The 144,179-nt window shown below is 41.6% G+C and overlaps 1 protein-coding gene across 1 annotated transcript; it reads right to left on the bottom strand.

Moving 5' to 3' along the window:
- Nucleotides 1–29,247: 29,247 nt before the first annotated feature.
- suclg2 (succinate-CoA ligase GDP-forming subunit beta) lies at nucleotides 29,248–123,061 on the bottom strand. Its single transcript, XM_041033444.1, has 11 exons — nucleotides 122,912–123,061; nucleotides 102,798–102,939; nucleotides 84,285–84,384; nucleotides 83,114–83,204; nucleotides 81,318–81,470; nucleotides 80,146–80,235; nucleotides 78,625–78,721; nucleotides 69,516–69,677; nucleotides 68,162–68,304; nucleotides 38,579–38,699; nucleotides 29,248–30,332 (listed from the first exon to the last, which is right to left on the bottom strand). Exons 1-11 carry the CDS (start codon nucleotides 123,059–123,061, stop codon nucleotides 30,220–30,222), a joined length of 1,362 nt encoding a protein of 453 aa, XP_040889378.1. The 3' UTR covers nucleotides 29,248–30,219.
- Between the last annotated feature and the right edge of the window lie 21,118 nt (nucleotides 123,062–144,179).

The raw sequence follows: 144,179 nt of genomic DNA, 5'->3' as shown, positions 1-144,179 counted from the left end.
ACAAAAGGCTTTTCACAACTATGATTTTCACGTTTCGGCTCCCTGGCTTGGAGTGTTGTGTGTCCCTCTAGAGGGATTTTTTTTTTTTTTTTTTTTTAAACCTCCTCTGTCCCATTTGACACTGGATTGTATTTCCAGTGTGCTATTGGCCCAAACCACAGGGGCTTTGATGGAGGTTTCTCAAAAATCATCCCATCAAAAAGCTGTCAGTGTAGTTTGAGATCAGTCGGCTGTCAGCAGGTGGGGGCAGATATTGACCTTGTGGTGGGTAAGCTACACCACACACAGCTATTCTCAGCCCATCACGGGCAGATGTGGTGATTATCAGGCCTTGTTAACAATTGATTTGGTTGTAATCCTTTGTCAGAAGGCTGAACACGGCTGTGACTGAAACACGATTATGAATCAACCAGCTGTTGTGTTTTCACTATGCAGAAATTCCTTTGATCCAAGACAATTTTCTTATAAGAGCAAGTTATTAAAGCGACCTTTGATCCTGACCCTTAAACCCAACGCCACCTGCATGGCTAGAAACCGTGATAGTTGAGTGAAAATGCCTGCCTGTGTATGTTTTTGTCATCTGGGAGAACAGACTCTTTAAAAACTGAAAATCTGACATCTTTTTTTGCAAATCTGTGCTGTATGAATAAATACACTCCTGTGCTGGGCACCTCTGAAGAGATCAAGTGTCCCTAATGTCCTGAAACCATAATTGGCCTGCATCATCCCCAGCATAATCCTTCTCTGAAGCCATATTTAAAAATCACACATAAAATATTATATTTGTGTGTGTGTGTGAAAGAGAAATGGAATGCATGCGTTTCCCGTGGTGAATGTGTGTGTGTGTGCCCGGCGGTGGAGCGATGTGTCTTTGTCCTTCCTCCTCTCCCCCTGCAGATGAGATGACTGATTCTGGGGTATGGGGGCTCTTCCCTCACTCCGTGTCAGTTCCAGGCCAGCAGGCCCCCGGGGACCCACCACAACGTTCCCTACCCAGCAGCCCCCAGAGCCCCCCAGGCCTACGACACACATAACACATTGGCTCTGTCACCACCACAGCTTATTTTAGAGTGGCCTCCTTGGCTGCTGGGAGAACTTTAACTTTATGTAAATCATATTAATAAATTTGCGGGACTTAGGTGGAGGGTGGTGGTGGGAGGGGGGGAAGTTGCTCTGAGGATTTCAGAACACATGCCAGCACCAGAAGGTGAGCAGGACAGTGACAGTAAGTCGACAGATGAAGGAAGAGGAGGAGGAGGAGGAGGAGGAGAGGAGATGGCAGTACGGTCCAGTAACTATTGTGCTACGATGCTAGAGATAGAGAGCAAAAGGAGGTCAGGATAGAAATGATTTACAGTAACCTGCAGGTGGGGGTTGTTGTGGCCGGTGATTTTACAGGTGAAACAATGAAACTGAAGCCAAGTGATGGATAACAGGACGGATACAATACATCTGGTGTAGTATCTGAAACAAAAAGCAGTTGGGCTGGAAAATCTTCAGACTAATTTAAATGAAAAAATCGGTCACGTTCATGTCATTTAAAATCTAAATAAAAGCTCACACACAATGAAAGTTTTGCATTAGAATCTCTAATTCTGTGGTTCTTGCAACTGAGCCAGGCCAATTTAGGAATTACGTCCTCGTTCCTGTATGCCACTGCATGTGTTTGCATGTCCCTATTTATCCTTTGATAGGCTTGCATTCAGTTGGCTATGGGAAACCGAGATGACAGCAGTGTTTCTATTTGTTCAATTGAACCCCTGCTGCTGGTGTCTAATGGGTCTTTCCACTGAGCTCATCTTCTCTATTTCATCTAACACCTGCCTCCCTGTCACAGAGATGGAGAGGGCATCAGAGAAAGAGGACTCATCTCGCAGTTGAGGGTCAGATTATTGCAGTAATTCCTGATTTTTTTTTCTTCCCCTGGATAATGAGACTATGTAAAGGCTTCAAAAACAAAGGACCAAAAAATGCAAATGAATTTAACACTAGGTTGCGTTGCTTTCTATACAAATGCTGATTACTGGTTCAGTGGAAGGGAGAGAAAAACACCACACATGATGGAGACTAAACAGCAGAGAGACAGATAAGACTCCAGAGATTTGCGCTGATGTGATGATGTAAGGTGAAATCCTGCATGTCGAGCCCGGCACGGCACAGAGAGCCATTGATCGGCGGGGAGGAGATACTAATGCAATCGATGCAACACGCTGATGGGAGCGTTTGCAGGAAGTGAAGCCCATCATCTTCCTTTCTCACCTCACCTGATGTCAACATCAGAACATCAGGGAAGCTAAGAGACAAGGAAGGAAAATGTGAATGGATGATGGGGGGGGGGCTATTTATTACATTAATTTAAACAATAAGGCTGGAATATGCTGTATTTTGGAGAGGAACAAGTCTATGAAAAAAATGATAATTTAAACATTAATACATAACTTTTTTCAAACCGAAGATATCAAACTTTAAAGACACCTCATTAATACTGTGCATAGTTTCAGATTCAAAAAGGCTGAAATAATTTCCTAAAACAGCAGGATACAGTGGTTTTTAGCAAATGTTACTCAAATGGGATTAATTTATGAATACGTTGGGTACTACTTTCATCTGTGGATTAATACACATTCATACTAGTGCGAACAGCCAACTCTGTGGCCTGACAGAACTTTGATACTGGATAGATGAAGCTCAATGAAAAACTTTTTCTAAATTTCCACAGTCAACATTTCTGCACATGGTGACTGTGAAATGGTTAATATTAGGGAAATTTATTTGGTTACAGCAAATAAACTATGGTATGGACCATATGGTATTATGGTTAAATTTAGCCAACTGAAACACGATTATGGAAAGATTATGTAAAAAACAGTGATGAAAATGAGAGGCATTACACCTCCATCCATCACCCTGAACTCCACACTCTTAACTTGCCAATTCATTCATTATATAAAGAGCACACTACCACCTGCACTGTTAAAAAGACATAGAGCTGGACATGAGCGAACATTGGAGTAAGTCCTTCACTGCTTGTTTATTATGTTAATGTCAGATGGAATAATTTGCTTTTTGAACATATCTGACCTGCTTGGGGGGTTTGTGTAACTGCAGTCTGATGAGAGGAGGAGAAATGAGATATGGAGGTGGTATGAAGGGTCTTGTGTGATCAGGGGTAATCCCACTGTGATGGTGTGCGTGAGACTGACTCAAAATAAACTACAGCGTCCAAGTTCATGATAAGGAAGGATCATTAATATGATTTTAGTAGTTTTTGGACAGTTACGGTGTCCTCGGTGCTCACGGCACAGAGGAATATTCTATAGTTTTATGTATTAAAAAAAAAAAAAATTCCAGTTAATTTTCAGGGATGACACTCACTCATTGCATCGCTCCACTGATGGATGCACACACACACACACACACACTCACTCCTCCAGTGTGTGGCTCTTAATTACAGCCAGCCTTCGGCAGGACAGGAGTGACGGCAGGCACAGTGAGCAGGCAGCAGGGTCTGTGTGCACCCAGAGGGTCAGTCACTGCCACGCCGCTCCCTCAGTTTACTGACAACCAGAGAGGAATACTGATCACATCGTACATGCTGGAGGCTGACCAGGGGGGGAGAGAGAGAGAGAGAGAGAGAGAGAGAGAGAGAGAGAGAGAGAGAGAGAGAGAGAAAGAAAATGGAGTGACAAATGAAATTAAATAGCCTCTGTCAGCTTCATAATGCTGTTTAGGTCAGTAGTATTCAAATGAGAACTGTGTTTGGATTTGATTGTTAATGTGAGTCTATGTCTGTGTGTGTGTGTTTGTGTGGCTATAAAACCTGAATGGATAATCCCATCTGTTCACACACTGTAAATCTGATTTTGTTTATCTCTTTCAGTGGAGAAAAGAGCCATGAACGTGCTTTTTATTGCATCTTGGCTTTCGTATCTGAGTGTGTTTGCTCGTGTGTGTGTGTGTGTAATTTCGATACACTTGGTGGTGTGGTTTACCTTATTTTTTATCAAACCACGGAGAGAAGTGCCTTCGTTCCCTGGTAGTAGCAGCATCTTCACAGCCCATGTGTTGATTACAAGGCCCAGCACACATACATATGTTCCCTGTCTATCTGGCTCAACAAGATACAGGCTGGTTACATGCTTTACTAATCGTTCCAACAGCACATGTTCTCCAGGGACACAAGCCAAACTCCATATTTTCAGCACACACTTGTCAACATAATGATATCAACAGTCTTAGAAATATGATATTACGTGAGAGGAGAACAAACACTGCAGTCTGCTGCCTGCCATCATCTCCTGCAAAGAATGAGGGGAGTGTAGGACTTAAGTCCATCACCGTGAATTACAAGGACTGACTTTAGACAGGACTGATTATTGGCTGATTAATCAGATTTTTTTTGGATTCACTGATTAATTGTTTGGTCTATAAAATATCTGAAAACAGTGAGAAATCCCTGTCACAGTTTCCTAAAGCCCGAGGTGACATCTTTAAATTGATTGTTGAGTCCAAAACTCAAAGATATTCAGTTTACTATCACACAAGATGAAGAAAAGCAGCGAGCTGATCTCCTGGGATTTTCACACACAACAGTCTCTAGATTTCTTTTTCCACTCAGAACAGTGTGAAAAACAAAAAAACATCCAGTGAGCAGCACTTCTGCAGACTGACACACCTTGTTGATGAGAGAGGTCAGGCGAGAATGACCAGGCTGGGTGGAGCTGACAGAAAGGCTACGGTAACTCAGATGCTTTGCAACTGTGGTGAGAAGGAAAACATCTCAGAATGAACAACATGTTCAGCCTTGAGGTGGATGGACTACAACAGATGAAGACAAGACCACTTCAGGTTCCAGTCCTGTCAGCCAAGAACATAAATCTGAGGCTGCAGTGGACACAGGCTCACCAAAACTGGGACGGGTGAAGACTGGAAGAACTTAGCCTGGTCTGATGAATGTGGATTTTGGCTGAGGCTGCAGATGGTAAAGTCAGAATTTGACATCAACAGCATGAATCCATGGACCCAACCTAACTTGTGTCAACAGTCCAGCCTGGTGGTGGTGAGGGGAATGTTTTCCTGTTACACTCTGGGCCTTTAAGAGCAATCTGTTATTGTAGTGTTGCTGATCATATTCATCCCTTTATGGCCAGTGAACCCATCTTCAAATGGCTACGTCCAGCATGATAAAGCAGAAGTCGTCTCAAACTGGTCTCATGGACATGACAATGAGTTCACTGTACTTCAGTGGCCTCCCCAGCCACCTGATGTGGAACACCTTAGGGATGAAGTGAAATAGGAGATTGGCAACATGAATGTGTGGACAACAAATCTGTAGAAATGAGGTGATGCGATCATGTCAACAAAACTCTTTCTCAGAGGAAAGGAAAATTGTGAACCCTGTGCTAGCAAAAACTGAGGCTGCTTTTACTGTTTTTACTGTTTTACTGTTTTACTGTTTCGTCCCCCCCCCCCCCCCGGTTGTTCTCTTGCACTTTATTTGTGTCTTTTGCACCCAATTACCATCTTTGTTTCTGTGTGCAATCACTGTGCAAATACAACACCCTACGCATGAACAGTAATTTCCTTCATTAAGACAAACCACACCGTGAACAGAAGATTTGCTCGGACACAGAGGGGCATACAAAAAACAATTATTTCCTAATCCTAAATCAAATATAGTTGAAAACATTCCAAACAAGTAACAGAGCTATGTCTACAAGGGTAGAGCTAACAGTCACACTTTTCACTGAACATTTCTTTCATTCCTGATCAAGCACTTATTCTACAGTGAAAGTGGTCCCATTCAGTCTTATTCAGTCCTTAAAAGGTGGATAAACTATTGAAGGATGAAGAGGCACAGACGCAGATATCTTTTGAATTGCTGTGAATTCTTGTAAATGAATAAAAGTAATGGCAGTGTGATATTACCCAATCCCTCTGGGCTGAGAGAAATATAACTGCATTTCTATTGTTTAACAGTAGGAATTTGGCATTTTTTGGCAGAATTTTTCCTACATTTTGATATTTGCGTAGCATTCGGTAATGAACTTATTAGAAATGACGATGTGTGGGAACCGTTCCTGCTCATAGTTCCTTGCTCTCTGTGTAAAACTCTCTGTCTCTATGGCGTAAAAGTGGACGAGCAGAGCGTTTGATCATCTTCACCCTGTCAGCACAAAGACAAAGAGCTGCCTCCGAGCAAGCAGAGCTGGTCATAGGTGAGTCACACACACACACACCCACACACACTATTAGACACACACAGATACAGAGACATACCCATGTGTGGTGACACACCCACTCCCCCCCCACATACACACACACTGGACCACTAGAGGTAATGCTGGCTGGAGTGCCCTTGGCTTGATCTTGAGGCCTGACCACTGTTAATGGACACAGCCACTACACATCACACTCTTTCCACACTAACACACACATACATTCATCACGCCCCACCATCCACTAACCTTTGTTGTCCCTCTGACCCCCCACCTTGGGGCCCCCGCTGTCCTGTCACAGTGCTATGAGATCACCCCTGCTGTGCAGACGGGAGGTGGTGATGTGAGCTGGGGGGGCACGGTGTAAGTGTGTGTTGAAGACTTGGAAGGCGTCATGTCTCTGTGGACATCAGCAGTGGACATCCAGCTTATATCTCGTCCATTGTCTACACCTTTCATTCTGTCATACTCTCAGCCTGTATCCATCCAGAGGTTAGAATGGAAACCTGCAGGACTGAGGGAAAAAGAAAAAAAAAACTTTCTCCTCGAGTGACCCAGTGGCTTGTCTGTTTGTTCAGGCTGCATAATTCATAAAGCTGCTGGACAGGTCATGTGATCACCTGCTACCCACATGCAGTGAAGTAAAAGGAGAGGAGGAGGGAGAGTTGTGGTGGTGAGAAACACACCTCAAACTCCCTCTGCTCACTGTTCCTGACATGTTTTCTTCTGTGTCATCCAAATACAAACTGTAGATCGGATTCTCCGTCTATCCCTGTGTCTTCAACATGTTCAAGTGTTTTTTGTTTTTGTTTTGTCTTTTTTTTGAGTGTCACAACCAACTGCTGTCTCACTCAACCATTTCACCCCTAGATAAATAGGAGGGGCACATATGTGGTACACTCCAGAACTGTGAAACCAGCTTTGATTATATTTTAATTTGATTAGTTAAAGATATCTTTACAGAGATGGGGTTGGGATCTACATGTTGTAACATGATTCTCATAAGATGACTACAAAATATTGAGTTGTAGCAGCACCAGGTGAACTGTTTGGTACCTGAGCGGTCGTGCCTGAGCTGCCTCAGGATGAAACTTCCAGCTGAAGTGAGAACAGACTAAATGCCCCAGGCCTTATTCTGACTTCATTTAGAGCATGTACGTTGAATTTAAAATTCGACATCCACCGCAGTTTAGGTTGGCAAAATTCAGATGCTGCTGGCCTGAGCGTGCAGCCACTGTAGCAACGACTGGGTATGTTTCTTTTACCTGAACACTGTCTTGCAGGCAGGTAGCTTGGTTTGTTTGAACTGTAGTATTATTTGGGCTCCTACAGACTTCATAACTACATGGTTTTTATTGTTAAATGTTAATTTTATATTTTGTCCTGTTGAAGGTGCAAATGCTGCTATTTCATGTTTCATACTGAAAATGTTTTGAGCACTGTAAAGTTCACAATACAATTATGCTGCTTCTGGGTAGTTATAAAACATACAACATCAATGATTTAAATGTTTATTTAGTGTCAGAAATTAATGCCACATGTCACTAAATAACCACAGCATGTAGCTTGGCAGCAAATAGAAGAAGCAAAGATATGGTCTGTATTTTATTGCGAGGGGTGGGTGACACAAAGGTACTTTCTGAGAGAAAGTAGATGTTTTAATGGACAAAGTATATCTTAAATGCTTCTTGAATAAGATTATATTAAATTAGCAAAGTGGAAATTGTCTGTTAATCACAGATTCCCAAATTCTTTTTCCTTCTGCTGTGGACGACACCTCTAATTTTATTCAGTGTCCAGCCAAAATCTCAGCAGCTGTGCTTCTGACCATGACGCCAACAAACTGTACTGCAGAGATAGGAGTCAAGGCCTTAGGAAGCGTCTCCTGAAAGGGGATTTTTTGGGGAAAGATTAGAGAGCGCCCAGTAAACCCCGCTCAGAGGGAGGCAGTGGGCTGCTCGAGCAGAGAAGCAGAGGACGGATTAATTGGCGAGAGCCCTCACTGGGTGTCCTCGCCAGCCTTTATATCTTTTTCAAGATTGTTTTTTCTCTCGTCTTGGCATCACCCGTCTGTATTTTCTTACTTTTCAGTTTTGCAGTGTTTATTTTTCTGACCTCGCCTTTGCCTACAGTTTTTCTCTTGTTATTTCTGGGCCTCATCACTGCTGTCTCATTCCTCAGCTTGAAGATGCCTGTCTGCTGATCCTGGCCTGTGTTTCTTAAAGTTTATTTTTGCTCTGTGTGAATGTGCTGGTAGTCCCACATGACTGTCTCCGTCTCCATTTTCAAATTATGACAACAGGGATTCTGGGAATATGATGATACCAAATAGTTCAAATTGAAAAAAAAGAAAGAAAAATGTGCTGGCTTGTATTTCTTCTTCTGCATACATAATGTTCGCCCATATGCATCGACACATGCATGTTCAGTACAGTAAGCACTGTGTGTGTATGCAGTGCACACATTCACCTCTCCCTACAACTTTCTTCCATGGAGCGGTAATTCCTGGCCAAAGAGGAGCCTGTCCAGAGTCGGGGGATCTGCCCTCTGCACCCTCCTCCTGTTCCTGCTTTGATTTCCAATATGTCCCCCTATCACCACAGATGGCTGCAGAGGAAACATTTCCTGGGCCGACGGTGCTAGTGAGGCCCCTGGGCCCCGGAGGCTGATAGGGGGCAGAAATTGGAGAATAATGTAATAGAATATTTGATTGGACTCTGATGTACAGGACACTGGGAAGACTGCCATAGTAATGTGTCTGAGCTCGGCTGGAAGGGTGTGTTTCTTCCCTCTCTCCCTCTCCTCCTTTTTCTCATCTTCGTCTAGCTACAGGTTATGATTTAATAATATTTGCCACTTGGTGCTGCAGCCCGGGGGCCCCGGGACCCGGAAACAGGACCCCGTGTTTCCTGTGGGCTGTCAGAAAGATGCTAACAACATAACAAATGTTTGGCCAGGTTGTATAAGTATCTCAAGGTGAATAAGTGGAGGTTCAGGCGAGGAAGTAACAGCTTCACCTGGGTTGGGGAGTTGATTGACTAGATTGTGTTTGTAGAAGAACTTACAAGTACACATACAGTACATGCACTGACCTCAGCTGTTGCAGTTTCATGTTTGTCAGTGCAGAAACTGATTCCCTGCTTTATTTCCCCTTTGAAGTTGTAAATATGTGACAATGGCTGAAGGCCTGGATTGTTCCATGTCGAACCACTGTTGTCAGAGCTTGAATAAAAGACATACTTGGCATTTGTTTGGTGGGTGGTGTTTTTCTGCAGCTGTAGAAAATCAGAAGCACAAGAAAATTAAACAGTATCTTCTCTAATAGCTCCAGTTGTTAACATGTCTGTCTAGCGTAGTACCTGCAGTAGCAATCAAGAATTACAAGCAGTGCAGGATTATCTAATTACATTATTTAGTGGGGTTACAGATTACATAAAAAAACCTCCATCCATCAGTAGTACATCCAATGTATCTCCCCACTGTGTGGAAGCAGGTCCTGGACACTATCAGAGTTTCTGGTAATGTTAGCGTCTCTGTCCTGCTGATAACATTTTGGATGCCAGACTCGTAGGTTTCTCATCCAAAAAGCCTTTTCTCGTGTAACGTTAAAAGGAAAATCATCTTTGAAAATATGAACATATTTAACATGTAAACTAAGCAGCTGGATAGCAGTTATGTTAGAACAAACTACAAGTCAATACAGGGACAATGTTGTTTCTTCTACATCTTCTACAAGTCTTCTACATGGGTCAGCAGGTGAGGATGATGTCTGGGATATGCAGCTTTAGCCTCAGTCTTTTGGCATGATCCCATATATGCAGCCATCAAGTACATATTTACGAGTCACTTGGAAATGCTGTAAAGTCAGCTGGAGACGGCATTTTTACACAACTCTTGGAGGTAACCTTGGGAGGGGGGGCTTTTCTTTTGTGAATTGAGCTCTAAAGTGTGATGGATATTTTTTGTGTTGTTTACATCCTCCAGAGCCAAAGCGAGACAGATCTGAGGACTGAAAGGAAGAAACTAGAGTGTAATAGAAACTCCAGCATTGTATAAAGGACAAAAATACTTCCATAAAAAATACTGAAAAAGAAACACCACCCTCACCTATTATCATCTGTTGCCTCTTCCACTGAGACACCCAAAGGTACCCAAAAAGCAACCCATCAGCAGGGACAGGCGCAGCCAATCACACCTCTTCAAACCAACCAGACGTTTACCCTCATTCCCAGGTGGGTGGGCGGTAATTGCCAGGCGCAACTTTGCCCACCTGGCAAGCTGCCATGGGACACAGGGAGATAGGGAGAAGTCTGAAATGAGGGAAGGGCGGAAGGGAAGGGAATGAGGGATATTTTCATGGAGCAAACAGACAGTCAGGACTGGTGTGGAGACGTGTCTCTGGGCAAACGTGTTGACTCATCTGAGGGTCACAGTACGACACTTTCCATTGTTCCATTGTTAAGTCGTTGCTTTGTCTCTGCCCCTCGCTGAGTTGTGCTTGCGGTTCTTGCCCTCATAAACACCCCTGTTCTGTTGCTCTGCCATCCCGGGCCACTGTGGTGATTGTCATTATGCTGCCTCAGCAGTGCGGGGCCCTGAAGAGAAGAGCAATCACGCTGTTGGAGGATTTTAAATTTCACACCCGTACTGTGGGAGGGAATGGGACATGGGGGGCTTTGGACAAGGTGCTAATTGAGGAGGCGATACACCACCTGTGTGTGTTACAAGGCAAGCATTCATCCAAAAAGCTGATGCAGGGGCTTCAAACTAGGCTGTGAAGCGAGGCTTTGGCTCACTGCTTTCCTCGCCCGTGAGGATGCTGAGAGAAGCCAGTCTGAATGGGACCCCAGATATGCTACAAAATCTGTCTTAATTGCACTTGAATGTGGAAAACAGCCAGCTTATTGTTATTTCATGTCTCCGTGGGTGTAATACACCACAGCCTTCCACTGAGCAGGCATTTCTAGCTTAGATTTTTCCACTGCTGAAAACCGCAGCACAGTGCAGGCAGTTCAAGCTGTGAGATCTGCCAGTGGCTGTGGCGTTCGATGGCGGAGGGCCCGATTCAGATGTCCGCCTGGCGATTGGGGCTGTCAGATAGGCTGGTCGGGGGAAATCACAGCAAAGCTGAAGACTACTCCTCCAGTCATCAATCACCTGCCTGTAGCCGGCGTGCTAGCCAATCCGCCCAGGCCTCGGGCCCCAGGATTCATCAGAGGGGACAAGTCTTGACATCCAGAAAAATGAGCTCAACCTTCCACACGTCAGGACGTATCGGAGCCCAATGTCACCGACTCTCTCAGCACGAGAAGTCTCAGTTCAAAAGGGATAAAAGAGATTGTAAATGTGTATCTATGTAGTATCTTCTTCTATTTTTGTTGAAATTCTGACAGTCACTCCCTGATGATCGGCCTTTTTGGCAGTCCTATCACACAGGACTGTAGTAGTACTGCACATGTGCGTGTGTGTGTGTGCATGTCTCTCACCCACCCCCCACACCCCCACATCCCCACCCCACCGTCTCCTCTCTCTCTCTCACACACACACTTCCAGGTTGAGGAGACGAAGGGGAGAGTCATCAGGCTGAAAATGATTAATGCCCCTTTTTGTCCATCCTGGCATCTGGAGCACATCTGCCCCGCTGGGACCAGGACAGATATGGTACCTGCTTCAGGGATTAAGCTGCCCTTCGTCCCGTCTCCTGAGGCTGCAGGTAAGGGATCCTTTCCTGTAGCCAGCACCACCCCCAGCTCAAAAAAAACCCCCCAGGGTAGCACAGTCTGGGCCCACCTTGGAGCTCAGCACATTAAGCGGGAGATGATATTTATGATGTGGAAATGGTCTGCTATTTATTCAGCGTACAGAGGATGTGGAGACGATTCATTGTAGTCCCTCAGACTCCTCTTTCTCTCTCTCTCTCTCTCTCCATCTATTTTTTCATAAATCTTTCTCTTCTCAACTCTTTTCTGCTCCTCCCCATTTCTTCCCTTCTCTGCCTTTCTTTTTCTGCCATGCTATCTGTCAGGATTTCCCTTGTCCATATTTTGAAATATTCCCTATGTGCTTACAATTCTCGGAGTTTATTACATTATTGATGCCCAGGCTGACTCACAGTCTGGGGGTCCTGAAGTGTACCTGTGGGTCAAGTGGCCATGTGATTAAAAAAAAAAAAAAAAAAAAGATGGGTCAGCTGAGTGCCTGGAGAGAAGTGAAAATAAAAACAGCTGTTTAATTTTTGTATCCTGTGGGCAAGGATATTTTTCACTACACAGAAATTATTATTAAAATTATCTTAATGATATTTGTGCTGTCTTGTTGTGGTGTGTGGTAGTTTGCTGACAGAGAAACGGTGGTGCACATTTCCAAATAAGAAATACTAATCAGAATAGTTGACACATGAAACCTTTTATAATATATTCAAAACTGAAAAGTAAGAGAGGGAAAGTAGCCTGAATGATATTTCAGTAACACTTTATTTTTGGGGTCTGTAATTTTCTAATCATTAATACTTTCCTTGAAGGTTTTCCTGACAGGACTATGAAATTTGGCACTAATTACAGAGAATATTGAGGCAGTGTTCAATTATTACACTTACAATTAATGAATTCCAATTAGCTGTTAGTGAAACTGACAGCAAAAAGTGTTTTAGTCAGGGAACTGCAGATCAGCTGAACATGCAAAAATGAGAAATTCATCCACAGGAAAACACAGAATTAAACTCACCTGAAAAATTGTTTACAAAGAAAAATAATGATCAGTGAATATTTACTCCTCTAGAAATCAACCAAACTTATAAATTCAGCACAAGTAAAATAAAAAACAAATATATTAAATATATAAATATGTCTTAGTTTTTGCTGTATTTGTTACTAAAATTGCATGATTTTCAAGAAATGTCAAAAAAATTATTATTTCAAGACTTGGAAAGTAATGTGTTGCCAGCACTTCTTACTGATAGTATATTCTGGATAAATGCATCACATAACATGTGTCCTGAGTTTTAATTTGAGTGATAAAACAGGTGGAGCAGCATGATTTCCTAAAAAAAAAAACTATGCATGGGGTCGCCATCAACGATTCACTGTTTTCCAGGACATCCACGTATAATGGAGTCTAACTAATCATCGTTCAGGGGTATGGACGACTATAAATAGATGAAAAAAAAAAGGAGATGAAAATAAATAGGAACATAATGCAAAAGCCAAAGTCCACAGGATACACAGGACACCAATAACACATCAATACCCCCAATACACATCATGGGATCTGTGACCACTTTGGAGAGTACATTTTCGCCTGGGTGAGACACACGCACACATGCACACACACACACACGCACACGCACACACGCACACACACACACACACACACACACACACACACACACACACACACACACACACACACACACTACCCAGGCGGCTAAGAGAAAAGAGAAACGCCAAGGGGAGGAGTGTGTGAGAGTATGACAGTGGATCAATAGTTGTGTTTGTGGCGTCGCTCCCACAGGAGTGGAGCAGTATATGAAAAGCTGCTGCTGATGGCTGAAGGTCCTCTCAGAACATTCCCTGTGTGTTTAGCCCAGAGCCAAGGTTAAACCCAGCACAAAGACGCCACAAAACCTCAGCCTGCCTCCCCGGGGCTACATACACTCACACAGGCAAGGGCTCACAGGAGCCTTTCTTCTTTCTGTGTGTGTGTGTGTGTGTGAGACAGAGTGTGTGTGCCTCATGGCAACAAAACGGTGAATCCTCATATATTGTGACACAGCCACAGGCCTTGACAGAAGCTGCTACTTAACTCTTTTTCATATATATTTTGTGTCATCATTAATGGGTTTCATTGCAATAACTAGCGGTAATTAAATGATAGATGACACTGGGTCAGACTACTTACAGTAAAAACAATATAGTGAGGGATTATACAGTATAAGACAGCCACATTAGCACATTTCCATACGGGGGTTAACACTCTTGTTGTAAATAAAGTAATGAATTTCATTGAAGGCAGACTGTGATTGTGAGCCAAAGCAGAGTTAACCTTGGTGATTTATCCAGACTTAATTTCCATCCTAACACCTCTTTATTGCTTTTACTAGCATTAAACAGCCCCTCTGAGAGAGAGGCAATAACTGCAGGGCCATAACACTGCTAAATCATGCATTTAAAGCAGTTCAGTGTGTATATGGAAGTTTCACTACACCCAGGGTGACTAGAAAGCTACACAGGCTCAGACAAATAAATGTAACATTGCTGTTTCCTGGCTGAAGTTAGATGTGTGAAAATAAAAAAGTCAATCTCTCGAGGCTCATTTTCCTCCCAAATTATATCTTATTCACCAGATTCTCTGCAGACAATGGATTCGTGTTGTTGTTGATTATAGCGGGGGAGGAAAATAGGAAGCTTGTCATGCTCTCTACAGTAATGATAGGATACTCTGTCAAGCAGCTCTCAAGGTGTCTGCATTCCTTCACTTCAGCCGTTCTCCTCGCGTACGGGCCGTAACTAGCTGCGATGTGCCTCGACAGGCCGTCATCGACACAGAGAACTGATAGAATACTAATTAGCGTGCCACCACTTGAATTATTCATGCATCTTAATTAGGGGAGAGATTTCCCATTAGGCTTTTAAATGTGACTGAAGAGTTTGGCTCCTATTTTCTGCGAGAGTCAGCGCATGTGTGTAAATAGATGAGCACACACGCAAACATGGGTTGCTACGTGTTGGGTATGCATACGTATACATACAGTTAACGGGAAGAGAACTGTTTCCAAGGTGACAAACAGTCATGACAACCACATATCACTTATTGCACATATATAGCTTTAGCAAAACTGAGCACAAAATGCCAGATCACCACAACTTTCTCCTCTTTGAAGAACATGAATAATAAATAACAGCTGCTTCTCTGCAAGGCTGCACAGAAAACATACAAGTCCTGCTGCCCTGCTATAGGGTTCACTAATTAACTAATGTGCTACAGCTAAGAGAGCAGACAGTAGCTGCCAGTGCATGATGCTCCTCTCCATCTCTGCGCTTTCCCTTTATGCTGAGGTACCAAGTGATAGCCGGCTCGAGCCAAAGCCACATCCATCTGCTGCAGTTTAGCGGGGAAATTAGGCACTCAATGTAGCATATTTGTTTAAGTAATTGGAAAGTAATTAATAACCTGAAAATATAATAACGTGCTCAGCAGCAGCTCTTCTTCTGCAAACCATTCACAGGAAATGTAGAGGCTGCTGCCAAGTGTATGTGCATGTGTGTGTATGTGTGTGTGTGTGTGTGTGTGTGTATGCTGTCAGCATATTACAGTGCAGCTGCTTTTTGCATATCTAGGAGTGAGATAAATAGGAATGACAGTAGAAAGGGGAGAGGGGGGAGAAATCAAATGTTGATTCATAGGTGAGGCACCGAGGAGCTGCTGTACATGACATAACTCGGCAGGGTGCTCATTGGCCCGCCCGTTTGGCTGTAGACACTGCGGCACTGGCTCCCATAACCACACAGCGAGGACAGCGGCGAAATAGGAGCCCGAGGATTAGGGCCGACATTAAACCCGGCCTCTAATTACGCTGTTCGGAGATTGTTTTTCATAAATATTTGATGAAATGTCATCTGCTGCCCCGAGGTGCTGGGAGGGGTGTGTGTGTGTGTGAAGGGGGTGAGAGGAGGGCTCAGTTTTCACGCTCAAACTCACACTCACACACACTCACACACACACACACACGCACACACACACACACACACGCACACACATGCATATAGGATATATAGACAGCCCGTCTTTTCATTTTCTTGCTCTTGAACATTTCTAGAGAAACTCTCATTCTTCATTTAATCAGTTCATTGAATTTGGATTTTCATTTTTCTACAATACCCATCAGCTCATGTGCTGGTTACATTTATTTTGAAGGTCTTCATAACCAAACTCTGACCTTATCAGGCAGCAGCATGGACTAAGAATTAACGGCTAAACCATCAGTATTTCTTTACAGAAGGTCTGAAGGGATTTCTTTTTACAAAATGAATAAAGTGTTGGAAATTTTATGTGATTATTTTCCCCCAAATCTGACAAACTGTCGTGTTCTTCTTCAGCACACACTGTATGGTTGTAAATCATCATTTTTGTGTCACATCTTGCTAGAAGATGATCCTGAACTTCCCCGACATGAACCCACATCTTTCGAGAACCATGACTTCCTTTGAGAAGATCAAAATCTATCAATACATGTTGTAAAATATTTAAAGTGATCTGTTCTCTCGTTCTGTCCTTTGCCATTGATACTACTTGTAAATCGCTTACAGTGACACAGTAGCCTGTCAGTCAGTCAAAACTTGGGATATTTTGTTGCTCCCCAGGGTCCCTTCACATGGCTTCTCCTACACACTAAGGATCTATTACAATGCACTGATTCAATATTAGACACATAATGCGAATACTTTAAAAGCAGCTCACTGGAAAGATCTTTGTCTTAAGGTGGAGGTGAAATCTACTTTGTATGACATATTTATTGTTTATTTTCTGGTATTTATTTCTAGTATTTTAATATTTATGGTGTTCAGTGCAAATTGTTCTGTATGTACAGAGAAATCCAAAAGTCTGAGACCACTATCCCAGGTCTCAGACATTTGGACCCAACTGTATTAGAAAAATGTGGTCTGTTGATGTTCACCAGTGACTGCACCCACCCTGCCTTCCCCCTGTTTGACCTGCTGCCGTCTGGCAGGCGGTACAGGTCTATAAGAACCAGAACGAACAGACTCAGGAACAGCTTCTTTCCTCAAGCCATCACCATCCTGAACACACACATACACTAATCACACCCCACTTCTAACTGGACATACACACACCTCAACATACTGCACTATGCAGCTGAGCTCCACTGTCTCCATGTGCAATAACTGTCTCCATGTGCAATACTGTGTGCAATAACAACAATCAATATTTATATTAGCTCTGTCTTTCTTGCACAATTTTTTTCTACTGCAGCACCTTTGTATTCTATTCTATTCTATTTTTATAAGTATTCTATTGCTATTTTATTTTTTTATTTAGATTTGGAGTAACACCACTTCCAGGCTGCTATAATTTTGTTGTATTCTGGTACAATGACAATAAAGGCTTCTGATTCTGATTCTGATGTTTGGTATAAACGTAAATTATGAACATGGTATGTTCAGGTACACTCACATTAGCTACAGAAACTTACATATTTATATCATGATTACTTATTAAAGGATGTTCTAAAATAATGGTTTGACAGTTAGAGTTCATACTAATCACATCTGTGCAATAAATACAAAGCCTGTGGCTGCAGGTGGTTAGCTTAGCTTATATGAGGAGTGGAAGCAGGGGAAACAGTTAGCCTGGCTCTGTCCAAAAGACACTAAATCTCAGTAAAGCTCAGTAAAGCTCACTAATCATATCTCATATCATATCTGTACAAAAACTAAAGTGTTTCCATTCTGTTTTTTTTTAACTGACAGAGTGTTTGTGGTTGAACTGACAGAGAAAGAAAGTGAATAAGCGAACTTCTCACAACTGCTCCTTTAAGAGCTACAGTTTGGAGTTAAATGGCCTTAATTTCTTGGGATTTGCAAATCCCAAATCCCAATTTTGGGTTTGCAATGTACTAACTTGTGTTTTCTTGGGCAAATACTGCTACACCACTGCAACCATGTTTTTGTTGTCTCAACTCCTTGTGGGCTCTAAAATGCATGCCACAATAAATAACGTCCAACTAACTATCACTGCAAGACTTGCAGCTAAGTGGGTGATGTAGGTGTATGTACAGTATAGGCTGTCACATCAGATGAGACAATGTTCTGCTGAACAGGTGTGCTAAATATAGAATTGTTTATAATGAGCTTCCGCTTTAGTTCTATAGTTTTCATGCGTCCCATGACTTTTTTCTCTACAATTAACCCACTCCTCCTGAGATCTTCTCATTTACAAATTAAGAACGTGCACACACGCACACACACACACAAAACACACACACAAACACACACCTACCCTGAGCGGATGCCTACGCAGCTGCTCGTTCAGGTTCTTCGGGATCATTGCCTACATTATCAAACTCCACCGTGGAGTTTGTCAGGTGTCCTTGGAAGTGTGCGTCAAGAGCGATGGATCCAGGCGGAGGAAGACAGGAGGGATCTCCCAGCTCGCTGCTGCCGCTTTGTAGCTCCACCAAGACGGCAAATTGACAGCTGTTTCACTGCTTGAGAGGCCTGTTCTGAAATTCCTATTTTCCTTCTCTCTGCTGAACGACAGTGAAATGACTCATGAAGAACAGAGGGTGATGCAGACGCGTTAATCCAATGATCTGACAGGTAAATTTAGGGTTGTTTTGCTGTGCAGTCTGGGTGTCTACGATATATTTTACTATGAGCCTTGGCGTGAAAGTCAGTGGACTAATGACTTTCCACTGTAGTGCCATTTAAAATGACATGTATACTAATATTAATATGTTGTGTTTCTATCTCATGGTATAATGACAATGAGAGCAGTTAAAATCCTGTTACGACAAGAAATAGAAATACTATGTTTTGACTTTGCTTGTCTGTCCAAGTGTTTTTCAGAATTTTTTCAGTCTTTCAGAATTTTATCATGTCTGTACCTGTTGTTCATATTTAGGATCCTTTTACAGGGTCCTCACTTTCAAATAAGCCAGCTGGAAACATTAAAAAAGTCGGATGGAGTTCTGAACCAATCGTGAAAGTTGTCATTTCAGCTAACAAAGTCAATGGTCGCTGGCTACAGTGATTAACCAGCAGTTAGGTCTGCCAAAAAAAGTAGTAATCCAGCAAGAAAGTCACGAAGATGGCAACAGTGTTGAGATCTGAAATCTGGAGACATGGCAACATCCCTACAAAGACGTTTGACAAGGCTAGAAACACAAGCACTCTAATGATCAGGATGTAGACAAAGCTCCAGGTTAAAACTTGTCTATCCTCAAACTTGGCAAAGGGTCAGATTATTAACCATATTGTCCTTTATAAACATCCATCACAATTTACTATTTACTAAGCACATGTTGCTTAGATCAGGTCTGAAAACTCATTTCTTGCCTTCGTAGCGACAAGATCTCAGATCTCAGTTACTTACTTCGGTGAGTATAATGTTATCATAACCAACAGAAATGATGACCAACATAACAAGTGCCATCCACTCCACAAATATAAGCATGCATCGAATATAGCTAACCTCCAGTCGAACATGCACACATGCTCATACACGTTGTTATATTCCTCTCTCACGTGAACCTGCATAAAACATCCACCAGCCGCTGTGCAGGCCTCAGGGTGTCATCTGATTTGGTGTGAAATTCTAATCCTCCTCATCGATCCAGATAGAATCATCGATGGCAGCAGAGCTGATAAATATGTACCTTGTTATGAAGCTGTACGCCAAGGGTGCAGTGGGGCTACCATCTGATACCAGCACTGAACAGGAAGCACCTGAAGTGTCAGGGAGAGGGAGCAGGGTTATTCTAGAGAAATGTGTGCGTGAGGATTATTGAGTCTCTGTTTATACCGACCTCGGTGGCAGCTTTGTGACTTGATGCATTTCACAAACACACACACACACACACACAGACACAAAAACACTAAAACACACGTCTAAAGATGGACAAACGAGGTTGTGCAAACACACTCTGCACATACAAAAAGAAAATATATCTCCGCGTGTCTGTGCCATATGACCTTGTCGGCTTACCAGAGCTCATTACAGAGGAAAGCAGCAGAGGAATCGGTGGCAATGAAAAGCAGACATGACCCTCGGATTGTTAAAGCCAACATGAAAGAACTCAGCTATCAGGGAGAGAAGTCGGGCGAGGTGGGGTTGGAGGGAGGGAGCACTGTAAGAACGAGCGAACAGGGCTGTCCACGAACTGGAATATGAACTGTACTGGTTTGCATAATTTAAGGTTAATGAGGAAACAACGGCAGATAAAATCTCCCTCATTTCATCCTGGCTGGCTTTGCTCTATCGGGGCGCTTTTCATTAAAAAGGCATCAGAAGCAGAGCTTTAATGATCTGTGTATTCATCAAAGTTGCACCTCATTTTACATTCCATCACGTATGTGGATGTGAGAGTGTATTTCATTTTCAAAGAGATGCTCGGTCTTATTTAGCTGCGGTGGATCAGTGGAGCAAACATGTACCAACTTATTCGCCCTTTTCCAACCAATCTTTTAATGTTGCCATGCACTAATGGTCATATACTGTTGGATTACATACATATTGCACAGATATGTTGATGCACGCTAAATATGTTGATGACGGTTCATAAACGTAAAAGCTCATAATTGTCTTTAAATGAAATGTTAAAGGTTAAAAGGAGAACGCCAAGTGGACATTAATATGACTTCAATACAATTTATCGCACAAACAAATGCTACAAGCACAGCATGAAAAATATCATATACATTACTTTAAATTTACCAAACAACAAACACATGGTGTGTGTGTGTGTGTGTGTGTGTGTATATGAATGAAATTTGCGTCAAAAATAAACAAAAAAATGGACTTGAATGTGTGTTTCGCCGACCTTTGACTCCCTCTTTCACAGTTATCCTTACAGAGGTAATTGGACAGAGGGACAGTGGCGCCCGCCCCCCCCCCCCATCTTCATGTGCCTAATCACACCTCTATTTGCATGGACAGCCCTGAGAATCAGCCTCAATAACACCGCTCTGCTTTGAAAGATGAGTTTTTAATCTGGGGAAGGAGATGAGTTTCTGACCCGCACCTGTTTGTTTCCGTAGTTTCTTTTTCCTGTCGTACAAAAGTGACCTGCGGGTAAATTTGCAGAGGCAGGATGGCTGCTCGGCTCCCTAAGTACTGTCATTGTGCATTCATTAATATCCCCATATCTGACATGGCGGGGAAAATAGTTCTTGGCGAAAAAGGGCACTTGTCGTGGTGGGTGAGACTCCCTAACAGGCAATCAGATGGGCTGTCAGCAAGTGTCAGCCGACGTGTGTGTGTGTGTGTATGTGTGTGTCTGTGTGCAGACAACAGAGAGGGCTGCAGTCTTTGGGAGAGGTGTGGGTATTTATTCTTCTCCCATTGCCCTCTATTGACCCATGTAATAGAGAATTTTACAAGGGGAAGTGTTTGAAATATCCTTTGGATGTAGGTAATGTGTTCATCTGGGGGAGTGAGCTCGGCTTTCATCCCTGTACTATCTGTTACTCTGTCTCTCTCACACACATTAGCACATGAATGTAGACAACAATATACTACAATATGCAGTATCCTATACTTCCACTTTTGTTTATTTAAGGTATTGAACAAACTGTATCCTAATAAAGCGTTAAGTACAAAGGCAGAAAATTGATGTGGGACTCAGATTTGGGTTATGTCAGGCTTTGAAATTGATTATCGTAGTGTGTAAATGAGAAAAATGTGCTGTAGATACAATCTGTTCTGAGGGAAAGCGGAGATGAGGTAACTGAATGCAACTTGTGTCAAATCCTGTCTTAGAGCATTATTCACCACTGTGAACTACAGTGTTGCTGCTTATTAATGAACCTACAGACCCGCGGATCTACAACGTAAACTGGTCCTCCCACTGTTTTCGGTCTGAATGCCCAGGAACTGCGATGAGCCAAGGCTCTGCACCAAATAATTCAGCCCAAATAAACATGATCTTTACAAGCTACCATCAATGCGCCCATTAGTAAGGCATTTAATCCCCAACACAGCATTTCAGCAGCCAGCTGAAAAGGAAAAATGGCTGTGGTCTACAGTAGGTGGAAGCTTCCACTAATGAATGTGTGCTACAGTGCAAACACACTGAGCTTGTGTGCTCAGCAAAACTACAGCAGGTAAACAAAAGTAAGACAAAGTTTACAATTAGTCATCATGCAGTCTAACGTATTCAGTTCATGCATATTGCCTCCATATGATTTAAATATTCCACGCCAAGATGAGCTAAGCTGGCATGAGTTTACCTTTTTGTGAAAAGCAATTCACTTGCACCCCTGAATGCAAACAAACCTTCAAGCATATTTCGCTACACAAACAGCTCATCACAGAGAATACAGAAAAGACACACACACACACACACACACACGGACCGAAATATGCACAGATTTGATGTTCACATGGGTTTTGACAGACATCCACAGAACACAGGTAAAAATAAACACAAACACACCTATTCTGATTAATCACAGCTCCTGCATGAAAATAAAAAAAAAAGATCCTCAACAAGGCAGATCTCAGCGCGCATGCTAAACTTCATCACCTTGTTTACTGTGTCTGTTTATAGCTGGATGTGTGAGAGTGCTTCAGCGCAGCAGCAGCCTTCATCTTGCCATTACTGCTCCGCTTTATATTGTTGCCAAAATCACAGGTGACAGGCCACTTTTCCCAGGTGCACCACACAAACCCTCCTCTCAGCGCACGCTGCAGGCAGAGCCATTTGATGGCGATAGCACCCGACACACACAGGTTTCATATATTCAGTCTGAGTATGAGACGGCGGAGGGAGAAAAGAAGGCAGCGAAAAGCTACCGTTATCGCTATTAACTGTCAAAGTCACCTTCACCCTGAGGCACAGCCAGCGCTGAGCACACAAAAACAAACATGCACACACACACATTCATATGCTGCAAGGAGCAGATTTCGGGAAGTTGATGGATCAAGTCGTCGGGAGTGAGAGTATGTTATTTTGAAAAGCTGAGATCAAAACCAGGCCATTGCACCTCAGTGTTCACCAAACACACCTTCAGCCATCTGAAAAAGATGAAGTGTGAACCATATAAAAAAAGAAAAAGAAAACCAACTCACAAACAACCAAAGTGTCTCCATGAATCTCTACACTGTATTGTCTTCACAGTGCCATACTTTCAGCCCCTCAGGATTGCATCTCACCTTTATTTTTACTCAGCAGACGGCCCGGAAGCACAGCATTGTGGGACAATGGAGTGTCTGAGCGTGTCAGCTGAACACCTGCCGCGCTCCACCAGGATAACTTGGGAGCCTAATTATCAAGCAATTTGAAACAGCATTCTGTTGCCTCTGCCGCTGTTTTAATTAGGGGGCGTCGGCTTTCAGAGGTCACACAAAATGAGCTTTTAACTACTGTCATTCCAGGAGTGGATCCTATTTTTTTTTTCTTTCTTTTTTTTCTACTGAAGGCTTTGCTTCTGATGCTACCTTGCTGAAGACAGCATCATGGCACCTTGCCAAAAACAACAACAAAGAAAGATTATCATGCAAATGGAAACTAAGGATTATTTAAAAAGATTAAGTGTTGGATGTATTTATCCCGACTTTGTTCTTTCTTTCCTTTACCTCTATTAACTTTCTCAAAGGACAATGGGAAGTTACTAAGGAACGAAGCAGGTAGGAAGCAAGAAATGAAGGAATGAATGACAGAAATTAGGAGGAAGAAGATACACAGAGCAAGTAACCAAAATGTTCGAAGGGAGGGGAATATAAAGGGGTGGAAGTAAAGGATGGAAGCAAGGTTGCATGACAGCAAGAGAGTAAAAACTACAAGAAGGCACAGTGAAGTGTCATGAGCATGTGACAGAGATAAAAATGAGAGGAAAGAAGAAAGGAAGCACAGTGGGCAGAATGAATGAAGAACATCCTGAATTACAAAAAGGTAGATGAACGAATAAATGGATGTCAAAATGATGGGGCCCAAAGGGCAGAGGCACGGCAGGAGGGAAGGGGAGGATGGAAAGGAAACATAATAAAGGGACGGGATGAAAGAAGCAGTTTGAGATCTCGGATGGGAAGATGTTTTTGAAAAGACAAAGTGTTGGAGGTATTCATCCTCGCTTTCCTTTTCTTTCATTCTGTCACCTCTGCTAGCTGTTTTTCTGATAAGGGTCATTACCTGCTCACTCTAAGGAGAGTTAAGAAGGACTAAGCAGTGGTGTAGTCCACGTGATGCGCAGATATATGCCGTGCACCTAATAAGAAAGCTCAAGGATTTCTGTATACCCACTTTATAATGCACAAGGATATGTACGCAATGTCATTTTTCTGACAGTGTGACTTTCACTTCTGTGATTTTTAAGTCTTCCATTCATAAAATTCACCCTGTACACTCTTTATCTATGTGCCATTCTTAAACCTGACTTTCCCCGTTCCCACTGCGACACTTACTACCAAGTCTGACAAACAACATTTGAAGGTGAAATGCTTCCTGATGTCAGCATTTCTGGACACAAGCACCTGACATACAGCATGGTGAGTCACTAGTGAAAGCAACCACACACCTCGAGCAACCACAAGGTGAGCCTGAAAACCTAAACCCACTCACACGATGCATGCAGACCATTCTTTGCAGCACTTTGTAGACTACTATGCTAGTGACCCCACCCACACCCTTTTTAGCATTTGGCTACTGGGTGCTACTGCTCCATAGAAATCCCACTCCTTCCCTTCTTACCCCACCCCAAGGACACTGCCAGCAGACAGAAGAAACGGGACCAGGTGGAACAGGAGCTGGTCGTCTGCAAGTGTTCCATCCTTTCTCCAGAGCTTGTGAACACAAAGAACCCAGTACGCATAATTTGATGACGTTCAGTGATTTTTGAGCCTTTATTTATTAAGGAGTTCTGTCTCTGAAGCGTATTTGTTTCGTAGCGGTTCTCAGATGTTTTCCTCTGTATTTAATCTGATACATTGCCCCAGTTTGACAATGTTCTGGGAGATAAAGGAAAATACACTTTTAATTCCTCTCCTTTCGTCTTCGTATTTTTTTTCCCTCTCTCTCATCCAGACCACGATTAAGAAGCCCAAAGATCTATCTTTGTGATGAACCCCCATGTGAAGCGCACCATTGACTGCCAAAGCAGTGAACGACTGTCTCCTCCAGCCATGCGAAATCACCAGGGACGGTGACTAACACTAAAACGGAAGAAAATCAGTCCAAAGCATTTAAATCTCCCCAGCTGCAAAGGTCAATGGCTGTGAAAGTTTTGTGTTGCTTAGAATAAATTGTTGGTAACACATACCCAGTCTTTCAGTAGAGCTAAGAGATGGGTGGGTGCGCACGATGCAGGGAGGGAATCATCACAGTATACACTTGCAGAAAGGCCAACTAGATTACACCACTGGTACTGAGGTAACTACGAAATGAGGCAGACTGGTAGAAAGGAAAGAATGAGAAAAATGGGAGAAAGCCGACAATAACAAATGCATGAGGGAAGCAGCAACAGAAGGATGAAAGAGGGAAGTGTGGAGAGATGGAAGGAAGGAGAGCAGGAGCGAGGCCTGAGAAAAAACAGAAAAGGAAGAAAGATACACATCAGACATATTTGACATCAAATTGAAATATAGGAAGCACGATGGAGAGATGTGATAAATGAAAGCAGGATAGGGTTCAGGAGAAGGACAAATAAAGGATAAATTACATCCAGAAAGAGAAGGACAAGAAAACAACTGATTAAAGACAAGAATGTGTAAATAAAATGGAAAAAAGGGAGAGAACAGAAGAAAAGTAGTAAATAAAAGAGGGAAAACAGAGAGAAGGAAGAAAAAGCACAAAGGGTCAGACGGGACGAGGACAGTAATGTGGAAAGACAGGAAGGAAATCAGCAAAAGTGGAAGAAGGATGGATTGATCACGATAGAACAAATGGAGGTCTGATTGATGGAGGGCAAAGCATGCTGGGAAGGCTAACAGCTCTACTGGAAACACCCCAAAAATTCTTTTAGGCCAAACTTGTGTGTTCAAACTTTGCACTTGAAACTAAAAGAGACCCTCAAATTTTATTGATTGTGAGAGCAGCCCGGAGACAGGCTGAAAACAAGAGATTGTCATGGAAAAAGGAAGATTCAGGAGGTGTGTTTGCTTATTGCAACTTTTTAAACCTGCCTCCACTTCGCTCAATTTCTGGAGACAGCCAAGGTAATTTAAATCGATTCTAAGTCCTTCAATTACAGACACACTGACAACAGTTTGGTGAGAGGGAAATGGATTTTTCTGCTCATCTGCGAGCCAAGGCCAAAGCTGAGGACCGCAACGGCAGCGCGGTAACAAAGCACACTGCCGACAGCCTCTGCTCCTCCTTCACTCATGACGTTTTTACTCTCTCTCACACTGTGTTGCTTTTCCTCCATAACGCCTGTCCACAACTATTTTTTATGATTTCAGCCTGGTGGTAAGACAATAACGGCTGTGGAGAGGTGAGGCTGGACCTGCTCACTCCTTTTAGATTTCTGCGAATGAGACGGGGAAAACAAACAAGCAGCGTTTCCGTGTTTGGATGATCCCGTGGGGAAAAGCATGTTTGCTGTCTTTATATAAGAACTTCTGTATAAGCACATGTTCATACTGTACACAAAGGTAGACGCATCAATATGCTGGAAATGACAACACATATACAGCAGAGAATCGATCACACACATGCACTCACACGTCCTCGTGGCCCTTATCGGTCCGCCAACTGGTCGACAGATGCACAGGCAGAAAATTGTAAATATTGAGCAACCCCTTGTCCCTGAAAGATGAAGTACAATAGCCGGAGGCAATTCATACCGCTATTGCTTTTTTATGAACTAATATGTTCATAGTTGTTGCTTCCAAATTACTCAATAAATATCCAATACTTCCTGAGAGACGGCCTTGACCCTGCTGTCTGAAAGAATGCTTTTCACGAGCACCGGCTCTCCCAACACACTTAAACACTGAAGGCAGCTTCATAAAGTGGCAATTACCGATTTGACATCAATTCAGAATCACATAAAAAACCTGCCGCGGTTTTGAGAAAGCAAAATGGACAATTACAGAGACAAACAAAGTGAGCCACCAAGGGTGAAAAATAAAAGTCCCCCAGCATAATAATTCAGCTTAATTAAAGGAGCAGCCCGCCCAAAGGGTCGTTTAAAACAACACTCCCGTTCTCTCACCTCCAGAGGCATTAGCTGAGTTAAAAGCAGCAGGCTACATGATAGAAAGTCTTCAGGCTGACCTCCAAAGCTTCTTTCCCCCCTCATCTATATTTATATGAAGGAGCGGCACTAATTTTGCCCAGTAAATCAGTGTGCACATTTTATTGTGACCTCCAGCCTGACACTGAATTAAACAATATCAGGGCCCGAGAAGCCCACTTTAACAAGCCTTAAATTCCTCCGTCCAATCCATCAGCGGGGATATTTCTGACACACGGAGGGAAGAGCATGAAATAAGGCAATTATTGAACCCTTCAGCCCATTTCTACGGCTTGGCTGGCTGCAGCACAGAGACACAGACCTCTGAGTTTGTGTCTTGAGATGACTCCCGGTGATAGGGATGCTGAAAATTAATACATTACAAATAAATTATCATAGTTAGCCAACAATTTCGCTAAGTATCTATTTCTCTCTTTTGTGTCAGGGTTGGCAGTTAATACACAGCGTGTCACTTCTAACTAAATGAAAAAGATGTGCAGCAACCGCGGCAATTACCCGAGGGCCTGTCTGGAGTCCCCTTGACTTTGTCCAATAGAAAAAGAAGTTTCTCGTGTTTAAGAGACGAGCTCCAGTTTGAGACCGAGACTCAGTTTACTCTGACTGTGCCTCTCTGGTGAAAACGGGGGGGAGGGGGTACTGTTTGTGTGTGTGTGTGCCTTTCATGGAGGTGGCAGTCGATCCTGTGTGTCTGGGCGTCCTCTCAGATTGCCTGACAGATAATCCATCACACAGTCAGTGTGTCTGACAGGAAGAGGTCTCAGTCAACTCTCTGTCTCTCTCTGTACTGTTCGCACAGGGCCAATGAAGGACAGTCGCTCCTCTCAAGTCTCTCTTGGGACAACACACACTCGAGTTTCATTTGAATACTGAAGGTTGGGTGATTTGAGTAGTTTAAGTCGTGTACCAGTCTGCTGATGAAGAGCAAGGCGCTAAGAAAAATGGTGTTAATTAAATAATGTGCTGTTTGGCATATTTTTGCATATTGTATATACATGAGCAAGTTCTCTGGCAGCTCATTGGCCATCTTATTACACTACTGCAGATTAATCCCAAAAAATGTTAATTAATATAATAAACAGGAAGATTAAAGTCTTAAGCAGATATTGGTATCACTTCGTCCTTGAATAACCTTTGTTTAAAAAGTTCTTAAGCTGCCAAAGACTGGACGTGCTGTCACAAGGTAAAAGACCATTTAAGACAAAATCTAAATTCTAAGAACATTAAAACATCCTTCTTTTCTTTGCTCCGTTAAAAATTATTGACACTGTTAGACAGAATTTAATTTTGTAGATCAACAGCCTGTTATCCATAATGCAATGATGTGTGGAAGTGTCCCGCATGAGAATGTGCGTATGTACTAATGATCGTCTCTGGAGCTTATCATAGTTTGAAATAAAGCTGCAATGATTAATCAATTGATAGAAAACTATCCAGTAATATTTTGATAACTGATTAACTGTAATTTTTCAGGCCTAATATTTGCTGATTCCGACTTCTTTGTCTTCTTTGACTCTTCAGAATATCTTCGGGTTTTAGTCTGTTAGTTGAAAAAAACAAGTTATACATCACATGAGGATGTATGAAATTAGAACGGACATTTTCATTACTTTCTAATGCTTTATAGACAAAGCAATTAATGGATTAACTGAAAAAAACAAACATTATAATTGTTAGCTGCACCCCAAGTTTGAAACTAAAGATACTGGACTATGTGACTTTCACACTAAACATACATCTTCTTAGCTTAATGCAGTAGTAATGTTGACAAAGATGACATGAATTATTTGGAATAAGCATCAACTTTATATTCAAAGGTTACCTCAAGGCTGGACTGTGTTTTCCTTTGCTCAGAGAGTCAATAGCGAGGACTCAAAGGCACACAACTGTACCAACTGCTGAGGGCCGGCTTCCCCCAAGACATTACGGTTATTCTGCAAATTTACTCTCTCCAGAAAAAAACCAGTAGAACCAGTGCAGTGACTGAATTTTTCATTTCCATATCTTGCTGTCTTTCCTGTAAGCAAGACATGGAAATGCTTGTGTCTTTTCTCCCCCAGAATACTTTAATATGAGGTGAACAAATAAACACAAAACCTATCTTGAAATGTTTGTTTTTAATCTCTCAAATTATATACACAGTTTTTACACTGTAGCCAAGATATTCTGTCAATATACATTCATGATAATAAAAAAGTACTATTATATTTATGATTTTCGTCTTCTCTCGCTGCTCTGTATGAAACTATTGCTGGGACTCCATGAGTCGGAAAGACTTGCTTACACAACCCTTTATCCTTCATGAAACAGGCACATATTTGGGCAGCTAACACACTGTAATAGTCATGAGTGAAGTAGCACTTTACAAAAAAAGACATGATGTACAAAATTCATAGAGTGTGTACTTCATCCAGACCAGGTGTTGGATGGATAAATAACCTGGACAATAAAGTCACCAAGAAAACAGGCTGATTGACCCAAAGTTAACTGCTGCCATTCATTTTAGCTAAGTGCCATCAAATGATTTCACAACTGGTCAAATGATTTCATCTTCGGGCTGTCTTTCAGTCTAACTGAACGTACCTTCCAGGAAAGCTGGAGGTGAATATGGCTCTCATAATTAATGTTCTATACAAATGCCATAATACCCAGAGAGAAGGCTACGTCTCGGGCCTTGGGAAATGGAATGCACAAAGTGTTGGGTCTCCATCTAACCTCTGAAAGAGGCCACCAGAGCTTTATGATGTTTATGACATGATTATTGATTTTATCCCGACAGAAATGTGTTTAATGTAAAAGAAATTGGGGGGATGATTGTAAAAGTTGAATTAAGACATGAAAGTGATACGCCGCCTCAAAACCTGTGCTATGGATACTTGGTTGGCAATGAAAGTATGGTTCGGAAGCTGGAGTTTAAACAATAAAAGTAAAGGCCCCTGAGAACAAAGGCTTGAAGTTCTGGAGGTCTGCGTGTGTTTAAAAAAAAAGGCTGACGGTGATGATCTGAGGCTGTAATGAATGTTAGTGATGGGCGGATGGTGAGAAGAGTGTAGTGAGGTTACTCTGAGAGTGTTCTATTTCTTGATGGCAGCCACAGCTTTCTTGGCGGCGTCATCCAGGTCGTCGGCTGCTGTGATGGGCAGGCCGCTCTCGGTCAGGATCTTCTTGGCCTCGTGGACGTTGGTCCCTTACAGACGGAAGAAAACACTGTTACAACAGGTAACGACGACAATGACAAGAACTGGCTTAACAAGGTTGAACCTGATCTACCATCTGCACTGATGTTAAAAACCACACTGTGTGAAAGACGAAGAGTTCCTTTGGAGGAATCACTCCACACTCATGACAGATGGATGGAGTTATGGGTGAATGGTGGCAAATTCAACTGCTGATCCAAAAGCAGCTTTGTCTGTGAACATCAGTGAGGCAAAAGGGCAATTTGTGTGTGTGTGCTCCCCGGGCTGTGCAGAGGTCAAGGGTAGCAGGTGCTGGGTGATACGGTGGCGCCCATGCCCCGGTAGACCTGTAACCAAGCAGGGAGAGAGGGAGAGAGGGAGAGAGAGAGAGAGAGAGAGAGAGAGAGAGAGAGAGAGAGAGAGAGAGAGAGAGAGAGAGAGACCTACAGCCGCTCACAAAAGCACCACCCTGAGGCTCTATGCAGTGAACTGGCTGCCTCCCAGCGTTGCACACTGCGCAGCCAAACACAAGCCTGACAGGCCTGTCACAACAAAGGGCAGGGGGCGCCGCACTGGACGGAAGGACACAGAGGGAAAGGACGATGGTAGGGAGATGGTGAGTGAATGAGAAGGGACAGAGATGGCAACAGAGCAAAAGGTCAAATGAAGCAGAATCGCCTCCTCGCTGCTAAAGCAACAAAAGCCAGCTGTTTATGTGGCATTTACTGATTTCACACATGAACATATTCTATAAAAAAAAGGCCATTTACAGAATCTGTTGGATCAGGTATCAGAAATTCTCTACTCTTTCATTTCATTGGTTTTTATCTTTCCAATCACTTCCCATTCTTTTTAAAATTTTCAACATTTACCACTGAAAAACTCAAACTGCATCATGCAATCAGATTACTTTGTGTTAAGTATAAAACTGAAACCACTTTTCAAACACCTTGGGGAAATTCCACCAATTAAATACCTTTAAAAAAAAAAAAAAAAAAACTACACTCTAGTCAGTAATTAGTTGATAGACAGCAACTATTTAACATTTTTGAATTTTTCACAAAATGGCAAAAAATTCCAGCTTCTTGGATGTGACTATTTGCTGGTTTTATTCATCTTTTATGACAGTAAATTGAATTTCTTTGGAGTTTGGAGGATCGATTATACAAAACGACCCATTTGAAAAAGTCACTATGGGTTCTGGAAACTTCTGTTGGCCACAATTTTGTGAGATTTCAAAAATAAAACATTTATCATCAGCTGCAGAGCTACATATATATATACAGTATTAACTGTATGTGTTCTTAAAAAAACATGATGTGATTGCCACATGTGCACTGATGTCTCTCTGCATTCACTCTGACCAAATCTGTGTGTGTTAAATGTGTGAATGTGTTTTTTTTTTTGTTTTTTTTTTTATGTGTGTGTGCATGCTCAGACACTTACAGGTTGACCTTAGCTCTTCTAGACGGCCTGTAATTAAGACTGCATGATATGTGAATTCTCCGGAGGCCCGGTCACCCTGATCAATAGACCTTTCATGAGGAATTCTATTACCAGCGCCACTTAACGCCTAATATTTCATCTCTTTTGTCCTGCCAGATGATAAGTCATTCCAAACACATTTCTGCAGGCTCACACTCCAAACAATCAATTCTGCAGTGTAATTAATTAGAATAAGAGCAGGAAGAGACCTTGCTCTGGCACACAGACAGAGGATAGTGTGTCCGAAGTCATTTTCTCATCAGACAGTGTAGGATATTCTGTGTGTGTGTGTGTCCACACACAAATCTATAGTCTCAATCGACAACGCTGTTGCTCAAAGTGAGGACAGAGGGGCAGTACTGTATGCTTCACATTCTGTAGACTGACCTGTGAACTTAATTGGGATTAACAGATCCACTCTATCATACTGACAAGCTTAACTGTCGGATGATTAAAACAAAGTTGCGACACAACAAACTTGAAATGACAGGAGATAAAACTCCGGCAGAAGCAACCATATGTGACCACAGCAAATACATAATGCAAGAGATTTTCCGAAAAGACAAATAAGCCTATGGAAAGTGTATACAGCACTGAAACAAAATAAACAATGCATGCAGTTTGGCTATTTTTTCATGCCATAAATATTCATGAGCAGCTATAGTGTGTGCGGCGCTTTAGATAATGCTGCATCTGTTCTACTTGTGCTATCCATGTAATGTGTAGGGAGGGAATCACACATCTATGGGAGTGAGAAAGAAGAGACATGCATTTACGTAGGTGTTTTTTTTTTGCATATGGGTGTGTGTGTGTGTGTGTGTGTGTGTGTGTGTGTGTGTGTGTGGGTGTGTGTGAGCTGACTGCAGTTCCACTGCGAGCGGTAGGGAGCACTGATAGCTCACAGCAGCGCAGGCAAGGACAGAGCCCAGCTGGATACAACACTGCTAGGTGTGTATGAACGTGTGTGTGTGCGTGTGTGTGTGTGTGAGGAGTCTGATAAGTATATGGATGTGTGTGTTCACCTGCAGCCACTAGGTGCTGCCAGAGACCTACTCACAGCCTGGATAGGGCCATACAGTGTAAAGGATAATGCATGCAAACATGAAAGGCACACACACCAGAAGAAATCTTTTTTGAACTTTTGAAATTCCACTGACTGCTAAAAAAAAAAAAAAAAAAAAAAAAGGCTTTAAAAAGGCACAAACATACAAAAAAGTTTATTGTCTCATTGCACAAAACGATCACAACATGCATCTCCAGAGCTGGATGGAGTTAACTTGTTAATTACTACACCATGTGAGATTTCATCACTTGCTGTCCTGTGCTTTGTTTTCTAACAATCTTCTACTGTATTTTCAGGTCAACTCACAATCCATATCGCCACCATTTTCCCACAGCTCTGAGCCCAGTCCAAACTGCTGAATGATGGATCAACTGACCGGCCTTACAAGACATCTCAGCTACGAGGCTTTAAATACACTGCTAAAGCCGAAACAACAAGCGCTCCATGTATTGCCCTGTGATATATTGCCACTTCACTACACATTTCTGTTGGATCTCCGCTCTAATTAGCAAGCTTACTTGTGACTATTGTGAAAATGTCACTTTAATGTGTGAGTCAATTGCAGGCCACCATATTTCAACGGGATAATAAGGCTTGGGGCTGTGCCAAGGAGCTGTGCTGGAGGAATTCTGTTGATGCCGCACTAACTAAAATTATGACTAATTCTGTGTGAGTGAAGCTATGATCTGATGAGAGGAGAAGACTCTGCCATAGTTTTGGACCCACAGAGTAACTCTATAGTTCTAATCATTCCCTATATGTCACGGGCATGAGACAATGTGTGCTCTTGTACTGTACATGGTAGAGGATAAGAAAAGAAAGGATGCAAAGCTTAATATCTGCTGTTTATGTGTTAGCTCGATACACTTGCTCTGAACTTTGTTTTTGTGCATCAATTAAAGCAACACGTAATTTTTAAAAGAAGAAATGAAACTCTTCCTATTGCAGATGACAAGCTAGATTCATGAGCAATAAAACGCATTCTTGCTCAATTCAGTCCACCCAGGGGCTTTGCTGCTACAGATTTAATTTACCTGATATGATCCGTAACTAATGGTGGCTAACATTAGCAAACTTTAGCTAAACACTGCAGTGTAATCAACATTATTGTGTCGCTTTGCTGAATTTAGAAACCTATCCCTGCTGTTTTAGTATTTGCCTTAAGCCTTTTTCACGGCAGACATTTTGACTTGTCATCGTAAGAAAAAGCACAGATGTTTAAACATTAACTATGGCTCTGTGGGATTCAAGTGTTGCAGCAAGTCATGACAGCGTGACAGTGAGCCAGCATGAACAATAATTGAGTTATCAATTTAATTTAATTATTTACACCTTTGCTTTTCCTACTGTGATGTGTCAAAATTTCTTCTGTGAAAAGGACCCATTAATCTAGTGTCTTTGTCACTTTTGACCACAGTGGCTGGTGCGCAGAAAAAGTTACACAGCCATGAGCTGAGGACACGTGTGACAGTTTTTTCATCAGATTTTGGAGAAAAATATTTATTAGCCTTTTCAAAAAGGCTGTATTGGAAACGTTCTAATTAGCTTAATATTTATGTCAGCGTAATGATGAATATTTTTTGGCCAATATAAATTTGCACGATTCAATTTTATTTTTTTTTTTAAGATTATGTTTAGCAGTACAGTGTGGCAGCTCATGAAGTTACTTGGAGACGATGGAGAATCCTCCTGTATCTGAAACATTTGCTGAGGCTTTATGACAAGCGTTCAGGTGGCTCACTGCTGGTTTTCTTCCACTGTTTTTTGATACCACCACTGAAACAAAACTGGTCTGATAGTAGACGTGTTAGTCAGTGATTTTACAGGCAGCTGATATATGCACAAAAAAAAAGGTTTAAATACCAAACCGTTCATAACATCACTTAATATTAAAGAAGAGAGATGTTACAGAAAATACCAGTGGTTCGGTGCCTTGCGACCCCAGTTACCTCAAATAACTGGTGTAAAAACATTTTCTTTCATCACTGACTGTCATCATACTCGTTCTGACTTTGATTGTTAATCCTCACGATAATCACCAGCAAACAGTGGGAGTTTTCCCTTCACAGCCAAAAATGGATGAGACCTGCTCCTCCCTCCTGCATCCTGTGTGTCAAACATCAAATGCTTCTCATTTGAACGCAGAGCGGGATTCTCTGCAGACGTTTTTTTTCCCTTTGATGTGCTAGCCAGTCATTAATCAAAGTTTTCATGTTTCTTATGTTGTCTAGACTGTTTCTAAGAGACACACACTCTATAGCTAAGTATATTACATTTAAAGAGCATCGCTGACACTGACAGGTTAAAAAATTCATCTAGTTATTTAGCTTTCCATCTATGTTGACTATGATAAAGAAATTCATTGTGTTAACAAATAGCATCACCGCTTTCAGAATTTGTCAATGTGAAGCAAGTGAACAGAATTCATTCACATGAGTCATAAAGGCTATAGAAACCCACTGCACTGGTCAAAATTTAGTGTCACCAGCAGACAGTGCGTGTGGATTTTTATATATCTGTATGCTTGTGTGTATATGGCTGCATCAGAAGGTTATTTAAGCTATAATAACACTGTCAGGGCTGAAGAAAGCATCTCAACCTTACTACAGGACCTCACGTCTCTTTTTAATTAAATGGGGGAAAAAATGGCCAGATCTCCTTTTAAGGAGAAAACAGCCTCCACTGGTTGACAGACAGTTGTGAAATGGCTCAGTAAATCAATAGGCCGGGGAACAGAGTTAAGCGAATGCAGTCACCTTTTTCCCTGGACCCCGAGGCCTATTTAAGGGGGATTTTTTCCTTAGCGGCAGACAGCATCTTCACAGAACAATACAGTTCATGTTCGCACTGTGGCCAAAGGGGGCAGCACGGTACTTCCTTGTGTATCTCTTCTTAACCTTCCTTAAACAAGTGTGTGTACAAGGAAGTATATTTCCTGTCTGTGTTGAATCTGTTGCATAAATTTGCAATGGATGAAGATGAGTGTTAATTCTGAAGCTCACAAGCAGGGTGTTATTTAGTTAGACTCTCTATCAGCCCACAACCAACACTTGGCACAAACTCCAACTAATTCAACACTATCAGCATCTAGACCACATGGCCCTTGTCCTCCACATATGGGAATACATAACTCTCCACCAATGCAATCAGCCCAGGCCTTTGAAAAGAGCCTTCCCAATTAAAAGTGTGCCAGTTAATCCATCCTGATCCTGTTGAAGAGCGCTCGGCCGTTCTCACTGCCCTGCGGTCAGCCTAGCAAGCTGAGCTGATTGATTCAGAACCAATCTTCTCCACAAAACTGCAGCCCAGGATGTAATGACCCACAGCTAAAGCTTGGATTAGGCCCAGGCCAGGAAAACGTGGTTGGACCAACCACCAGCAGTGACCTTCTGGACTCACCCTTTTTGTGAGTCAGGTTGAATTACAAGGCCTAGTATGAGAAATGTGTGGTGACTAATTAAGGGTCTGTTTTGATTGCCAACCTAGTCGCTTCAGCGGTGACACACACAGTTGTGCACTCACGCTTCAGCACATTTCAATGTACTTTATGTTTATCTGTGCGCTCAATCGACAACATGAGGGCAAACGGTGGATATAAATTACACAGATGTGTATCTTGCACCTTGAGTATTTGAACTGACATTAGTGGCTCTTTGTTAGATTTGTGTGCAGTGATAAATTATAGAGTTTGGGTTTGAGTCACACATCTGTCCTTGTTATAGCTGCAGTTCTGGTTCAACTACAAAGTTATTTCTGACAAAACGACCTGTGCAGCAAAAAAAAGGGGAATACTGAAAATAACATCACACTTTCTTAAGGGATGCTGATCATTCAGTCATGACAAGGCACACACACTTCCATAAACTATTGGTGGGTAACAATAAGCTCCACAAACAAAACACAGAATGCCCATAACTGCTGTCTTCTTCAATTCTGGATGGACCTTTTGCACACTTACTGTAAGTGTGCAAAAATGATACTGCAAGACCCCATAATTTTGGTGTTCCAGTACATCTTTAATGTTCTCACCAATCAATCAGACGAACTCATCTTACATTAACTCCTGATTTAATTAAATATAATGTGTTCTGTTTCCTTTGAAATGTTTTTTTTTTTTTTTGTCACAGTGAATCTGAATATTTCTTTCACTTTTGTGCTTTAGTAGTCTAGATTTTCAGATCACAATTATTACTTGAATAATCTATCTGTTGTAGGTGTTATCAGGTCTTATTTGACTGAGGACAAAACCTGTAAATCAAATAAAAAAAAATAAAATTGTAATGATAAATACTAGAGAAGTACTAAGAAAAAGAAAACAAACACACTCAAAACCCTGCAACCCCCCCTCCTCCTGACCCCCCACCCCCTCAAACATACTGCAAGACTACTACACAACTACTGCCCATTGTGCAAGAATTGTTCAGTGATGTCCATAGCAGCAAATTGTCATTAAAGTGCCAGTGCTGTGCATAAAAGTGTCCAGTGCCGGGTAAAACACCCATTTAAGCTGTCTTTGGTGGATATGTCTGCGGTTGATTCAGCTGTTCAGTAATCTAAAAGCTTAGATGTAAATATGACAAGTAAACTTTTCCCACCCTGTTGTGCTGTGAACCACCACGTCCAGACTGCACACCAGTATCTTTGTGCACGGTTGGGTTCTAGAAACAGCTTACACGCCCTGACCTACAAACCATATTAGCACAGTGCATGAGGACATACAATATGAAGTGCTGAGGGCTAACATGCACACACACACACACACACACACACACACACACGCACGTAGACACACACATATACCTCCCTTCTCGGTGCTCTGGACACTCCACTCAGCAGGATCTTGACAATTAAGCTAACCACCAACTGGCCCCACGCCTCCGGGAGTCACCGCTGCCATCCCACACATGCTCACAAACACACAACTGAACAGATTTCATTAGCATATACAGGTGAAAGGTGAGCCAATCAGTGCCGTCTCGACTGTTATTCTGGCAAGCGCTAATGACGGGAGCGGCAGAATGTGACACGTATGAGAAATGCACTGCTGTTCTTACTGGGACACTGGGCCACAATGAAGATGGATAGGCTCCAGAGAGTACAGCAGCAATAATACAATGGCTCCAAAGTCTGACACAAGGTGGGAAAGAGGTGCTTTAACAATTACACTGAAGTGATAATATGCTATATACATGAATCACTTCAAAAAAGTAAAGTAAATTTAATATTAGATTTAACTACCTACATTATTAAGCATTATTGGACTGTGCTTGTATGCAGCTAGTAGGCATATATGTGTTGTAGCTGTAGAGCTAGTGGCCATAGTTCTAGGAAGGTCACAGTGATAACAAGAGTTATAGTAAAAGAACTTTAAACTTTAATTAGAGATTGGCCTCAGGATGTCCGCCATTTCAACGCAAACCACTCCTCAAGATGGTGGAGGAGTGAACTTCGTTGTGCGCTGTATCTTTAAGGCCAGTGCCATTAACCAGCATCATGAAATCCTCATTAAGGTCAAGTTCTTTCAATACAGGCTATGGCTAATGGAGATCAATGGTCTGTGATTCTGAGGGGGGTGATTCAGACGCATCTATTGTGCGAGTGAGACTATCAGCTGGACCTGGCTTACTAAGAGGGTTTTGAGGACAACCCTGGATTTCTCTCTCTCTCTCTCTCTGTGTGTGTGTGTGTGAAGTGCTGCTGTTTTCCCACCTTCAAGCCTGACCACCAACGGCACCTTCAGCTCCAGCTCTCGACAGGCTTTGGTGATGCCGTTAGCGATGATGGCACAGTTGACGATCCCGCCAAAGATGTTCACCAGGATGGCCTCTACCTGTGAAAGAAGAGACCAAGAAAGGATTTAACACACTTGTGGCCAAATGCAAAATCAATAATAAGAAGATGGTTCCATATTTGCCATTTGCATATCAGAGCAGGTGCAAGAAGCACTGTATAAACAATGTACACCTGTATTGTCTAAAAACCAGTGTGGTGAATGAACAAACTTTGTTTAAAACAAACAATGTAGCAGTCCATGACTTGCAAAAATCTCACAGTGACATTTACAGTATGTACCATTTGTCCAGTTAAGCTGTAAACAATCTTTCCCACATTAGTCTAAAACTCGCTGTTTTATGATTGAAATCTCATTACAGAGGAAAACATTCAGCAGAGCAGCTTCACCACCAACTTTGTACACAGTAGGCCATGCACCCAGAGGCTATGCACTCCGAGGCAATACAACAATGTCACAATGGAGGCAGAATAAAGCGATATATTGTCGAAGAGGCTGGCAGCCGGTGAAAGGGGCAACATTGGAGCCAAATAATAAAGCGATACTTCAATGGGAAGTGGTGACATGACAAACAACAGCCACGGCACACCTGGCTGCTTTGCAGACCTTCTTATGTCGGTAAAACGTGTTTCATATTTAACCTTGATTTACTGACTTACATATCACGTGGAAAAAAATCTGACTGCAGAGTAAAAGTATAAAATAAAATCAAGTACACGCAGTCAGCAGATGAAACAGTCAGTTCCAACCCTGATAGTGACCATGTAATACAAATTCACTTGCTATCTGAGTCCACACCTCCCTAACACCTTAAAGTACAAACATCTGAGTTTTGAACACACTAAGTTGTGCCAAACTTAGATGTATTATGTTCACTTCAGCTGTAGTTTCTTTGCAAAAGATATCTTCAACTTTCTAACAAAATGAGCACGAAACTGATATCACTAAGTAGTGAAGCAAACCGGCTAGTGTGTGTGTGTGTGTGTGATTACACTAACAATCTAGCACTTGGTAATTACCCTGGCTAGCTCAGTGGAAAAGTAGACTGAGAGCACACAGGATTAATCCTCCATGTTTGTTTATAATCACTGCTAATCTGTTAGCGCCTATTTGGATGAGCAGCTTGTGGGTGTGTGCGTGCTTGTGTGCGTGCCCGTTGTGAATGTGTATGTTTTCAGTGTGTGGTAATGATGTTTACAGGGAGAGAAGATCAAGGACTTGGATAGCTATCAGAGCGACAGCCAAGGCATTGTCCTCTACATGCTATCCAAATGAGCATCTCCTTATAAACAGCAGAGTGACACAAGACCAGGAGAGAGCTCCAAAGCAAACACAGATGTTGGCAATAGCATAAAGACTCAGACGGCATGCGAAGAATTGAGCAAGCTGTTAGGTCAACACAGAGAACTGTTTCATGCTGATTAAGTATATCATGTAGGGATGTGACCAGGAATGCAAAAAACAAGGGGAAAAGGCAGGCAAACAGGAGCCCCAAACTGCTACTGAACACAACTCAGATGTTCAAATGAAGAACTAATGAATCATTATCTAAACATTACAAAGGTAAGAACAGATGATGAGATGTTATATAGGAGAGTCATGAATGAGGTAGACGAGAAGAATGACAGGATTTTTTTCTCTATAACAGGACACATCAGAGTCTTACTTATACTTACTAGCCACTTACCAAAGAAAAAGACAGTGTTTTCAAAGTAATATCTATTCTATAACCTTTTATTATCAGTATCAAACTAGGTCAGACTCATTTCATCAATGAGTTAATGTCTGACTTGCAGTTTAATATATTGCGCAAAATTGGACTAAGAACTAAACGTGAATAAAATTTATGTTTCAAGTGTCCAGGTACAAGATCTTTACAAAGACCTGGCATAATTTCTGATATCAGTATTTAGGGAATAAAATCTCGGTTGCAAAAAAGTACAATCTCGTCTGAAAAAAGAAGTTTGTGTTAGTACATAACTATGTCTAAGCATTACTACTGATTGGAAGCCGCTTGCAAACACACTCACCACACACTGATGTGTATGACCCGTATGTGTTGACTGGCAAACCCAGCAGGCATGACAGTGGGTGATCACAGTTTCCAGGTGCACAGTCAGACGTAGTTACAGACACACCCACCTGAACAGTTCCACTACAGAAAAATGTGCAGTTGAAAAAAGCCACACTCACAAGCTTTTTAAAGAAAATGACCATATTAGTGATACAGTCTACCCAGGGACCGGCGTGAAAGTAGATGTGTGAAAAGCGGCAGACAGTGAAGACAGCATCAGAGTTCAGGAGTTTGAGGCGGGCAGATGGTAAGACAGAGGTGTGAAATGAAGCTGGCTCGTTGGTTCTCAAACTTCAGACGTATATCGAACCGTTCTTCTGACAGCCCGTTAGGTGTGATCTGCACTTTCCAATGTGTGTGTATGTATGTGTATCTATATTCTCTGCTCCCTTAGGGCACATGTGTGCGCGTGTGTCTTGACAACACTGACCTGTGCAGGTGTGGCCCACGGCAGGGGCACAAGGCCAAGACTGCAGCTGCCGCAAGGAATTTGCACACAGCCAATTTAAGAAGAAGGGGAAAAAAAAGCATGTCTGGAGTTTGAAAATCATTGAACAAACCCCAAGGTTTAAGTCTGACTCTAGATCTTTTAGCATCAATGCCACTGATCTGCAATTGATTTAAATTGTATTACAATTCTCATGACCAGCATCTCAGAGCACAAATAATGTTTTCTTATCAGCAAACAGTAGCACAAACAAAATGTAATATAGATAGAGTGGAATAAATTTGACAGAATATGCCAGTGGTGTTAAACTGCTCCTCAAGTTATACAAGAGACACTGTGCTACAGCAATATGAGATGCCACTTTATAATAGCAATGTACTTACATAAAGGAGACTATACAACATGGGGTTCTGGATGGTTAGGACTTCACATACTGTATTACAGTGTTTGACTTGGGGTCTCACAAACACACACGTGTACACACACACACACACACAGCATTATCTGGTCCCCACTGGGGGGCAGCAGAGATTTAGATGGCTTTTTGCAGCCTCACTATAGAAGGCGCTATTCTTACCCTATCTGCAGCCCATTTTTCAACTCTGCCTCCATTGGGAAGAACCATATTTCTTCCATTCATGCGTCTCCTATTGACACCCATGTATATTAATGATACATAAGACATGATTTATGTTGCTTGGCACAGAAGTAAATGCAGTTTATAGAAATATGGATGTGGCGAGGACTGAGTTGCACTTTGCTGGAAGTTTTTTTTTTTGTCCATATAAATTCTCTGGTTTCGGTTTACAAGCAAGTGTACAATGTAAGGGACATCATTTTCCCAGTACAGACTGACAACCAAAAATAGGCAAACATTTCAGAAGTTCAACCTCTTCTGCCCTTTCTCAGTAGAAATCACAGGTCCAGGGCTACAACACTATCCACAAACGCTTCCCTGTCATTTTAAGTGAGATAATGTGTTTAAATACTGTGTGCCCAGAGGGAACATAGCCATAAACTGAAAATATGCAGAGACACTGGAGGTAAAAGAGCAGAAAAGGCAAAAATCTGTGCAATATTTTTCATTTTTCTAATCATGTTCTCTCTTCTGGAATGGCTCATTCAGGTCTGAAATGCAATATATGCTTCGGTCAAGCATATTGGACCTTTCTTTGGTAGACTGTGTAGTGCACACTAGTTATAAAACACAACACTTCTTGTTTAGCAAGGTAGTGGTTGGTATGGGGTTAAAATGTTACAATGATGAGCTGGCTAGGAGACTAGGAGCCAGATGTAGGGTCAGTCTCTTTGGTTTGATGCCTTCTACAATCAGAAGTCTAACTCTGCTCTGCTCCATTCAGCTCTCAGCATCGCATAAATCCAGACTTAAGGTATGAAATAGCATTGTACACTCCAATCCGTCTAAAATCTCGAACATCGCACTCTGTAGCATTTTACCTCCTATCACAGAACCAAGTGCAGGCTCTTTCCTTAAAGGCATTCATTACAGGTGAGCTAACCTGGCAGCGGGGTGGATTTCTTTCATCAGAGCTCAGCATAAAGGCATCGGGTATAATGTGCCAGCTTGCTCTCTTTAGAGGATCTTTGTGTGTTCTATCAGGCAGTGTTACAGCATGAGCCGGTGCCTTCTACCTGGGTGACTGTGAAATGATTCAAATTTTACAAAATACCATCGTTGCTGCCGGCATTGTGATACCCTGCCAAGGCTTTTTTGCGTCAAAGTCAAAAAAGGGCCTTCACAGGAGAAACAGGCTTTTCTGCCTGCCATTATACGCCCCACTAACTGCATTTAGGACAAGAAAGAAATGTAACCCAGACAATTTGACATGCTCACATGGCTCTGTATTATTCTCCTGTGTATGCTCTGTGTGTTTTCATTACATGTGGCTTAGATGCATGTTTGAGAAAATATGAGGGCTGTTATTATGTTATCATTATGGACTCTGGACAATTATAAAATTATCAAATTATACACCACTGGCCATCTGTGCAAACTAAAATATGAAGATACCAATGGAAAGCAACATCACATGTTCAGAAAGTCTTCATATTCCTTCCATAGACTGATAAATAACAAACATGATGTACTTTTCTCCTCCAAGTTTCAACCCTGGGGGGGGGGGGAATAAAAGCATTGTATTCCGTCTCATTCTGTAAGGCGCCTTGTCACGAGTTGAGCGTGCGTTGCTGAATTATCACTCAAATACACATTTTCATGCCCATACCCCTGTTAAGCGCTGCTAATCTCTCTCTGCAGGAAAGAAAGAAAAGGGAAAGCATCTTGTTTCCTTTGTTACCAGCGAGCAGATAGGAGTAGAAAAAGGCAGGGCTGGAGATGGGTGTGTGTCTCTCTGTGGCCTATTAAGGGCTATTGTTCTGTCTTATCTACTGGAGACAGCCTGTACTGTCACCGCCTGCTCTGGCAGGCCTTGTTTATTTGTTTTCGATCTGCTGGGGGCCCTACGCTCGGCCCTGGGGCCACAGGTTAACATGCACGGCTTCCAAATCAAGGCGGGACTGCTGGCTCTAATCACACATCTTGGAATGATGGGACTGCTGTTGGTGAGGAAGGATTATTCTGTTTCTGTTCATGTTTGAAGTAAGGTAGAAATAAATTGCCTTTTATGGTCGATTGTTATTTAGGATTTTTTTAACATATCTTTAACATAACATATATGTAATAACATTTTTTCTACCTGTCTAGTTGCATCCAAAACAGAAAATACTGAATTTAGCGACCCAAGATTTGCAATAATTCCACTCCAAGAAACTGCTGTGTAATTGTGCTTCATGTTACAGTGGCTTGATAAGGCCACGAATGAAAGGATGAGCAACGCTTCATGTCTTCTTTGTCATATGTGTCGGGAGTATCAAGTGAGTAATGCAAGCCATGTAATAAAGATGCGCAGTCTTTTATGAAACATTTACTACTTTGAGCATCAGTTCTGTCAAACTGAGGAGCTATTTTTCCTGTGAAAATCTATTCTTAGAGAGGATACAGAACAAGAAAGAATGACACAAAGACAGACTGAGGGAAAAGAGGGTCTTGAAGTCAGAGAGTGAGGCGAAGTGAAACAGATGGAAGAAGAGAGATGGAGAAGAAAAGAGATGGAGAGAGGTGATGGGAAGTGGTGCGGTCCCCTGGTTTCTATTGAAGGCTAGGATTGGCCCTGGCAAGGAGGGATAAGAGGGAAATAATTATCCAGCCTGCTGAAGCATGACAGCCCCTTCTTGGGAGTGTGGAGAGACAGACTGAGCATTATGTCAAAGATTGGCCATGTCACCGGTGAAGACACCTCTTGACAGGCAGTCGCATCTGAAGTTTCACTTGACAGTAAAAAACCCAACGCAACAGGCAGATGGATACCTGCCTGATCGATGCCTGCTGGAGGCATGGTTTCATCTGGAGGACATAAAGATATATTCACTAAACTCAGTCTACAAGTTTTCAGCCCTTTGTATTTATTTCATGTTTTTAAAATGAAATAAATAAATAAAATCCAGCTCTTTCCAAATGCAATTTTATAAATACCAACGGAATACATTTGTTTTGGACAAGTTATACCAATTCTCTTTTCAGAAAACAAATTACACTTATTGTCTAAGTGATTCTCTTTTAGAAGCAAATCAAAATCTGTTACAGACACACTTTACAACTCCAGAGTTCTCATGTGCTGAGAGGGGTGCAGTGCCATTTTAAAGTCTGAACCCTACTGTGCATTGATATTTCTCGCTCATATTTATCCACATCCTTGAGTCTTCTCACATCTGCCCTGGCCAAGAGTACTTCATGAGCACTCTGCCATCTCCCACCTCCAGCCTCTTCTGATTCCATTTTTTCTCTACAGGCCAAAGAATAGAAAGCGATAAAGGCAGGATTGGCTTTGCACCCAGCCAAAAGAGGTTCATGCGAAGGTAAGGGTGAGGGAGTAAAGTGGCAGCGAAACAAGGAAAGGTAAGATCCGACAGAACCCATGTGACCAGAGAACGGATCCTGGAGATGGTCCTTAGGGTTTGTGATCTCTTGTGAGTGAGCAGCTGGTTCGTGGGCCATGACAGCTGCTTCACAGCTGTGTGTAACCAACCGTTTTGGACCTATCCTCTGTCACAGAAGTATGGCAGTATTTTTTTCTGGACTACCTTTCAATCGGTCATTACACACTGGGGTTCTGTACAGGTCAGGTTTATTGGTGCAGCACAGTATCACATGTAATGACTCAATGGGCTTTACAGGCTCAGAAAAGCAAAAGAGTTCACATCTTCAAACTCCCAGACACATCCAAGATATCAGGTGGGCCCTGGAGGATATGTGGTGCAATGGACACACATAACAATATTTGGGCCACTGATGATTTGGGCGTCACAGCTGACTGGACCAAGCGGGACCAAGTCCATTTCAGTCTGGGCCAGGTGGTACTGACAGTCGGGAGATAAAATCATACAGCATGTGGTGTTAAATGATTGTAATCGTTTGCGTTTGCCAGTCACCGCTAGGGATTCCCACTGAGATTATTTTTACCACATTTGACAGGTGTGAGCGGCACAAATAATACTGATTAAACAAAAACAGTCTAAAATGGTGAGCAAACACAAAAATAGAGCAGTGTGTCGTGACTGATTATTTTATAATGCCTCCCTCATTTCACCCAAATTAGTTTTTCCCCTTTCAATTTTTTCTCTTTGATTTTTCTTCCTGTGAAAATGCAGCGTACATGAGAAAGGGAAGCCGTTTTTGATGGATCTCCATTTCTGTTTTTGCTGCAGTCATGCGACAATTTTTGTTCTCGTGGGACTGGGGGGGGGGGGGGGGGGGGGGTTGCCTAGTGACATGTGTAATCACTGTCTACTTGCACAGTCCAAGTCCAAGTCTGTCTACCACTGCATTTTCTATGTCATTCAACATGTAATTTTTTGACGGTCAGGGCCGAAAAAATCTATTAATGTTATTTTAGATATCTTATAATTCCATGAAATATTTTTGGCAGAAAACTGAAGTGGAAAACATCCTTTTCCATCTTATTCCAAAATTGTTCCAGTAGATTGATTTTTATGGGCTGCAAAACCCCAAACAGGGCCCAGTGTAAGATTTTCTAGCTTGCCAAGTCATGACGATGTCGATTTTGACTACAGCCTCAACACAGGGGATAAATGTGCTGTCCTGTAATACTGTGTCCATGTTTGGGGTCTGGGCCAAACCACATAACCACATAATGTCTTGTATTAAACTGACTTGCTCAGTATGTTGGAGTTTTATTGCACTTCTACATTCCTGTGCCTATTTTCATCTAAGAGATAGCACCCTCACTGTGAGGTAACAGAACCATAGGGAGGCTTTTACTGTGAAGCAGTCACAGGAAGTACTATGGTATTTATCACTTCAGTAAACAACAGCAAAAACAAAAAAAAATGTGAACTTGTTAGCGCTGCACATTTTGCCGTCCTGTCACATGGAAAACTCACACTGTCAGCACATCACAAGCTTGGTTGTGGTTGTTGCTAACCGCACACATGGCTCAGCATGGGTGTTCCTCAGTGTTCGGAAAAATGCCAATAGCTAATGGAAGTCACTTTGAGACTTTGAGTGTTGGGGCAATCTGTACTATCTTCCTGGATGATGTTGAGAAGGTGTCTATGGTGGCTATAGAAGAATGCACCATGTCAATGTTTGAGCGTGCTGTTAAAGTGACAGGGTGCCAGTTTTCTCACCTTTGCTTTCACAGAGTTAATGCATCGCTCCCACCTGCCCTAAGAGATTTTGATGTATAGATCGAGTGGAGTTTTCCATACTCCTCACATCAAATGCCGCACTAAAGAAAAAGTCAAGCAACTAATCACACACGACATGACAAGTTAAAAAAAAAGAAAAAGAAAAAATGCGCTGTCCGTGAAGAAATTTCACAGTGAGAAAACATCCAGACATCATTTACATTATTATTGTTCCCGTATAATAAAAAACAAGCTTTCATATTCACACCATTTGAATTTAGGACCAACCATTCATTGCCTCAGGTCAAACTGAATATTTGTGAAGATGCACTTGGTAATGTAGTTCATCTTGCATGTACCGCTGTCTCACAGTCTCAGTAGCATTTTATTATAATACTCTTGTGTCTGGAAGTGCAGAAAATCCCCTCTGTAATATCTATTACTTTAATATTGCCATTTCATTAATATTGTACATATTTTACCAATAGACTAGATTTTTCTTGGTGTCACTCACTGTGTGTGACAGTCTATATGAGTAATCCACTTTTGGCCTGGAAGCTGATTTTGAAGGTCAGTTCTAACCTCACGCCTCCCTTTGTCACGGAGATGGAGGCGGGGTGTGCACGATCTTGGCTCGAGGTACAGTGGGGGAATCACCTTGTTGTTGAAGGGCAAGTGGTAGACACTTCAAACGAAGCAGGCACTGAGAATGCTTTCTATGTGCCACTTGCGGCTCATGTCATTTTTTTTTCTGTCACCAAAGAATTTCCAGAGCTGCTAAGGGAAAGTTTTGAAGAAATAAACACTGCTGCACAGATTATACAAATAGTTTCACTCCATTATCTGCCTGGCCCATTAACAGTGGGTTGCAAGGCTGTAAAGCAGTAAAAATGTAATATGAAATCTTAATATCGTATCAGTTCAAGAGTTCAGGTTTGGTTTTAGAAGTTGGAGGCAAAGTGAAGTCTGAGATGTTTAAATAATGCATTATGATGAAACCGATATTTACCGCTTTCAATATTATGGTAGTCAAAGTAAAATTGAAATTCTGTAAAAACTTATGTATTTTTAATGCACTATTCCTACTTCAAAATCACATTGGCTTAAGTGGTAAATAATATATTTGCATCTTTACTAAAAACAAGGTATCAAGATTTTCACAACTCACAGGTTATTTCATCTGGATTCTGAATGGACAGTCTGTGGGCACTTTTTAAAAAGATTTTGGTGAATACATCAGAACTGAAACTGTAGAAAGGTGGCAAAATTAGGAGTTGGTAAGTGAGTCCCATCCCCTTTGGAGGTTATACCCTTGTATGAATGATATTTATAGCACGCAGGGGTGTGCCAAATAATTTTAGTGATCATATGACCAACAGTGATCGATGGTCACCAAAAACAAAATCAATAACCAACAGAGATTGGGTTAAGTATATTTTCCTCCTGAGAGCCACCCTGCTGTCGGCACTGTATACACCTGCCAACTTATACAAAGATAGTTAACTGTGAGTCACACCACTGTATCGCTTTCACTGTTTTGTAATTCATTAAGGGTCTCGAGTTAAAAGTGCAAACTCAAACTGGCTATTAAAAGGAAAGTCTGTCCTAGTGGGACAATCTTTGGGGACTTGTCTTTAGCCACTAGATCACAGTGGTAAAAAGAAGGGCTGTAGGCAAATTAAGCTATAACCACAATGACTGATGAATATCCAAGCAAGCTAGTTTTCTGTTTCATTCCATTTTCATTTAAGGGTTTGTACTAACTGCTGACTAAAGTTATACCAGTCTATTTTACATTTTGGGCAATCCCACCAGCAATTAAATGTAAACAACAATTTTTAAAGTTCTAGTTTTGGCACAATCCAAAAAAACAAACAAACAAAAAGTTTTGTATGGAATGATAAAAAGAAACGGACAGAGAACAGATACAAAGCAAGAGAGAGATGTCATGCATGACGCAGAGTGAGGAGGAGAGAGACAGACCTCTGCGGTGAGCGGGAGGTTTGTCAGATGTCAGTGAGGGATACAGAACTCGTCTCCTGCTGCTCACCTCAGGGTATCACAACGCCCCTGAACCCACACACGCACTTACTGTACATGCACCAACGCACACACTCATCAGCACCAATATACACACACACCCCAGCATGCACATACCAACCACTTTGCTGTGAACTGGATTCAACAATGGCAGCCAGTGTAGGGCAGGCATATTATTCATCCCCAGAGGGTGTCGTGTCACTGCTGACAGGCAGACATAAATATTCCTCCACCCCTTCACCAAGGGTTAATAGCTGTCCATCAGGCAGCAACGAGACATACAGGGCCACATGTGACTGGTGTAGACACACGCAGTATGGGCACTTTCATTGGAACAGCAAGGTCACTTGTGGATATTGGAAAAACCTTGGAGGACAAGAACACACATGAGGCAGGCATGAACACTCTGCTTCCTCATGTTTACATGGGCCCAGATACATAGAACTTATACAAAAAATCCCACCCACTCACCGGAAATTCTTTATACAACCGTGCATTCATATGCACCCACTCAGATTTACGTGGATACTCTTTTCTAAGTCAGACTAAAGCTTTACTTATAGAGTATGGTTCTGTCTCTATCTATGTCGTGCTCTACTCTGCTCAGAGCAAGCATTATTTTATTAAACTGAAGAAATGAATAATGGTCAGGGAATGGCATACATAATCACCTCAGAGACGGGGTACAACAAACCAGCAGCTGAATATAAAAGAGCCAACATTTCCCGCTTTGTTCCTAATGCTGCACGGCCAATCAAAATTAATTTATTCTAATGTATGCACACAGAAGGTCAATTATCCAAATGATTCCAGTTCAGATTGCACCTGATCTTGGGAACCAATGAGCCATCGAAAGGGCAGATGGGTGTGCTTTGCAAGGCAAATCATTGCCCCAGCCCTCTTTTTTTTGTCACCTCCCCACCATTTGCATGTCTAAATGTGCAGGCCATCCGCTCACCTTTAGTAAAGTGCATTCCACTAATGGATAAACAACTTAGCATTTAACTTGTGTAGAAGGAGCCAGGGCACAGAACAAGATACTGTAGGTGTAGCAACGGTCAGCTGCTACAAAAAGAGTAGCCACCTTCAGTTAGTCTGACCAAAAGTATTCAAAAGGTAATAAAAAGTTCATTGCGATTCTATTACATTGAGCATAAAGTCGTATCATTGTTTACAAATTGAAATAAACGAGTGAAATAGGGAGAAATGATAATGAGAAATACACAACAATAACATTCAGTTAGAATATGCTTGACATACTGACTGTGTAGGCATGAGAAAACTACTATAGTAGTCATGTCTTTGTCAAAGTGCACTAATTGCTCTTTGATGAGGTTGGCAGGGAGGTCTATGAGTTTTTACAGAACTTTCCTAGTCTTATTGACTTCACTTTCCTCCCACTCACAAACGTGACACACCTGTAATTTTCACCTTAAGGCCTATTAAAAGTCTTGCAACACAATGCAACAACTTTTTAAGAATACATGTTAACATACAGTGCATTAGGGGTTCTTCCAAGCTGTGAGGGAATGCAGCAGCAGCCAATTAAGCAAGAACAAGCAGATGATAATAGTCTGGTGTGTCTTTCACTGTGTGAAATCAACCACATAAACATTGCGTGTTACACAGTTTATGGCCATCAACAGAGAAAACACATATAATTAGCTGAGTAGAATGTATAGATTCACTAAAGTAAGAAGCTGACCACTGGTGCTATTATAAACACCAAAAATAGAGGGAGAGAATGTAATGAAAACACAAAAACCCACGTCAACCACTTCCATCCACATCAGTGACCCAATCACAGCAGTTATTGAAAGGCGCTGGCTGTTTTTCCACGCCACTCAGCTTTGGCTAAATGAGTAATTTTGAAATTGATAGAAGAGACATATTTCGCTCTCCACTCCAGCCTTCCCTTCTTTCCCCGTATTCACCCCCTGTTGGTGCTGCAATGTCTGGGTACGGGGGTGCTAAATTGCCAGAAACACCCAAACCTGGTCGAAACAGATGGGAACAATCAGAGTTTAATTTTCAAAAAGCCTGACATGGATACAATAATTTGGCATGTTAGCGAGCTAACCTCATACTTTCTTCTGCAGTGGGAGCTGTTATATGAAATTTTCCCATGTCCTCGAGTCTCATCAAATGAAGAAGTGGTCCGCTCTCATATGCAAATACGAAGGGTTTTTAGTTTTCTGTTGGGGGGGGGGGTACCAGTGGCTCCAAGGCTGACATTTTGCTCTACGGACTTTTGATGGAGCTCTGGAGAACAGAGCAGCATATCAATTAGCCATTAAGGGTTTGCTCAGGTATTAGAGGGATCAGAGAAACCAATAAAAGCCTCAGGAGGAAAAGGAAGAGGCTGAGTAGATTCCAGATCGATGGAGGTCTCATCTAGGGACTTGCTCCATGTCAGGAGGGGCATATAAGGTGGACAAATACTGTGACCTTTCAACTGTAGGTGCATACTGAGGCTATTATCCTAATGAAGACCTAAGACCTTCAATACTTTAAATCTTCCTGATTTCTTGTAGGTGTTTGAGAGCTGTACTTAATCAGACCAGCAACAACAGACAGAGGGAAAAATAATCCATCCTTTCATTTCTGAGTCACTCACCCTGGTCACAGTTTTTATTCTTTGGTTGAAAATTATTTTAAACTGGAATCCGCCAATTTTTTTGCCCTTTCTTGTGGTGTGTGGCAACTACAATGATGTTTGATTGTTGTTGGGGAAGGTTGTGTTGAATTCTGCTTAAAAGTTAGAAAAGGCGCTGATGTCAAACACATAATTACTAATTACTCTGGCTCTGCTCTCTACTAAAATCCCAGTTTATAGAGCAGTAAATTTGCTAGTATTTACATCAATACCAGCTTAAAATCTTGCCAAAACAAAGCAAAGTAACATGTTTATCCACGACAAAACACTTCATTATAAGCTGAAACAACCCAGAAGACATAAGGGTTTTTTTTGTTTTATTTTGTTTTTTTAGCTCTAAACAATAAAAATGGGAATGTGACATTTGTTTATTCAAGATGCTTTCTAATAAGTCCTCTCACCCCTAATGGCTATCTAACATAGTTTAGACATATTCCACTGGTCTTACATGTGGTAGATCTGATACAGAGTCTTTTTTTTTTTCACACCGCTGTCATCTCGATGTTTGCTGTCTTTGCCAGACCTGTTCACATCACTGAGGCATGGAACTAATCTTGTAAGACTTGTTATTTGAACACAGTGGCTATGCAGTAACATGGTGGTACACTCATACATGCATACATTAAAAAACCTTCAGACAGAGCTGAAATCTGCCCATGCAAAAAGGACTCCTGCAAACATAAAAGAGCTTGAACACAAAAACAACAGGAGAGCAGCAGAAACTACCAGCAGAAAAATGCAAGAAGCTTCTAGATGGCTACAAGAAACATTTATAGGCTGCCAGTGTTGCCAAAGGTTCTGCAATCAGATATTAGTGAAGGACACCAATAATTGTGTCTGAGGTAGCCTTTGTGTTTGTATTATTTCACTATTATACAACTTGTGTTTTTTCCCTTTTGTTAAGTAACCTTGGACATTTCATTCATATATTCTGGTTAAATAAAATTGGTTGATTTGCATTTATTTGTTAACATATTCTGAATTATGAATTTTAAATTCAGGGGTGCCAATAATTTTGACCAGGACTGTATTGCCCTGATTATAATACTGGATAAGAAACACTACACAGTAGGCACTTATTGGAGTGTGACATATCTGAGTGTAACCTTTCAAGACTTACGACTCATTTGGTAAGATTGTTTTGTTAAATACTGGTTTCAAGAATGAAACTTGAAAGAATGAACTTCAAATTTCAGTTTTAAACCAACATGGATTATAAGTCCTTTAAATGCTTAGACAAACTGAACATCTCAAGTTCAATGAAAACTGGGCAACTCCATCTCCTGAGGAAAATGATCAAAAGTTTCAGAGCAGCCGCTAAAGGGACCGTGTGGAGAGACTGTTTAGCCAACTATTTTTGGTCATGAATGAAACTTTCAATCCCCATTTTCAAGACTTACTCCCATATTTCCTCAGTTTGTTTCACTAAATGCAATGATTCTGTGTCACAGTGGTGTGTCTGTTACAACAGAGGAGTGGTAAGTCTGCTCGCCAATATGGGGATGGACTGCTGGTAAACAGGCACAAAATCATTATTTTATGGAAACTTAATAATTCATTATTAACTCTAAACCTCTCAGCTATAATCTATAATGGCAAAGAAAAGACATGAAAAGCATGACAATCTTTACAACAACAACAACAACAAAAAGCTGCAAACACTGTAAATATTTATAACCACACAGTAGCTGTCAAAGCTCAGTGATGAAATGTGTGTGATGGACATTAGAGGTTATTCTCTGCTGTTCAGTAAACTGGCTACATGTATCCTGTGACTAACATTTCAAACAACCATGTCTATATAGTCCTGTCACCCCTGTTGGACACACCATAGCACTGAAAGAGTTAAAGTGGCGCTGGGGGGTCTTAAGTCCCACATCTCATTCGTTCTGCCACCCGCTATAGTAAAACTCCATTTAATTCATTTTTTTCCAGTCCATAAACCATACCTCCAGCACCTTTAAAATCACCAGTGTGTTCTCCACTCCTGCTGTCAGTGAGCCAGTGAGGTACCACACTTACCTCCACGTCCCCACCTCTGCAGATAAACTCCTTAAGAATAAACAGGAACACTCCCATCTTACCACTCTATCAACCCACTGTCCCATATACCAGTCACCCACGGATGGCTCGGGCTAGCCTGTTTGTGTGTGTGTGTATGCGTGTTTGTGTGTGCATGTGTGGCAGAAAGCGAATGGAAGTCTTCTCGGGCAAGATGAGCTCCAGTGATTACAGGCTGAGACAGTTTTCTAATTATTCTGTCAAACATCAATCCTGTGGGCTGATGCAGGCCGTCCTGTGGCCTGATGGACAATGTAATCACTGCTGGAAACCCCCCCCCCCCACCCCCTCCACTCCTCCACCTATTTTAATGCTCTCTGCACCCATTCCCTCCCTCACTCCTCACCCGCTGGACTCTCTCATTTTCCTTTCTTTATCGCTCTTTTCAACCCAACTTTCTCACTCACTCCCTCTCTGTCAGTACTCTTCTACTCATCTCCTTTCCCTACACAGTATTTCTGCCATACCCATGCTCGCTACTAGTACAAAAAAAAAGACACTTGATCTGAGAGAAAAGAAAAAACGATGAATGTTGTAAGGCTGTTAAAAATGATACAGCCAGTTGTAGGAATAAGGAAACGATCAAACACGGTACAAAAGGAAAGCATGGGAAAAGAGGAGGGAGGAGAGACAGAGGGAAGGAGCAAATTTAAGGCAAACTGCTGTAGTCTACAGATTGAATCTTAATGAATGATGGTGCCTTAGAAACACAGAAAGTTCAGATTTAAACAATAAGCATTTTTAAAGCAACTACCTTAATCAGCTTAATGCTACATGTTGAAAAAAAAAAACTTAGTGAGGAATCCAAAAAGGAACCTTTGACGTACTCAAAAAAGAAATATTTGTTGTTGTCTGATTAATGCACTCTGCACGAGGCTGTCTGTACTCTCTCAATCGCCACTCTCAATCAATCACTCTCAATAATATAAAAAAAAAAACAGGAGCGGATTGTGTCTTTTTTATGATCATGAACAGAGTGGCCAGCCTTCAAGTTATTTTCAGACAGGTATCTAGCTGGTAGCTCAGTAGCTGTCAAATTTAAATGAGACAGCTTTTGAACAGACTTGCTGGAATTTTCTCAGTTAAACCTTCAGAATCATCATATCATCATTTTAAACTTATCACCTTAAAAGATTTGAATCTGGAACTTCAGGATTGAGAGCTGCAAAGCTAATGTTTGATCAACCAGCTACTGAGAAGAGTGCGCTTCTAGCTACTGATGGCACTCATCAATTTCTGTTTATCTTAATGTAGAGACAAGATATATCAGTGATTGTTCTTGGTACAATCTTGTTTAACGTTAACCACAGATACAGGCTTAAGGATTGGATTGAACTTATACGAAGTAATCACATCTTAATTTGTAAGCACAATATTGGTAAGAAACATTGCAATTAGATTTGTTTGGCCCTATTTACAGTGAACAACTCATCAAAAAACATCTATCCTGTAAATTGAACCAGTGAAGACACTTAAAATACGATATACTGCAACAGGAGTCCTCAGGAGGAGATTAAAGCCAACTCAGATTAATTATTCTGAGTTACCACAGTTCTATCACAGGCTACGGACAGAACACCCGTAGAAACACTGTTATCTTCAAATTGCTGTAAAGACTAAACCAACGGCAAGTGAGGACCTTCATACAGCTTGCATGCAGTTGTGGATGACAGATACAGATTTAAATGTGTCATCTCAGGTTTTTCTGTAATTGCTGCAGATGTGGGGTCACATTTTGCAGCCAAATTATCAACTGAGGGACATGACACTGAAAACAGACTCCCTGTAGTCTTTAGTCAAAGCAGAATGTCAAATATTAGGTTTTTTTGCTTCAAAATGTGTACGTATCCTGTTGTCAGTTTATAGCTGTTCTCTGTCATAAGTATCTCTCCAATTAGTAACATGGATCCTTCTTTCCAACTCATGGAGATGCCTGAGCACATCTTTTAGTTTGGTTTATAAAAACCTGTTCTGGCGTGGCGTCTCGCTTTCTTCTCTAAGAAAACCAAGGTTACAATATAACCAGATGTTTACGTATTAGAGCCACTGTGCCCTCAGCTAAAAGTTTACCGCTCCCTCTTAATTTAATCAAACTGTAACAAAAGAGACAGAAAATGGAAACTTGAACATCTTTAACACAAGTGTCTACCAAGATCCATTAAGGATCCATTAAGGCGAGAGAGTGTTTTTATAGTGGATACATTGGTCCACATTTTGATCTTCACGAGTCTAATGCAGCTATGTACCTTTATTAAGTATTTCCTGATAAATCAGTACTGATATTGTGTGCTGTAGTACTTAAAATAAATCAGAGAGTGAAAGACCTTAGAGGTTGTTGTCTTGGCAACCAAACCTCTACAAAGCAAATGTCGCATCAACCATATCCAAGCCAGAATTGCAATAAATAAAACGAAATGACAGGGACATGACAGAAATTCTGTAAAAATATAAAGCAAGAATTAGGAAGGTGTGAATGTTGTTTTGTTTAGTCTAAACGCAGGCCAAAACATTTTAGAAAGATAAACAAAGAAGGATCAGACAATATCTGTTGCTCGAACTTTCGAGGAGAATGGCCTAATTCTCCCCCTGCAATTTTATAGCATTAAGTGGAACATGCCAGTTTTCATTGTGTTGACAAATTGGGATTTCGTAAATATGTAAATGGTGTCCACAAAAGACTGAGTCTAGATTCTATTTCTGCACCATCTCAATCTTCGCTCTTCCTTCACAGTACTTCTCAGTTTTCCCAGTGCAAATCTCTTGTCCATCTGTGTCCTCCTCTGGCAGTAGCAGATATTGACAGAGATAATAGTGTAAGAGAGCTGTGTTCTACATTGCCTCTGCTGCTTGGTGAACAAGGCAGACTGCTGCAGCAGCAGACAGTCATGTCATCTTGGACAGCGTACTAGGGGCTGAACTGGATCATACGATCTGATACCAAATTCTTCCCATCGACTGTCACTTATCAGGAATACAGGGACAGGGATCTGGATAAGAGAAAGGTGAGGTGGTACAAAATGGGTGAACACAGAAGTATTAACTCTTGCGAAATCCTTACATATGTGTGAATGTTTAAATGCACTGTGAATATAAGGTGTATAATATTTGTTTTCAAATTTCAAGACCATTTTTCTTCTTTTGTCAGCAGTGTATGTGTAACGCTAATACGTTTCTGTTTCTGTGTATGCGGATATGCTGCGGATACACTCTTTTCTATCCTGACCCAGAGCATAGAAACGAAACACAAGAGGCGATTTCTCTGGAGATACGACGAGGCGAACGTTTCATGTGAGCCTCATCGTCTTTCCATTACGCTCGATAATAAAGAAGTGTGTGGATCAGACAAGAGGCTCGTATCAAATCAGGCCTGGAAAAGCCAATTACACTGACAATAATCTCTCGCTGTACTGCTGCCGGCATGTCTCGCCATAAAAAGCAACAAATACCTGAAACACGACGAGCAAGGAGGAGGGGCACTGTGGGAAGACAGGACAAAGTATATTTGTGAATGTTTGCTCATTAGGCTACACAGTCGGTAGAAAAGAAACCACATTTTAGTAGCCAGTGCCTTTGTGATTTTGAGAATTGTGGTATTTGTTGCCTGTCTATTATGTGTGATTCTGCTAATTTAAGTGAGAAAATCTTGATTTCGCCATTTCTCAGAGTGGACAAGGATGTCATAATATATTAAGAAACAATACACAACCCTTGCAAATGTCATACTGAGGGTATTATGGAGGTGGACAGCAAAGAGGAACTGGTGGAGAGGAACCATTATCTTATCCCATGACCCTGCCCAAAACCCAGGAGGTTTCAACAAGACAGAGGGCAGAAGGGCTGTTGGATTTGAGAGCTGAGCCTGACTAAAACCAGGAGGTTAATGTGAACTGGAAGAAGCCTATGGCCCTGTTGGAACAAATCCAAGCTTCAGGGGCTTAGGCACAAGCATGTACTCTGCAAACACCACTAAGTAATAGCAATAAGGTTCTGTTTGTGCTGTAAGTAGTCAGATATTTCCAGAGTCGCTGAAAATACTGCAGGTTTATTTAGGATTTGCTGATATTAGCCTACAAGCACAACAGAAATAAGCTGCAGGCTTCTATCCCTCTTTTGTGATTAACATCTGTTTCCAAGGTTAGGTAATTTTATCCTATTTTCTGTTCAATGCAAAAAATAAAGGACCAGTCCTCTGATTTTTCACATAAAGTCTCTGAAAGGAGCTCTGGGAAGTTCTACAAATATTATGGGAAATGTAGCATCCACTGTTTTTCCAGAGTGAAGATATCTTGGCCTCAGATGCTTCGATTTTGACAATTCTTTCTTCTTTTTTGGTTTCCCAATTTTCATAAAATATATCTGAGCTATAGTTTATTAATATATTGTTTTCTACAGGGTGACAGTCTTGCCATACAATTCTCAGTTTTTATAAAATCGTATATAATGTGGGCTCCTGGGAGTAAAAACCTCATGATATGACAGTTTGTTCATTGCAGAGTGTATTTACCTAAGTATCTTTTGTGGTATAAGTAAGTATTTAATATGGTATTAGCACATTAGCACGATTCTCCATGCATCTCCTGTGAAGGAAGTGCCTTACAGTGAGTCATTCTGCTGTTAATGATGTGAGGGGCACTTTGACCATCCCCAATCAAAGAGGGAAGGGGAAAAAAAACATTTTCAAGGCTTTTGCATGTTATTTGTTTGTTTTTGTACTCTGCCAATTATTTTACAGCAACATTCAACAGCTCTCACCATAAATAACCTGAGCTTCAATGACGCAGGCTTAGCCTCGACAAGTAACTTCAAAAATATCACCCACATTAATGGCACTAGAGGACAGGAAAGGGCACAGTGTTTGTGGTGTCAGTGCATGGCTCAGAGAGCACAATGATCTCATCAACTGGGTGTTTGAGTGGCCTCACATAATCCCCCTGCATGTGCACACATAATCGCCAGGGGAGCGTGAAATGAGGGGGGGTCTAACAGTCACGCTTCTGCAGCAATGTCTCTCAGCACTGGACAGGGTTGTCTGTGATGGTGATACTCCCTCAAGTCTTGGACAGATGGAGAGATGGAGAACTGGAATGGTGGCAAAAGGGTGGAGTGATGACAGCAGATGGTTTGGATGGAAGGAATCTCCAATTATAATAGTGAGAAGAGTAGAAAAGCAGTTTGCAAGGATAACAGTGGCTCGCAACAGCATACCACATTTAATATGAGGCATCATTATGGGTTAGTGATCCACGACTATGTCGAAACCATGTGTGAAGTGTAAACACAGCAGATCCACGGGCTCGCACTGCCTGATATTTATAGCGAAAGAGAATTGTGGGTTAGTGATGTTGCCAAGACAATGGTTTATTTTAATTTATTCTCTAGATGTCTCTTGGTTTGCGGTGGGATGTGAAATACATGCAAATGGATCCAATGACCATTATACAGTGTTCTACCAAGGACCTGCCTCAGTGCAGAAACTAAAAAAGTTTTTTAAAAAATGGGGTTACATGAAATCCTGAGTGATAATTGCTGCTGTGATGATTCTAACTTTGAAAACTGGGCAGCAGAAGAGGAACGTTTCTATTTCCCTCATCATCGTGTGAAGAGCAAGGAACATCAAGCAGCTCCTATAGAGGCACATGAGAATAAATGAAGCCTTTCTTTGCTATGCCCTTCCTCTGAGTGCTCGACTTCACAAGGTCGCTCAATCACGCGCAGCTCCCCTCCCTGTGGCATCCAAAGGCCCTATCTGATCACTGCCTGCCTCCCCCTGGCCCCATGGTGTGAACCAGGTGCTGCGATGACAAAACACTCCTGGCAGCAATAAGAGAACAGAGAGAGCAGAGCTCAATTAGCCCGAGCTCCAATCCCAGATCCTCTATTGATTTCCCACGGATGAGGAATGGCAGACAGGAGAAAGCTCAATCAGACATGCCCATGGGACCTGTCTGCACGTGTGTGTGTGTGTGTGTTTGTGTGAGAATCAGCAGGGGACGAATTGCTACCAGACAAGGTGCTGGGATCAGAATGAATACATTAGCAATCCATAGACTTTATGCATACATGATGGTTAAGTAATAGTGTTGTCTACTGATGGTATGGTGGAAAGTGACATGAGTCTTTAAAAACATGCTGCGCTGTCCTAGCCCAGATCAAATGGAAAAAGAGACAGACAAGGCATTAGTTCCCTGAAGGGCAAATCAATCTGACAAGTCATCAGCTCCATGGTGCATCTCTGGACAATTTCTTCACTTCCTCAAATTAACCTTCACGAAAGGAACGAGAGGGGGAATGTATGGCATGTGACAAACCCATTTGTCCTTCGCTTACAGACTGAGTCTTCCTTCATATATGCGAAGTGAACATTTTCGCCCAAATTCATGGCGTGCGCATACATTTGTTATTTGGTCCATCACAGTGTATGGATGTGTTGGGACAAAGTATTTTCAGAGTTTAGGCTTTAGGGTTCAAGAGTTTAGGCAACGGAGAGTGTGTGTGAGCAAGTGTTGACGCCATCCTACATGTGACTGCCTCACCTTAATATACCATATATATCTGTGAGATCTGTAACTCTGCCTAAGCCCAAGGGGGCACATGAAAATGAAAATATAAAGTGATTAAAATGCACCACTAATTGCGTCTCAATTCATATCACACACACACGCATGACTCATTCTTGCTCACCCACTTGTGTGCTGTCTGTCTCTGTCTCGCTCTTGCTTGCTATCTTTATCTAACCGTTGTTTAAACAAGTCACGTAGTTTGTTTCAAAACCTGAATGTTGTTTAAAAATGCCAACATTAAATTCAAATTCCCAGCCCTATTAGAAACACCTATTCACTCAGTCAGCTGGTGTCCAACCGGTGTTCAGCCCTGGTGAGGAGCAGCGTGGCCCTGACCCATTCAGATCGACAGCGACACTGTGTTATTTTGAAACTGTAATCAGTTTTCCACAAATGTCAAATGACTCGCAAAATTACATAATTCTGCAAAAGTATCATGGCAACTTTCTCTGAACAGCATTTCATTACAACCTGTTACATTAGCAGCTGCCTCATAAGGCATTCTGTTTTTAACAAGACATCGCCTGACATGTCTTTACATTCTTATACAGCTGTATCTAGAGATGTGGGCACCTCTGATTTGATTCAACTCTTCTCCCCACTTTGTTCAGCACATGTTCAGTGTGATTGAGCTCTGAAGACTGGGCAGTGCCACGTCAAGTCAGTTTGAGCTGCATGTCTGTGAAGATCAGTCATCCAGGTGGTGTTTCTAAGTACTACACGAAGGAAACTGGGCTTGCTTGAGGTTCCTGAAGACCTCTCTCATCCAAAAGGCTTCTTCAGTTCTAACTTACTGGTGGGTAGTCACAGGTGTTTAACCTCTTGTAGGGGGGGTTAGTGCCTGAATTAACCTGAGCTGGAGCTGTAATTCACATTAAAAATTCTTCCAGCTTTGACGTGGGTTTTGGGTTCTCATCTTGCTGAAGAACTGATTGAAGGTTAGCACACTTACGAGGCATTTCAATTTGAAACTAGAGTTGATGATCATAAACTCTGCCACCACTAAATAAAACAAAATGTTGAATTTTAAGCGAAAAGAGCGAAAGCCGTAAGTACACAGTCAAGAGAAATGAATTAAGCAGGTTATTTTCCAAGCGTTCATATGCCATGCTCTAATTATATATTAATTAAACATAATTGAGCTGATGTCCAACAATGTGGAGCGCAAAAAAGACAAGTGAGCAGAGCAATTAAATTAAAGTGAGCATTGAGAAAACATCTTTATATTCACTGCATATATTTTACACAGTGAGAGCAGATATCAGATGCCATCTATGATTCCATCATATTACAATTACAGTGAAAATAAACTTATATGAAAATCTAGAAGGCAAAACCACACCTACGCTAACACTTGCTGTGATGTGAAACAGAAGTCTATCAACTCTAGTGTTACATTTGTATAAATACTTTATTTCCTTCGCTGCCGAATCAAATATAAACAGAAAAAAAAGAAAAATCCACATATTGTGATTTGTCCCTTAAATGGCTGTATAAAAAGCTTGTTTAATTTTCTTTAGGGACTACCTTCTCAGCCATTGAAGTCAATACTTTAATACATCAGACATACACCTGCTGTCACTTTAAAGTATAATCATTTTGTTTTGCAAGGCCCTACAGGCTTGTTCCCACAACATATGGAAAAGAAGGAGAAATGTGGTAAAAAAACAAAACAAAACATAAGGCATCTAAATTTAAAGCGGATGCTTCTTATCAACTGAAAAACATGTCATCAGTTGAGATGTGACTGGCGCTGCCGAACTCTGAGTTGTATCTTGCTGAGAAATGGTCAAGGGATGTTTAACTGATGTGTCCATCTGAGATGCAGGTATATGAGTTCAAGGACCAAAGGGGTTTTCAAGTTATCAATTGAGTTCATTCACCCTGAGCCAGTCTATAGATGTGGGCTTCACTAAGGTTACACAGTTGAGCTTTGAACTTTTGACCTATAGGCTCTGAATGGACAGCCTATAATACAGCGGGCTGAAGAGAGTGTCTATAAGCACCTATACACAGAGCAATTACATTTCATCAGGCTCCTGGTGAATATATTTCAAGGTCTAACATAGGGGCAGTGCAGTCTGGGTTAAGCCCATAACATAGGCTTCCCATATTATTGTGGAGATTTTAAATGCACAGGGGTAGAAGAGGTCCCACAATACATGAAAATCCAACCCTATATCTGTCACTAACAGGATTTTAATGCACTGTAAGCAAATCTGCAGGAAAACCATTACATGAGGTGGAACCCTTCTCATATAATGGCAAACCAATACAATGACCAAAACAGCCCATAACTGAAAAAGGAAGAAAAACATCACCCAGAGAGCCACTTCTCCCTTGAAGCATACAACTACCCCCCCACCCCACACTATCTGCCTTTTACAAGCAATGTTCACTCTTCCTGTGGCCTGGCCTCAATATGGCAGCTTCACTGTGTTGGCTGGGCTAAGTACTCGTGCCCCCATGGCTGGTCCCTTATTTAGGACTTCTGTAATATTCTGAGCACTGGGAATGAACTCCATTACTGTGGTAGCTTGTTTTCTCCCTTCTCTGCTTTTCTCTATGGCTTTGCATTGTTTGTGTTTATAACACAAGGGACTGGCATCTCCCACAGGCCCTCAGCCTCAGGCAGCGAGGTGATTTCTTTTCCTCTAAAATAACACAGCATGGGGCTCTCACATCACAGGTGACTCTTGTGATTAAAAGTTGTCAGCGTACCTGGAGGGCCGCATGTGTGTGCAGATGTGTGTATGGCGACAATACAGGCATGTATTTGCACCTATTTGCGTTTCAGCTCAGTGACTGATTCGAGCTGTGTGATTTCCATTGCAGTCGTGGGCTGTAACATCCTGAGGACACAGCCTTGTAAAACAGGGCTCCTTTCCTTCTTTCCTCTGCAGCCTGAGGACAGGAAGAGGCACTTTTCAAAACAGGCACTTTTTTCTCTGCCTCACCTGGTTTGGACCAGAGCCACTGGCTTTCTGTGACTTCACACATGTTGAAGCACATTAGACATGGGCTCAGACATCTCCATATGGGGATGAGAGAGACAGTGCCTGGGTTCCTGAAGGATTTAGCTAGGAGGTATGCAACTGAGGGGAGCTCCTCACATTGACTTCAACAGGATTTAGCTAGATGAAAGGCTACAGGGAAGAAGAGAGATACAAAGAAGAAAAGAGAAGGCGAGAGAAGAGGGAAAGAACCACAAGAGGAAATAGTGAGATGAGAAACTGGTAGGAAGATAAACTGGTGCAGCACTATAAATGTCCAGGCATATGTCACCATATAGGTAGTAGGGAATAGTACCAATAAAGCCTCTTTCACAGAAAACAGAAGACATCGCTGGAGGGGTAGTAATAGTGGTGTTTTCCCTGAGGAGGGGGAGATGGGACTTAGGAGTGTCACTGCGACAAGGAGCAAAGTGGTTAAAGGGGGACCACAGGTGGGTTAAAGCAGAGTCACTGAGCTGCAAAGAAGCAAAACAGAGTAACGTTTTGCTTAAGGGCAGTGGTGGCTGGGGGGACACACGTATTAATCTCACACAAACAGAGAGAGAGGAAGAGAGAGGAGGTGAAAATCTAGTTTTCCCTTCTTTCCCGAAGGCAAAACTAACACACAACACACGCACACACACATGCACACGCACAGGTGAGCCTCAGTATTCCAAATTGAGGTTGTACACACATGGCGGTGGGAGCTGAAAAGATGTTTCAAGATCAGCAGTGTGATTATGCGACATGAACACATGCATACGAACGTACCTCCGTATTTGCCTGGAAGGTGCGTCACCCAGCTGAACTAAAGCTAATGCGCCAATCTGTGCCTCTTTCACCTCAGAGTGAAGCACTTTGCATGCCTGCTTCACCTTAAACCACAAAGCAGCACGGCAGACCTCAGCAGCACGCAACAAGCCAAACAGGTAACAACCCAGAAGGAAAAAACATGGGACGTTCTCACACCTTTAATGTATACTTTAGGTATGAACACGGATTAAGGGTGTCACAATATGCTGGCTTTCTATGATTTTCTATCTCTAAAATCCAGTATTGATCCACAGATAATTCACTAACTATATGGATAAAAATACAACAGTATGAGACACAACCTCACAATTCATCTGCAACGTCACCACCCTGCCACTCTGCTGCACGGAAAAATGAAGTTGGTGCACTATTGTTCTTGTTTGTATTGCGTTCAGTTGATCAAAACATAAGCCTGTTTTGTGTCTGCTCTCACACACAGCGCGGATGTTCACAAATGAAGAACATTGTCTCCTGAGTTCACTTACTCACAAACTGCTGTATGTGGTTATTAACTGAACAGATATTTCCAGACATTAAGTTTGGTGATACTGTATCTTGCAAAATGATAACATTGGAAAAAACAAAACAAAAACAATATTTAAATAAATAATTATGCATTTGCATCAAAGATAGAGGATGTAAAAAAAAATTAAAGCACTATAAAACAAGATTTATTTATTACTATAATGTTACTGTGATATAAGAATTTTTGTCATGATAATTAATAGTTTGATATAGTGGCAGTCCTAATGCTTATATACACCAACAACAAGAGTGTGTTTTAGAAAAATGTCATCTTTTACTCAAACCTATAAAAATTACAGAAAACAGCCTTAAGCCCTGAGAACAAAATGGATGTTGAGTTGGACAAAACATCCATCTGCCACTTTCTTTACTGCACAGGCACAAGGCAATAACGAGGTTATTTGGCTGTTGCTATTTGCTGCCTGGTCCTGCTTGCCTACAGGTGATGTGAGGGAAACCACAATAAATTCAGCCATTCTGTCAGCAAACTGTTCTATACGTGGAAAGTGGAGCTATTTATTTTAGCATGGAAAATAAATATGTCCCCACTTAAAAAGCCAGGGGCTTAAATTCAAACAAAGCTGGTGGTTTAGTATACCGAGCTGAGCTACATAACATCTCACATATTTCTCTCACACACACACACACACACACACACACACACACACACACACACACACACACACACACTATCCTACACGACTGCTTTATCATTCACTTTTTTCTCCCAATCATTTCATTTTGACTTGTTTTTTCTTATGTTGTTCCCACTTCACATACGCTATCCCTGTTTCATCTGTTTTCGCTTCCCCTTTCTTTCAGAAAATAATAATGTTTAAGGTAATGAATGCTGTACGGGTAGATAGTGGAGAAGTGAGCAAACAAGAAAACGGAGGCTTTGTCATCTCGGGCTCCGTCTCCGCAATTCAATACCAGCAGTACGCTCACATCACTTCCACTCCTCTCAGCACAATGAGCCTGAGACATCAAAGCAGAGACTGAGAGGGAGAGAGAGCGAGAACGACGGAGGGAGGGAGAGAGACAAAAGCGTAAAAGCGACTGAGGGAAAAAAAAAAGACTGTAAGAGAAGACACACACCAAAATACCTGTTTCTGAGGAAATGTATGGCGTCATTACAGCGGGATATTCCCACTGCTGTACTACCTGCCCGGCCGCTGAATGTGCTTCTTTCTTTTTCACAGCACATAAACCATTTTAATCATCCCAGTCAAAAGTCACAGTGGTCTCCAATAAAAAGCACATATTTATGTATGCAGCAGAACATTAATGGCCTTCCCCACAGCAGCTATTGAACCTGTTTCATGTAGTACCAGTGAAAGTAAGCTTCCTCAAAACATATGCTGTCAAAACTATTAGCAGAGAGGAGAAGAAATGTTGTTTTAAAAAGAGAGCAGAACAATAATGATGTGAAATGAGAGCAAGCCAGTCCATCTGGGACTTCAAGCTGTGAATAAATAGTCAACAAAGGGTAAAATAATTGAAGGCCATAAGCACTGATTGCATTGATATTTAAGGCAAATAAGGAGAACAATGCTCTTACCATAACTTATTGACAAATGAAATCTATCATTTTTGCCTCGTCACATTCACCTGGCCCACAGCGTGACTTTAATTTCGATTTCTGCTCATATTTTTGACTTTGCAAGTGGTAATTTGTGGGGAAAAAAAGGAAAAAGAAACTAAATGCAAATGAGCAGGTCTCTCTCTCGCTCTTATTGTGAAATGATTAACATTCCCTCCACAGATCAGAGCAGGTTTCTCAGCTCCCCTGGTTGAAATGCTAATGGTGCTTCCAACCCAGTTTAATTCTATTCTACCTTTTCCCCTGTTAGGGAGGAGTTCCCTGTCTCTACTTCCATACACAGCAGCAGGAGGGACAGGCAGCAGGCTTACTCCCCCATCTGGATCTGGGGAATCGGCCCAAGACAGAAAGAGAAGGAGGAACAGTAGGAGGGTGGAGGAGGACCCTTCTTGTTCACGAGGGAGTGTTTTTGGTGGGGGAGTGCAGACTTTAAAATGTGATTTTTCTTCTGCAGAATTCCACCTCGTTTTAAAAGGGTTCAATAATAATAAATGATTACTCCATACCAGGAGAGAGTGACAAGCCTTTGTAGTTTTCTCTCTCCATTATTGATCACATTTCTTTTTCATCCACCATTTTCATTTTTATTTTCCCCCACAGGCCATTGGGTTGAATTCACATGAGACCAAACAGAATCCACACTCAGTAGAAATGTGAGTAAGGCAATGTATCACCTGCTGGGGTGTTAAGGTTGGTGGGGTTTTAACATTCATCTGTAAAGGTGTGCAACATTGGTCTGTTCACTGCTGTGTGATAAATATGTGGCAGAAAGTGTTGCTACCATTTACAGGCCCTCACCACTAACGCATTGAGTCGTATGAAAAATTATACTATCGTGTGTTAGGTTTGGATGAAATTAAGTTTTCTCGTACTGTAATACTGACGGAATATCTAGTTTAAGAGCAGACTGTGTATCACAGTCGATGTATTCACAATCTATACATTATTTGAAGAAGTTTAAATGAGATAAGCTAGCCTTACTCTAACAAGGTTACATAGCAGACGTAAAATTAAGAGAATGTGCGACGGCTCTAAGATGCCACCTTGTGCCTCAGCCTCAATAAACTGTTGAGGTACATCTGCTGTAGTGATCCATCCAGTAAGTTAAAAACTAGTACTCAAAAGCTGTGGTTGATTTTGGCAACTTTCAGGTGTGTAGATATATTTTAAAATTAGCTTGAAACATTTTTGAAAGCAAGTAGTGCCAACTTAAAGCAGTATGTGTAAATAAAGGTTTTAAAAAAGGGAGCAAAAGACTAAATTGGTATCAAATGCTGCTCTGTATTCCATACAAGCAAGCCTTGCCAGAGATACTAATACAGAGGCAACCGGAGATCAGTGCAGGGATGTAGGAGTGACAGCAGAGAGGGATTTAGCAGTGTGATGACAGTCAACACACAATCAGCACTGCAGTATCTTTACAGGGCTCACATTGTTTAGTTTAGTGTTATTAGCTTTCTGAACATAGAGCTGAATCACTTGTAAAACACCCCAAGCTGCCACTCACCCAGAGCTGCAAGACTTTCAGAAGCATGCTTTGATTTAAACTTGTTTATTCATTTTGTGTTGCATATGAGTCTGTCTTGTGAGATAATATGCGTGTGCGGATGCACATGTGATCACAAGTCTTTCAAAGCCAAGATTTTTTGCAGAGTACGGACGAGAGATTTATCATGTCACTGCAACTGAAAATGATGGCATGTAATCACACAGCCTCCCAGAGTCTGTTTCCCTCAGTGAAACATGGACATATGCCAAGGTCCCTAGTCTAATAAGCGCTGTTGTCTCAGTGACAAAGCACTAACCAGACAGACAGGGCTTTATGAATGTGATATGACAAGATACATGACTGCAATATTAAATACAACGCAACAGGTGGCAAACCTAACCTAAATTCTAACAAGACTTTTTCTTTGAAGATGTGCTTTAAGATAAGTAACAACATCATGTATTTGATTACAATCACGTTCGGTAAGGAAAAAAGCAAGAGTTTGTCCCTACCTTAGGATCAGCAGTGAGCAGCTTAAAGGCCTCATACACCTGCCTCTCTTTGACTCCTCCACCCAGATCCAGGAAGTTAGCTGGTTTTCCTCCATGCAGGTCGATGATGTCACATGTGGCCATGGCCAAGCCGGCTCCATTCACTGTAAAAATTCACCGTGTCAGTTCAACTAATGTGCAAAAATGTGTTCTGAAATACAGAGGATAACTGCACAGCAGACACGTGTTTAGCCAAATGGATGGTGCCTTTTCAGTGTGACCACACTTGTGGTGTCAGGCAGGTTGAGTGAGTGTTAATGGTACTATAGTCTACCAATAACCTAATGTACAATGTATTACATGTGTTAAATGTGAGACCAACAGCCGTGAGTAAATTGAAATAACATCACCAGCTCTGAAGGAAAGATGACATGTACTGTACGAGAACCCCTAAAGGAATCTAGCAGTAATTTATCAACCAAAGACGAGCAAAAAGCTGAAAAAAAATGTCACACTTAAAAAGTGAATCGGTTGGAAATCTTCTAATCAGGAACATTCAATGCAACACAAGTTGAGCAACACAGAGAAAATCTGATTATGACTTGACTCTCAACTTCAGAGAAAAGAGTGTTGATTAAAAGAGGTTCTGCTACGCTTTTTGCGGCCTGTGTCATCATTTAGCCAACTGCCAGCACGGCCACCCTGCTGAGTTGTGCAGGAGCCAAGTGCACAAAAATGTCTTACCTCATTTGGTTTAGCCAAGCTGAACTTGTGTCCTGGCAAGCTCCCGACCGAGGTCTCAATAAAAGGGAAATTCGCTTTAACAGCTGTCACTTTGGTGGCTTACAGAGCTCTCAAGGAAGCTGCAGGGCCTTAAAAGCTGTTGTTACTTTAAGAGAGGCTGGGAACTGGGGATGCAGAAAGGCGTGTGTGCGTGTGTGTTTGTGCGAGGGGGGGGGTAGTGCTAACAGACATCTAATGTGTTTATGAGGCTACGGGGTAAGAAGTGAGAGCACCTGTTAGTGCCGCTGTACACTGTAAAAGCTTTGATTTATGACAAGAGAGGGGGCCTTTAATGAGAATGCTAACAATCTGGCTCACTGGAGACTTTCTTGGCGGATTATAGCTAATTAGAACGCATTGGTTATGGCAGCATTCCTTCTGGAGTCTTCAGAAAGCTGCTTGTAATGTGGACTGGAGGAGAGCCCAGGCTGCCTTTACTTTGACTAAGTTTTAACTGTGTCCGAGATTTCACTTATGTGACTTAAGAGACGCATTAAAGTCTTATGCCAGGAGGGGCTTGCTTATTGGTGTGTGTTTTGTCTGTCTGTGTGCAGGAATGAGCCTGTTCTGTTATGGGGTTTTGTTTCCATACCAAAACAGGCAATGTTTCCGTCCAGTCCGATATATTTGAGGTCCCACTTGGCTGCCTGCATCTCTGTGGGGTCGCTCTCAGTCATGTCGTCCATGGCAAACACAGCCTTCTGACGGAACTCAGCGTTGTCGTCAAAGTTGATCTTGGCATCAAAGCAAACCACTGGGGTAAAGATATGGAGGAATGGAGAGATGAACAAAGACGGAGTTCGGAATAAAGACAGCAACAGAGGAAGAAAAGATGAACAAAAAGTGAGACAGTGAGAGTGAGAGGAAGATGGCAGGCAAGGGAAAAGGGAAGAGAAGGAGGATTTCAGACATGAAAAAGCCCACTAATTATCATTTCTAAAACCTGAAATTAATGAACTGAGGGGTGTCCCCTCGGCCTACTGGTCTTAATTACTTCAGAGGCTTGCTCGCTTAGGCATGTGTTTTTGACACTGCCTCTAAAGGATAGACCATTATTGTAAATGGACATTTCCTTTACACTTCAAAGGGAGTGCATTTCAAAGAGAACACACTCATGAAGCTACCTGGAAAAATAACAGGCAAACAAAATGTAATAAATTAGTGGAAGAGCTTTCTGTGTACACAACAACACTTAAACAGCGTCTGTAGCCTAAAAGAATAGTTCGATATAATAGTACATAAATACGTAAATATTTAGCTGGAGCCAGCAACGCTTAGCTTAGCTTAGCATGACTTGAAACATGGGAAAACTTCTACTTTGGCTCTGTCCAAAGGTTCTGCCTACCAGCACCTCTGAAGAACACTAATTAACTGGTCATATGCCACTTGTTTAATTCATGCAAAAACTGAAGAGCAAAAACAAGTAGTGGTTAGGGCTGCTTTCCAGAGTATTTCTTATTTAGACACAATATCCCTAGAAATCTCTTGTTTCCAGTCTTTGTGCTACGCTAAGCCAACCATCTAATACTGTACAGACACAAGAGTGGTAACAATCTTCTTATATAACCTTCGGCAAGAAAGCAAATAAGAGCTTTTCAAGATGTCGAAGTATTCCTTTAAAGAAATGAAACTTTTAGCAAGCTGTGTTTTTAATGTCCCTTTTAGACATCAGCAGTGTGCTTGGCTCAATAGACTGAACAATCAAGAAATCTAAATTGAACATGGTTATATAATTATAGCCAACTGTAATGCTTATGTACACAGTTATTTACTTGTCTACCTATTCGATTACATATACAAAGTTTTGACCATTAAAAATATAACTGTTATGGTTTTAAGAGAAACTATGGTGATGGTAGCCTTGGTAACCTCCAACACAAAGTTTCCTAGTGATGGGACATTGCAGGGTAACAGATAGCCAGAAAAACCACATGTAATAGTGAGAAAAGGTAACAAAATATGGAAGAGTAGGAAATTGGTTTAGGAGAGACAAACAGACAAAGAAACATAAACAAAACACATCCACAGACACACAGTACATGCAGCAGGCAGACTCTCCCGGGGACTAGGGAGTAGAAATACTGTGTCCTCCAGGTAAAGTAGCTCTCCCACTACACAATTCCTTTTGTTTTTGTTTTGACACATCTATTATTGCAGTCCATCTACAAAATGAATTCAGCTATTACCAAATGAGACACAAAAATACAAATTTTCCACCCTCGAGAAATTTTCCCTTCCGATTCACGTCTGTTGAATGCCTGCTGGAAAATAGCTGCGCTCCCTTGTGACGTGAACAAATTGAACCAAAGAATGAGTTGATTTTAATGTGAAGCTCGTCTGCAAAGCCTGCCACAGTCACAGCAACTGCTCCTTCCTGCTGGTAGAAAAGGAAACTCGTACCTCTTGGTATAAATCGACCGTTTGAAAGGAGTCATTTTAATCATTAATATTCATAAGAAATCATGAAACAAGAAACTTCTTTTGTCAATCTTTGATAAAGCATTCTTTGAACAAGAATCTTGAGGAGACTAAATAACATCAAAGAAGTGATGCATCTTCAGCGTGTTGTAATACGTCTCGACAGGACACATCACAGTCAATCTGCGTTCAGTTCCGCAGACAAGACAATCACTCTTATTTCTTTGGGAGAAAAACAAAGTTCAGTACAAGTTCAGCATAAGCAGCATCACAACAGCTACAATATGCTTCGTGACTACATATAATGTCTTTCTTACTGAATGAAGAGCATTTGAAACGCTAGACTCCACTTGTGTCATGCTGTCAAGTGGTAACAGGGGGACTGAAATTTACCCGTATCTCTGTTTTTCTTTATGAATTCAAGTGTTTTCATCTATCACAGAACACTTAAGAAAGGGAGAGGAAAACATATACAGACAGTGGACTGAGGCAGGCTCTGAGCCGATGATTTGAACCCGGACCCATAGCCATGGTAAACAGTGATCCAAATCTCTGCAAACTATCATTGGACACAAAAGTAAGCCTGGTATCAGCTAAAAATCTTGGAGACAATTTAGAAAAGCAGGCCATGACAAATGGCATTCAGTCTCTGATATCTGCAAACACCCCTCAGTCAATTTTATTACTGTTAAAGACTGATTCGAGCCCAAATATAAGAAAAACAGAGTAATATATTGAACAAATCTTGTGGGGAGGTTTCAGTTGACAAGAGAGAAGGGTGGATTCTGGGATTGTTTTTAATGTAGTACAACACAAAGGCTGTCACTTGTTGAAAAAGGCCAACTACCAATTTAGAGCTCCATTCTCTTGATATTAGTTCTAAGCCTGGTTGACTTAGGGACTGTTTGACTCATGTCTTATTTTGAAATCTGTCTCTGCCTGTTTAGTTCTAGATTCACTTCCTGCCCTCTTGTGTTTTCCCTCCAATTCTGATTACATGCCCCGCCTTTATGGTTTTCACCTGTGTTTAATTGTTCTTCCTGCCCCCTAGTGTATTTAAGTCTTGCTTGCCCCTTTGTCTGTGCCAGATCGTCTTAGTCCGTAGTGTCAAGCGTTCCAGCATTTGTTTCCTTGTGTTTTTGACCCAGCTTGTTCTTTTTCGGTTCTGCCTCTTGTCTCTCGATTCGGATACCTCTGCCTGATTTTTGGACTGCCTTCCCGTGTACTGACTTTGTTTGTATTAAAGACTTTGCCTTTTATCCCTGTGTTCTGGAGTCGTGCATTTGAGTTCTTTTCTGAGCTACCTCCCTGACAATCTGGCCAGAATGGACACAGCCGACTCCAACCAGGTTTTTTTCGCCCTTCAAGCTCAAGGGGAGAAGATTCGTCACCAGGAAGAGCAGCTCGACCTCCTGAGACGTGACATGAGGAGTATAATGGACAGACAGGAAAACTGGATGGCGGCTGTTGGGGGCCAGTTTGACATTTTGATCAAGCAAGGACAGAAGTCGCTTTCCCGGCCCACTTCGGACGGTGCCTCTCCAGCCTCTCCGGTGGCCCCTACATCTGAGCCTGTACCTCCAGTGTCCTGCCCCATGTTGCCCATTCACCTGTCTCGTCCAGAGAAGTTTTCCCGCGAGTCAGGGGATTGTAGAACATTCCTGACTCAATGTGATTTACATTTTGAACTTCAAGCAGCAGCTTTCCCATCCGACAGTGCCAAGATGGCCTACATCATCTCCCATCTCACCGGTAGAGCGGAAGCTTGGGCTACAGCGGAGTGGAATCGGAAATCAGCGGTGTGTTCATCCCTTCCCCTGTTCACCGAGACTTTCACTCAGATATTCCAACACATCACCCCAGGTCGTGAGGCAGCCCAGGCACTAGTTGGGCTCCGTCAGGGAAGAAGACGAGTCTCCGACTATGCCATTCAGTTCCGTGCTCTGGCAGCGGAGAGTGGTTGGAACCAGTCAGCACTGTTTGATGCATTCTTACACAGACTTTCCAGCTCAATGAAAGACCAGTTGGCTCCGCTTGAGCTTCCCGGTGACCTGGACGCTCTCATTGCCTTGGCGATTAAGATTGACAAGAGAATCACGGAAAGAGAGAAAGAAAAGCAGTGGGACTCCCCGTAGACAGCGCTCCAGTCCTGCGTCAGCTCCCTGGCACCCATCACCAGTCCCATCAGTGCCCACTGCTGCCTCGGAGGAGCCCATGCAGGTGGGACGGACCCGTCTGACACCGGAGGAACGACAGCGGCGCTTCCGAGAGGGTCGATGTATCTACTGTGCACAGCTGGGTCATATTCTGGCGACATGTCCAAAGATCAGGCTCATCGGTGAAAGAGAGGACACTGGTGAGTCGAACCACATTCTCTTCCAGTTCCTCTCGCTCCTTGCCCATGGTTATCCTCACTTCTTCCTCTTTATCCCTTAAACAGGATGTGTTGGTGGATTCAGGGTCGGATGCAGAATTCATGGACTATAACCTGGCAGAGAGACTGGGCCTGGCCATGTCTCAGCTCACCAAACCACTGGAGGCCAGTGCCCTGGATGGACGTCTGCTCTGCCGGGTAACTCACATGACTCAACCTGTTCAGGTAACCTTCCCTGACCACCACACAGAGACTTTAAGTTTTCACGTATTCAGGGCCCCACTACACCCCTTAATCTTGGGTTACCCATGGCTATTACGGCACAACCCACTGATAGACTGGACAACAGGAACAATTGTTTCTTGGGGAGAGGGGTGTAAAGGACGTTGTTTCCCCTGCAAAGACTCTGCTCCCCCTCCTGAGATTCCCTCAGCCCAGGTTCCCACATGCTCTGCTGAGGCAGATTACCCCGATCTTTCCCGAGTGCCCTCCTGCTATCTGGACTTAAAGGAGGTCTTTAACAAGGCTAAAGCAACTTCCCTGCCACCACACCGCCCCTATGACTGTGCTATTGATCTTCTGCCTGGAACCTCCCCTCCCAAGGGACGCCTCTACTCTTTGTCTGGACCAGAGATGCACGCAATGAAGGAATACATCGAGTCTTCATTGGTGGCAGGGATCATTCGTCCTTCTTCATCCCCAGTGGGAGCTGGCTTCTTCTTTGTGGATAAGAAAGACAAGACTCTTCGTCCCTGTATTGACTACCGAGGGCTTAACGACATCACCATTAAATCAGGTACCCCCTCCCCTTGATTTCCTCTGCTTTTGAATTGTTGAAAGGAGCCAAGGTGTTCACTAAGCTGGACTTACGCAATGCTTATCACCTGATTAGAATTAGGGAGGGCGATGAGTGGAAGACTGCGTTCAATACCGCTAGTGGTCACTATGAATACTTGGTGATGCCCTTTGGGCTAACTAACGCTCCAGCTGTGTTTCAGGCCCTAGTTAATGATGTCCTCAGGGAGATGCTCAACGTGTTTGTGTTCGTCTACCTGGATGATATCCTCATCTTCTCCCCAGATGAGGAGACTCACATGGAACATGTCCGTGCAGTTCTTCGGCGTCTCCTGGACAACCAACTGTACGTCAAAGCGGAGAAGTGTGAATTCCACGTCTCTACAGCATCATTTCTGGGGTTCATAATCTCAGAGGGGGCGGTGCAGATGGACCCTGCTAAGGTCAGTGCTGTTAAGGATTGGCCCACACCACTGAACAGGAAACAGGTGCAGTGTTTTCTTGGGGTTGCCAACTTTTACAGGAAGTTTATAAGAAACTTCAGTGTGGTAGCTGCCCCCCTGCACGAGTTAACTTCCCCCAAGGCTCCTTTTAGGTGGTCTCTCAGAGCAGACAATGCCTTCAGAAGGCTCAAAGAGAGCTTCACTTCAGCACCAGTGCTGACTCTCCCTGACCCCAAGCTCCAGTTTGTGGTTGAGGTGGATGCTTCAGACGTGGGCGTGGGAGCAGTGCTGTCACAAAGGTCAGTAAAAGACAACAGACTCCATCCATGTGCATACTTGTCCCGCAAACTTTCCTCTGCAGAAAGGAACTATGACATTGGGGATCGGGAGCTGCTAGCCATCAAAGTGGCCCTGGAGGAGTGGAGGCACTGGTTGGAGGGGGTGGAGCTACCGTTTCTTGTGTGGACGGATCACAAGAACCTGGAATACATTCGTACTGCCAAGAGACTGAATGCTCGACAGGCCAGGTGGGCTCTATTCTTTAACAGATTCAAATTTACTGTGTCTTATAGTCCTGGGTCCAAGAATGCTAAACCAGATGCCCTGTCTCGTCTGTATGACCCTGTCCCGAGCCCTAAGGAGTCCACTAACATTCTCCCTTCTTCATGTGTGGTCGGTGCAGTTACCTGGGCGGTAGAGAGACAGGTAAAACAGGCCTTAGAATCTGTGCAAGTCCCGGACGGGTGCCCCCTGAACCGGTTGTTTGTCCCATCTGATCTCCGCTCCCAGGTCATCCACTGGTCTTATGCCTCCCGCATCTCCTGTCACCCTGGTGTTAAAAGGACTATGTTTGTGATCCGGCAGTGGTTCTGGTGGCCTTCCATGGAGAAGGAGGTAAGAGAGTATGTGTCTGCTTGCCCCACCTGTGCCTGTAAGTCTTCTCGACACCCGGTGACCGGCCTCCTGCGACCTCTTCCTGGACCATGTCGACCGTGGTCTCATATTTCCTTGGACTTTGTCACTGGACTGCCCACCTCTGAAGGTAACACCACCATACTGACTGTAGTTGACCGTTTTTCTAAAATGGCCCACTTCATTCCTTTGCCCAAACTCCCCTCTGCCAAGGAGACGGCAGAGACTGTGCTTCACCATGTGTTTCGCATCCATGGTTTCCCCAGGGATGTGGTCTCTGACAGGGGGCCTCAGTTCACCTCTCTTTTCTGGAAGGAGTTCTGTTCTCTGCTGGGAGTCACAGTCTCTCCTCTGGTTACCACCCCCAGACCAACGGGCAGTCAGAGCGGCTCAACCAAGAGCTGGAGACAGGACTACGTTGCCTCTCTTCCCAGAATCCCACCACATGGAGTAAGCATCTCATTTGGGTTGAATATGCCCATAACACTCTGCTTTGTTCTTCTACTGGTTTGTCTCCCTTTCAGTGCGCCTATGGCTACCAACCCCCCCTGTTCCCGGCCTTGGAGAAGGAGATCAAGGTGCCTTCGGGCCTGGGTTCTGGTTCGCCGGTGTAGACGCACCTGGGCCCGGGCCCGCTAGGTGCTTTTAAGGAACTCAGAGCACTACAAAGTGGCCACAGATCGTCACAGAACTCCTGCCCCAAACTACAGACCTGGCAGTCGGGTCTGGCTGTCAACCCAAGATTTACCCCTCAGAGTACAGTCTCGTAAGTTGGCACCTCGTTTTGTTGGGCCTTTTCCTGTGTCCAAGGTTATTAACCCTCTGGCTGTCAGACTCAAACTCCCCAGGACTCCATCCCACGTTCCATGTCAGCCGAGTCAAGCCTGTCCTGGAGAGTCGTTTGGTCCCCGCCTCTAAACCCCCTCCTCCTCCCTGTATCCTTGATGGAGAGCCAGTCTTCTCTGTTCGCCGTCTGTTGGCTGTGCGACGTCGGGGGCGGGGTTCCAGTATCTAGTGGACTGGGAGGGTTACAGCCCAGAAGAGAGGTCTTGGGTCTCAGCGAGCAATATTTTGGACCCTACTCTCATCAGAGACTTTCACAGGGACCACCCTAAAGAACCTGGGCTGTCAGGAGTCGGCCATGGGGGGGGGGGGTACTGTCATGTCTAGTCCCTAAGCCTGGTCTGATGACTATTTCCTTGTGTTACCTTTCATGTTTGACTCATGTATTATTTTGAAATTCGTCTCTGCCTGTTTAGTTCTAGATTCACTTCCTGTCCTCTGGTGTTTTCCCTCCAATTCTGATTACATGCCCCGCCTTTATGGTTTTCACCTGTGTTTAATTGTTCTTCCCGCCCCCTAATGTATTTAAGTCTTGCCTGCCCCTTTGTCTGTGCCAGATCGTCTCAGTCCCTAGTGTCAAGTGTTCCAGCATTTGTTTCCTTGTGTTACTCCTTGTGTTTTTGACCCAGCTTGTTCTTTTTCGGTTCTGCCTCTTGTCTCTCGATTCGGATACCTCTGCCTGATTTTTGGACTGCCTTCCCGTGTACCGGCTTTGTTTGTATTAAAGACTTTGCCTTTTATCCCTGTGTTCTGGAGTCGTGCATTTGAGTTCTTTTCTGAGCTACCTCCCTGACAATTACGATGATGAGATGAATCTGGACTTCAGTCTCCCTGTGACAATTTATATTTGGACAAATGGTTGACTGACAACAGAGACATTATTTATTGTTCTACTGGACAATACGTTTATCTAAAACCTAATTACTTATAGTTAATTTAATTTCACAGTGAACACGTAACAGTGTAGGTTGTGCTACTTTAAATCAAGAATGATAAAATTCCTAACCTTTTCATTTGTTAGAATCTCCCTTTTGTTCATTCAAAAACATTAAACAGAAGTATTTCAGGCTAGTGTATGTATGTGAGATATTTTTGGTTCAGCACATTGTTCAATACCAGGAATAAGGCAGATGTACAACTAGATGTAGAACACCAAGAGGTAGTGTAATTATCTAACAATTATTTCTGAATGGGGCTTTATGAGCAAACAAGTTTTTTTTTTTTTTTTTTTCTGATTCTCAGATAAAAAGATTATTAATTATTAAAATGCACTGGACAAAATGTTCACAGTGAAAATAAAACAGTGCAAATTTAACATTTTAATGAAGCTTAAGGCTTGATATACAGTATATAAAAATGAACTGAAATGATTTTAAGGATGTGCTGACACCCTGTGATGTTTTCCTACATATACAGAGAATATCCCTAAGAGGTTATTCATGAGGGAGGTGCCTGGAACTGCTGCTGTAATTCCTCATTACTGGTTGAAGACATACTGTACGCCTTTAGTTAATCACCAATAACTAGGAAACATCAACATCCTATGAATATTGAAAGCTCTGCTCCCTGAAGCCACTTGGATTTTGATCCAGACAAAGTCATTCAGACAAGAAGCTGATGTCAATGTGTTGCAATTACACTTCACTTTTTTCTTAAATGCATTCAGACCCGAGGAGATGGGGCGCCTGCATCTCACCGTCAGTGATTAGTAAGTGGCTGCATGTTCATGATGAAATGATGAATTCTCTATTTGAAGTGTTTACATATTACAGAGCTGTAAGGGATAGTTATTGACAGGGGAAAAAAAACATAAATGGATGAACAGACACACATAATGTACACAAGACAGAGGCCAAGTCAACACACACATACACACGCATACACACAAAACAGGCAGTTTCTATGATACAAGGTACCTTGTCCTTCGGGAGTCTCTCCGAGAGGATTGACTTCGACTTGAGTGGCGTCGACTTTCAGGAACAGATCATAGAGCCTCTTAATCTGATCTGCTGCCTGCGTGGTCCACAGAGGACAGTAATTACCTGATGGTTCGGCTCTGAGCAGCCGGCCCCGCCAAGGCCACTCAGCCTCCCACACAGGCTACATAAAACATGGCAAATCACCTTCAACGTCACGCTGTCTGAGTTTGTTTAGGGTGAATGTGTACATCTCTGAGGTGAAAGAGAAAATTTAATTCACTTGTTTCAAAAGGTGTGACAATAAACAAATACGACATGGATTAAAACACAGACCAGCACACTTGGATCTAATGTGTAGATTTCACTTGCACATTTTTTTTTGTTGCTTTTTATACACGATTGATATTTACAAATAATAAGGGAGCAAAGTGAATACTGCCAGTGAATATAGCAACAAAGAAATGGCACAGTACTTAAATCATCATTGTCAAGATCCCCATTTTAAAAAGGATCTCAACTGATATCTATGTTGCTGCGACTGTTCTTCAATAATGATGGCAGTGTGACAGTGAGCGTTGAAAGACTTCTCAATGCACAGTTCTACACTCACACTGTATAGGCAGACACACACTGGCTTCTACACAGAGATCCTGCCATCCCATAGCTCATTCAAGGCAGTAAAGGTATTTTAGAAGAGCTGTAATTATCTCTGAATTAAACAGTCTGGCAGCTGACTCACAGCAACCAAGGAAAAGCATACAGACAATGCAGACACTTAACCAATCACTTTCTATTTCTCTCCTTGCCAGTTTAAAATCAATGCCCATTCAGTATCCTGCAAAAAAGGATCACATACAATGAGACGCAACCAAAGCTCAAACATCTTCGACTCTCAGTTTGCTTCTCAGAAGCAGATTCGTTTGGCTCATTTATACGTATTCCATGTGTTAAAGACTCTGAGCTAATCTGATTTCTCATGCCATGGAGCCTGCAGAAAAGCAAGCGAATTAGTGATCTGATGCCAAGAGACAAACGGCTTTGAAATGAACTCTACATCTAAGCACACATATCTATCAACTTGAGCTGTCACCGTGATGTTTTTCCTTGGCTTCGTTTTACCAGCTCATGCTGCCTGAATACGAAAACACATTTGTTTCACTGTCCACAAAATCATAGGTTGTCCATTGCGATGAGTTTTGGTTCTTAGTGCATGATTCACTTAAAAAAATCAATATGCAGCATGTTCAAATGTTCAAATGATGGTATCATTAGTGATGTCGGCTCCCTCAGCCTGGCAAAGTGTTGTGCGTCACTGCCAGATATGACAATAGACCACCTGGCAAGTGAGTCTAGTGTAATGACACTTCACAACTTGCCCCTCGAAAACTAATAATAGCCAAAGTTTGGCTTGTTTGTGAATGAGAATACATCTGTCTGTGCATGTGTGTGTGTCTGCATTTCATAGATGTTTCTGAGTCTTCTTTGCATTGTGGTTTTAAAGCTGTCAGCACCCATTACCTGTCTCTGCAGAGGTCCTTTGAAACCCAAATTAGCTGCCATGCGAAGCGCCTGGTCGTCTCGCACACCTTCAAATATATCTATGACTTCCTATAAGGTGAATGAGAGATGGAGAAAAACAAATGGAGAAAGGGAGTGAGGGAGAACAGGAGGCTCAAACACTGGGCTATAATTTGACACAAAGCGAATGCTCATATTAAATTGCCGACATCATAATTAAGTAGTGGCAAGCTGCCAGACATGGAGAAAATCGACAGTTGGTACTGAAACAGTGGATTTATGATCATTAGACCCTCATATCTTTTGACATTCAGATAGCGAGAAGCTCTCATAACTTTTTTCATAGACATAAAACGGATGAGGGATTGCAGGGTGCACAGTGGTGAAGAAAACAGAAGAATAAAACTGCTACTGCTGTTGGACTGTCGCTGGTATGGACCAAATCTGTATAAACTAGGTTGGTACAACACCGATTTTAATGAGATGAGTGAAAGGTTTACTGCGCTAGCATGTGTATTAGATAGCAACACAACAGCTGTGCATTGTATATACAATCTGAAACCTTGAGTGGAAATAATGAATGATATAAATCTCAACTGGATCTTTACTATCTGCTCTAACATTTGTAGACTATGGCAAAAAAAAGATATATAACACTAGTAAATGCAGGCTTACTCCATCTGTAATGCTTAAATTGTGGGTCTGTTAACAATGACCTGCTGCCAAGTAGCAAAGTGACTACAGTGGATTAAGCTCCGTAAATGGAACCTAATTAATAGCGATATAAAACACAGAAGGCTTCTTCATGTGTGTCTGTGTGTATTTGTTCATGTTAAGCTCCAACGTGTTACCAACGTGTTCAGCTGCTGCTGTGTGCACGCAGACAGGACGGTGCATTTGACTGAATTAGCAGAAAATACGAGCAGAGCACAGCTTCCATATGTACAACCCACTGGGTAATCCGGTCCTGGCATGATTTCAAGTCAAATAAGACTTTTGTCAATTTTAGAGTGAGACAGCTATGGGTTTGCATTTTGAATGCTCCATTGTGCCAGATGAGTTTGATTTCAACCAATTCCAACCTCTGCACTGCTTTTGAGGCAGATAAATGCCACTGTCTTATTGATCTCATTTGATCTTGTAGTGATGGGTGTAACCTAAAAATCATGTACCTTAAAGATAAGTTCTGGGGTACTGGCTGCCACTTCCTCGATATCCATTCCTCCCTGGGGGCTTCCAACCATGACAGGGCCGTTACAGGAGCGGTCCATTAAGATGGCAAAGTAGGTCTCCCTGCTAATGTCCAGGGCCTCAGCCACCATCACCTGGACACAGCACAGCAAGAGAAAGAGGAGCTGATGGAGGAATGTCACTATGATAACAAGACTCATGATTACTTTAAGTGTAACTGTTGCCCTAGTATAAAAAAAAAAACATTTGATTTTCCTTGACTTTCCTTAGTATTTAGCAAACATTTGCAAATTTTGTACAATCCAGCACATCTTTAAAAGTTACATAGCACTTGATACTGACTGAACAAAGTGGGGGTGGGGCTTTATGCTGTGAATCAGACAGAAAAGCAGAGAGAGGAGGCAAGTAAGAGGCTCATTTGGAAAAGAAAGGAAAAACAAATTGACAGGGAACTATCAGTTGTGTGGTGGTTAATGGGCTGCAGGTTTTCTAGATGGAGTGTTTGTTTGAACATGCACAGGCCTTATGTTCTGCTTCCACTCTATCGCTCTGTGAATGAGGATGGATAGCCTTCTCTACGCTCCATGTTAACAGACTGCTCTCCTATCTCCTTGTCCAAATGTTGTCTTCTCCAGTCACTCACACGTTCTCCTAAGTTCCCTGTCATTTGACTCGTAGCCTGACACTCTAACTAAACATATTCTATTCCCACTGCCCCGGTCTTTCTTTTTACCCTCAAACCCCTGTTTTTTTTTCTCCCACAACCATCTCTCATATCTTTCCTTGTCTTCCCTCCACATCCCTCTATCAGAGCCATGACAGCAAAATTCATGTAGTTGCAGAAGTGCTGCCCCTTTTTCTGTGGTGTTCCCTACTCTGTGGCGCAGTATGGGTAAAGGGTTGATGCAAGCTCCATTGGCAAGTTGACAGCTAAGCTCTGGCTGTCATCTGACACACCAGCCTCTGACTACGCTGCTACGGTAGTTGATCCTTCTGGTGAGTCAATGGCTGCTCTTGCAAGGTCTGATTTCAGGGCTACAGGCGATAGAGAATGTTCTTGGTAAGACAATTAGATGGCCAATTTGAGGTCATGTCTTTTGTGCCTCACATCAGCTTTTGTCCAGTTTACTTTGCTGTTTGTTTGCCTTTCATTTCAGCTTCCAAAGTGTGGAATTATTTCAGAGCTTCTGAACGTCCGCTGCCGCAGGTGCCTTCTATAAAAATGAATGAAAAAAAAAAAACACTGTGACTCTCATTTGATTCCACCTACACTCTGCGGTAGGAGCAGGAGCAGGAGCTCCTGTGGGGAGTAGCAGGGGTATGCAAAGATGGGGGAGAGACCAAGAAAAAGTGCAGGACCCACACACAAGCCACAGAGTGAGAAGGCTTCATCACCTGGAAATGTCTGCTTTGAGTGCGTACTGCATGCAGCATGCAAGTGGAGAAAATGATATTCCTGCTTGTTAGTGGCACACAGAAACAGTTGTTTACCAAACACTTTAAATTCACAGTGGGCCTTTTATTTATGCAATGAGCCATAACACCAGCCAGCAGAAACCCACAGTAAACAACACTGGACAGCTACTATTTAAACCTAGCAAGAAAAAAAAAAAAAGAACAAAAAAAAAAAACCCAAACCATAGAGCCAGACTGCTTTCACAGTCATTAATTATACAGCACTGTATTACTGGACTCAAAATGCCTTGAAATGAGGTCAGAAAACAACAAGAAAGAGCAAAGTACATCTTTCTTTCCTTCAGTCTGAGCAGTGGCTCACCGTTTTCACTTTCACTCCATCTTTTGGTGTTTGCTTGGTTATCAGGTTGAAACCCAGCATCTTATTGGCCAGCTCGCCAACCACTGCAGGGCTGAAAGAGAGAACTTATAGGTCAAACAATGTCTTTTTTTAAAAAGTCTTTTTTTTAAGGAAAAAAAAAAGAATCACTGAATATCATACACTTACAAAATGAGAAATGAGAAAAGCAGGTGAACTGACAGATGAATAAGTATTTCTTTATCTCTCCAGAGCTTTGTTCAGTTGAAGAGAGATATGCCTCAGCACTTTCTGGGCATTAATGTAACGTATTCTGACAAAGCACAGCTTTTGGAGACACTTTGGTACATCTACACATCACTGTGAATGAACCTCTACTTATTCTCTCTGTTTAAAAGCAGCCTGCATGCCGAGTCTGCTTCCGTAAGCCTGCTCTGGTTTTGTAAGTGAATACAAATGAAGCCAGGGGTTGTACTCATCCTTTGATAGATGAGAGGAAGGTGAACTGTGCGCTCATGTCACTGTCTGGGGACGATGAACTTCAGCATATCTCACTTTGAGAAAGTTTCCGGCCATTCCAAACCCTGAAGTAGGGTGACGATGATACATGTCTGGGCCAATTGTCATAAATCACCCTTTTGCCTTTAAGGCGGCAGTAAATGTTTGTTACCTTTACTAAAAAGATTGTACTGTTTTAGCACATGGAAACTTGGTGGAGGAGAAAGCAGTACCTGAGCAAAAAAAAAACTCTTTAAAGGTGTTGTTTAGCCTTTTGAAAAATGTAGAAGATTTCAGACTGAGACCTCATTGGAGGGATCCAGCTATCACACTTTGTAATTCTAAGCTAGAACAAAATGAACCTCAGCAGCGGCACAAAACCCAATCAACCTGAGATAGGAAAACATCAGTATGGGGTGCATAACGCCTCTGCCGACCCTAAAATCCCTTTTTCAACATTTAATTGAGGGTAGTTGTTCCAAAACAAGATGCTGGAAGAGAGAAAAACTGTTTATTTGCAGCGCAAGTAATCCTGACTGTGTCTTTGTGCCTAGGGAACATCTTCAGAGAGCTCTTTGAGCCTCCTCACTCTAAAAGCCACTATCGTAGGAGAAAATAACGTGAATCTATCTCTACAGTAAGTCACAGTGTGAAATGCACATAGGGACATACTTACTCCTTAGTTAAGTGCACTCCACCTTTAAGGCCACTGTCGAACACACCCTTGCCTCTGCCACCGGCCAGAATCTGAGCTTTCAGCACAATCTCTTTGGCATCTGAAAGACAGAGAGAGACAGATATAAAGACAGTGCGACAAATGGAGGGAAAGAAAGTGAGACAGAGACAGAGAAAGTGAGACAAAACACTTAAGATAAAGGCTCAGCACCGTGAATGCCCCCTTGAGTCTGCCACTTATCTGTCTATCTGATTGAGGGAAGCGGGGGGGGAGGGAGGAAACTGAGTGTAATGTGTGAAAAGATTAGGGATTATGGCAGAAGGAAAAAGATTTTACACACCAGAGCTCAGTTGCCATCCACAAGGAAAATTCACCCAAGCACTACTAATTACAATGTAGTACAAGAATAGCTATAGTGAAATGGACACATGTATTTGTAACAAGGCTAAGAGTCAGCCATGTTAGCGACCCTGTGAAACTGTACTCAGGCCACTATGATGCTTTGAGCTACTTGTTAAAGTTAGTTTACTAACACTCTCATGGTGACACTGCTAACATACTGATGTTCAGAACATATAATGTGTATCAGGTTCACCATCATATTTTAGCGAGCCACATTTTAAGATTTGCTAATTGAGGCTGATGGGAATGACTGGTTTTTCAGGAATTTTGCAATAAACCAAAGTATGGGACAAATAAGAGTTTTGACACTAATGGTGGTCAGAAAAGAAAAATCAGGGGATCACTAAAAATCACTGGGATGCATCATTGGGTCACTAGGGCTATCTGTACAGAATTTCATGCCAAAACATCCAATAGTTGCTGAGATATTTCCCTAAAATCCAAAAATGTCAAACTCACAGTGGCACTGGACAAGAGGTCACATCATTAGCGAAAGTCAGTGAGCGTCATCCTCTCAAGACCCTGAATGTCTGTACAAAATTTGATGGTAATCTATCCGATAGTTGTAAAGATATTTAAGTTCAGACCAAAGACCCACAATGCCATATCTAGAACACCATCTACCACAGTAAAAAACAACCATGCACATACAATATCCACTTAAACTGTTTCACTGGTGTGTTTCCTCACGACCAGCATCCAAGAACACAGCATCAGAGCAAGAAGCAACTGCATAACTGCTGGAAAAATCCACATGACCTTGCTCCAATTATATAACCACCCTGCATCCCTTTTGCTGTCACTGCCACCTTGCAAGAACTCTCACATCAGGAGGAGGCCTTCTCCGCTGTCTATTCAGCATCCTGCCCACAGTCTCCCTCTATTCAAATGGAGCGAGGACACGTGATGAAAGATGGTCTCTGGCTAGGTTATTATTATCTCTAGGTAGGGGAGTTCAGCCATTGACAGGTGGCTGCCATCAGGGTTGGAAGTGGGTGGTAGGGAGAGTGGAAGGGGATGATCCACTGTGCAATGTCTAGGAAGACACCTTGACCTTGGGGGTTGGAGAAAAGCTCCTCCCTGGACTGAGTTACAAAAAAAAACAACAAGAAACTCTGCAAGCAGGGTGGAGAATGTCTAGACAGGAGCTGTTGAGCCAAGAGAGCCTAAGAACTCTGAATGTGCTCACTGCTGCTGTAGTAAAAAAAAAAAAAAAAAAAAAAAAGGACCCCGAGAAAATAGCCTCTGACAGGGTGCCAGGGATTAAACTAACACTGCATTAGTGAGGCCCGTTCTCTGCAGAGAGCTGAGAGGGGGGAAAGAGAAAGGGAGGGAGAGAGAGAGCGAACGAGAGAATAAAGGTGTGCTCTTATGCAAAGGGCTTTGAGAGGAGTCATAAATGAATAAATATGTTAATAAAAAACTGCTACTGCGCAAAATTAAAAAGAGTTCAAAGCAAGATGAAATAGTGTCCTGCGGGCATGTGCAGCGGAGAGGGACGGTACAGAGGAAATGACTTTTGCTTTAAAAGAAGAAAAAAAGAAACAAGTGGGAGAACAAAGGTGTAGTCCACAAGGGGAATTGTATTGTTTCAGGTGGAAAAAGGTAAGAGTATTGACACATTGATGAGGACCTTAAAAAAGCAAGATATGGTTTTAAAGTGAGGACATATTAAATATATTAAAAGGCATGTAATGTGCCAGGGAAGGTAATGGGCTGAGAACGAGGCAGGTGTTCATTCCTGCTGCACTAGTAATTGATAGCAAACCTGCTTATTATGCAGCACACAACAAGATATTGTAGCAATATCAGCAATTATGAATGGGCACTGAAGGAGCAATGTGCTGATAATAAGGGGAAACTTTCGAAAAGAATAGACAAACCGAGAAGAATAAAAGATTTGTTGTGATAAAATGCATTCATACTGCACACTGCAAGAGTGTACCATGAAAACAGTACATCGTTCTCACAGGGAAAAAAAAAATCTCTGTCGAATCATCCCAAATCCTCTGGTTAACAAAGAAACACCACTCTCTGTTGGCATACATGGAGAAGATAATGATGTCCTCAAAGATCACAGTGAACATGGTGCATGGTAAAGAGCAGGGCGACCATTATCTGGTAGTATGACAGACATGAGATGGCCTCTAACATTCAGACAAAGGTTGGTCCCTAATGAGAGTGGAGTAAAGTGGGGGAGTGGATGGAAGAGATGGAGCTGCAGTATGTAAAAGAGACAAGCCGTGGTTTTATGCTCAACCCAGATGCTGTGATGAACAAGGGGAAGAAAGGGAACATGTCTGACGTTAATCAGTTCAGACCCCAATGAGCATTGTTGGAGAGTCAAAGCTCAAGGTGTTCTCAAGGTGGAAAATGTTATATTAAACCTGTAAAATTGAGAGGTCACACAAAGGAACAGAGACACACATCGTACACAATACTGTACATTCTGTACATTCAGTACTGTGAGTATGAAATACACGGAGTACAGATGTACTAGGCGCACAAAACAAAATAATTAGAAATACCTCCTGCAGAAAGTGGTTTGGTTATTAGCTGAATGAAAACCCCTTTCTTGGGCGGTGGGGGGCGGGGCACTGTTGCATAATCAGTTCTCCACTTCTATCTGTATCACACACGTCCCGCTATGAAGATGCAGAGAAAGATTTTCATCTCCATTTATTTTCTATATCTTGGGGACACAGGGGAGGAGATTAACATTGCACAACATCTCCAATCACATCATATGCAATTGGAGTAATGCGGTCATCATCCTCAGGCCTTACTCATTTCCCAGTAATGAGTGCAAATCAACTCCCAGTCTGCTTGCCAGTGACAGCAGCTGGCAAAGAGGATGTTACTTCTACAATCAGTATCTCTTTCACTCTCTTCTTCTTTCTGTGCACTTTTAAAAAAGGTCTATTCTCATCTCCCTGATCCCCCTTTTTCCATGTAGCCCATGGGTGGCCAGCAACAGAGGTAGTGTTGGTCTGATATTTAATTAAGCCTTCGAGGCTGTGCCATGAGGGGGATGCTGGCTGGTGAGGGACAGATGTAGGCTGTGAGCCAATCCAGAGAGAGTAAGACGTGGCTACCATCTGCATGGAGAGAGAGAAAGATCAGGGCGGCCCTCCCCAGCGTGCATGTGTGTTGTAATGAAAGTAATGTGGCGGCTAAATGGAGAACACTAATCAAACTCCTGGGAGAAAGGCGAAAACAAACACAAGCACACACTGCCACAATCAAACGCCACAGAGAGCCTCAGTCTTCCTATGGATAAATGCCATTAACACAAGAGGGAAGAAAAAAAAAACCCAAAGACCTCTTAACTTTCAGCATCTGTGCTCATCATGAAAGTACACCTCCTAGTTAGTTGCAGGAGAGTGTTGATTGCTGCCAAACCGGCAGAAGTAAGTCTTTAGAAAAAAAAAAAGAGAGGTCTTAAATGTCAGTCTCTAAGACCATTAAAAACAAATAACGTAGGTGTAATTATTCTTCTCCCAGTATTTTTCCCAGCATCTGAAATATAATTTAGAATGCAGGGGTATTCCAGTGCTATAAGTAGAAAGAACAACAATCTGCGATTCCATTTGCTTCCATCTAGCGGCACATGGCGTGTCATTAAATAATCTCAATTATGTTGTCAACTGCATATTGATAGCTACAGAAAGCTATTGGAGCAGCTCTAGCTTTTGACTCACTTCGCCACAGGGCTTTTTGCTGTGTCACATCCATGGCTCACTGATATTGGGAACAATGAACTCATAACCTACTGTAGCAAAAAGCACCAAAGGCAATGCAGGATATTAATGACTTAAAGTAGAACTATCCAATAAGCTTTACTAATTGCATAAACAGAAAACTGAATATGTGCATGCATGTGTATAAAAAAAAAAGGTCAATATAGGCCAGCGCTTGTTTCTGTACAATATTCAGTGTAATAGCCTTGCCAACACATTATGTTTTAATTACACTTTGGCACCAGCAGGGCTAGTAAAATGGATCAGGTCACGTTTAATGTTTAGACTGTCTCTTGATTTCGTTCAACCACAATGGTTAAGCTGGTATTGTCGTGGACAAGTTCAGCTTTCCATAAACTTTCAGCCTTTCCAATTTTGCCAGGCTGAGAAAAGGTCAGGCAGAAAATGGCTCTTCATTCATGCACTGATGGCAGGTGAACCAGAAAAGATAGGAAAATAAAATCGTCCGTTTTTCATCTACCTTGACATATAATGGCCTTGGAATTCGTAAAGCTAAATATGTTTGCCTGTTCAGTTGAGGCTGAAAAGTCAACAAACATTGATAAATCCTAACCACGCTCTACAAAGCCCTCTTGCTTTTGGCATGTCTGTAAGACCAAATGTTGGGACTTGTAAAACAAGGGACAAACAAACAGATTTAGACACAAAAAAAGTCAAAGCCAACCACAATTTAACTTCTTTGTTCCCTAAACTAAATGTATCATTACCATCTCACTGTCTTGTCTGGTTAATCCCCATGTCCCTGTGTCCGTCTCTGCCTCTAATGATGCCATCTCAGTGTTACTCGGCGGAGGAGAATATCAGTGTCCCGGACTGACAGTGGCACCTCTGTGTGACACCTCCTCCAGTCACTGCTTGCACGACGGCTGAGTCCTCATTAGAGGACAAGTCCACCTGGCTTTCAGACATAGACAGCACTTCTAATGACATCCTGAGATGGCCTTGGTCTCCTCTCAGTGACAGAGAGGTGCAGTTCAAACTTCTGGCGGAGAGTTTTTCATTGCCATACAACCACAGGGGTGACGGTGATGATAATGATGTTGTGGAACGATGGGTACTAAATGACCACGGGGATATCTGCAGGGAGAATCATTTGTCTCGGAACGAAGCTTCTGCTAAAGAATTTACTTGTATGAAGCCGCAACACAGAAAATACAACACAGAACTCCAGAAAATCTCCATAAAAATGTTTTAAATAAGCGACCAAGAGTCTACACAAACATGAGCTGCTAACTTCTCATTACTGACTGAACAGTTTTCATCAGTTCAACATCAACAACAGCAGATAAAACTATTCTGAAACCAACATCTGCTGATGCGCTGGTGGGCAAGAGGACTGGCCGCAAAGTCATTTCCACTGATGAGTAATGAAGCGTGCCTGATGGCTCAAGCTCCCTACAACAAAGCACAACGGTGTTTGCACATTTCACTCCACTATCACAATTTCCATCTCCGAATCCAACTTAACTCTGAACTACAAATCATGCAAACACAATTAGGAGGCCTTCATTTATGTAAAGCACCTTGACAACAAATAACAGGCTACACGTTCACTTCTTCTGGCACATTAGTATCATCCTAATATGATAGAGGGGATGTGTGAGGAATAATTCCATGTCTCACCCACAACATGAATAGGTTAGGGTGCGTAATGAGGAGGTGGAAACACTAAGCTGCTTACAGAAATCAGCTCTTTGAGAGACAGGCCGCTTTACCCTGCAAAGCCTATTTACAGCTGTTAAGACAATTTCAGAAGCATAGATTTTTCTTGCCAAACAGAGACCTAAGAGCCAGCTAATGTATGGGATGACAACAGGTCCTTGGAGAGGCCAGAGAAATGTGTGTCTGAACTTTTGCATTGTCCATGTGCTTAAGTGTCCTTTTGCAGATTTTCAAAATTTCAGCGTAAGCAAGTGTTTCTGCCTAGAACGTGTTTCTGAATGAATTCTGTGCTGTGTCTGTCGGTGGGCCACTGTGCCCATGTTAATAACCCTCCGTTTCAAACCAGCCCCTCCCCATCTTGTCTCCACATCGGGTGTGTGTTATCTTGGCAGGTAGTGGAGACAAGAAAACTGCAGACTAACATCTGTCTTCCTGTGTGACAGGCCAGCCCTCTGAAGGGACGAGAGATGTTCCGTCCATCAGCGGGAGCCCTGCAGGGAGTGAGGTGGTGAGGCAGATATACCTGCAGCTCGCTCTAGCTAACTCCCTGCACTCATTTATTTCCCCTACAATGTGATCAAAGTGGCAGACAAGGACACTGAGGTACTGCTGTAGTACTACGTTTATTTTACAGGAGGGCGGGGCATCAATTTAGGGGTGCTATGCAATACAGACAAAAGCAGAGGGAGCGACAGAGGATAGGTAGGAGACAGCAACAACAGACAGACAGACAGAGATAAGAGATGAGAGGACTAAAAAGAGAGAGAGGAAAGCACCGGAGAAGGGAAAGGTCAGAATGTGTGGGTAAAATGCAGAAGAAAAAGCAATGTTTTGACTTGACATTACCACTTAATAGCTATGTAAATAAGCCTCAGCCCATTTACGTAGAAGTTATTAACATAACACTTGTTTCAAACTCTGGCCACGTAAACAGCAGCAGCATGGTTAATGGCTGCAAATTTGTCAAGTGAATTTCTTTTATTAGTGTGCACAGACCAGATCAGTCTCCTAGTGTATATATAAGCTTCAACAATAATAGCCAAATATTCCACACCAACGAGCAAGAGGCAGCAATGTGAAGTCAAACAAATCTGTTTTTCTAAAATTATGCAATTTTGTTCTTTTGCAAACTGCACATTTGCAGTGTATAGTTGACACAGAGACACAGTACTGAGTGTGCACTGAGTACCAAGTGGTCAAACACAAAATGGCCAAGTGTCAGCAGTGTAAAAATAAGTCATCTCAGCTTTGGAAGCCAAAGACTCGAGACATGAACCAACCGAATCCAAAAACAAGCCTCCGTCACACAGAGGTCTGTGTGCTGACAGACACAATGTTGTTATTCACGCTGCAAAGTTTTAGCAACAAAAAAAATTATGAATTTCATCAAAACAGATGGCATTACACACAGTGTAATACAGTATATGTGCAAAAGCACTTTCAAAGACTAATAGGTTGAATTTAATGACACATGAAAACAGTCACCCCCAATATTTTCCAAATATAGTCACACATACAAACACACAGTGTCAACACTGCGGTCCTGTTTCCAAAGTCAACATTGGTCAATGCTAATTTTTTTCTTGACCTCTAAGCTGGTACGCTCTGATTGCTGTGTATTGACGTCTCTTGTCAAGTGAGAACATCTTTGATCTCAGAACTGTCAAAATGGATAGAGAGAATCATATTGTTGAGCTATAACACTGTCCTGACCTCCATAACCCCCAGTCCTAGGATTATTAAAATAATATTGAAGAAGAAATTGGCTAGCAAACCATTGCTTGGGAGACGGTTTGTCAGGTGAGTAATCAAGTAAAAAATACTAAACCACTAAAAACTCTGAATCCACAGCTGCAACGAAAATTTACTTAACTATATATATATATATATCCTGAAGTCGCGTGGGAGCAGTCTTTACCACCATTGCTGAATAAAATCTGATATGACTCAGGCAGAAATCATGCTCACTGACGAGGCAGTGTATTAAAGTTTAATTCGTGTTACATTTTGTCACGTATATTCAGTGTCATTTTATTCTAATGAAATAGCCTCAAGTAATGACTGACTGACTTTACCCCTCTCTTCTTGTCCCATAATTTTCTTGTGTCGTTTGTTGCAGAACAGTTACATATTATCCCTTTGAGCTACACATGCTGTCCATGTCTGTTGATGATTGCTAGTGGCATCATATGATGCATCATATGACAAGTGTATTTGGGACTTAGGAAGTCCACTGGAGCAATTGCATTTCCTCAGTTTGCAAGTACATCTAGTTTAAGGTCTTCCAAGTCGCAACCACCAAACACTGTGTTGCAGTGTTGCGGGTAATGTTATTTTTAAATGAGCTAGTTAATTTGTCTTGCCTCACATAGTTGCATAACTCAATAACATATGCACAAGGGGATCATGCTGCCAGTTAACCTTCCCTCCCACGACAACTCACAGGCTCACCCATCTGAAACAGACATCATTAAACAGACCCTCTTTTTTGTTGTCACTGTTTCTTGCACGACTGGGCTACAACAGAAGTTACATTGGGAAAAGTGGTGGCAATGGTCGCTAACTGATGGAAATGGAGCAGCTGGCAGTATGAGCACAAAGAGGTAACGAAACAAATGCAATATCCTGTAAGACTGAGGCTACATATTCTTTTGAAGTTCAAGAACCCATAGTAAGATCAGTTGCCTCAATAGATGTGCAGCTGCTTCAGTGGCCTCTGTCCAGTAGACCAACGAGAAGAGGACATGACATGGGCTCCAGCTGGTGTACGTACGCACACAAACACACAAAGCTCTAAGAGGGTCGTCTTATCCCTCACCACTTCAGACACAGACAGAAGTGAAAGGGCCGTGGTTGAGCCAACTCCTCTCAGCACTAACTGCTACTGTCAGCGCTTTTCACCAGAGACTCTGCCTCATTTTCTGAAGGGGGAAGATGAAAGTGGTCTTAAAAGGCGCTTGAAGTGTTGAAGTGCACGAGGCGGCTCCAGTGGGGACAGTGTGAATGAGAAGGGAGGGGATGCACAGTGAGGAGAAGTCTATGTTCCCTGTTTTAACCATGTTTGACAGTAATATATTTGTCTGTCCCTAGCTGAAAAGGAGGAGGGTCCCATGTGTCCATATGTGTGTGTGTGTGTGTGTGTGTGTGTGTGTGTGTGTGTGTGTGTGTGTGTGTGTGTATATATATATATATATATATATTATTATTATTATTATTATTATTATTATTTTAATTGCACACGCTATTGAAATGCTAGTTTGTCCAAACACTTTCTGGTGAGACAGGATTGGTATCACTACCGATGCACCAATCCAATACTGATATCAGGCATCAGTCTGATACTGGCTCAAAGAGCTGGTCTGGGTGTCTGTGAAAACAGGGCTGATCTATGGGACTGATCAGTTCAATGCTGTTACTCAATGTTTACATCTATGTAGGAAGTCTAAAATTATTTTGAAAGGTACATGACTATGCTCCTTTTGTGAACTAGGTTTCCATTTGAACTGTAATTCCAGTTAATACTGAAGATTTTTTTTACCAAGTTGCTGGTTCACTTTTATTTATTGCTTTATTTTATTGTGAATATGTATTTTTTTTTCTCCATTTTGTTTTACAGCGAAGTGATCTTTAAGTTGCAGTGTTAAGCCTGATGTTGCCTGACAGGTGAAAGAATGATCACAGTCTCTTCTGCACAGTGAGACATACAGCTTATTAATTAAATACTGTATTGGATCGATACTTGGTACCTAAGGCCCAGGCATCAGTATCTGTATTGGGACTAGAAAAGTCAGATCAGGTCATCCCCAGATATCACACATAGAGAGCTTAGTAAAATATAATTTGATGACAAAGGACCTTGGCCTTATACAACACTGTTATCCAAATCCGGTTTCTCCAATTTTTGGAGAAAAGGCACACAGAGGGAAAGCAAAAGGGAAAAAATATCACTGCATTGCTTCTTATAAATTCACTGCTCCATGAAGCATGGAATAGCCTTAATAAAACATCCAAATTAGGGCCAGTATTATCAGGATAATGGCTCTATCACTGAGCAAGTGTTGGGACACAATGACATTAAAGACGAACTGAAGCATGAGTGATGCTAATGTACCACGTTAACCTATCACTTCTCAACTCTCATGACAGGGTTTGAGAATATCTTTTTGATTTGTGATGTCCTTCTACACTGCACATCTTATAGCAAAGAAGTTAACATTTCAGCTGAGGAAACATTAAAACAAATGTGCAGTACAAATCAGTTCTATAACTTTTAATCAAATAAAAGTGCACTTTTTGTGTTCATTTGTTTTACGTATCATACAAATCTAATGTGTGCATTAGGGTGCTGAAACCAGGGAATTTTGGAATTTAAATTTAAATGGTAGTTCTACATTGAACTAAAAGTGACAGCCCAATGGCACGTTTACGTCTACTGAGATAGTGGTAGAAATCAGAGCTTAAAAATGTCTCCATCCACAACGAACAGGTGCAGCCTTTCAGTTGCCGTACTGATGGTGAATGCCCCTCAAATCCTCCAATATGGAAAAAGTACATTAAAACAAAAGCAGAGCCAGCAAAACTAACTGAGAATGCAAAGCAGAGAATCCTGACTGGCCTGTGGGGGAGAGGGGAGTATGAAGGAGGACTCGGGTGAGATGCAAATGACACACATGGATAACGAAGTCCTCAGAAAGGCTTGTGGTGATGCCCATAGTGGGGAGGAGCATTTCTGTGACAGATGGTACAGGCTAGGCAGTGTGTTGGGTTGGTGGAGAAGCATATGGTACTTTCTAGATGATCGCATACACCAGCGCCAGGCCCAGTCGGAGGTGTAAATGCTTCTCTGCACCCTGCCAGAGAAAGCAGAACCGTTGATATCCACAGCAAAATTTTAAAAAAGTGGAGTCACACTAAGTGTGAGCATGGGTGTTATGCCATATCTTATGTGACTATAGAATTTTATTTCACATCCTTACTAATAAAGTGCTTTGGTGTATCACCACCACTGAGCTTGTAACCCTTTTTAGGGATTTAATTCTTTGAATGTTTATTACATGCAAGCATTGGATCCAAAAGTCTTTTTTTTTAATAGTCACACTCATATTCACCATAACAGGTGATTCAATCATACAATTCACTTTTAAATATCTATCCTTTTCTCACATATATTTCACAACTGCAGAAATACACTGATAATATATAATTGCCTTTTAAAGCACTTAACATGTCTGACCATTGATCTCTGGTCAGTGGCTAATCTCCATACATCTGTGGTCAGTAGAGTGCTGCAAACGCAATACACAGAAGTGCAGGTTTAGTACCTGCCATGAACCTTGTTCCTGTCCCTGTAGTGAGGAAGGAATTGGAATTTAACAGTATTCCTTCCTCTCCATGCCCAAAGTGTAAATATGCAGGATTTGACAGACCAGGAACTTCCTGTCTGTCCTATCACAGTTCCAGTTGTCCAAGCCCTCTACGGGATACTGGGTCCTTCCAACATGCCCTTGGCTCTGTGTCTGGTGTGTACCAACTCTCTCCACACTGTTAGTGATGGGGAAACGCAGTGGACAGGTCTGGGATTCCATCCAGCAGAGGCTGCTGTGCAGGGAATCTCCTTTGCACTTCAGTGCACAATGGAAAACCCATACCACTAGATTCCATTAAGAGAGGTAAAATTATCTCACCAACCTTGGAGCGTGCAGCATATATTGATGTGAGAATCCAATATCATTTTTTAAACAAAAATGTCTACTGGCATTATCATATAAACATCTGACTCAGAATTCAACACCAAAACCCACCACACACTAGGATGGCTGCGATGAGGCTGCTAGATCCTCTGAGGCTGTCAGAAGCTGGCTGTTTAGCCAACATAAAATATTCTAATCGTTAAAGTATCTGAACAGACATTTACTCTAGATATATTCCATGCACTGGATCTGAAACTAAGCCATAAGGCTAAAGTCTCACTCTGAAGACTGGCATTAAAACAAAGGCAAACATAGGATGATTCACTTTAAGCCAACACTGTGTGGAAAGATGCCGGTTCCCGGTTTACAATGAGATTTGTCTCAATTTGCAGATCACAGGCCAGAGGCATAGAGGGGGTCTGAGCTGCCACAGAGAGCAGACAACTAAATGAGCAGAATGAAAACAATCACTTTAAGATACACACAACAACAGTGTCCTTGGCCTTGAGCTACTTGTATTTACACATCATCTGAGGCACAGTGTGAACCTCATTCACTTGACTTAAGAGCTCTTGAAGATCCCCAGTAACCAAAAAAGAGCCTCTCTCCTTTCTGGGGGAGAAAAAAGGAAATAAACCGCTATATATAGCATGGCCAATAAAATTTTTTATGTTTTTCGATGCAGGAAACTGATGTTCACCTCAGCCAACTGCATCGTTGAGTGCTTTCAAGCATGTCAACTTAAGACAGCAATACACGTCAGACTGAAATTGATGAGCATGTCTTGCAAGATGAGCGGATGCTATAGATAAGCTTCTTCCCCTCTACCTAACAAACCATCACACAACCACAACCAAATCTGCATGCCTGCATACACACTCACACCTGCCTCATCAAAGAGTTGGCTAATGTCAAGGTAGCTCGCTATTATTCAGTAAGCCAACATATCAAACTAACTACGCCTCTAATAAGCACACATGAGATTTGACAGCCATGCATAAAAACTGCTCTGTTTACACTGAATATTCATAGCCGAGTGAAATAAATTAAAATGATCCCTACCTCTGTTAATTGTCATTCTGGCAGTGAGACTGTGCTTAGCACAGAGAAGTGAAAAAGAGCAGCAGAGGCAGACTGAGGTGAATGAGGAGTGAAAGAAATTAGGTAACTCTGAGAACTGAAAACAAGACGGAGAGAACAAAAGCAGAAAGGTGCCCATTGCAACACAATTCGTCAAAGGAAAGTCAGGAAGATGACAACAGTAAAGAGGGGCAACACATCCCTTACTCATCTGATATGAAGTGTATATATACACAAGTATAGGTTGCTCCCATTCATCACACAGGCTCACCATGCAGCGAAGATAAGAATCCAAAGCGATGTTTTCTTCCATTGCCGCTTTGTCAATGAATGATTGCTGGGGGAGACAGGAGGCATGACAGACATGAAGGGCTCTTGCAGCAAGGAGGGGGAGGGAGAATGTGGTTTTGATTTAGAATTCAGACTGAAAATCCATCAAGATTTGCTCAACAGATGCATCTGTCAAGCGGGTGGCGACACAAAAAGTGGACTGCATAATCACATTCTCTTTGGCTTTAGCAGGGCACAGGTATGTGTATATGTATTTGTTCAAAGGCAAACACAGAATCTATATTCATTACTGGAGTTGCTCTGATATCTCAAGACTGCAAGATAGCAGCCAGGCCTTTGTGGAAAACCTGAAAACAAATATATATATGTGTGTGTGTGCGTGTGTGTGTGCGTACACACGTGTCACTACCTAAGAAATGGGAATTCAGTCTTGCATTGACTGAAGGTGTATATTGTTATCGATAACATATTTGGACAAGGCAGAGGGAGATCTTCCAAAGAAAACAACCTTGCAAGTTTTGCAGAGAAAGGATTATCTGAATAGTGTTACCAAGTGTTAGTAATGCATGTGCCACAAAACATTCAGGAGATTTAAAGGAAGAAATTCTTGCTCCATTTCCTAACCAGTAATACCCTCTTGCACACCTGAAGGCAGGTATGCTCACTTGCATCGTGAGATGTAAATATATTGCTTCATAGATGGTTTAATATTGGTTTTACTTATTGAGATGGTTTGATGATGTGTCTATACTTAAACATTTTCTATATTTCTATTTGTTGATCTATTGACAACTATGCTTTTTTTTTTTTTTTTTTTTTTTTTTACAAGAACATTCCTGATTTTATATATACTGTGGCGTCCAAAAGTCAAAGACCATTTTATATCATTTCATTATATCATATCTATTTAGCATTTATTTTGGATGTTACCCTAATTTTTTCATTGCAAGCAATAATATTGGCTTAACAGCTTGAGTGAAAAATCAAGGCTTAAAAAAATGTACATGAATCTCATATTCATTTAGTAATTCATATGTTGCTCTTTTGCTTTAATGACAGCACTCGAGCTATATGGACTCAATATGTTTGAGCAAAACCTGATGATCCATGTCAGCCCAGAACGATTTGACAAGGTTCCAAAGAGCTTCATGTGGTGTCACAGAACTTTCTCAGTCTTCTGGTACCCCCATAAATGTTCAATGGGGATGAGGTCAGAGTGCAGTCAATTAGGTGCAGGTGTCCAATCCAGAGAAGGCTAAACACCTCCAGACATGAATATCCCCACCACCATGTCTCACTGTCGGTTTCTGTCTCCAGTTCATCTCTTTACATACTTTCCGTTACTGCCATAAATCTCAAACTTGGATTCATCAGTAAATAGACTTTTTTCCAGTCATCCACTGTGAAATGCTGGTATTTCTAAGCCCACCCCAAGTGCCTGGCTTTGTTTCCCCTCTTGAGAAGTGGTTTAGAAACTGCTACTCGTCCTCTGAGACCACTACAACTCAGCCTTCTTTTGACAGTACTTTTGCTGACTGGAGTCGAAGTGTTCTTTCTTTAGTAAATTCTGTCTCTGTGATGAAGTTGCTTTTCTATCTCTCATGAAACTAAGCTCGATGTTTTGATCTTCTGATGGTGTGGTCACTTTGGGTCTGCCGGATCGAGCTTTGGATACAACTGATCCCGCCTTTGCAAAGCGTTTGAGCTGCATGCACCGCCTTTTTAGAAACCTTTAGTCCAGCCATGATGTGACGCTGAGAAAGCCCTCTTTGTTTAGAGTAACAATCTGATTTCTGACACTTTCACTTAGTTCTAATGTCAAAGCAATGATCTTCTGGAAACTTGAGAAACTGGCTTATTTATAACTGATGAACAATTCGGTCATTGCCCAAATTTGCTTAAATATGATTGCTGACCTAGAAATAGTGCAGAATCTTAAAATCATTACTCATGAGCAGTACTTCACACAAAAGTGTGTGGCTTCATTTTTCTGTCCTCTTTCACGTCACATGTTAGGAAGCAGGATCTGCAGCATCACATTACACACAGCAGTTACTGATTCTGCCAGACAGACATTTACTTGTACTTTCCTCATTTAGCCTTGAACAATGTAACACATTTCTGGCTGCATCAATTAGCATTGTCATTCCTCTACAGGCAGACAAAAGAACTGGATACCTGAATGCCTGAAAGAAACAGCAACAATACGCAAATGTGACAGCTAAACAAAAAAACAACGAGAAATTTCAACGTTTTGAATCACAACATTGAATGAAATATTAAAGTTATGCTATGTAAATTCAAGGACCAAAAGTTTATTTTTCAAACCTACAGCTGCTTGGGCTGCCACACACACACACACACAACACCAAAATTAAATGCTTGAGTATAAGACTTGTGGATCTGGATCACTGGTTTTGGACAGACAGCAGGAGTTAGTGTGCCATTCTCTCAGTGTCCCAGTGGAGCACACATTACAAAAACTTTGGACTTTCTGATAACTCCCCGCGCAGCTCACCCAGTATGGGGCCACAGAAATCAAACCTTACTTTCCATGAGCCATTGGCTGGTTGTGAGTCACCCATCTGCCACAATGTAAACTCTCCCCTAAGAGTTGTCATTCAAGCTAAATGGAATCAATGGTCCATGTCGGATATTTTATTTTTATGTTTTGATAGAGAAGGAGAAAGATTTTAAGCTATTTGTCCACAGCGGTAATAGAAAAAATCAATCTGTGTCCACTTTACGAGAGTTGGACCACTCTACAGTACACGAGAGGAGTGAGAGGAGTTTCTATATAGCATAGCTGCAATTGAAGTGTCAACTAAACCACTTCATGGTTAAGTGAGTGTAGCAGAGTGGAGAATACTGGTTGGTGGGCATATGTGTGTGTGAGTGTCTGTGTGTTTGCGTGCTTAAACGGGCAAGCTTACCCTACGCATACCATTCATCTGTGTCTGTGCCTCCATGCTTCACTGGTTCAGTCTATTGTGTATGCAGAGAGCCAGGGGTTCACAGCAGGATATCAGCACCACGCAGAAATCCATTTAAGTCTCTCCCGGTCAGCTCAGATACCCCAGCCATCCACAACCCCTGTACACAGACCTACCCCGTGTCCTCTACAGTGGAAGGCCCTGAAACAGAGCCCCATCCAGAGCTGGCTTCACACCCTGCCTCCCCGTCAGCCCCTGGGAGTCAAAGCTTGGCAGTCTCAGTTTGCATTTCAGCTCAACAGATCTTAGCTAAAGAGGTTACTGATCTCCCTCTTTCTCTCACCCTCTATCACATTCATGTGTGACCTAACATAGCCCAAGAGTGAGCCACACACAGACGCGTTGTGCATCTGATGAAATGAAGCGTCGTGAGATGCTCTCTTGCATGCTTTAATAGTGAGCCAGTAATAGTCACAGTATACAAAAAAGACCACAAATTACTGTCAGAGCTGCAAAAATTTCTGTTGGCACATGTTTTCAGTTTAGCTGGGTATTTACTAACACTCGTGATGTAAGTGGTCACAGCTACAGCTGAGTTGACTTGATTGCACTGCTACTAATTAAGACCGGATGCTTGGCTTTGAACACGTGTCCTGTCCATTTCTGGAAAGCAATGGAGTGCAAAAGAAAGTGTGGCTCCTCTGCAACTGGCCTTGAAATATTGGTTGAAGACACTAATAAAAATATTTCAGAACTGCAGTCATGCACTTACCCCTACTGCAGTGAACAATCATCAATGATAAATCACTTTCAGCCATCAACTTTCTTTTCCTCTGCACATATTTCACAGTACAACAGAGAAATGTCCTAAAATACTAAAAATATTGCTATAACCTACATATGCAGGATTTTTTTTTGCACAGTCACTTTTCTGTTGCCAGCACAAAACTTCAATGCAGCTCGATAATGTTGTCATAATTATGGACCAATCCTATCTGACTTGTTAGAATCTAAAAAGCACTGCAAATCCTTAGTTAAAAATAAATCAACCCTTGAGTATAGCCTGGGTTTTATTAAGCTGTCTATTGCCTTCTAATTCCTCTGCCCAGAGTTTTCTGTCTCTGCATTTCTTCCCCTACCAAGCAATATAGGTACTGTCATGAAAATATATATCCTCTTGCTCCTATTCAGTTTATCTTTGTCTGCATCGTAACCAGGGCCACTGAAAGCAGCGCCCCAGGCAGCGGGAGCCCAAAGGCAGCCGTGAGAGTGGCATCTCTCTGGCTGACAACCAACCTGGATACACTATCAGAAAGCCGCTGCTGTAGTTGGAGAGGACACTGAATAAAATATAAAGCTGAGGGTGGAAATATACACTGTATGTTTTGGGCAGTTTGGTGTGTGGGAAGAAAGTAGAACAGGGAAGGTAGGGGATGGAAGAGAAAGCAGTGTGTGGGTGCATACAAATGTGTGTTAAATCATCTTTGTTCATCCGAGTAAAATGCATTTGTGAAGATTTGTGCGACAAGAATAAAATTAAGAGTTCCAGTCACTTCCTTAAATGGCTTTGAGCGACTGTCTGGGGGCAAAAACCCCAATTGTAACCAAGGATTACAAATAAATAAATTAAAACAAAAAAAGAAAAACAAACAGGAAAAAAAAAAACATGCAAAGCGTGAGAAACTGAACACGAGAGGTTGTGAAACAAATTAGCGCGGATGAGTGCCGTGATGAAAAACTGAGCAGGCACAACCACTAAGCTTAAAAAATACAGGCTTCCACACATAAGCAAACACACAAAGATGCGATTAAACTTGATAAAACTTCAGCCATGATTAACCACAGCCATTTGCACCTCCTGTGTCAGGGCCGGAGAGCAATGCTGCACAAACAGGGCTGTTATGGTTTCATAGTGTACAGCAGTACAATTACACAGCAATTACAAAACCCAAAATCTATCAGCACTTAAGTAATAAATAATTAACTAATGTGTAAATCTACAACATGTGACCACTTGAGCAGTGAAGCAATGTTGTGCTCACATGATTACAAGGTACAAACAGACGATTTCCTGTGTTTTTCATCAAGCTTCACGTGTTGCTGGAGCAAAGAGCTTATCACATACAGTTCAGTGAACACAGCAAAGCAGTGCACCACAAAATGATGAGGCCATTTCTACTAAATGAAATGTCATCGCAGAACTCAGATCACCAATCATGTCATTTCAAAACAGTTTGAAATACAAATCAAAACAAAACAAAAAAAAGACCATCCTGAACTTACATATTAAGGACATGAAACTCTTTGTCGAAATTTAAAACTTTGATCAGATATTTCCTGATTTAACTTAGAAATCTGCCAATTTAATTTTTTCATGTAGGTCATGGCGGTCTGTGTTAATACAACATGAAACACTGCTGTTTCAGAAGTTTGAATTGTATTAACTAAACAAAAAGAATTAAAAGAAAACAAAGGAAAAATTAATTTCCTCAAAGTAAATATTCAGCAACGTAACGGATCAATGAAAGTTCTGTTTTTAGTATCGGTACCTTGACTTGTTGACTTACTGATTATCGACACCATTATAGAGCAATTTAAGGAAGGCTACTCTTTTCTCTCTGCAGAGGAAGGTGAACCACATGGCTCTTTGTGTGTGTATGTGTGAGTTTGTCTGCGTGTGTGTGTCCTACTCACTGAGTCTCTTTGCAGCCTCCAGGGCCTCAGAGGCTGTGTCGGCCACATAGAAACGCTGGACAGCCACGCCACTCTCTTGCATCAGCTTCTTGCTCTGGTACTCCTGCAGATTCAGCCACCTCCTGGGACTCAACCAGGTGCACTGGGAAGAAAGTGAAGAGAAGGAGCGAGGCAGAATGAGTGAGCCTGACTTTTAAGTAAACGAGAGCTAACACAGTGCTATAAGGTACCCATCTCGGGGGTTCCATCATGCCTAATGACAACAATTTTACTCTTCAGCTCAACATCTCCCTAAGCCTGTGCACTCTCTGTTGAGGTGTTTTACATTATAAGACACCAAAACATGTCTAACACCTGACGCCTCAAAGTGCACACGCTACATCCTTCCTCCTCGTTTCCCACCTTCCTACCATCTTATTCTCTCTCCCCTTTTCCTGTAATGAGGCAGGCAGCCTGGCCTGAGCTGCAGGAAGGCTCAGGAGCTGTTTGCTCCATCAGCAGACACAGGCCCTGTCAGCTCCAGCTGTTGTTGCTATTAAAAAGAAATTGGCTTTTTAATGTGACGGAGAGAGACGGGCTGTGTTAGAGTTAGAATCCCTCTGCTCCAGCACACACTAGTATGTGCATGGGTGTGTGTGCGCGCATGCAAATGTTTTCACAGGAAAAATCTTCAGGGAGTCGTTAAGAGGAGAAAGGCCATTAAAGGAAAGTGAAAACAAGGATTGCGAGGTAAATTATGGTTCAGCATGTAAATGATGCTCCGGTGTGAGTGTGTGTGCGTTTCCTTACCCAGCGAGGATTAAACTAACATGATAATAACATCAGGATTGCACTGCATTATGTTGCTTACTAAGAGAAGTTAAACTGACCTAAGCTGTTATCCACTGTTACACCTGTTATGGCCACATAAGACATTAGTTATTCAAGGACACCTGCATGAACATAAGGGGCACATGTGCATATTATAATGTAGAAGATAATGACATCTTGTGATACTGTTAAGATGCTGCTGTATAGTATGTTGCTGGCATACAGTATGACACCATACACCATTATATACTACCAAAATATTGTTAGTGATACACTGTCAATACTACATCAATATAGCCAAGTCTCTCCACCATACCAGCTGTGCTTAAGTCTGCACAGTCAATATTCTGCTTTTAACAATCATCACCAGTTTTTAAAAGAAGTAGGCAGCTGCTCCAGGTTTGTTTCTATGCTTGACGGTAGGAAAAATACATTACTGTGGGGACAAACACACACACAAAACTAAAATATGGCAATGGGATCAGGCGGCGCACAACACCTTGAAATTGAATCTGGGTCCTTCTGAACAGACTGACGAAAATAATGGCAGTCATAAGTGGAATTATTTCACACAAACAGCCAGCAAAGATGGACATCCAGGCTGGGTGTGACTGAAAGTTAGGATGAAAGTAGCAGCACTGTGCCAGTGTGAATATTCAGATAAACTCAGCACAAGTATCTAAGAATATGGTAATATGGTTCTTGTGAAAGAAAATGAAACTACTAGACAAAATAATCTTCGCTCAAGAATTTCCATAGCTGAAAGCCGCATTTTCACTATGGCCCCAATCATTAATAATATGAGTGAGATATTGATTTAAAGAGATATTGCAAATAGCTAAATAAATATGAATACTCGTGATTATATTAGCTCAAAACATTGAATTTCAGCAAAATGTCCTTTTGGACACGTGAGCACTAAAATGCACTGGAAAAAAGACAACTATAAACTGAAGCATTCAAAGTTCAGAACATGTTCCAGTGAATGACCAAGAGTAAACATGTTTAACGGGTAACTGGACAGCTAACAGCTTTATGTAGAAGGGAGCTACTGAGCAATGGTCTCAAGATGCTTGGACTCAAACAAAGCTTTTTTGTGGCGTGTTATAAAATAAATAAATAAAAATAAAGGTACATTTTTGTGCATAATAATCAGATATCACAAGATTACCTTAAAGGCACTTGCATGTGTGCATATAAAACACATGTACACGTGTCTGCATGCACACCATTTCACATTCTAAAACAAATGCATAGATAATGAAAGACAAATGAAGGATGAATTCAAGAGCAGCAAAAATAGAGGAGATGGTCAAGAGAATATTTTTTGAAGACTCTTAGTATAGCAGGAACAAAAAAAGAAAAAAGAAACAAAAGAACTGTGCATGTGTTTTTAGGCAGTGATTTGATTCAGTGGTGCATGGGGCATGACAACGCCACTCTGTGCCTTTTACAGTGGTCTGTCACTCCATCATTCATGAGGGGGAAAGAATAGGAACACAGGGGTGGGTGGGTTGGAAGGGAGTGCATTTATTCAGCATCTCTCAGCCATTATGATGTTGGGAGTGAAATGTAACCCCCACTAACCTTTAGTGGTTATTAGTGATTTAAAGCTAATGAGCCTGACATGGTCGCTCTAATACGGAACGTCAAACCTTTTTTTAATCTGAAGCACAGCCGCCAATGGGCCTCAACTGAAAACAAAACCGCATGACTGGTAATCCACAATTCATGCCAAGACCAACCGTCCCTGTGCCACAGCACACTGTATTAGCATGCTTTCTCCTCTCTAACTCTCGTGAGAGCCTGTCAGGAGAATTCATTAGAGCCAAAATGGGTTGTTTTCCGGGAGAACACTACATGTTGATCCATATTGGCGTCTTCTCTCGCATAACTGAATGCAGTAATGAGGGGCATCTGTGGGTCACTTCTGCAGTCTCGCCTGTGATACCTTACTATTCATATGTTTCAGTTATTGTTGTTTGTATGTGTAAATGTGGTGCATTGCTTTCAAGTGCATCCTCCATAGCACTTTATAACAGCCAATACTGATGATATGACTCTCTCGCAGCAGCCCGGGTTCAAAGGCAGGGTAATATATGAACGGCAGAACTGCATAAAGATCTGAAAAGCAATATGAATGACAAAAGAATAAATGTGAAAAACAAATATAGGAATTCCGGACAAACTAAAATGAATCTGGACAAAATGGATCTGTCTGTATCTGTCCATCTTTGAGCAGAACATGGCTTGTGTGTAAGCCTTCACTCTTTTTTTCCTGCCTATCGCTTATTCCTACATGTCCATTTTAGCAGAACCTATCCACACAGCCTTAATGAGCCAAGCTGCAGAACAGATTTTCTCTTTTTTGTGGACTCATTTGACTGCTGTCAGATACCTGCAGGGCCTCCTCTCTTAAAACATCCACTTCCCTTGCCATTCAAACTGTTAGCCTTGGGAGGATCAGCATTGATGCCAGGGTGCACGTCTCCATCTGTCAGTCCATCTTTTGGTCTACGTTTGACTAAAGAAAATGGCAGATGAGGGCCTGTCAAAGCAATCGGATCACACTCAAATATATTAAGGGAAACTAACACGTCTATAGGGATGGGAATCAAGAACAGTTTCCAAATTGTCCAAATCATCGGAACTATATGTCTCAGTTACTTTTATTGATGCCAGCATTTTTCCTCCACAAGTTCTGCATTGAAAAACAACATCAAACTCTGTAAACTTGCAACGTGAAGGAGTCAGGGCAGAGAGGAAGACACAGTTATTTGAATGAGAAAACTTAAATGAAAACGAATGCTGAGCAAGTAATGTCTCATTTTATTTAATTGAGATGACGACAGACAGACTGTTGCTACAGCTAGATCTCGTTCTACAGCCTGTTCAGACTCAGAGATAATTAAACAGCTGTGTTGACACTGAAAACCCGTGTAGGCCTAATCTGATCAGGAATCATTAAGGCAATCGATAAAGAATCAAATCAACAAGCAGAATTTATAATGGCACTGGTATCAATAAAGTCTTATTAACTCCCATCCCTATGCATTTAACCATGAAGATAAATTTTGAATCCAGACCCAAAAAATATCAAACTACAGTCCAGTTTTCACTGCAATCAGATACTGGCAAAGTGTGGAAAGCATTCTAAGCTGGATAAAAACACACCGGTGGCTGTATAAGCAATACAATTCTCCACAGTCAATCTCAACTCTACTCGTCCAAGCTTTTGAATGTGAAACTCAGACAACAGCTTAGTGTTTGAGGCAAGAATCCATCAGTGACGGCACACTATTGTCACGTTTGGCATAACTTTTAGAGAAACTGGGAGGTTCAAGATAACAATAGCAGCATTAATCTCCGTGCCGGCTGTAGTCTCCAGCATTACTAATTTTATCCAACAATTATTTATAACAATGCTTGGAAATATTAATGTGATCTGAAAACTGACTTATAATGAATTTCTCAGAAGTCCAACAGTTTCAGTGACTCATCTGCTCACAAAAGATCCATTTCAAGCAGAAATGAAACCTTGTTAGCCAATTCAGAAAAGTCCTAATAAGGCTGCTTCTTAATACAGGAAACTATGACTGCCTCTTAAACAAATGAACACAGTTGCAATGAACAGACTCATATGAAAAACATGGACAAACAAGGGGAAATATTCTAAAACCAGTGGTGGGTGACAATAGTCACCTGAAGTCAGACAGTCTAAAAGGACAATAACACTCAAATCTCAATTCCTGCCAATTTAAGACACAGCTTTGTCGAGAAAGGCAAAAAACATGTATATCTGATAACTAGGAATCTAATGCAGATACATTATCAGGCCTCAATTGAAATGGCTCCTTTGTCACCAACAAAAAGGAAAAGTGAGAATAAGGGTGGAAAGGAGCTGTGCAGACATCCCAAAATAACAGTTGCTGCTTACTGGAGAAGTCAAGTGGTGCTGGAGGTGTCCCTCCAGGCACTGACAGTTACCTTGGGCAAAACACCAGAGAATGGAGAGAGACCCGTGGCACTTTTTAGTATATACCAGACCCATAGATAACCTATATCAAAGGTGGCCACTTGCTTGCTTGCGCACTAATAACAATATACAGTCACGTTGTGTTGTAGATTTAATTGTAAATGGATAAAACTGCCATTTTTACCCATCAATCTACTCTCAGTAACCGTCAATGAATAGCTGAAAACATTCAGAATTTTTCTGCCGATTTATTGAAAATCAAAAACTAAAATCTCTCTTCTATTCAGACCCTGTGGCTGCATTGATCCTTCTCTCAATTCAGACCACTCTCTCTGTCCCTGCCACTAAACAGCAGCCTCATAGCATGATGTTCCCACCACCATGCTCCACCATAGGGATTGTATTAGGCAGGTGATGAGAAGTGCCTGGTGTTCACCAGACACAGTGTCTGAATTTCTGCCAAAAGAATTCAATTTGTGTCTCAAACCAGGGAATCTTTTGCCTCAAGCTCTCAGTCCTTTAAATGCTGCTTGGGAAACTGCAAACAGACTGTCATCTATCTTTTACACAGAGTGGCCTCTGTCTAGCCCCTCTACCACAAAGAAGATTGCTGGAGTGCTGCTGAGATGGTTCTCCCATCTCTGCAGAGGACATCTGAAGCTCTGTTAGAGTGACAGTTGGGATTTTGGTCACCTACCCGACCAAGGCCCTTCTTGTCTAGTTACTCAGTTTGGCTATAGCCAATTCTGGGAGGAGTCCTGGTGATTCCAAACTTCTTCCATTTTACAATTACTGAGCTCCTGGGAACACTCAAACCTTTAGAAATGGTTTTATATCCTTGCCCTGATCTCCCACAATTTTATCGCAGAGATCTACAGAGAGCTCCTTGGATTTCATGGCTTAGTTTTTGTCCTGAGATGCGATGTGAATTGTGGGCCCTTACATACACAGGTGTGAGCCTTTCTAAACTATGTCCAATCAATTCAGTTTTCCACAAGGGGACTCCAATCAAGTTCTTCCCACATCTGAAGGATAATTAAAGCCAACAGAATGCACCTGACCACAATTTAGAGTGCTACAGCAAAAGGACTGAATAGCTTCGTGAGTACAAACACGAAACAAAACAACACAATAAAAGATGCAAAACGTGAAGGGGTCTGGAGACTTTTTGAAGCCACTGTTTTATGTAGACATCACAGCACTAGTCATACAGTAATGTAGTCCACTGACGTTGATATCTAGTCCACAATGTTGCCTATAAGTGGACATAAGCATGATGATACATGTGCTGCCCTCGCCAAGCGTAAGCTTGCTAGGCTAGACAGCCAGCTAACATCAAACGACGAGTGCGACTGTTCTCGTTTTAAGACACACCGTCATTTATTTTATTTTGTAAAACTGAAATACAACTGAGAAAATAACGCAAATTAATATCCGCTCAAAACAACAAAAAACAGTACACATTTCACAGAGTAAAGGAGCTAGCAAGCTAAACAATATGTAAATTAGCCGCTAAATAAAATACTACACCAATAACACGCTAAATGCACAACTTAAACTACACACAATAATACTTACAGACTGTAGCGTTCAAAGGTCGAAGCGTGCACAAACATCCACAAACTTTTAAGCCGCAACACTCCGTTTATTTCTTAACTGTTCTCAACTGTTCTCACGTAGCGCCGCTGAGCGGAGCGTCCAAGATGCTAGTCATCCTACCGTCAAGAGGAGCGCTCACTCCGATGCCATTTTCAAAACCCAAAAAAGGCACGCGAACACCCACTCCAACACAAATTACCTGAACTAAAGAAACAATATAACTTTTACATTTTTACACTTGACACTTATAAACTTCAACATTATTAATCTAAAGACAGCACAATACATAATAATAAACTTTACTTAAAAAGCACTTTTGTAGACAGTTACAAAGTGCTTTACAGTAAAGCCAAAATGCAGGTCAGATAGAAAACCATCAAATGTTCCTCAGAGACAACATTGAGAAAATTTCTGTTGCTTGACTGACAAATAACTGTTTAGTTATGTAACTTACTTTTCAGCCCGCAGTTCTGTTTATCACTGTTGTGGCATCGAGTAATTTACTTCATGCATACACACAACTTTTGTTTCTTGCCTTCATCTCATCTATCCAACAAGTTTAACTTTAGTACATAACTAAATAGATATGGGAAAACAATTATCAGGTAATACATATTAAATATAAAGAATAATGTCGTTCAGATTATGTGCAGAAATCCTTCCCACCCTGAGTGTAGATACCTTGAGAATTTACCTTTAGGGAAGCTTTATAGGCCATGACAAACCCCCAAAAATGTGCACGAGACTCGGTGCCAATGAATTCTTTATTCCTAATTACACCTTAAATGTCTTAATATTGCTATATTTTAATGTAGATACAAATTTCTTGCTTTTAATTTATAGAGTGAGTACTGAAGCCGAAGACAATTTTCCACACTGGTGACAGCAAAGCTACCCACCTAAGTAACTAAAGCAAACCGTAGTGCGACACTAGGCTGGCAGGTATAGACTGCAATGTGAATGCATTGGGGATGCAGGAGAAAAATCTAATCAGAAACAAATTGCAATTTTTTTACTTGATGATTTTTAATACACTATAATAACTTCAGAATCAATATTTATAGGCAGCATACCTGAGGCATGTAATTGTTTTTTTCTTTTTTTTTTTTTTTTGGAGTACATTCAAGTGCATAAAATGGCACACATTAACCCCCAGTGTTTGTGTGCATGCAGGTCATATAACCAGTTGGAGAGCCAAAACAAATATGGGTAATAATAATGATGATTTACTTTGCAGTGAATAGTGTAACAGTTGACTGATATTAGAGATTCAAAGGATGATGCTGACATTTTTATTTCCATTTTTTTTACCTGGCTGCCATTATTGATGATCTGAACAATGACACATGATTAGCTGTCTTAATGAGTTTTCTGAACTCCACCTGTTTGTGAATCACTTCTTGTGTGAGTGTTTCTTCATTATGCCCTGATGACAGCCTGATGTCAGAAACTGAGTTATCAACTAAAGACCATCTCACAATGGGATCAGGACCAGCTGCGACATCCCTCATAAAATTGATGTTCTAAACCCGTGAGTACTCAGTAGTATTACATGAGTACTCAGTAGTATTACATGAGTACTCAGTACTCATGGGTCAGACCACACCCTTCTTCAAACTTGGCCTTCATTTTGATCTCAACTACGTAAAGTTTTGTGACTGTATCTTGTAAGGTTGTGATGCTAACGCACAACAGACAGACATATACAGACGGACTCAAAACCACTTCTATGGTGCCTCTATGTCTCCAACACCAGATTCTGCCATAACGACACACACAGACTCACAATTTGAAAACATTATCAGCCACGCTGTTGCAGCTGGTAATGAACAATGACTCACAACGGCAGTTCTTTTTTAATATTTTTTACTACTCTCCAATTGTTCTACAAAGACTTTCTGACATGCAGGTATTCTTGACTAGTGGAAATCCTAATTAAAAAGATGAAGTGAGGCTTGATATAACCACAGCTGTTTGTGAAATCTGTCATGGCAAAGTCAAGCAATGCTGTGATAAAACCAGCATGCAGGCACATCTGGTTCGACAACCATTCAGAGGTAAACACTGAGGAAGGAAACAGGAGGCAACCTGTTGCTTTACCTGCCAACATCTTTATTTTTAAAAATAGATTTTAATCCATCAAACAACTGAATACTGCTTCTCTAATAAACAGAAAATCTTCCTTAAAATATCTTCAAAAGTACTGAAATGTTATAGATTTGTTATGATGAAAAGTGTGAGGAGATATTTAAGGCATTAAGGGTTTTAGAAAATCTCTAGCACAGGGGAACTGTAGTATGTTTGTGGCTAAGACACATATTATGCTCACAATATTCTCATTGGCTACCTACCTTCTACCAAACTTTTGTTGCTTATCTTTCCCTGTGTCTCTCTCCCCTCAATTCCTGTCACCTTTCGTCTGTCCATTTTCAAATAAAGGCATACAATGCCCAGGCAATCCTTCAAAGAAAGAGAAAATCTGCAATTCTTTGATAAAAAAAAAAAAAGTCTGCAGTGCAAGTCTGTGAGCATTACAATATGAGGAGAGAACTAAACTTTGATTCCCACTGGCCATTTTGTAAGAAACACTGAATCCCAGAGCTTCACATTCTGTTTCAAACCCAAATGGTGAGCTAAAGATTGCACTTTTTAGAAACCTGATAATACACTCAAAAATTCATCAATTATAGTGCAGTGTTTTGCACAGAATAACCATTTAGAATTTGCTATAGGTCTGATTTGCACGTCTGACTGGCTTCATCCCTGTAACAATGTCGACTGAGCCTCATGGGTACTGTCGCCATTTGCCATGCTAAACTGACAGGCAAAACTGGACTTCTGAAAAGCAAAGAAGAAACAAAGTGAAAAAAAAAACTTTCTCCCATATTTCAGAGTTGTGAAGCAAGAATAAAGGAACATGATAACATTAAAAGCTATGTTTTAAATGTGAAGAGTTAAAAAACACCTCCATACTGAGTAGCTCCTCAAATTGTGCAACTCTGTAAAGAAATATAATACAGATCAGAAATATGCCACCTTAAGAAGAGAGATATCGTAAAGAGATTCCACCTGAGTCCCTTCTAAAAACACTACTTCAAAATCCTCTTCAGACTAATCATGACCACAATTATGGTTTCAGTCACCCCTAGTCCTGCTTAATGCTATCAGATAGTCAAATCACGATACTGCTGAGATCTTGACAGGAGAGGAATAATCCAAATGCTACATGTCTGCCCTGGAAGAAGGCATTAAGTGGCGGATGGCTGTGTGGCAGCAAGGCAGGCAGGCAAGCAAGCAGCTGGCCTCCAGTCCCCTGAGACGCTCTCTCTACAGTAATTATCATCAACAGCACTCTTGAGACAACCCTACCCACTCCCTCTGCCTAACTACTGCTCTACTTATTCTTAATATACACACACAAAGAAGACAAGGATAGACACACATGGGATGTGCTGTGCACACACTGGCGAAGAAGACACTATGGCACAAACAAAGTTGTATGCTCTGACATGGGTCCTTGATGGGATAAAGTATTCACAGCAAACTCTTCTACACACAAAAGCACTCAAGTTCTTTCTCATGAACGTATCCAAGTGAAGAGAACTGGGACACAGAGGCAAGAGAGAGTGGTGACAATGATAAACAGCAATATTATCTTTTTATAGATGAGATGAGGAGAAACAAGTAAAAAAAAAAAAAAAAAGACATTTAGGGAACAGGTCTCATTCATTCTGCAAATCAATATAGACAGGATTTCTCAGTAACACTAATGTCACTGAACACAAAACGAAAATAACTGCAAGGTAATTGGAAATGCAAGCATTCACTTTAGTAAGCAGGCCTTATGAATCAAAGAGCAAAGCTCTGTCTCATTTCTCTTTTCCAGTTTTTGTCCAAATCCACCATTCTGACAAAGCACTTGGCTCACGGTCAAAACACCAGAGGCAGCTTCTGAAAAGGCCAACAAAATGTGTACCTGACTTTCGCTTCAGGTCAGGGACACATGAATTTCCAGGAGGTAAAAATACGCCATGATTCAATCCATGAAGACATACAGTTTTAATGTGACACTGCTGTAATAATAGACGCCGTGGTCTCCATTATGTTTTACACCCTTCCAATTGCATCTCGCTTTTGATGTGAAGGCACAGCAAAAACCTTTATTACAAAATTCAAACTTGGCAGAGGAGAGAGAGAGAGAGACGCTGAAGTCATATTGAGGAAACACTTATTCCGAGGAAGAATTTTGCTTTCAGCAGGCTTGCAGCAAGAGTCTTGACATTCAGCGAGTGATCACAAAATGTCAGGGCAAAACGCTGTAGCAGAGGTGGATACTATTTTCTTTCTTGGAAAAGGGTTTTTTGTTTTAAGCTAAAAAAAAAAAACTTTCAGTCAGAACTTAATGGTGCTTTTGATTAAGGTTGTTGATCAAAGTTGATCAAAGTTTCTAACTTGGGGAATTCTCACATAGTGGGGGGGCAGATCAGCGTGAGTTTCAAGTCCATCAAAATTAAAGAGGCTGTTGCCTGAGGTTGTCTGAGATTGTTTCTGGGTAAACCAGAGACAACATTTGATAAATAAAGCATGGTGTATTGCAGAGGAGTTAGGAAGTATGTTTTATCTTGATGGTTTTTCATTTGATTAATGGCTCAAAAGAAAATTAAAATCTCCAAAATCATATAAATGTGCTGTAATTAGTTCAACTTAGTGTATTATAAGTTATAAAGGCCTTCACAATAAAGAGACAAAATTATGAAACTAAATAAAACAGAATTAATAAAAGTTTCCAGTCATTTATTTAACAAATCAAATAAATGACTGGAAACTTTTATTAATTCTCTACTTAAAAAAGTAAAGAAAATGTGCCTTTTAAAAAGACAAAGTTTTTTTTTTTTTTTACAGAAGAAATGTGTCCATAGATACAAGACATGGAAAATTCAAGCAACAGATGAAATCTGTAGTCTCATCATTAATCCATACTTGTATTGTGACCTTAAACTGACATTTGACCACAATTTGGCCGCAAACTATGCAAACTATGTAGTGGAATCATGCTAAGATAAATACAAAGAATATAGCAGAAAAGTTGGTAAGCAAATCTAAAGACAACTCCCAAAGACATTTCCTAAAACTAAATTGTGTTGACATGCATAAGTTAAAAAAAGAACAAAGGAATAGTTGGAACCTCGAAATGTGCTGAGTAAACCGTGTCAACATACGGCCACTCTCTTCAGAGCACCACTCAGAGTGGCATCGCCCTCACACAAAGGCACACAGAGGACAGACACTGCTATGGCAGCAGCTGCATCAGGTTGCCAAGTCCTTGTCTCAGCTGTACTAATCCACAAGTAGGACTGAAGGACAAAATCTTAGTATAGTCATCGACACTTGTTTGGCTGGTCCATATGGTATTCAGCACAGCACCATGCAACATCAGGAGTCCTCCTAAGAGGCACAAAATTGTGCAGTCTCATGTATGGTTGAGAGCAGCATGCACAATGTCAAACCGCACTTGTTGTGTGAAGTGTCATCACAGTGAGGGGATGTCTGATCTTGGCACTTTGCAAAGTCATTTCAAGACATGCCGCTACTTTGTCATTTGCCCTTCTGTTAAACTTAAGGAGTCAATATCCTAGGGCTAATTTAAAGCAGTTGTCTTTATCACTATGAGAGAGTGGGACAATGTCAAAAAGTCACCATCTGACAGAGCAGCTCTGGCTCCCTTGGAAATTTATTAGAGCCATAAGCCTTAATTTACAGCGGAAGGTTACAAAGCAGGCAATCACCTTTGATCAGGCCCATAAACAGCAGCCAGTCAATGCTGCACTGCTCGTCAATCCGTCACTCAAAAACTCAGAGGGTTGACATCGCAGGTCAAAAAACACATTTGTTTCTTGAATGGAAGTGAAACCAGACAGGATCCGGGCGGCGAACAGTGAGTGAAGATGTGATTCTGTCCTGACAGTTGTAACACTAAGGGAACATTATCTCTGAACACAGGCTATTTATCTAACTAAGGACATCAGCACTGTGGGTTTAACAACGCAGCCCAGGCTATCTTTTAGTAACACCACGAGATTCATACATGCCAACGTGGTGCTAGGGTTACTTTTAATAATAATCAATTACAAACACATCTAATAATTATACATTAGATAACAAGTTGTTACCTGCAAAGCTTAAATTGATTACTCAGCATGTGTATTGCATTTTTGATGTATATATTAATATTTAACTAAATCCTGAAAGTGATTATGATGTTAGTTTCACCTACATTATGCAATGTAAAAACAGGGGTTGGACAAAATATCAGATTAACATGTTGAGTTGAAGTAGTGGTAGCTGTGAGCAGGAAATAAACCTGTGTTGCAGCCGTCCTCTCTCAGTGATATTCTTCCAGTTTTTCCTCAAGCTCAGCTATTGATGTTGCTGCTCTCCCTCTCCCTCCCGTTCCTTGACCAGTCGTGGCTTGTCCTCTGCTCCTGCCACCATTACATCTTCACAGTCTCTCTGACTGGGCAGACTGGGTGTGAAATCAGTCTAACAGTAACTGAAGACAACATTCCCCATATTCCCCTTTCCATGCAGTTTTGGAAGCATGTAAAATACTGGCACATACTGAATTTAGATTTATTCAAGCTAACGTTAGCTCAGCGTGAGGGTGAGGGTTGAAACTTGGGGTTGTGAGAGGCCAGTGAGCCGAGACAGTCATGTGTCTCCACATTTTGTCCTTCCTTTGTGTGACAACATGGGGGCTTGTCGAGTCAGATTGTGACAGTATTAGTTTTTCTTTGCTACTTTTATTACAGTTATTACAGTTCGACTATTTAATTTTTTCCCATGTTTGAACAAATGTTTAAATTTGGAATAAATTGTCTGCTGCTGTTCTTCATCTAACAGAGTACCTGGAGCTCTGTCAGATGAAGAACAGCAGCAGACACGTTGGAGAGACTGCTGTGACTGATTATGTGGAAAGCACACGAAAAGTAGTTGCTGCTGCATGAGCCAGTCAATATATTATAGGACACATGAAGCCTGAGTCTGAGCCTTCATCATTCATCACCCCTCAGAAGTCAATAAAAAAAAGTAACAAATTAGCTTACAGCATTTTATTCCAGCTGTTTATAAATTATAAATACAGATCAAGCTTTTACGTGCACTATGAAGAGGTGCATTAAGGCACTAAAGAATGGTATGGATTTAGAATGTACATTGAGCACAAGACACAATCCAGCTCACACAGACTATCATCATTATCAAGTCTCAAAGGCTAAACATAGTGCAGCTCCATTAGGGGAAAATTTCAATACGTCAATCCAGGATTGATTCCTAGGAGAGTCTATGAAAAACATAAAATAATGAAAGGCTATTTCTTTCAGTTTTAAGCAGGCGTACTTATAAGGACATTGAAAATCTGAAATGATGTGGCCTATATGACACTCCATTGAGAACAAGAAGAGAAACTTACAAGACTCCAGTCAGGAGTGTTTCAAACGGGCCTTTGAGATCATTTCAGGACACTGAATGTCCTCCTGGTGACTGTCGTTCTAGTAGCCACAGGATATTCCCTGCCTATCAAAATCTGCAATGGCCTGTATTTGTGGATTTGTTTTCCTGAAATGCCAGATAAAAAAGGGGGAAAAAGGCATCACAGAAAAACAGTGCAAACGAATAACGAGTAAAATTGAGACAAAGCAGGTCTTTTAGTAAACTTGTTGTAGGTACTCTTCACAGTAAAAGCCTATCAGTGTAAACGCTCCAGTCTGTTTTTAACCACAGCAGTGGCATGGCTCTATGGATGGCAATGTCAGTCTGTCTGCCCCTCCAGTGGTCTGTCTGTCTGTTCACCACCACACAGTCCAAACTATAATATCTCAACAACTACTGGATGATTGCCATGAGATTTGCAATCATCAGGTCACATTTTTAACTTGTTCAGCACTTTGGTGTATGACCAAAATGTAGCATGAAACAAGCTGAACAAGCTGAGCAACATTAATAGAAACATCTTATAGTAGAAAAAATATATATATTTATATATCATTTTTAACAATCACACATCATTTATCATGGATTACCACATTGTGAGAACAAAAATTAGGATGTGCAATTTTGCAGAACTGGGTCGTAGAAAAGATGCATTTTGTTTCTGCCCAAATATAATCCTTAACTCTCGCCTGTACAAAACTGTGCACTTTGTTCTAAACGGCTAACCACAGCGACTGGACAACTGGAGTTTCCAGAGGCACTTAATATCTCATATTATGAAGCGGTATCCCCAGATGTCTGGTGAGGTTAAAATCCTCATTACTTGTCATGGCTAGACCCTAACCCCTTTGAAATGACACTGCCTAATTAGTGACGACAAATGACTGCAGAGTTAATTAACCAGAATGCTCCTTAAGGGGCATTATCAAATGTTTAAGAAATTAACAGATTGCCAGTTCACCAATTCTATGTAATTGATTTGTTCCCATTCAGGTTATGAACTCGTCTTTTCCCCATCCATTTAGCTAACCATCCGGGAAGAAATTAAAGGGGAACTTTATAGAGTCCACTTCCATGTGCCCAGGCTGAATCAGAGAGAGCAGCACTGAGCGCCTTTTCAAATCCATTGCCATACTGATTGCAGTAGAATGTTTTTCTGCTAATGAGGTGGCAGTGAGCTACTTAGTTGCAACTCATAAATACAGGCTGTCGTGCAATTAGACAAGCACCATGTAGTAAGCCGTGATAGAGGTGACACACGGTAAAGGAAATGGAGGAGGCAAAGAAGCAGAGTTGATGTGGATTTTCTGCATAAACAGGCCAGTGTGAATCACAGCCATATTTCCACTTAAAGTCAGCCATGTAGCAGCAGCATGCCTCATGAAGTATTAGTGGGCTAATTCAGAAAGCCATCTAGCCTGCTCCCCTTTAATTAATAAAGCACTTGAGTGCTGATGGCAAGCCTTTGTAGATTTGGATGAAAAGCCTTCGTAGATTTAGATGAAAAGCAACAGCAAGGATGGTAGGTCTCTTTGCCATTTGATTTAACAAACGCATAATGACTTGTGTATGCGACTGAATTTAAACTGTTAAAGGTGTAAAGGTATTCAGATTAATTAGCCTGCACTTCCCGTTTAGCTGATACAGAATGGTGCTTTAAACTCTTAGTACATTTCTTTGTAAATCTCATGATCTCCAGGCTACTTATTGATTACATCAAAAATCATATTGACCGTTCATTCAGCTATGAAGCTAAAGAAGATGTGCCTATCTGCTGTCAGTACTGCTATTATCCACGTTGTATGTCCTTGCCTCTTAAAAGCTAAGGTCATGCCCAGACCATTAAAGTACGGAGAGAGGAATGACATCTGTCTCTTAGAGATCCGGGAATAGAACGGAGGAGCAGAGACAGAGGCGGGAGCAACAGAGCATGGCTCCAGGATTTAGATCAGTGAGATTTGCATCATTGACAGGTCTTGAGGCGGGGCAGGTCTAATCTCCTGCAGACAGGCTTAAGAAAGGAAAACCTGACTGTTGTGTCTCTACAGATAGGGATTTCAGTAATTAGCATAGTTAATAAGAGAGGGTGTACGGAGTCATATTCAAAGGTGTCAGGTCTAAGGGGAAGATAACACAGGAATTAGAAAGCAGCAATACAAGAATACACAACTATGTCAAAGTTCAGTCCCATATACATGCAAGTCCACATGTATGAACTAGGCATCTACCTGTAGCCACAACTCACTAATCGCTATGACAACAATGGCAAGAGCGGACACAGTGCCTGAACTGTTTGGTTCATATTACAAAACCACTTCAATAATCACCATGACGCCTATGCTGAGGACACTCAAAGTAGTTTGTCAAATGTTGACATCCAAAGCCAAAGTGTCTGGGGCTGTATCAGTAGGGTACCAGTACAATTCACTACTTTTAGCTTCAGCAGCCATTTTGCTCTATAACACACTGTGTGTTCACTCACACGGTAACAGTGCCATCACTGTCGTTATGACACAGAAACCAAACAATGAGGTGACCAGACCAAACCAGTCCAAATTTCCTTGCATTGATGAGGGCAAGTCAGGTCCACATGACTTCATAGGAAGTAGCCCCGGGCAAACAATTATGAAATCCCAATCACAATTACAGTATGTTTGAAGATATAATTTCAAAGATGATGGATAAGCTAGCATGGCAGCTGAACATAATCTTCAACATGCTGCACTTTTAATCAATTACAGCTGTCAGCAATCACTGACACTGTTTTCTCAACTAATTTTCGGCATCACTCCCACTTCTCCCTCATTATCAACACTGCAACAACAGCAGAAGTTAAGCTGATAGGAGTGCATTCATTCATTGCATTCCCCATTTCAGAGGCTGCCAACATTTCCTAATGACTGCAGCCCTTCTAAATTATTGAAAAAGCCTAAGCACCTCACCAGCTACAGAAATGGCTATTAACCTTGGTGAAGCGATATTCAAATCCAGTTAGAGCTAACTTTGTCCTCCAGTATCCCTTGCGGGGAGGAAATGTAAATGTGTTCTTGCTGAGACAGATGGGGAAGCCGCCCGTCGTTTGAAGTTCCAGCAAAAGAAGTCGTTGCAAGCAGAGGGCTCTCCACCCCCCTCTGTAAAATATTCAGGACTGAGTCTCATTGAGCCACCTCTCTTCCCAGTGTTTCCCATGCTGGGCTTCAACACTGTTAGGTTATTACTAAGCAGGGACACCTTACAAAAAATAAAAACTTAGAAAACGTTTACAAATTCACCACTGTGCAGCGACAGTGAAAAACAGCCTGAGGATTATCTCGCTGTGCAGACAAGAATTCAAGAGATTTGATTTATGAGAGAGAGAGAGAGAGAGGGAGAGAGAGTGAGCGAGAGAGGGCAGGGGGAAAAAAACACAACATCCCACTCCCTCTTTAAGAGCATCCTGGAGCCTAACCATCTGAATATTGTCCTCTACATTGTTGTTGACAAATCATCACTGCGCTGAATTCCTCAGCTTAGCTGACATACTGTCAAAGCTGATTTGATTCTGTTGTAGATATCCCTGGGTGTCAATCAATTCAGGCTCTGATACTGTGCTACAGACCAGAGAGAATCCCTGGCTGATCATTACTCTTATCACCTGGCCCGAGAAAGATAGAGAGAAAGCAAGAAAGCAAGCAAGCAAGCAAGAAAGAAAGAAAGAAAGAAAGAAAGAAAGAGAGAAAGAAAGAAACACACAAGTGTAAGCAGTGGAATGGAAGGAGGTAGAACTGCCAGTAAATATGACATTAGAAATTTAGATAGTTTACATTTTAAAGGCAAACAACTTCACACGTTTAAGACATTTAAGAGGGAAATTACACAATAATAATATTATGAGATCAATATCTTGGATAAGTTTGTTAATGATCTATAATAGATTATTTCTATTTAAGTGTAATCAGTTACTGTTGAATGGATAAAGTTCATTATTAATGTGGATTCTAAAACAATGGCTGCGAGTAAGAACTTGACATTTTTGGCTTAATTTCACATGACCCCAACATACTTATTGTAATTTCTACTTCAATATATTAACTTAAATCTTATGTGTTAATGGCCACATACCTAAATACCTAACAATGCCTCTCTATAGGTTGCAAAGGGCAACCATACTGGGTTGCCCTTTGCCTTCAGAGCAGCTTTCGCTTTTATACGCATTCTGCACAGCGACACTGAATCATTTTCCAACAAGACATTTCTTCAGTTGTTTGAGGAGTGACCTACAGGGAAGACTACTACATATTTAGTCAAGGCTCTGCATTAAAAGAATGACTAAGTGCCAAACCCTTGTAAATTTGCCTTTGCTGCATGGTTAAATCAGGAAAAGGTCAAACCTCCAAGGTCTTGTTATCTATATTATTCTAAATAGTTCATTTGGTCAGACTTTAAACTGACATTTCTCTATATTTCAGCCACTGAACCTAGTGAAACATTGACATTAACAGTGCTAAAACAATTAGCTAATTAAACAATCAACAAAAAATTCATCAACATGGTAAAGGGATCATTAAAAAGGCCAAACATTTGTAGGTTCCTTCCCCAGTGCAAACAATGGTGGTTCAGGCAAAATAAGCAATTGGAAGAAAGCAATTCTGGAAATCACAATGGGCATCTGTCACTATTTTATAAGTTTAAAAATTAATTGAAAGAAATGATTGATTGATTAATTAATAGGCTGTTCCGTATTATTAACAACAATTAACAACATCCCTAGCAGATCTGACTGGTATTAGCTGTAAAAAACATATAACATTTTCAATGCTTATTACAACCCCAGCTATCAAAAACACCCTGTTCCACTCGGTCCATAACCTGTTTCAAGTGTCAGGACAAAAGTCTCCTTCAGTACTAAAATCTATCAAGGTAACACAGCAAAAGCAGATGTGAAAAAGTAAATATGATCCAAGATTGCAAAAGTCCCACTGTACTGTTAACACAGTGCCAAACAGTGTGCCTACTTGTCTGGACCAGTGTTTACAGTATCAACAGGTTCCTGCTCTGTCCCATCTGAACATGCGCATTTGTGTTACAAACACTTAAACAGACACACTGCCAATAAAGATCAGATCTCTCCTGCTAACTGGGAAGAAAAATGTCTTGACTTGAGGCGCAGCTTGTAAGAAAACCTTATTTAATTTTTTTTATTACTTTATTGATCCCTCAAGCTGGGGAAATTTATTCTCTGCATTTTACCGACACCAAGTGAACGAAACACACACACATAAGAATGTACATGCACTAGAGACGCTGGGGCAGAGGGCTGCCTTGTAAGGCGCCCGGGGAGCTGGGGTGGATCTGTGCCTTTGTCAGGGGCACCACAGCCATGGTCGCAGAGGCAGAGGGGGTGCACGTCACCCCCACCCATAACTGATTTTAAGAACAACTCTGCTTTCTTCTCTGTAAGATTGCATTTGTTTGTTAAGTCAATAAAAGGCAGGGAGGTGTTTCTTTGTAATCACTGGGTCTAATACTCTGTGTTGAAAACGGATAACGATGTAACTGTAATCTTTTGCCACTGTGAACACACACAAAGCAAATTGGACGCATTCTGCCAGCTGTTGTTCACAGCTCACAAACAGATACTGGAGGATCAAAGTGCAAGAGTTAACCTTTTCACTGTGGTCTTATCTGAAATGCTGCAGCAGTCTGAACCTTCAGGCACAGCCTGTCCCCCCTAAGCTGGCTTTAAAACTACACTGTGAACATGTCCTATCTGTGCTGTTAACGATGAACCATGTGCTCACACAGCCCACTGCAGAAGTTTTATTTAAAATGTAAGTTATTTAAAACTAAAAGACCTGACACATTTTATATTAAAGTCAACGGAGACAGGCAACGGCTCTACTTAGCATTCTGTAGCAGTTACACAGGACAGCTTTAGTGACCAGCTTACTGAGGTTTTCCTCAGAAAAGCTCCTGTCAAACAACTGTAATTATAAAGAGCAGCACTTATTCCATGACACGTGTGATTACAGTTATTACAGGACCCGTAGGTTACAGTGAAGAGGGTGGCGTTACATTAGCAGAGGACTGTCGCCCTCTTCAACTTTGATCTGTCAAACCTCTCAGCGCTCACACATGCTAGCCTGCTAGCAAGGTAGCGACACTAACAGCTCCCTGAGACGGTGACAACGGACATACGACAGCAGAACCGACCCGTGAGAGGAGGGTAGTGCATTCTCGGTGATATGACCTGTTACAGTACCTTGAGTTTGTCGAGAAGTATGTGCTTTGAGGTAGCTGTCCTCAGTCCTCTTGCTGCAGCCTGGGATGCCATGGATGCCGCCATGTTGACACGGAAAACCAAAGAGAGATGACGTCGGGAGCATGTGCGAGTAAAGGCGGAGCCGTTCATAGGTCAACGGGCAGGCGTGGGCGGTGCTTAAGAGAGAGCTCCACATGCACACAGTCTGAAGTTCAGTGTGCATATGTTGTAATATAACAGTTAACGCGATCAGTGGCAGAGCTTGAAATTTAGTTGCTTCATTCAATGAAAAAGTCTCATGTCCAAAATATTAAGCCTGCACTGCAATGTCATCCAAAACTTCTCAAATCTGACTTTTTATTTGCAGCTACAAAAAAATTATCCACCTCTTTTTATAGAAAAGAGAGTTGTTGTCTGATGCATTTTATTTAACTGTGTTATATTTTGAATGTTCAGTCTAAAAAAAATGCTGGATATTTCACCCAAATTAAAAAGAAAAATCCTCAAAGTCAAAGTTACCATGACATCAAGGTCATGTTCTCAGTGTTGTGTCCGGAAATATGGTGGAGCAGGTGGGGGGAGCTAACAACATGAGGAGCTCATATTCTGCAGTGGCACTCATCAAATGTCAAAACCCTTAGCTGTAAGAAGTGTAATAAATGGATTTTGTATTTCGTCACCACCATTTGTATGTTTGCATTGTAGAGAGACATAGAATTTAGAGAGATAAAGTTAGAAATAAGAAATTAGATTAGAAGCTAGAGGGGTGTGTGTTTGGGGGGGTGTGGACTTGTGTCACTCTGCTTTTTGAGTGTTAATTTTTGGTTAAAGCGTTTTGTATTTCAAAAAATGTAAAATTTGAAAACTGAGTAACAATGTGTTTCTGCAGAAGCAATGTCCTGGCTATTCAGGATAACTGACAAACACAATAACTATAAATCTTTATATTTTACGCGTCTGAAGGATGGAAGCTTGGAACAAGAGGAGAAATTGAATTACGGCAAAGAAAAGTGGATCGAAGCGGATTAAACTATGTGATACGCTCACAGAATGTATGACTTGAATTGGGTTTATAATGCGCTATTTGAGATTAACTGGTGCATACAGGCTTTGCTTTTTTAGATATTGGTTGTATATGTTTGGGTTCATACAAGGATGTATGAATGCGTGCACAAGGATGTGCATATGTATTTATTCAAATCCCATTGTTGGAGATCTTTTGGAGCTCTATATAAGAAGGCTGTCTGCATACATTTAAACATTCATGAGGCCATTATGTTTTTTTTTGTTTTGTTTTGCTTTGTTTGTTTTTTTTTTGTTGTTGTTGTTGTTTTTTGCTGTACTGTTCAATGTTAATGGATGTAGGCTAAATATAGTGCTTTCAGTCTGTTGCTGATTAATGTGTCTTAATAATCTCATAAGGGATAGGTCAAGTTCAGTGTGAATCATGCATACATTCCTATTTATTTATTTATTTAGTTATATTTATGGCTGCATACTGTAACCTTACAATTTACAGTACTAGTTTAAAATACTCTCTGTCCAAAGAAAATATCTGTGTCTGAAATGAATAATGTAATGTGCAGTTGTGCTTCAAAATGTTGGTGGATAAGTGTGTATGCAGGATATTGGTTCTAAATAACCTATGAGGGATAGAAACTGTAAATAAGCAGACACAAAAATAATAAAAAGAATAAAATAATCCATTCATTCTCTCAACAGTGAGGTCTGTGCTGTTTTTTTATTTGTTTGTTTGTTGTTTTCCTTTAAGTTGTCTTTGGAAACAATACATCTTTATATTTGTCAATTGACTGGACTTAAATAATCAAATTGTTCATTTTAACCATGCCATGAACATGAACTGATTATACACTAAAAGGCCCAACATAGATTTTAAATGTCAGAGTCACTGCAGCTCCATGCAGCGTGTGACCTTGTGAGCAGGACAAACAATCACAGCACTCAGCTGAGAGGAATTGGTAGGGAGTCGAGTTAGAGAGCGTGGGATGTGTGAGCTGATCTTGTCTGAATAGCTAAATAGCCCACTCACACATTCCTCCAGAGCCCTCATTACATGCCGCATCTTGAAAGGGCAGAGAGGGCAAACCGATCATAAAGAGCAGTGATTATGACACAGGGAGAGAGAGAGGGATGAGATACTCACTTGGAAACCATCAGTGTCAGCAAGCTGGGGAAGACAAGACAGAGGGGAGGAGATGATGATGAACAGCTACAACCAAGAGATCTTTTTCCAAGCTCAGCTATGGTCAGATACCTAAATCTACAGTGTGGAACCTTAAAACTTTTAAAATATGCAAATGTGAACCACTTTAATGTCAGCTATAGGGAATTTGCCTCATGTTTATTTGATATTTTAACCCCCTTCTTTTGGGTGAGAGCTTTTGTCATTCAGTGATCCGTGTTCCACACAGTGAAATATTCTTTGGTTGCTGGCCTTTTTAACGTAACCACAGTGAGATCACAAATGAAGTGAAAAGTGCTGCAGTGGCATAATATTTCAGTATGTCAACAAATCCTGCCGAATGCATGAAACGCCCGCTCTTGTCTCTTTGTGTCAGTGAAGAGCTGCACGCTCAACTTAAATCTAAAAATTCACTAAGAGCCAAAGCCAAGCAGAATGACTAAAAGATGATTCACTTGAACATTCTCCGACTCTTGTTTCTTTTTTTTCTCTTTGTCTCACCAGGGACATTTTCTCCTCTCAAGGGAATTGATATTCAGACAGCACTGTCAGAATATCAATGGCCCTTACTAATGCAATTCAGCTTTTCTCATTTGGGATGACAAAAACTGTGTTTTTGTCTGCAGTGTGATTGCAATCATGTCATCATTCTCCCAGAATACAAAGCAAGCAGTGCTGTTTTTTCTTGTTTACAAACCATCTTAAATTCATGACAAAATTTGGATTTTGAGTTCAATTGGCACTTTACAAAGGAGCTACAAAGACACTACAGTAATATCTCTTATATCTTTATATTATCTCATCCAAACATTCATAATTGCTTCTACTGATGTACGTTCACTTTTAGAATTAATAAAATGTAGAAAACAATCCATGATAATTAGTAAAACACACCACTAGAAAAGCAGGGTATTTAGTTCTTGTACATGCCTTAAGGGTTTAATTAAAACAGGAATCAAATCAAAGAATAAAAGCCAACACACTAAACACCGGATTTAAATCTTAAAGATTTTGGCCAGTTAGGTATCAAGCCATTGCCATGAAAGAGCTGTAATACAATTATGTTTTCCTTTAGCACTTTGATGGATTACATACAATGATTTTTATATCTTTTTATATCTTGCTCATTGTGGGTTTTTGATTTGAGTGTAGCTGACATTTTATGACACTGAATAAAGCTTCATTCATATGATGCCAAAAATATAATCCTAACATGCATCACCCCTCATAGACATTCATTTCCCATGAATGAGTCAGGTGAGATTTTCTTCACTGGAGAAGTGAAAAAAAACAAAGCAGCATCATTAATACAGAAAAACAAGCATTTTGTTTACAGCTATCATACATCAGAGAATAAAGAAAATCTAATGCATGGAATTCAAATAATATATATAATACAATATTTAAGTTTTGGTAGTGATGCATTGTAGTACAGGAGACAAAGACTACAACTGAAAAGACAAACAGCATGTGTGGGTAGATATATATCAAACACCTGAATTTTCACAGATACAACACACAGAGTAGCTGTGTGTAACTGAAAATTCAGATGTTTGATATCACCAAACGTGTGTGATGAGTCAGAACTTGTGCATTTTCATCATAATTTCTGATTATTTTCCCTGTTCTAACCATTCCTAGTGGCCCTGTGGGTTATTATAATCTTGCATGTTCCAGTTTTTCCCCTCTTTTCCTCCCTCTCTGCTCGTCTCCCCCGAGGAATGCGAGCAAATGTGGAGGCAGAGCAACTAATTTGCGGTTTCCCCCAATAATCTATTGTCAGTTTTCGCTCAGTGAGCTGAAAGCTGTCAGAGTATCAGATGTGGAGAACCACAGCTCCCAACAGGCAGTTCGGTCAGGTCTCACCCCCTCCCTCGCACTTAAAAAAAGCAGCAGGGTGCTTGGCCAACTACCCGCAGGGCTCGCAGCTAGTAGCTGACACCCTAAGCCTGCCCAGAGTCTGGACCACACTGTCAATCTCTGTTTATCAGCCACATTTCCTCTATGTGCGGCTTCCTCTCTCTGACCTGCCTGTTAACCGCATTTCCTAGACGTGGGTTCAAAAGAGAAATCTGCACAGTCCTCCTGACTGCAGGGCCCTCTTCAGAAGTCAATGAGACAATTACAGCAAGGCTCTGCCCATCTCATTAACGTGACTGGCTGGACAGCATTGCATAGCAGATCACCAGAGAGAGAAAGAAGAATCCACAAGCATTCAAAAAGGTTTTTACTCCTCCATCTGTCTGTCTCACACTCTCACAGAGTCTGGACACTTTAATGACCCTTTTTCTGACTGAATGCAGATAGGTCCATTTCATTTTATTCAGCCCGCACTCACACTATGCCTATCAGACTTTAAGAAAAGCAGGCATGACCATGCACCGACTTACTAGGTTTGACCTCTGTGAATATATGTATATGATGCACTGAGGCCAGAAGTACAGATAGGGCATACAAAAATAAGGGCACACCAGCGCACACAAGTTCTGAAAGTAGCTATTCAGCTTTGTAACAGTGCTGTGATCCTACTCAAAGCTAGAGTTTTAGACTCTGTTTTACTATATGTTTACATATAGATTTATGTAGCATTAGCTAGCCAGAGAACAGTGTTGTTTTTTTATCCCACAGAATACAAAATGAGTGCGAGAGATGGGGAATTAAGGCACTTAACTGCTGAGTCAACAAGCAAGGAATCTAGCAGCTTAGTCACAGAGACAGCGAGCGGACAGCCTGACAGGGAAATTAAAATAGGCAAGAAAGACACTACCAAGACACAAGAGCGACAGAGACTGAAAGAAAGTGAAAGAGATGGGCAGAGGAGGGGATGGTCATTGCCACCCTGTGCTCAGCACATCTTTTGATTTGACAGACGGCAAACATAATTAGTCATCATTTTTTGCACTAACCCTTGGAGTTCACAATGTCACAGTTATGCATATGTATGAGCTTGAGCCCTTCCTTTCATCCTTCCATTTGCTCCCAAAGAGTTTGGACAGATTATGACACAGTAAACATTTTTTACTCCAGAAGAAGAGGAGGGGCAGACGACCCCCCCCCCCCAAAATGCTGACTACCATGCCTCAGCATCACCAACAATAACTTTCACTTTTCCACCCTAAAATCCATAACAGCCCAAGAACATAAGATTGCCAAAGCCTGGCTTGTGTCTGCTCTGAATGTCAGTGCTGGGGAGCGAATCAATACAGCAACAGGAGCTGCCACATCTTAGCTATCTCTCTCCCCCAGATGTCTGTCAGCCACGCTCAGCTGGAGGCCCTCCATTAATGTGCTGTGGAATAACATAGTCAGTGGGTCTCCATGCTTGGAGACAGAAGCATCAAACAGAGCTTGTGAAGTGTTGGGTCTACGAGTGTGTGATGTTCCTGCAGGTTTTGCAGCAGTTCCCTGGATGGAAATAACTAGCCTGGATCAAAGCAGGAGAGACGTAATATTATGATATCACATGAGAGAAGCACTCATGGAGGTGATTGATCTGTTAATCATGTATGCATGCGAGAGGATGCACGGACCAACGTTGCTGGGCTTCTCAGAACATCTACGCAGTGAAGATATCATGCAGATCATATGCATTAAAGGGTTTTGCCGCACTGCAGAGGGAGGGGGTGACGGAGGCTTTCTTGTATTCCCACAATGGAAAACTAATGCTGACAAACCTCAACAGCGTGGAGAGGTGACATCTGAAATGCTGGCTTCAATAGATCGCCCTGTTTTATTTCAGGCTTCAGTATCACACAGCATGGCTCACCGCACTGGGGAGCATGGAATTCATAACCCAAACAAAACCAAACACTGCACCTGAAAAACACACAAACGTGCACGGATGCCCACAAGCATGCACGTCCCCGCACACACAAACACTCATAAAGTGGCACAGTGGCAAGGCTAGCAGAGGCTGCAAAGTGCTTAGATGTGCATATGAGAGAGTAAGAGGAGCCAGATTCCTTCACAAGCCTCTTAGCACACGCTGTGCCACCTTTGTCACCGAAGGGGTACTGGGTCATGCTTTAAAACTTTTGGCCGCTCCTCTCTTGCCTTTCATTCCCCTTACAGACCTCCAGCATATCAGCGCCCTTCTTGCCTGTGACCTCGAAGAAGCAGCAGGATGCCTCTCATCCCCTTCTCTCTGAAGCTGATATCTTCACATGTACAAGAAGATGTACAGACGCAGACAGAGATGTACTGGCCAGCCTCCAAGCCCCTTGAACATAAAGCAAACATGATTGTTGTACATAAAGCTCCAGGCACAGTATATGCGATAAGGCATCTTTTTTGAGTGTTTTCTTGACTATCATCTCTGGATGCATGCTCACCATCCCAGGACAAGCATGAAAAATGCATGCAGGTGGGATGGTAGGAAATGTCAATAGAGAAATCAAAGCAATCAGGATGGTGCTGAAGGGGATATTGGTGTGATAAATCATGTTGTTCCTGATGGAGGTCACAGAGGTGGGAGGAGGAAGGTGGGCCAGGTATGTTGGGAAGAGGAGCTCGAACGCCAAGGTGCAGTGTGTTCAACCATACACCTCAGGAACGGCTTGAAGACACACTTCATTCAAGGGTGCGATTCAAAGTGCGACTCTTGATTCGAAATCATTTGTGACTCTGTGACCTTCGATGGGCCCCGTTCTCACTGTGTGTTATTTCTTTGATTTAAGCCTTGTGCTACTGCCTCTCTCTCTCACTCTCTCGGGAAATGATGACAGATGCACCCATGGGCTCAAGATTAGCTCAATAGGACATTATTGCCTACATCAGAAATGCTGCTATACTGCAAGATCATTGATGGATGATAGTTCTGAAAATGGTTTTCTGGGCGAAATGATATCCAAATGCATTTTTTAGTAGCGAAAATGTTTTCTGTTGTTGCTGTTTCTGCACACCGACACATGATGATTAAACTTCTTGGTTTTCATCACATAATATAGCTGGAAATAGCAGTTGGTTGTTTACCATACTGCCATTTCCCATTGCCAGCTGAAGTATTACTTAAATAATGCAATGACCGCAAGCAGATGTGAATGTCATCTCAATAGCTAATACCTACAGTTCAAACTCCCAAGGCAGTCAGCCCTTCCACCTTAAAGACTGATGAATAACCAAGGCACAGGAATGCTCTCCATGTGAATGCATGTGGATGAGGGAAAGAGAAGGAGGGAGTTATCTGAGGCTCCATTAACCTTGTTTGTGTACAGGCACCTCCACTATCCTAAGCTTACATCGCGTGGGGAACCTCAGGGGACCCTCCACTAATTAACCTTGTGGAGACACCCTCAGTAGAGGGAGGTTGGGGCCAGAATAATAATGAGGCCTTTGCCAGGCCATTAGCAGGAAGATTATCACATCCAACTTTCAAGTAGCTTTTTGACACAAAACCAATATTTGTCTGCACTGGCTTGGTTCGGGGTGTGACACAGCTGAATTCTAAGTGACACGTGTGTTTCAGACCCTCACAAAGCTCAGTCATCACACAGCGTTTTTCTTGGCAGCCCTATTATGAGAAGAAATTGTGTTTTTGTGAACCTCTGTAAACAGAAAGTGCATTATAAAGATGGCTTCTTATTAGAAAAATCACTCTATTATATGTTTGAGAAAAGAGAAGACCGAATCGCATCTGCATGCACTAGTGCCAGTGCTGGCAGTGTTGCAGTAATATGGTGCTCATTTGGTGAATCATGTCACAGAGGCATGGAGCTCACTTCAGGATTCACTAGCAGGGAAAAATCATGATTGATTACAGTCCAACACTGGAGTAACATTATCACCTTCACACCTACAGACAATTTAGATTCATTAATTTTCCTGACCTGCATGTCTGAACTGTAGGAGGAAACCAGTGTGAACGCAGGAAGAGCATGTTTTCACCAGCTGGGAAACAAACTGAGGAATATCTTGCTGTGAATTACATTGTGCAAGTGGAGTCCATTGGCAAAAGTAGGCTACATCCCTTTGATTTAAGTCTCTGTTTACGGTTGGTGAACAGTGTCTTCTTAAACCCTGAGAGTCAGGGTCCACGCAGTCCACATTCCAAAAATGTCCCATGTGGTTCTCATTTCCAGGGTGGAATGCACAAAACATATATTCAACCATATATGAACCATGCTGAGATTACTGGAGAGGAAAAGGCTCTTGAATTTGAACCTTGGTAAATTCTCAAGTCCCTGAGTGGTAATAGTTTACCTCTCAGAGAAAATCTGTGTAAATGAAAAACAGCAAAAAAGTGTACAAGGTGCAATGTTTTTCGCAGATCAAGAAGTACTTCAGGTTTTCAGGATGAAGATTCAGATCAGTTAGTCAAAATGCTCTCAGTCTCACCTCACATTGAACGATAGCTCACCCTTTCTCAGTTGCAAATTTATTAATTGCAAATTGACAAGGTAAAAATACATGAGAACATATTATCAGTATCAACAGTATCAAACAGCACAGGCAAGTAATTATGAGAAGCAGTCTTCAGTCGTGCAGATGAATACAGGAAAAGGAGACGAAACGTGGCCCTCGAAGATTTGAAAACTGTCAGCATAAACATGCATGTCTGCAAGGAGGTGAAAGTAAAGATGTTTGACTGGTTTTATCTCAGACTGCTTGACATGCTGGGATTTGTGTCAGTAGTTGTGTTATAAAAAACAATGCATAGAAAGGTGAATGTGGCTCTATCTCACCATGCCATCACATTAACTTGTTCTGCGTATGATCTGATTCTGGCTTTATCCTTTTCTTTAATTCCCCTCCCTACAGTGTGTTTTACTCTAACTTTATCTGCACAACGCACCCGCACTGCGTTTGGGTGGTAGCCTCATCCATATCTTGCATCCCCTCACTAAACTTTACATCAGCAAGAAGAAGTTTTGCTCTTCTACCCAAGAGAAAATCCACAGAAATCTGAAAAATCCACGACAGCACTTTGAGACTTCAGAAGAAAAGGACACAATGCATTTGAATATCTTTTATACCTCCTGCATGCCACTTTTTTTTATTCAACCTCCACTCACGGGGAAAGAGATGTCATAACTGAAAGGTGACTGACTGTTAGTAAGACTTGAATAGGGGCTGTGAGAAGGTGGTCAAGGCTGAAAGCTGTGAGAATTATCACCTCTTAACCTCTCATTGATTTGAACATATTTTATTGTGTTATGCAGCATTGTGAAGAGAAATGGTGTCGGAGTGACTTTGTACTGTGGAGCTGGGCGACAGCATGGTGCGTGCTCAGAGACCTTCTGGGCTTCATGCATAATGCTCTTTGTGTTTCCTGGGAAGGATGGACGAGTGACAGGGAGGACTGAGTCCCTTCCAGAATCTCAAATGGATTACGCTCACTTTCTCCCTCTTATTGCCTAGCTCTCCCCCTCTCTCTTTTCGTTGGAAACAGTCAACATCATTGATGTGGCCTTTTCCTGTGTGTGGCACGAGAACAAAGGCATTGCACTTCTTTAGCATGCTATTGCCGTCTCTTTCTCCCTCTCTTTCTCTGTTTATCCACCTCCTCTCTCTCCAATCTGTCCTTCTACCTTTCTTTTATCTCTCGGTTTTAATGATTTATTTTGCAAGAATGTCTGACCTGTGCTCTAACAAAGTCTTAAGTGTCACTTCAAAAGAGAGATCCATGTCAATTATTTCCATTGTAGACCGGTGGTGAAAAGACAAGGCTAGTTATTACACCACAATTAAGTTTGCCTGTTTTGCTTGTAATGCCACTTATTTCTTTTCCAGCTGCCTGCTATATATAAACATATATTCTTGATGAGAACCTCACCTTGAATGGAAAGGGGGTTGTCTTGTATTACTGTGAAATGAAATGAACTTGACATGTGTAGCCATAACTTCCAAATTCATTGAAAACCTCAGTTTCTATCACAGGGGTCAGACAGTATTCCAAAATTTCATTATGCTGTGCTTCATTACATAACAGCACATTGCCCATTAGCCCGTTGCACCCACATTTACAACCCCATGAATTATGAATCAGTTTCCTTTCATCACAGCTGGAAAGCTCTCCCTGATGTGCAAATTACACCCAAAGAAAACAACCACAGCCAATGCAGAGTTAGTCCACTTCAACACAGAATCCCAGCCTTACCAGTCTGCACAGACCCCAGACAGACCACAGGAAGTGGCAAAAACTTTTCAATTACTTTCAACTACTCCACCGGTGAAATTTCTTGCAGCCCATCCTCTATATGTATGCAGTATACAGCAGATAGAATATTCAAGACTCTACGATCTGGTTTTAACATTCTGTGATTTGCTCTTTTACAGACAAGGAGCTGAAGCTAATAGATAACTGCAGCCCCTAATGTGCCCCTGGAGGTGGCCCTCAGGGCAGAGGACGTATTATCAGTAGATGTATACTCACAGTACTGCCCCATCCTCACAATTTCTCACAGCCTGAGACTCCCTGTAGTGCTTTATAATGCTCTCCGATATCCAGGTCAGCCACCAGCTACATCCACACTCTATAGAAGCCCACAAGCAGAGATTAGTGAAACATAAATCAGAGAAGCGAAAGACGAATGGGGCCCTGGTGTAATGCAGAGGCGATTATGAACTCAAATGTGCACTCTTTTCAATAAAAACATGAAATATGATACGGCTTCAGGAGAGCTGAAAGACACTTACAAGAGCATTAACAAGCAGTGTTCTCAGAGGTTAGAGCAGGGTTACAAGACCAGCTCTGACTCAGTCTACTGTAGTGTCAAGTTCAAATTTTTAAGAGCACCATGAAAGTGCCACGACAAATCTTGCATCGTTTTATTCCTATGACCCTTTGGTGACAATACAATAAATGAGGATGATTTCTTTAAAGCATTTAAAAATAAATGTAATGGATTGTACATAGTGCAGAAGCAGCTTATCTACTTGCCAAGATGAATTGCTCCTCATGTTTGAATAGAAGTGACTATTCGACTGTGAGTAACACATGGCACTAGGAATGAGCAGTTTTGATGGAAGGAGGTTTTACATGTCCACACAAACACAAGGGCCACAAACTGAAAACACAATCGTACACTAAAGGTACAGGAGGATTACATTTTATCCTGAAAAGTGCATTTTTCACAGATGCATCATAACAGGCACATAATAGGTCTTCTTCAGACTGATATATGCCTTTTACCCACTCTACTGGTACAGAGGAGCTTTGACAGTTAAAAGTACATATTTGCACCATTTCAGCCTGAACTAAACGTATGGTTACTGAACTGAGTTAGGCACGAAATGCATCGAGAAACCTGGATGTTGCAGGTGAATAAAGTCAGAAAGACTCTTGTCAGAAAAAGCAATAAATGCAAATGTAGGAACATTTTTTTTTTCAGTTTTGCCTGGTTTGACATGTTCTGTTTTATATTTATATATTTTGCTCCCTTTGTGTACATAACTGTAGTTTTGATGCTACCAATAGTAGGGTTACGCAACTGACTTCCGGGAACATATGGTTGCTCCAGCAACCAGCTTTCGTACTCCAAAAGGTACAGTTCTGCTCTACTTTTTCTCTGATGGCGTATGATTCAATCCCTGGTTCATATAAATGGACCCTTTGTATTAAATAACTATGTCAGATTTGCCACCATTCAGAGATTTTCACAGTCAAGCAAACAATCTCTATCTTATCCGTGACGCAGGGCGAGATGGGTGCTGATGTGTGCTCACAAAATCTCATCAGACACGCTGTTCCACCTCAGCTCTGCTCGTCTCTCCTTTAACGTTGCTCTGATCGGGCCTCTAAATTGGATTCCAGCGTGCTTCTATCATTTTTATGTTGTTTTGTGTTTGTGCACCCTCCCCTGCCCCTCAAGCTCACGCTCCACCTCTTACTCTATCTGCCTCTGCCATTTTTTTAGTTTGTGCAACCTCAGCTTTCGTGACACTGAAGGACTGACATTTCAGAAGACTGTGCTATTGCAAGACTTTGCCGTGAAGTTCAGATGATGCAACAACAGAACAAATTTTCTACCATAGTGTGAGATAATGTAGAGAACTTTTTTTTTTTTTTTTTAATTCTTTGTTAGATTTGCAGTTAGACAGTGAGGTTCTGTGAAGGCAGTGAGTCCATAATACTTACACTATGATATGTGATCATGGGAACTGATCAATAAAGCAACACTCTCTGATCAGTCTCCATTGATGTAAATTTACATATTTATTCTGGGTCCAGGAAACAGACTCTACATATGAGAGACATCCTAAAATCTGTAAAACCATTCCTTCCCCCTTCAGCCTAATCTGCCAAACTGCAATGAGGACAAGGTCAAAGTTAGTCTCTTCTCAGAATAACAAGTCCCATTAAGCACAGTTTACAATAAGTCTATCTGAGACACTGAGATACTGCAGTCTTCACAGCTGGACAGTCTGACGTCAAAGATTACAATGACCCTTGTGAGTTTTTACAGATTCATGTTCAACCTCGGTTCCCCCTTTTTGATCATGAGGAGGAGGCAGCTTTGAAGAGTAAAAAGCCATGGAGAGCCTTGTTTCTGAACCAGAATCCCCAAGGCGAAGTCGTCCTTCTCATTCATGTACAGATGAAAATGCAGCTTATAGTCTGTCAAACCAAAGGCTGGCATAGATGTAAGAGTAGCCTTCAAGTCTCTGAATGCAACATATGTTCACACCATTGTTCAGGTGCAGAGTTCAGTGAAGCAACACAAAGGACAGTGTCCACTGCAAAATTGGTTTTACCTAAGAAAGAGTGCATTCTTGTCTTTGAGTTTTACTCGTGTCCTTTTTCCAAAATGTACCCCAGGTAGGTAACTTTGGCCCACAAGCTGCAGCTTGGCAAGCGACGATCTATGACCTTGTTTGGCCAAATGAGTCAGAAGAAAAATGGAGTCTGTTTTGCAGGCGTCCTCAGAACGGGGCCACTTCAGCATACTGAAGCAATGCTCTTCCACAAGGGAGAGTGAGCTCATCAAGTTCTCTCCTTACCGCTGTGGCATATGTTGCAATCAATTTGCAGAGACTCTGGACAGTTCAGTCCCATATTTACATCTGACCCTCAAATGTGAAAGCAAAGAGATACTAGATTTCAGGATGCAATGGAAGAGAAAAAAAAGGGCTGAACACGAGCCCACAACTGCAGCAGATTTAGAACTGAGAAAAGGCCAACATGGAATTAACATGAGGCACAATGGGTGTTGTAAAATAATAATATTATTAATCTTGCACGAAGCGCCATTCTCCAGGTCAGTTGACATCTGAGTTCAGCATATTTACTAAATTAAACTTGGCACAATTTGGTCGTATCTTGCAATTGTACAGTAATTTTTGTTCTGCTGTTTTTTTTTTATTCTATCCCTGGAAATCCTATCTAAATTGTCTTGCGGCTCTTTTCTTAATGCCTTCTATGTTTTATGTTAAGCACTCTGAATTGCCTTGTTGTTAAAAAGTGTTAAACAAATAAACTCCCTTTGCCAAGTGAAGGGGCTTGAAGCTAAAACACCCTGCTCACGAAAAGAATCCCATCTGGGGAATCAATGACAGGCTTAATGCCTTTAACTGATCCTTGTAATACATTATAGTGTTGAATTCGTGGAAACACTGCAGTTGGTTTTAAAGGAGCTGAAGTCACCAGATCAACAGGTTTTTTTTTTTTTGGTTTTTTTTTGCAGTGGTGTGTGTATATGCCTATATCTGCCAATCTGTGTGTGTGTGTGTCTTAGCAAAAGCAACTTCATTCCTGTACAGATAGCTTCTAACACCGGAACTGATTTAGCCAGTTTGAACGTTTTGCATCGTCAACAAGGAAGACGAATGATCAGTTTGAGCTGGCCACAAATACACAGTAAAACACAACTGAATGATATCAAACACTTTCTCATCAATCGCACAGTAAATAACAGCAGTCACTGCACATAAAGCATCTCTTGCCAACAGACTCACTGGGGAGTTGGAAAAAATTAAAAAAAAAAAAAAACTATTCAATTGAAAGAGACAGTTGATAAACTTGCTCAGAGTCACTCAGCATAGATAGTCCCTGTCCATTAAGAACAACATCTAATCTCAAGTCAAATGCATCATTCCACTGCACCTCTATTTATCCTCTTCTCTTTTCTCTGTATATGTGTTGGTTTGAATGGGGCAAAGGTGAGAGTGTTTGCTGTGCCCCTCTCTCTTCTGTAAACCGAGTCATGGTCAGAATAACGTGAATAACACCATGTTTTTGTCTCCTTGTTTGCTTGAGTATGTCTAACCTGTAGATTGACATGATACACACATATACATATTTTGTTGTGTTCCACAATGGTGGTGTGCAAGGGCTTTTTTCTCATGTATTTAAGTACAATTTTGTATAATTTTCAGCTTCTTGTACCTTGAGCTTTTTGCTTTTCATGACACTTGATTCTTTCACCTCACTACATTTCAGAAGGAAATATTTTTCACACCACCACATTTTCCAGACAGCTGTAGTTACAGTATTTTACATATTTAGATGTTTACATACAATGCATTGGAAGTGTTGTACTGTGTGTTCATACTGTATCTAAAATGTATACATGTAGAGACGAAATGATTAGCTGATTAAATGAATGACAACAATTTTGATAATTTGAGACACAGCCCTGTTGCCTCACAGCAAGAAGGTTCTGGGTTCAAATCTGTGCCGGGGCTTTTCTCTGTGAAGTTTATCACAGCCCTGTGCTGGCGTGGGTTCCCTCTGGGTACCCTGGTTTGCTCCCACCATCCAGAGATGTGCAGATTAGGTTAATTGGTGACAAAATTGTACGTAGTCCACTGTCCACTGTGAGTGTGAGCATGAATGGTTGTTTCTCTCTATATATCAGCCCTATGATAGACTGGCGACCCTCTGTACCCCTTCTCTCACCCAGTGTCAGCTGGGATTGACTCCAGCCCCATCTGGTGACCCTTAAGAGGATAAGCAGTATAGGTAATGGATGGATGGATGGTTTTGAGACTTGGACAGTTGGTTTTACAAAACAAAGAATTGTGAAGGTGTCACTATGGATTCATTAGATTTTTTGAGACCATGTGCACGTTCTACAAATGCCCATTGGCCATTTACAGGCCAGGAATTTTGATTTCATCAATCTGAAACAACTCACATTATTTTTTTTTATTTTATTCCTTCAGAAATTAACTGTTGCATTAATTTTTCTATAGTTGAGTGAGGCTGTGATTCAGTTCAAGACTGTAAGAAAAGCAGTCTTCTCTGGATGGTTTGTGTTTATCAGCTCTGTTTTGGATCTTCTGATCTGTAGGATGTCCACAGGCACAGGGAAACTTTCAGCACTGCTGTTAGCACACATCTTCTCAATTTCTGAGCACAAAGCTTATCTCAGCTTTGTCTTTCCTGTATAAAACCTTGACAAGAAAAATGGAATCTCCTGACTGGACTGTACAATATGGTTTAAATAAATGGCCCTATTGATATGGATATTTCTCTAATAGATATGAATCCACATATAGCAAAAATAAACAAGATCACATTTAAACACCTTAGTCAAAAAAAAACACCTTAGTCATCAAAATCAAAATGTCTGATGCAGTGAACTGTGTTCCCACGTTCTCCATGAAATGATAACCTTCTAAAACAAAACACCTCATAACGAAGTTTGATAGATTTTAATTACAATTTACTTGAAATTCTTAATTAAGACGACAGCAATATTATTGCTCAACCCTAATGCAAATAATTACAGACTGTTAAAACCTCATTAGTCCAAGACTGAAACCACAAGTCCAAGTCAAGAGTCCAAATTGGCCTGAGACTGAAACAAGAACAACAAACATTAGCAGAACAGTCTAAGCTTTAAACCACACACAATACTTTTCAAGCCTGTTATTTCAGTGTTAACATAATATAACCCTAAAAGTCACTTAAAACAATGCACTGGTTTTTAAACATTCATTAGGAAATCATCAGCTGTATAGCAAACAAAGACTAGTAATTTTCCTTTAGTTCTGGGGCTCATTTGGCACAGATAATTACATCCAAAAACCCAGCCGTATCTCACACATGCAGAGGCCTTTCACTGATAATATGCTCCGAAACTACCAACATATCATTTCCCACACAACAAAGCCAGAAAATGGGGTGACATCATGACAAAATATAAAGCTGGTCATCACCACAAAGGACACATCTGCTAATTTACCCAACACACGCACACACCGCTCTCTGTTTCTCTCTTTGTTATTTTGGACCCTTTAAATTGTCCTTGCTCTGATTCTTAGAGCTGTTGGACCCCTTGTTGGCGTTTTCTTGCTTACGGATTTGCAGCGACAGATGACAGTTGGAAAATAACACGTGACAGGTGCAACAGATGTACTCCTGTTTCCTGAAAATGTATTCGATTAAGGCAGCATCAATCACACAAAACAAACAATACATTCTGTGCGAGTGGAATCTCTCAGGAGTAACTTAAATTTGTAAATTCATTAACTGTGGCAAACTGTGGTTTCGTCACTGCTCTCAACATTTTTGTACCCCCAACCAGTCTCTGGTCTTGGACTTGGCTCGGCATTACTAATCTGTATTGTACCAGAAGCAGGGTGTACATTCTTCCAGGAGCTCCTCAAAAACAATTCCCTGTTTAAACAGTTCATTATACAGTTCAATGATTCGCCCTACTCATGACAAATTACTCAACTAATACAATTTTCTCTTTTTGATCTCATCAAGCGGCACACCGGGCAAGACAAAAGGAAAAGAATATTAAATCCAAATCCTTCTTGTACTCACCCATGTCCAGCTGTTTTGGGATCCTGTCAACAACACTGAATTGATGAATCAAAAAAACATACTCTCTGGTCAGAGTCCATCTTGGGCCTGTTCTGGGACCAGGTAACCACATCTATATGTCAGAAACATCATAGAATCTGCTCAAACATTCCTTCCCCCACCAGCTTATTATATCAAACTGCAATGAGGACAAGGTCACAGCTAGGTTCTTCTCAGAATAATCAATTCCCCTAGTCACAGTTTTCAATAAATATACCTCAGACACTGAGACACAGCCGTCTCCTCGACTGGACAGTCTGACGTCAACGGTTATGACGACTTTTATGAGTTATTACAAAAGCCAGTTTAACTGTGGTTCAGGAATTATTCATATCCATTTCACTAAATCCTATCACAGTTACTAAATGCGTAACACACTTTACTCAAACAGTATCTGATCACATAATCTATATGAACATTCCTGTGATTAATATACAACATAAAATGCATCTGAAGCAAACAAAGGAAGCAAGCAAAACCTTTTAGAGCAAATAGCCCAGCCTGTAGGGGTGCATCAAATTAAAAGCAGCACATAAGTGGTAGCTCCCTGTTTTTTTTTTTTTTTTTTGCATCAATAGGTCAATTGTCTCATAGAGGGCAACTAATGTGTTACTTTCAGAGTATATGGGCATTCATAATTTATAACAGCATAGTGGTTGGATAATTCTGCCATAGACATGATTTTATCAGCATTTCATCATATGCCATAAAATACCGGCAGCACCTAAGTGTTTGTCAAACATCAATTTAAATACTGGCCAAACTTTGAGATATCCACTTGTTCCCAGTTGTTTTTGTATGTCATCTCCCTGTTGTCCTTTTAAAAAAGAAATGAATTTAAAAAAATGGCAAACTGGTATAATCCCTATGTTAAAATACAGTTTATAGTATAACTGAAACGATCCACTGTCATTGTCACACCCCCACACCAACACAAAGCTTTTGCAAATCTGAATGTTTCCAAACCTTTGGTGTGGCAAAATCTAGCACTTAATGCCTTTATTTTGTTCACGTGTACCAGGGCTCCCACATACAGATACTTTATTAAGCTTGCACTTTTTGGGCAGCTGCCAATCCACAGCCCACTGCTTGGAGAGGCAGAGTAAAAGATTCTATTGTTTTTTGAAGAGAGAGAGAGAGAAAGAGAGAGAGAGAGAGGGGGAGAGAGAGAGCCTGGAGGTAGGTGATGAGTGGGGTCACCAGCTGAACAAGCCAAACATGCTGTCATGTTGCCCTCGCCTTCACCACTCTGCTTCCAATGCACGTTTCTCTTGCACCAGCACTGAGCTCACTCATACACATGGGCGCAAACACTTGAATATATAAATCCACATGCAGCAACTGAAAACTAATATACATACTGCACACACATATCTGTGAAGATATACACAAGGCCTTGCACATGAATGCACTCTTACACAGAAAAAAAAAAGTAAATAAAGAGATCTAAAGCCTTCTAAAGCTACTGGCTTTGGATTTATTTTTATCATGAATTATGGATAAGGTATATGTTGTTTGTGATATTAATGATGTGAAGTGTTTTATCAAGAAAGTTCAAGAAGTCAGTGCACTTTTTAGACTCAGAACTTTAAGCTTAATTTGAGTTCTAACCATTGGGTCTAGACTTCATGGGGGACAATTCAGATAAAGATTGCACTGCTGGAGACATGCGTGTAACTATAAGGCAAATACAAAATTTTGCGGCAGCACAAATGGAATGGAAAGATCTAAATTGAGGAAAGCAGAAGTAGAATTGCTTTAGACTGCAGAAGATGAGGGCAAGACCTCAGTCAGCATTGTACATCTGCCTGGGATCTGAGCTGCTGGCTTTGAGGAGCCCTTTGGGTGTCTGGACTACAGGTTTCTTCCATTGATTTGCTGGTGGGGGAGAGAGCTTCAATCTGAGGATCTTATGGACGGTAGTGAGGCTGCTGAGCTCCCTCATTCTGGCCACCACGCTCACAGTAAACACGCGGCTCTATCTGAGCCCAGAGTCTCCTGCAGCAGTGCAATAAACAGAAAGTGAAATATGAAAATAAAAATCTACATGCTCATGCAGCAGTGTCAGTTGGCAGCAACACGACTCTGCTTGTGTTCCTAACAGGTAAGTCCTCTCTCTCTCTGCAGGAAAAAAAAAAAATTGCTTATTGCTTGTATCAGCTGAATATTTTGGCCCACAACACTGGGTTGTGTCTTGGCTTGGACGACTTTCTACACAAGACAGCCTTACACACAACACAGAGATATCCTGCTCACAGCTCCCTCTGATTCAGCAGCATGTTTGGATTTGTTTTGGCTGACGCCACTTGGTATTTCCAGTCTATAGAGCACAAAGTATGTTGCCTGTGCAGCATTCTGTTACCCCTGACTCACTCTGAAAGCTCCAATCTTCTCAGCTGGTGTCTCAGCAGTCTGTGGCAGCAAGGCTGCGGTTCCATCATAGAAGTGTCCAGAAGCACAGGAGGGAAAGTTACATGACTCATCCAACCACAGGTGACCCCCCCCTCCCCCAGCAAGACTGAGGCCTGCATGCGACCAGCATGCTTTCTCTTAATCTCTCCAGGCTTCTAAGAAGAAATCCTTTCCAGCAGTAAAAGGAATGACCTGGAAAGCGTGGCCTCACCCTGGCTTCTTATTGTACAACTGCACTGTTCAGTGTGAGCCCTGCTCTGAAAAAGGCTGGAAACCATTACTTTGTCATGAGAAGAGCTGATAACTAAAACATCCCAACCCACCTGGAGGGTTTTCAGGATTTAATGTTTTCCTGCCTCTCACTTTTATACAGCAGAGTGTGTGAGCAGAGTTGTCAGCCATTTTTGCCTGACTTCTGCTATGATTTTACCAAGCAGCAGGAGGTCCACCACTGGCTTTTGTTTATAATTTGTCCTACTCCTCACTGTGATCCTTGTATATGAGCACAGTAGTAGGGGTTGTCCACTGATTTTATACATCAAGATAGATTTATTTGTAAGGAGGAGCACTGCTTAACCTACAAAATATCAACATTTCTCCTCTTTCATCCACACACCAGACTGCCAAACCCCTAAATAATGGGCTTTTTGCATTAAACACAATGAACAGAACGTGAAATGTGAAGCTGAGCAAATAAAATCGGGAATGGGAATATCGATAATATTCCCATTTCCACTGGCCACACACAACCAAGGTTTCAACCCTCAACCTCACTCTGAGCTAACATCAGCTAAAACATAAGTCTAACCTCAGCATAAGGCAGTAATTGACATGTTGCCAAAACTGCATAGACTGGGGAAGAATATTTTCCACACAGGCTCGTGGGCTTTGGTTATTGTCAGACTGATGATGACAATTTCACACTCAGTCTGCCCAGTCACAGAGACTGAGGAGATGTGGCGGGAGCCGAGGACCAGTGACGAGAGGTCAAGGAACTTGTAAGAGAGGGAGAGCTGCAACACAGGTTTATTTCCTACTATAGGTTACTTCTTCATCCTCTCATGTTGGACTGAGGGCAGACTGGATGATACTGTGACTCTCTATCACCCTTTGAGATACAAAGTGGTATTATGAGATGGGATGGGGCCTACTGGTTATGTCTGCAACACAATACACAGACATCTTTGATAGCGAAACTGAAAATTTCTCCACGTTCTGTTGATAATCTTAGTTCATTTTTGACCCTTTCAAACTAAAACACTTCTGCATTGTCTCTTTACAGCCACTTAGAGATCATAAAACAATGAATTCCACCACAGTATTGTTGTCAAAATTAAGATTCATGGGAGAACACCTCATATTTAATGTTTTTTAATCGTGTTTACTGATTGCTGGTGCAGGATTCTCCAGGTGTGTAATTGTAATTCTGTGGCTTTTCCAGGTCCCGAAGGAGGGAGTGTTCAACTCTGAACAGAATCTATTTCACTTCTAATAAACACCTGCTGCAAGATTTGATAAAAACCCTCTCAGCTAAACCTCCCTAATAAAGAACTCCTGCCTTTTGCTTCTCCAGTACAGACTCTCGTTCATTTCTTCTGTTGGTCAGTGGTTGCGGAAACTGTGCCTTTTTCCTCTCTGAGCACATTTCCTGCCCATGACAGCGTTTCTCATGGGAATGACACTCAGCCACTACACAGCCATGGAAGCCCCTCAGCAGCAGACAGTCAACACTGGACAACTCTGATACAGACAACGACGCACACGTCCCCTCAGGGCAGCTGAATGACATTACATGTCGGGGTTAGATACAGGTGACAGTGTGTTATAAATAACTAAATGATCATCATACAGTGGTTGTGTAAGCACTGAGGTGTGAATAAAGTGCATCTTGATGAAAGTAC

Source organism: Toxotes jaculatrix, chromosome 3 (genome assembly GCF_017976425.1).
Source record: "Toxotes jaculatrix isolate fToxJac2 chromosome 3, fToxJac2.pri, whole genome shotgun sequence".
Taxonomy (NCBI): Eukaryota; Metazoa; Chordata; class Actinopteri; family Toxotidae; genus Toxotes; species Toxotes jaculatrix.
The sequence above is the reverse complement of the archived record's forward strand: the minus strand, read 5'-3'. Positions and strand labels throughout refer to the sequence as shown.

What these genes read in the sequence shown, in the direction of transcription:
- suclg2 (XM_041033444.1), bottom strand. Translation starts at nt 123,061, where the DNA reads ATGAACGGCTCCGCCTTTACTCGCACATGCTCCCGACGTCATCTCTCT. An exon ending in ATGGAGTGAAAGTGAAAACG is followed by an intron (nt 81,471 to 83,113) that starts GTGAGCCACTGC and finishes TGCTGTGTCCAG; the next exon opens with GTGATGGTGGCTGAGGCCCT. An exon ending in AGAGACTCCCGAAGGACAAG is followed by an intron (nt 69,678 to 78,624) that starts GTACCTTGTATC and finishes TCTTTACCCCAG; the next exon opens with TGGTTTGCTTTGATGCCAAG.